This window comes from Mauremys reevesii, linkage group 6 (genome assembly GCF_016161935.1).
Source record: "Mauremys reevesii isolate NIE-2019 linkage group 6, ASM1616193v1, whole genome shotgun sequence".
Taxonomy (NCBI): Eukaryota; Metazoa; Chordata; order Testudines; family Geoemydidae; genus Mauremys; species Mauremys reevesii.
In genome coordinates this window covers 114,622,101-114,725,832 of record NC_052628.1, presented here as the reverse complement: position 1 = coordinate 114,725,832, position 103,732 = coordinate 114,622,101, and the positions used below count along the sequence as shown (strand labels likewise).

The window sequence follows — 103,732 nt, the reverse complement described above, 5'->3', positions numbered from 1 at the left end:
ATTACAGTTTACACTGACACTTGAACTTTATTTAAAATATTTTGTTTTAATCATGCTGCATTATTCTGCACACATTAGGCATGAAAACACCCATATGAGACCTAAATGATCCTCATTTCACAACTGGGTAAACCGAGGCACAGAGATTATTTTATCTGTCACAGTGGATCATTGGCAGAGCAGGCGTTCAGTCACCTCATCCTGTGCTACAACCAGTAGATAGCAGTTCTTTCTTGCTTTGTGGAACCATTTCCCCTGATTAACAGCAACCATTACCAAGCATGATCACCCAGAATGCTTTTGGAGTGGGGTGTATGTTCCAGGCATATTCTAATGTCCTCTTTATCTTTAGGAATATGTTGCAGAAGAATTGAGAAGCCAAGGGGGTTAATCAGATTTATAATTTTCTAATTCACTCCTACTCTCTCTGCAGAGGTGTTTCATTTTTTTCCATCATGAATTCATTTGTCAGTAGCTGACAGGCAGGGGGGATACAGATAACTACAGAAAATTGCATCTCAGAGCGCGGAACAGAAACACTGCAAAAGCAAATGTAAGTGGTGATATTTCCTCCATAGGGAAAGTTATGACAAGAAAACCACTTTCCACTTCACAATAATCATTGAAGCATTTTGATTAGAAGCTGAAGGGGGCCAGCCGTTTTTCAGTTGTTACTTCTGGTTCAACACACATTATTGCTTACCCTGGTAACTAAAGGGAGAGCCAGAAGCCAATTCTTAATTAAGCTGATTTTGAATAGACCAGAAGGGCACCATTTGGTCTCCATGTCAGATGTGCAGCGTGCTGGCCATTGGGTTAGTTATTCTCTTCTCAGCCACTCGGAAAGCAATGATTTGACAGCATCATGAATGGGTGAATGATCCATTCTCAGAGGTGACTTACATTTATTCAAATATTTGCCATGTATTACAAAAAAAATTGCTGCAATAGTCATCGGAATCCATTTAATATTTTAGGTCCTCAAATGTCAAAATAGATAGTATAATCTGTGCAAGGCATTCTTACAGAAAATGTGATTTATATATTATATGACCATTTCCCTCTGGGAAGGAAATGAAGAGTGAACATAAACTGCTTAGGATGTGTTTACTCCTGCCTGCCTTTTTGAGTTTCAATTATCTCCATTTAGAAAGCTGCAAGGAGGCTGAACGGAGAAGTTCCAGGAGTGTCTCAGAATGAATTTAATTACTCTGACCATCTTAACTGTTTTCTGATCACAGGGAAGAGAAATACAAGGCAAGCAGTGCAGATGCCTTCTGAGTAGTGGGATTTAATGCTGTTAGGAACAAAGGGAAATGTATTTACAAATTGGATCCTTTTAAATATGATAGTGAAAAGAGAAAATCCTTATCCTGTTCAGATCAGAAAATCCATGCAGATGTTTTTCTGAACTGTTATTAGGTAGCTATAGAGATGGATTTTAAACTATACAGGACCTGAATCAACCTGAATTTTGAGGTTCCCCCAGCTAGGAGTGGGAGCGAGGTAAGAGTCCTGAGACATAGAACTGTAAGACTGGAAGGGACCTTGAGAAGCCATTTAGTCCAGCCATCTGCACTGAGCCAGAACCAAGTAAACCTAGTCTGTAGGAATTACCTGTGCACTCTGATGCCAAACTGGGCCCCAGTTGTGAAGTTTCTGCTTTCAGTTTGCCCATGGTTGGATCACGGATCTAATCTAAAGTAGGTTCCCCCCACCTAGTTTGATTATCCTCAAACAAATTATGTCCTAAGGACCACTTATTCAATCCCCACTGATCCTTATTCCTGGCTTGGCTGTTTACTAAATTGTTTCACTGAATTTCTTTAGAGACTATTTGCAGAAAGTAAAGAGGAAAATGTGTGATGACAGCAAACAGGCTCATAGTTTTGCTGATTTTCTGGTGAACAATATTTTCCCGTTTGCTAGACTGTTTCTAATTTCACTTTCATAATATATCTATCATCTTTTTTAAGAAGGAAAAGGTGGAGACTTATTGGTACAATAGATAGGCTTGCATCCTGCATAAATACAAAGAGTGGGGGGACAACGTGCAAGTATCACTTTAATCTAATTAGGCAGAACAGTTCTGTTGAAAACATTATTAAACTAAAGACTATAGTATTTTATGGGTTTTCAGTATTTATTATGCTGATATATTGCTCAGCACTGTACAAAATGCAGAAAACATTGTCCCCTCTCATGAAGCTTATGTTAAAAACATAATGAAGGGCCTGATTGTCAGACCCACAATTTGAATAGCACCTTATTCTGCAAATAGTCCTGGTGAGGTAAGGTATTATTCAAGGTGAGTAAGGGCAGCAGAATGTGATCCTATGCAATGGAATAGCAACAGCTTCAATAATTAAGTCAACATGTTACACAATTTTGTATTACTACTATATTTACAGACATTCAGCAGTAAATTAAACCAATAAACAGCCTGTTTGTTTTGGAAAACTGGATTTTCTTTGGACGATCTGGGTTCAATTGAAATGCAGTCTTCACTATTAGAAAAATATCTGGTTGTGAGGGCAGAGCAGAGACTACGGGCTAGGTTATATCATTTGAACTGAAAAGTGATGGTAGATTTGATGACATTGGCTTTATTTTCAAGTGATTTAATACTAAAGTATTTAGAACTTGAGCAATTCCTTTAAGAAAGTTACTAGACAAAAATCAGAATTCCTACAACATTTATATAACTTCCCAACTCAGGCTGCCCTTTCTTCAGCATTGCTGATAGTAGGTAGCATTGGAAAGCCTCTTGTAGAGATGCAAAACAAGTTTTAGGTATGTTTTAGTCAGTATTCAAGGGCACATGACTATAAAACAGCTGCCTTGTAGCCTAAGCAGGGCCAATAGTAAATCCCAAGATGTAAGGATACTACAAAATTCCCATAATTTTATATTAGCACTAGTGGGAAAATTTTTAAAGGAGTTGGAGCAGGTGGAGGCAGTGACTTCTCTCTCTGATAATTCCACAAATAAGTTAGCTGTACCCACAAAATTCACTAAACACCGAATGTCACTGAATATGTATGCGGTTTTCAGTCTCATTTGCAGAAGGGTTGTGAGAAGCCAAAGCCAGACGGTCTAACTGGTGCGATGACCTGCTGTCTACAATTGTACATAAAACAAGCATTATTCTCAACCCCCACTGCCTGTGCCAGTAACAAATAATCCCTTTGAAACTGCACCCGTCTGGCCAAATATAGCCCTTATCAGCCTGGCCACTTGTGCGACACAGGCAATGAAGTGGGAAAGGGGGAGGGGAGGCAGGGAGGAGAGAAGCCCATAGGGGGGCTGCAGAGGAGCCCTAGGGCATGGCATGTGAAGGCTGCGGGGGGGCACAGCAGCCCCAGAGGGGTGGGGAGGTGAGGGCTGGGGGGTGGGGAGGCACAGCAGCCCCAGAGGGGTGGGGAGGTGAGGGCTGCTGGGTGGGGGGGCACAGCAGCCCCAGAGGGGTGGGGAGGTGAGGGCTGCGGGCTGGCACAGCAGCCCCAGAGGGGCGGGAGGTGAGGGCTGCGGGGGGCACAGCAGCCCCAGAGGGGCGGGGAGGTGAGGGCTGCGTGGGGCACAGCAGCCCCAGAGGGGCGGGGAGGTGAGGGCTGCGTGGGCACAGCAGCCCCAGAGGGGTGGGGAGGTGAGGGCTGCGGGGACACAGCAGCCCCAGAGGGGTGGGGATGTGAGGGCTGTGGGGGCACAGCAGCCCCAGAGGGGTGGGGAGGTGAGGGCTGCGGGGTGGCACAGCAGCCTTAGGGCGGTGGGGTGTGAGAGGTGGCACAGCAGCCCTGGCGGTGCAGGGCTGAGGCGGGGGAGCCCTGGGGCGGCGGGGGAGCCGATGTGAGGGCCGGGGTGGGCAGTGGGGTGGGGTGGGGCGGGCAGGCTGGCCTGGGGTGGGGCGGGCCCGGGCGGGGCCGCCTTATATGGGCCGGAGTGGCGGCCGCCCGGGAGAGCGGGGCCGGGCGCAACGGGGTTCCCGCCACCCCGTGGGGCACGCGGGGAGCGGCCGGGAGGGACATGAGCCCGCCGGGCACCGCAGCGGGCGGCGGCGGCGGCCTCGCAGCCCGGCGGCTGCTCCTGCTGCTCTTGCTCCAGGCCGCCCGCCCTGCGCAGGGGCAGCGGGGTAAGTGGGGTGGGGCGGGGACTCCGGGCTCCCCGGTACCCAGCCCTATGGGGCACCCCTGCGCACCCCCACTGCCTTGTCCCACCCCCTATGGGGCTCCCTGGTACCTAGCCCCTGTGGGGCTCCCCTACGCACACCCACTGTCTTGTACCCACTGCCTCTGGGCTCCCTGGTACCTACCCCCTGTGGGACTCCCCTACGCACCCCCACTCTCTTGTACCCACCGCCTCTGGGCTCCCCTGTACCCACCCCCCCTGGGACTCCCCTCCGCACCCCCACTGTCTTGGCCCCACCGCCTCGGGGCTCCCCGGTACCCCCCCCCCCTGGGTCTCCCCTCCGCACCCCCACTCTCTTGTACCCACTGCCTCTGGGCTCCCCTGTACCCACCCCCCATGGGACTCCCCTACGCACCCCCACTCTCTTGTACCCACTGCCTCTGGGCTCCCCTGTACCCACCCCCCAAGGGCCTCCCCGCACCCCCACTCTCTTGTACCCACCGCCTCTGGGCTCCCCTGTACCCACCCCCCATGGGACTCCCCTACGCACCCCCACTCTCTTGTACCCACCGCCTCTGGGCTCCCCTGTACCCACCCCCTATGGGGCTCCCCTGCGCACACCCACTGTCTTGTACCTATCACGTATGGGGCTCCCCTATGCACACCCACTGCCTTGTACCTACCGCCTATGAGCTCCCCAGTACCTACTCCCTGTGGGGCTCCTCTACACACACCCACTCTCTTGTACCCCCCCATGGAGTTCCCCTACGCACACCCACTGTCTTGTACCCACTGCCTCCGGGCTCCGCTGTACCTACCCCCATGGGGCTCTCCTATGCACACCCACTGCCTCTGGGCTCCGCTATGCACACCCATTGTCTTGTGCCTACCCCCTATGGGCTCCTCTGTGCCTACTCCCTATGGGGCTCCCCTCTGCACACCCACTGTCTTGTACCCACTGCCTCTGGGCTCCCCTATGCACACCCATTGTCTTGTGCCTACCTCCTTTGCACACCTACCCCTCCTTATACCCATGTCCTCTTGGCCCCTCTGAACACACCCCCTCTGAACTCTCCAATGCACACCCACCTCTCTTATACCTACCCTTTCAGGATCCTCTGTACACACTCATTCCTCCTATACTTATCCCCTCTGGGGTCTCCTGAACATTCCTACCCCTTCATATGTACCCTATAGATTCTTCCCTCAAAATACATACTCTTCTAGCCCCTCTTATATATACCTCCTACTCAACCATAGACACTTCCCCTTCGTAAAAATCCTTCCTCACACCCTATACATAGCCCCTACTCAACCCTATAGAAACTCAACCCTGATACACCACCTCCCTTGATATACAACCTCATACACACCTCTATTCAGTCATGTGTGTCCCCCCATCCCCCCCCAACCTCCTGACACACTGCATAGGGTGTTGTATACATGCTCCAAAATATATATGCTCCACATAGATGCTTGTTCTTCATGCTCCTCGTAAACCAAACAACTATACACTTGTATACACACCACACGACTTGGTTTAATTTGCATAATACTCTATATGGTCATGATAACTTATACAAATGTTGGCAAAGTATAGAAGAGACTCTCCCTCATGTATTTGTCAGGCATTCATTTCTGGTAGTGCCTCCTTTACACAAAGTTGTGGTCATAAGAAATGAAACTACTTCCAAACTTTTGATCATGACTCTTAACTATAATTACTCCTCTGCCTCCAGAGCATTTCTAATGTGCACATTGCTTGTTCAACTTGCTGTGGTTATCTGTGAGAGTTTTAGTGGTGGAGAGGATGAGGTCCGATAATAGAACCCCCTCCAAGCTAGTGAAGATACAGGCTGGTGGTATTGTAATAATAATACTCAGCTGCTGTCTTCAACCATAGATCTTAATGCACTTCAGTAATAGACAACAGTCATAATCAGGATAAGAGTAATTCTGTTTTTGTACCAAAATATTTTTTCAGCGTCAGGCAAAACTTCATTTCAGTTACTTATTTTTAAAAAAACATAATTCCCTTTTAATTATTTTTTTGGATAGAGGGAGTGGGATGAAGGAATCTTCTGAAATAGCTTAGCAATATTTTTAGAAGACTGTATATTTATATGGATTATGAGAACCTCTGCCTATATATTACATAGGGTTGTCAAAATAAATAACCCCCAAAGTTTGGCAGGGATATAAACCTTCACGCTTCATGGCCGAAAACAGCTTCAAGCCAAGGAAGTTAGGAAGAAATTCCTCTCCTAACCCTCCCTCCCCCGGCCCAAAATAATTCTATAATTGCTCACTTTAGGGTTTCTTACATCTTTTTTTGAAGCATCTGGTACTTGGCACTGCTGGAGACAGGATGCTAGATGAGATGGACCACTGCTTTGATTTAGTATGGCAGTACCTATTAATATTATCTCCCCACTTCCACAAAAAGCTGCAGGCAACAGTTTTCAGGTGGTTTCCCTACAAGTAAAAGGATGCTGTTTTTTAAAACAAAGCTACAGATATTTATTTAGGGAGATTTTTCTCCTTCACTCTTTGTTTCCAAGTAATTTTCTTTCTGTTGGCTCCTTTATAGGACTTTAACTCTCAGCTGTGAAAGCATGTAGGTTACTTTCTGATTTGATGTTTATAATTTTGAATTGGTTGTGCCTCCACTACATACTTCTGATTCCATTGTCTTTTTCTTTGTTTTAGAAGAAAAATAATAGCTGTGTGCTAACGTTTTTCTGTATTGATTTTTTTCCATTTGTTCCTTTTGGAATTTACTCCTGCATGAAGGACAGCTGAGGTTACTAGGATTTCTAAACAAAAATGTTATGTTATTTGTATGAGCAATTTCTCAGCATTGACTGTAATACTAACACCAAGCTTTTAATGGAATGATGGTTCTACTGAAGATAAAACAAAAAAACCTGTGCTACACAGTTCACGTGATACAGTTAAGAAATGTACAGCGGGGAGGCCAGATTTCCCCTTCCAGAAGAAAATGGTCTTAGACAAATTAACCTAGGGATATTTGAATTGGAGGAGTTGTGACATTTGAAATAAATCCTTTACTTTATTGTCAGACAATGAAAATCTACATATTGGCCATCTGCTGTGTGTAATCATGTATTACAATATAGGACCAATATCAGGCCTGGTGTAAATATTCCTAATTCTATCAAGAGCATGTCCTTTCATCTGTCTATACTTGGCTCATTTTTACATTTTTCAGAGTGTAGTGGCTGTTCCAGTTTTTCAGTTTGCCTGATCTATGACTTTTGAACAGACTGGATTTCAGTACAGACTGTTGAAAAGCCTCGGTGGTTTTTAAAGTGTGAAGAGAGCTGTGTTACTAATTTCCATTACTTTAAAACCATCTTCCCAGTCCTTGTGAGGTTCTTCATGCCATATAGTGAAGTACGCCTCTTTTCAGAGGTGAGCAATAAATGAACATCAGTAGATATGTGTTTGTTTCAGAATAGACTGCCTTGATTTTTTTTTTTAAATATATATAGTGAACTGTATATGTTTCACCTAAGGACAGCTAATTATATATGTTCATGGGAGGTGGTCTCCTAATGATGTTCAAATGTATTTTATTGATCTCATTGTGTTCCAGATCTTTATGGTTCTGATCTAGCTCCTGCTTAAGCCAATGGGAATCTTCTTATTGACTTCAGTAGGGACTGGATTGAGTTCTGTATCTAGCTGCTTTCAATGGAGGTCATTGACTAGATTGAAGTGGAAAGGTGTGTTTTTTTTCTGAGAGTGTATATGGACATTGTAAGGGGTGAGCAAGTGATAAAACTTTATCATCTGATACAGAGAATGAGAAAATAAGCAGTTTTATCTAATATGACAGAAAACTGATGAAAAAACTCCGTGTTTCTTATCAGCAGATTGAGATATTGTGGGTTAGTTTTTGCTATAGCTGTTTCTAACTTAATTTAGTTTTCTAATGCACATTGGTTGCAAATGCACATTAATATGTTTTTGCCTCCCATGCTCATTTGGTTTAAAAAAAACCCAACTAAATATTTTATAAAGGCAGCATCTTAGAAGTAGGAATTTTGTGGTATTTCAAAAGAATTTTAAATGTTTTTGAAATGCACTGCGTAAAGAATAAAACACTACAGCTGAACAGGCGCTTTTTGTATAGCATGATATGGCAGTGTAGAAAACAGGTGAAAAACTGGTTAAATTTTTCATCCTCCTTCCTCTTGAGGCTATCTTTATATGTTTAGAAACTATACTCAGAAATACACAGAAAACTTAATAAGAGATGTTTGAAAATTACTTAACTACGCATTCAGTTCATCCTTTCATAAGAACTATACCACCCCTAAAAGCAAAGTTAATCTCATTTATCTTAATAAGCAAATACAATTAAGCTTTCAGTGTATTAACAGTATCTTGAGAAAATGTCAACTTCTGCACTCCTCAGGAGTTATTTTTAAAACGTTAAACATGTTTGTATACATGAACTATATGTGTAAGTGCAACCTGTTTGTTATGATTTTAATCGACTAGAAAACCAATTATATATATATAGAAAAAGTCATGCAAAAAAGAGAAACGTAAAGCAAAATTGTTATAAATAAAAGAAGAGGTACGGGAACGAATTACACAATTCTAGGTTCTAATATATATAAAGTTCATATTGAATTATGATAAATGTCCTGTGCCTCTGAGCCGTCTAGATGATTCAGAAGTTATGACCACATTTTTTAAATGGTTTTATTACAAGCCGTTTTCCTAAGGGCAGTATTTTTAAAGTTATTTTTATGAACAACATTTATAATAAATATTTACATATTCAGTTTACAGAAATATATAGTTTAACAAACATTCCAGCCAATCACATTCAAATGAAGATGTAAGAATATCAGAATGTATATGTTTTGTTGTTAGAACACCCTTTTGAAGGTATGTATGGGCATGCCTGAGAAAGAAAAAATAAATAGGCAGAATGTAGAAAAGAAGATAAGAAAATAATCACAAAAAAGGAAATATTATTAGATAGAGCTAATCTATTAGTCCATTCAGAGTTGGTCAGCACCACAAAGTACTGCAGGTTTATATGCGAGCTGGTGAAGTACTAATGGCTGCTGATGGTTAGCCCTATGGAAAGTTTTCTGCTGTTGGTCCGCATATATGAGCTATTAGATCTACTCATAGTTGTGCAGTTTACTGGCTCTCAGAAAGGTATTGTGACGTTGCACTCCATATGCTTATAAATGTGAATATGATGTAACTGGAATATGCTTTATGCAAAAGGTCTCTTGTAAGGTATCATTACAAAACTTACAATCTATTGAGTGTGTTCATCCTGCTTCTTTGCATGTATTGTTTCTGTATCTGGAGTTAGGAGAATAAGATATAAACTTGTATTACTGATGTAAACATACTAAGTGGAAGCCATTAAGGGTGCTTCAGAATCAGTTAGCTGTAAATGGCTCTGTTTACTTGCACCCCTTCCTGGGTATATGTGGGCCAGCCCAGGAAGAATGGAGGCTGTGGTCTCACAGGACATGTGACTAAGTCACATGATGCTGGAATCCATCTTAAATCTGGTACTTTTCCATTTAGAAGGAGGGGTGGGGAGCCAGAGAGACAAAAGATTCCCGCCTTGTGCCAAAGCTATAAAGGGGGTGGAGCAGGACAAAGGGGCTGCCAGTCATGAGACAGCCCCTGCTTACCATCTGAGATGTCGGCTGGAACTAACAAGGACTGTACCAGGGGAAGGGATTGGGCCCAGAGTAGGAAGGAGTCTAGTCTGTGAAAGAAGCTTATTGGAACATCTCTGAGGGTGAGATTTTATCTGTAATCAGTTTCTTAATGATTAGGCTTAGACTTGCATGTTTTGTTTTATTTTGCTTTGTAACGTACTTTATTCTGTCTGTTATTACTTGAAACCACTTAAATCCTACTTTTTATACTTAATAAAATCACTTCTGTTTATTAATAAACCCAGAGAAAGTGATTTATACCTGTGGGAGCAAACAGCTGTGCATGTCTCTCTATCAGTGTTATAAAGGGTGGACAATTTATGAGTTTACCCTGTATAAGCTTTATACAGAGTAAAACGGATTTATTTGGGGTTTGGATCCCATTGGGAGCTGGGTGTCTGGATGCTGGAGAGGTAACCTGCTGAGCTATTTTTGGTTAAAGTCTGTTGCTTTTGGGGCATGGCCCAGAACCTGAGTCTGTGTTGCAGCAAGCTAGCGTGTCTGGCTCAATAAGGCAGGGTTCTGGATTCCCAGGCTGGCAGGGAAAATGGGCTCAGAGGTAATTTCAGTACATCAGGTGACAGTCCCAAGGGGGTCTCTGTGACCAAACCCATCACAGGTATATTTTGCAAATGTTGTTAACTCTGTAAGGCAGTGGTTCTCAAACTTTTGTACTGGTGACTCCTTTCACATAGCAGGTCTCTGTGTGCTACCCCCCCTTATATAAAAAAGTGGTTTTAATTTATATTTAACACCATTATAAATGCTGAAGGCAAAGCAGGGTTTAGGTTGGAGGCTGACAGCTTGCAACCCCATGTAATAACCTTGCGACCCCCTGAGGGGTCCCGACTCCCAGTTTGAGAACCTCTGCTGTAAGGGAATCAGTACTTGCTATGATCTGGGCCTTTCATGTAGTCCGTATAATCTGTTGCCTGTCAAAATGGCATTAAGTGACCACTGAAGCGCCGTAATGGAAAGCCCAGACAGTTGGGAGGTATTGCCTAGATTAGAACACAACTAGAATTCAAAGGGGTTTGTCACAGTTGTGAGCAGAGATAATTCTTTTGCGTTCCCCAGCTAATCCTGGGCAGTAGGTTTTCATGACAGCATGTACAGGAGACTCAGTCAGATCCCAGTGTATATGGTGGATAATATTAAACTGAAGTGCCCTAGTATGATGGTTCATCAAGTTATCATAGAAAACGTATTTTTAAAATTACCCATCTGCATATGATATAGTCATTCTGAATCATTGTCAGAAAGACCCTTCAGACTTGTGTTGGGTTCTAGGGAGTTGTGTGATGCCCTAGAGGTTTGCCTAATTGATTTAGTATAGAACAGACTGGATGGTTTTCGGGAGCTGTTTTACATTTTTGCTTTACTGTAATAAAGAAGCTTATGTCAGTCTGATGTTCAGGCAAGTCAAACTCATGCTGAAGCTGTATAAAAGTCTTCCTTATGGTATTGTTCAGAACATCACGCAGAATACAAATGCCATGATTTAGTTTACCCTGGCAAAACTGAAATAGAAATTTACTAACCCTGGAAAAAATTACTCCTCTATTCTGTACCATGATGATAGTGGGGAAAAAATAGTTTATTGACCTGTCAAAAGAAAATTACTTGTCCTGGGCAAGTAGCCCAGGAGAATTTTCGAATGCTAGCCACTTATACCAGATTGTATAAACAGTAATATTATGAGGTGCTTCTGTAATACACACAATACATTAATTAATAAATAATTAATAATTAATAAAACACTCTGGATCTTCAGAAGAAGCTTAAGCCACCGTGCAGCTAGAGGGGTCTAAGAGAGACTATTTGGAGTATTTTTCTGAGTTCATATTTTCTCTCTATGGTCAAAGAAGTGTCTGTGTGTTCGGGCAAATTAACTCAGCTAGCTAGGAGGTAGTGGACATGAGAAGCTTGCTTTAGTGGTACTACAGGTTTAGTGAACATCCAGTTGCAGACATTTACAAAACTTTTCTTAAACATTACATTTATCTCCAGACTTCTTCTCCTTGTCCAGATCTATTCTGCCCCCAACAATCTTCTTTTCACTGAACTTTTTGAAACTTTGCACTTTTAGAGAGAGTTAAGGGATTGACTCTGTGTACACAAATTTGCAGAGGGACAATAGGGTTGAGGTCTGTTATTTCTCACCTCTATATATTATTTATTTATTTATTTATTTAAAAACATTTTTGCTGTTAACAAGCATCTCTGGAGACACAAATCCACAGTTTGAAAACTGCAAAACTAAGCATCTCTGATGGTATCTTCTGGGCCGAGTACTGAGTTCCATTGGGTAGATAGAAAGATTAACCTGAATAATCTATACAGAAGCCCCTGGAGCCCCAAAGGATTGGGTCCCTAATCCATGAGCTATTGGAGCTCATTTACAAAACTTTTCTTAAACATTATATGACTATATTGTCTCATATGATAGAATTAGAATTTATAATCCCTATTCCATGATGAGATATCTTTGATCTATAATGTGTCTTAATTAAAACTATCTTTAGATAGGATTTTTTCCTCAAAAAGCATTTTATCAAAAAAACTGATTTAAATAAAAAAATCCGATTTAAATTTATTTTTTTAAAATCATTGATTTTTATTCACCCTGCTTCGGAGAGAAAGGGGCTCCTTTCCCCACAGTCTCTGGTGACACTGCCCATTCTGACAGCTCTCTTGAACTTCTATCTTACCTACCAGTTCTCTGAGTTTGTTAAAGTCAGTTTTTTTGAAGTCCTTGTTCATATTCTGCTATTCTCACTCCTTTCTTTCCTTAATTCATTAAATCTATTGTTTTATGGTCTCTTTAACCCAGATTGCCGTCAATCTTCAGATTGGTAACCAATCCTTCCTTGTTAGTCAGAATTAAGTCTAAAATGTCTGTGCCCCTGGTTACCTCCTCCACCTTCTGAAACAAAAAGTAATACAACTCTATGGATTAATTGTGTAACATGACTGGTTTGCACAATATGATTTAAATGTGAAACTCATAAACATTATTAACTGGATTTGTGCCAACTAGTCTCATTTAGCAATGTCTACATAATGCCATGTTGCTTGTGCTGTGATGTTCAGTTCATTCCCATTTCTCCCAGTTTTCTTAGTCTGGGCTGTTTATAATTGGCCAAAGTTTTGCTTCAAACCAAGGTATGATATGGGACTTGATTTCAATTCAAAGGAATCAATTTAAAGTTTCATCTATTTATTAAACTCTAAATGCTGCCTTCCGCGTGCACTGAGATGATCTACAAACTAAATTTTTGGCATTTTTTTGTATTTATTTTCTTTAAGCTGCAACAAATAGTTCAGTCCCAGATGTCTGTGCCACTTGCCATGCTAATGCCACGTGTCAGCAAAAAGAAGGCAAAAACGTCTGCATCTGTAACTATGGATTTGTGGGTAATGGGAGGACTCATTGTCAAGGTAGGCTATGATTTATGAATGTGTGCAGTTGCTAACAATCTACGGTCTGTTACTGCGCAGCAAGGGTGTAAATTTACAATGCTCTAGCTTGCCCCACACTAAGGCCTGGTCTACACTGCGGCGGGGGGCGATCGATCTAAGGGTATGTCTACACTACAAGAGTAGTTCGATTCAACTTAATTCAAATTTGTGGAATCGACCTTACGAAGTCGAATTTGTGTATCCACACTAAGGACAGTAATTCGACTTTGTGATTCCACACTAACGGGGCCAGCGTCGACTTTGGAAGCGGTGCACTGTGGGAAGCTATCCCACAGTTCCCGCAGTCCCCGCTGCCCATTGGAATGCTGGGTAGAGCCCCCAATGCCTGCTGGGGGAAAAAATGTGTCGAGGGTGGTTTTGGGTAACTGTCATCATTGAACCGTCAATCACGCCCTCCCTCCCTCCCTGAAAGCGCCTGCAGGCAATCTGTTCGTGCACTTTTCTGGTCAGTGACAGCGCAGACGTCACAGCACTGCGAGCATGGAGCCCGCTGCAGTTATGGCCGTTTTCACCTCCTCGCACCTTATCGTCCACCTCTTCCACAGTCAGCTGCTGAGAAATCGGGCTACTTTTCAATGGTGCTGCAAGCACTGGTGGACCATAGGGGACGTTTTACCAACATCAACGTCGGGTGGCCAGGCAAGGTTCATGACGCGTGTTTTCAGGAACTGTGGTCTGTTTAGACACCGCAGGAAGGTAGTTTCTTCCCGGACCACAAAATAACTGTTGGGGATGTGCAGATGCCTATAGTGATCCTCAGGGACCCAGCCTACCCGCTAATGCCCTGGCTCATGAAGCCCTATACAGGCGCCTTGGACAGCGACAAGGAACTCTTCAAGGAGCAGCGAGCAGCGTGACCTGTGACTGTTCAGTTTCTTTACAGAGAAGCTGAACCTGCCCCTGTTTCTTTACCCAGTTACTGTTGACTAGCCTCTGCAGTTACATACCCCGTTCACCCCGTTTCCCCCACTTCCAACACACGTGTAAAAATAAAATACATGTTCCATTGTTACTTAAGAAAGGTTTATTTATTAATGACTTTGTGTTAAAGGGTTGAAACTGGGACGCAGACTGTGCTGGGTAGGGTGTGCGGTAATGTAAAGACCGCCTCTGAACTCGAGGAATGACAGGCTCCTGCTCCTAGAGCGGTCCGCAGTGCCGGACTGGTTGTTTCAACGGAGCCTGCCATCCCTCCTTTTTGGGATTCTGTGTGCGGGGGCTATGTGACCTTGTGGCGGAGGAGGACGGATACAGATTCCTCTGCTGCGTGACTCAGCGGTCCAGGACAAGGACCGCTGCATAAGATCTGTAACCGCCCTCCTCCGCTACAAAGTCACATCCCCCCCACCCACACAGAACCTGGAAACCACCTCCCATACCGACCAGGGTGCCTACTGACTGCACTGTGTGTGTGACCTGCTGCTGATCCTGCCCCCGTGTCTGTATCCTGGTAAAGGTGACTGTCCTGTCCAATTACCAATCCCCTTCCCCCCCTTCAAACACAGTCTCCTCTAAAAGAACATGACGGAAACAGTAATTAACAGAAAAGTATTTTTTATTATCAACTAGCCAGTTAGGGGATGAAACTGGGACGGGGGCTTTGGTGAGGTGGTAAGGAAGGGACTTCTCAAAATTTAGGGTATGAGAGCTTTTGGGTACTTGAGCACTGTGCTGGGGTGCAGTGACAGTTTTCACGGCCCCTGGCGCCCCTCCTTCTGGTTATTTTGGGTGAGGGGGGTATGGGACTTTGTGGCGGGGGAGGGCGGTTGCAGATACACTGCAGGGGGGCTCTGTCCTCCTGCCTGCGGTCCTGCAGAACATGCACAAGGCGCCAGAGCGTGTCCGTTTGCTCCCTCATTAGTCCAAGCAGCGTTTGAGTCGCCTGCTTGTCTTCCTCACGCCACCTCTCCTCCCGTTCGCTGTGTGAGCGCTGGTACAGAGAGAGGGTCTCCCTCCACTGGCTCTGCTGGTCCGCCTCGTCTCGGGAGCAGCCCATAAGTTCAGCGAACATCTCGTCCCGTGTCTTTTTCTTTTGCCGCCTAATCTTTGCCAGCCTCTGTGAGGGGGATGCTGTGGCAGGTCTGGAGACAGTCGAAGCTGTGTGATGGGAAAAAGGGAGTGAATTCCTTGCAAAGATACATTTTTGCGAACAATGAACACAGTCTAGTCTGTGTCTGTGAACAAGAGCATGCACAGCACCTATCTTGTGCGCAGTCCTGCTGCAGGCAATCCGGAAAGCATAAACTCTGCCCCTGTTCCACCCCATGGCAGTGTCCCCCGACCCTTGGAATTCCGGGTTGAGATCCCATTGCCTGATGGTGCAAATTTCATTGTCGCGGGTGGTTCTGGGTACATGTAGTCACTCATTCCTTCCTCCGGGAAAGCAACGGCAGACAATCATTTCGAGCCCGTTTTCCCTGGATTACCCTGGCAGACGCCATAGCGTGGCAACCATGGAGCCTGTTTTGCCTTTTGTCACTGTCACCGTATGTGTACTAGATGCCGCGGACAGAGGCGATTCAGCGGCGCTACACAGCCGCATTCATTTGCTTTTGCATGACAGCAGAGATGGTTATCAGCCATACTGTACCATCTACCATGCCATTGTAAATTGGCAAGGTGATGATGGTTACCAGCCGTATTGCATTATACCTTCTGCTGCTGTCATAGGTGTCCCTGGCCGAGATCAGCCGGGGGCGCAAAAGACAAAACTGGGAATGACTCCCCGAGTCAATCCCTCCTTTATGGTATCTAAAAATAGAATAATTCCTGCATAGAATATGGGGCTAGTGTAGTAGAGATCCAGTGTTTCAGAGAACCAGAGAGCACAGCCGCTCCATGTCAGATTATGCAGGAATGATGAGCTGCATGGCATTCACAGGGGGTGCTCCTGCAACAACCCCACCTGTTGCTTCCCTCCTCCCCCAGCCTTCCCGGGCTACCGTTGCAGTGTCCCCTGATTTGTGTGCTGAAGTAATACATAATGCAGGAATAAGAAACAGTGACTTGTTACTGAAATGAAATGAGGGGAAGGCAGCCTCCAGCTGCTATGATTGTCCAGACAGGACATTAAGCAGTGTGGGGGAGAGGAAAACAGCATCCTGCTGCTATGACAGTCCAGGCAGTACAGAATCTTTTCTTTACACATGAAGGGCGGGGGCTGATGGAGCTCAGCCCCCTGATGCTATGATGAAGACAGTTAGCAGACTGTCTACTTATGGGTTGATGACGAGGACGGGTACCAGTCGTATTGCACTACACCATCTACAGCAAGGCTGATGATGATGACGACGGATATCAGTCTTACTGCACCATCAGCCACCCATAAGGCGTGGGGGGGGGAGAGGATGCTACAGTACAGTGCCGCAGCATCGCGTCTACCAGCAGCATTCAGTACACATAGGGTGACATTTAAAAGAGTCAAGAGATGATTTTTTTTCCATTTCCTTCTGGGGGTGGGGGATGGGGGTACATTGACGAGCTATGCCCTGAACCGCTGCGGACAATGTGTTTGACCGTACAGGTATTGGGAGATCAGCCAAGAATGCAAATGCTTTTCGGAGACTGCAGGAACTGTGGGATACCTTGCGTCCTCAGTCCCCCCTCCCTCCATGAGCGTCCATTTGATTCTTTGGCTTTCCGTTACGCTTGTCACGCAGCAGCGTGCTGAGTCTCTGCTACGCCGTCTGTCCGGAGATTTTTTTAAAATACTTTGGACCAGGCGTAACACTACAGTAATACCCCTAATTAGATGCAGGAGTCTCCAAGCGAGATCACCCTGAGGACAGTCACTGAAGGAGATAGAGAGCGCATGCTGCGTGAAAGCCGGCACAAACCAGGGGCCTATGCAGCCGTGCTCGGGGAGGCAATGCTCCCTGAGTACCTCATGAAAGCCTGGCGCGGAAAGGTGTGCTACCACGGAGCACCCAATAAGGCAGCTCTCCGCAGGAACCTCCTGCGGAGGCTTTTCGATTACCTCCAGGAGAGCTTCGTGGAGATCTCCCAGGAGGATTTCTGTTCTATCCCCATATATAGAGAGACCTCCTTTTCACATAGTTCAGATTCCTGTTCCATTAATTATTAACAGTTTACATGTTTTAAGCACTTACCGACTGATCCTACCCCTGATTCAGGGTCCGGGTTAACGGCCGGGAAGGGTTGGTAGGGGCTCTCCATGAGGGTGATGAAGAGATCCTGGCTGTCGGGAAAACCAGCGTTCTAAGCGCTGTCGCCTGCCTTGTCCTCCACAAACCCTTCCTCATCTTCCCCGTCCGCGAACATCGCCGAGGAACTGGCCGTCGACACTATCCCATCGTCAGAGTCCACAGTCACTGGTGGGGCAGTGGTGGCAGGCTCCGGAGCGTCCGTTTGCCGCTTTGGTCTTCTGGTAGCCTTGTCTCAGGTCCTTGATTTTCAGGCGGCACTGCGTTGCATCCCGGCTGGATCCTCTGTCTGTCATGGCTTTGGAGACCTTCTCGTAGGTCTTTGCATTCCGTTTTTTGGAGCGCAGCTCCGAAAGCACAGACTCCTCGCCCCACACACCGAGCAGATCCAAGACTTCCCGGTCAGTCTATGCTGGGGCCCTCTTTCTATTCAGAGATTGCCTGGACTTCTCTGCTGGAGAGCTCTGCATCGTTGCTGGTGCTGCTGAGCTCGCCCCGATGTTCAACCAGGAAATGAGATTCAAACTGGCCAGACAGGAAAAGGAATTCAAATTTTCCCGGGGCTTTTCCTGTGTGGCTGATCAGAACATCCAAGCTCGGACTGCTGTCCAGAGCGTCAACAGAGTGGTGCAGTGTGGGATAGCTCCCGGAGCTACTAAGGTCGATTTCCGTCCACACCTAGCCTAATTCGACATGGCCATGTCGAATTTAGCGCTACTCCCCTCGTCGGGGAGGAGTACAGAATTCGAACTAAAGAGCCCTCTATGTCGAATTAAATGGCTTCCTGGTGTGGACGGGTGCACAGTTAATTCGAATTAACGCTGCTAAATTCGAATTAAAGTCCTAGTGTGGACCAGGCCTAAGTTACACAACTTCAGCTACATGAATAACGTAGCTGAAGTCGACATACTTAGATCTACTTACCGCAGTGTCTTCAATGTGGTAAGTTGACGGCTGACGCTCTCCCGTCGACTTCGCCTGCACCTCTCGCTCCAGTGGAGTAGCGGAGTCGACAGGAGAGCACTCAGCAGTTGATTTATTGTGTCTAGACTAGACGCGATAAATCAACCCCTGCTGGATCGATCGCTGCTCATTGATCCAATGGGTAATGTAGATATGCCCTAAGTGGCTGAGTGGACTCTGCTACAAGGCACTAATGTTCTGCAGTGTACTTTGGCATACTGCTGTGCAGTCAGAGTGCACTGGGGAACTTTCTGTGTGTGACAGCATGGTCTACAAGGCCAGTTAATGTGCAGCAGGCTAAAGCGCTATAGGTTTAAACTCTGGGTTGCCAAACACGAACAGACAGTGTAGACAAGTCCTTACCAAAATATTTGGTCCTGGATGATGACACCAAGTTCTTAGAATAAGAATTATGTTCATACCAGACAGTCGCTCCAAAACCAAGAATGCCGACAGATTCTTTTTTCAAATCTGTTAACAATGGCAGGGGTGGGGAATGTTGGGTTGGATTTCATCAATTGCATTTAAAAGAAGTGATGATTTGTAGCCAGTAAACTATCAAAACAAATACTGGTGATAGTGCGTTTACCTCGTTTTTTAAATTCTAAGACGTTTGACTTTGAGACTGTCAACTTAAACTTGATCCAAAATCTGTTTTGGGGGCAGAAAATCACAAAACCTAATGACATTATAAATGTTTACATGATTGTTTTAAAAAAATATAATTTCGGTGGAAATTTAAAAACAAATACTCCCATTCATCATTAGCATCCCAATCATTACTTCACTGAGAACCGGAAAATAAAACTGACTATAAACAAAATTGAGATGGAGTTTACTGATTTTCCAGTTCTCTCATCTTGGATGATAATTTTTAAAATTCTTCCAGTTCTAATATTCATAGGTAGTGTTAATAACTTATGTTATTTTTTTCCAATATATAATTATTAAGTTGGCACTGTCTCTTTAATATTTGCAGTGTTGTAGCTGTGTTGGTCTCAGGATGTTAGAGAGACAAGGTTGGTAGGATAATATATTTTATTGGACCAACTTCTGTTGGTGAAGGAGACAAGCTTTTGATCTGTACAGACCTGAAGAAGAGCTCTGTGCAGCTCGAAAGCTTGTCTCTCTTCACAACAGAAGTTGGGCCAATAAAAGATATTACCTTGCCCACCTTGGCTCCCTTTTAATATTGTGTATCACACGTGGATGGAGCAGTAAGTGAACCGGTGATGTCCAGTGACAATGACAATAGCCTGTATTAGAACAACAGATGCAAAGTACTGTAGCTGGTGGGTGATTATTTACAGAGTTAACAAATTAGAAAAAAACATGGTAAGGAGAAGTGTGACTGGTTGACAGTGACAGATTTGATTTGATTTTTAATCTCTGACGTGTTTTGAATATACCAACAGATAAAGATGAATGCCAGATTGGAGCGAGCAAGATCTGTGGCGAGCATACATCATGCCACAATACACATGGAAGTTTTTACTGCATTTGTCTTGAAGGATACCATCCCTCTAACAACAACAAGATATTTATTCCCAATGATGGCACGTATTGTACAGGTACATACAACAAGTAGGATCACATGCTAGGGATCAGGGACTTCGTAATCTATTTTCTGTGACAAACATGGCTGTTTCTTTGCAATCACATTAAGTTTTTATTTTTGAAAGTACATAAAAGCAATTATTGGACACCTGCACCTAATGTACATCCCAAACTTGCAAAAACTTGCAACCATATCTAGCTCTCATTACTGCGAAGTTAGTCCTATTATGTTTTCTGCTGTCTTCCACTCGTTCTGTTAATGTGAATTATTGGTATAAAGCTTGGTTTGTACAACAGCCGTACTGGCAAAATGACACCAGAAATTAAGACAAGAGGGTGATAGTCCTTCTTTCCACTTCCCTATTTTGACTTGCATGTCAGTTTATTATTTTTTTGTTTACTGTGGAATATTCTCCTTCAGCTGAAGGGTGGACTTCCATGGCACAATGACTGTTCAGGTTTAATTGATCAAAAATACGGATACTACTGGGTATTTCCTGGTCAGTAGCATGAAGTAGACTGGAGACGATAATGTCTGTTTGCCATGTAGTAACTAAAAACTGACAGTAAAGTTATAGATTTTTGTGTGTAAGAACCCAATCTTCTATGGTGGTGAGCACCTTCTGGAAGTTAATAAGCCCCTGCATCTCCCCGTGAGGCTAGCGGGAGTTGAGGGCGCCTTACACCTTCTAGGATATGCTTGGTACATTGCAAGATTGGGCCCTAAAAATAAAACCACTTAAAGATTGTAACATCTGGGTTTCTAGATATAGATGAGTGCCAGCTCTCAGGTCTGTGTGGTGTCGGGGGACGATGTGTGAACATTGTTGGAAGCTACAAATGCTACTGTATGGAAGGATATAGACCAGAAAATGGAACCGAATTTTTTCATCCAGCTGGGAACACTGTTTCATGCAAAGGTGAGAGCCTATGGATGTTATTCATGCTAACAGATACAATCAGATCCATCACGATATCACGGTTCCTGCACTGACCTACAGTTCTGAATTTCCTGGGTTGTAGCCCTCTATGTGTTACCTTTTTGTTTTTGCAAATTTAGCATGTCTCATTGATGCTTGGATGATAAGGTTGACGATGGCTATAGATCGCTATAGGCTCTCAGCAGTGGTTTGAGTGTGCAAGGTTGGTGAAGTGAAATATGCCAGGAAGGTGATATAGTTAGTTTCTGAGTAAAGAAGAAATCTGCCCCATCCTATTTGCATAATCAGATTGCCTCAAGGGGAAAGGAAGAGCGGGATAAATAGCTGGTGAATAAGATCAAGTGAATAAAATAAGCCTAGGAAAGAGGAATAAAATAATAAATTAGCCATTTGATAACATATTGTGCTGTATGCAAGAAGAAACTACACTGGGTTTATTTGGGTTTTTTTGGCCATAAAAAGAAATTAATCTGAACTTGAAATAAATGCTTCTTTGTCTTCCCTATTCTTTTTTTCTCCAGTATCAATTAAAATTGCAGCTCCATATCTGAGAGAGAGACAACACTAGCAATCCTCAAGATAGCTGTCATGCACACATGTATCCAAGGTGGAGTGAACAGCTAGTGATTATGGTTCTCTCGTTTACATAGTACTGCAAAAATTTGGCAGTTAAGTGTACACTTGTAATATATTGAGTTAGGCTGAAATTTCCTACTTGAGTGTTTCAAGTTAGGCACCTCAATAAGTCGCCTAATTTTCAGAAGTGCTGATCACCTGCATATCTCATTGACTTCACTGGCACCCTGTCTGAATAACTTAAATAAATTAATTGACTATATACGGTTTTTTTAAAGCAGTACATATATTCCTCATATTCTAATAGTAGACTGTCTCACAGGAAAGCAGGGTCACTCAGAAGACTGTAACAAAGAAATATAGCCACTACAGGAAAGTTGGGCCAATGAGCTTTCATTGAAGGGCATGTCATTTAACCTCAGCCTTTCTACAATAAAGCTTCCACCCTTAACAAATGCTGCTTCCTTTGTCACATGCCTGGGAAACCACAGCCGCTCAGTACTTTTATTTTTGTGGTTGATTATTCCTTGATGGATGTTTAATACTTGCTCTGGCAATATTAAAAACATAAATCAGCCAGGTATATTGTGGACCTGAAATTTCTACACCCACCCCCCACCCCCAAGGATAGTTCTGTTATCTCTACAACAAAACCAACCTCCAGACAAGATCCAATGACTGGAAGTTGAAGCTGGGCAAATTGAGACTAGAAACAAGGTGCAGTTTTTAACTGTGAGGGTAGCTAACTATTGAAACCATTTACCAAGGGTTGTGGTGGATTCTCCATTGCTGGAAACTTATAAATTGGGGTTGGATGTTTTATCTAAAAGCTGTGCTGTAGTTCAAACAGGAATTATTTCAGGCAAGTTCTATGGCTACCGTTATACAGGAGGTCAGACTCTATGATGGCGGTGGTCACTTCTGACCTTAGAGTCTGTGTACCACCCAGTACCTCACCCGTGGCATAGTTGATGGCCCAAAACCTGCATTCGTAAAGACACATCTCGATAACTGAATCAGAGCTTTTCCATTCGGTGGCCCACCCATTCTGTGAGCCCCAGCTTCCTTTTCCTCCTCTACTGATACCTCCGGTTCCACACCATCCTCAAGATTCACTGGTTCTGTGGTGGTAGTGTCCGCTTCAGCTCCTCAGAAAAGGGACAGAGATGTTGATTGAGTTCTTCACTTCTTCTGCGGCACCCGTTAATTTGTACCTTGATTCTGAAGTTTGCAAGGCAATGAAGGGGCCTACTGATAAATCTGATGACCTCTGGCCAAATTTATATCATTCTGAATGCTCTCTTCACTCCAGGTGCCCAAGAGGGCCTTGATCTCCTCTTGAGACTGTGCGCATCAGATTCCTTCCACCAACTTTTCCCTGAAAAGTGATAACTAACTAGGGCTCATTTCAGGAAACGGAAGCATGACCATCAGAGGAAATTCAAGGTTCATTGACCCACCCTGTTTAGTTACTGTGATAGTTGTAATTGTGTAATATAACATGCATTCCTTAGTACTCAGATACCACATTCTGATCTAACAAAATAGTAAGAGACTAAAGATTTCCGGCTTCATAAGTGGAATAACTTGGAAAATAGAGTGAAACCAGCTTAAAATGACAATACATGGCCCCAGGCAGATTCTTTTTTAAATCTATGCTTTTGCAGCAATTGTGTTCTTTCGTTTGCCTGCAGAAATTAGCTGTGGCCCTCTAGAGATCACGCATGGACACATCATAGGGAACTACACCTCTGTGATGGGGAGTGAAGTTCATTATGAGTGTGAAGACGGGTTTTACAGCGAAGGGGGAAACGTATCTGTTTGCACCGAAGATGAAGTCTGGGAACCCTCTGTCTTAAGCTGTAAAGGTGAGATGGACTCCACAGGTTTGCAATCCTTCCTTGACTAAAGGAAAAAAAAAATACTGTATGTGAATGACAACAGAGCAATGCACCACCTAGAATGACAAAATGTTTTCCTCCTCAAGAGTTGTCTGGTCTTGAAAAAGCATGATCAATTATTCCTTTTCCTGATCTGTATGTGACTATTTCTGAACTTGAAACTGTTGACAAGGCTAGCCTAAGAAGTTATGAAGTTAGCTCCCACCTGTAACATGTAATATGCAATGCAGCTGTGAATTATTGTCTAGATGTTCGAGGAGCAGCTCATGCTAGCGTACTCTTGTGGCTCACATTTGTGGGTCTGTATCAGTGGCATGTTTGTTTAACTGCAATTATGGAAATAAAAGGGCCATCACGGCCGTTAACATACAGTGATATTGAGCAATGAAGCTGGCCCTGCATTCACATTTTAACACATTGAGCACTGTGCTTCTGTGGTCTATAGCTCAGAAAGTATTCAGGATTTCTGTGGCATTTTGCATACATGCATCGCAAATAGTATTTTCCACAGACAAGAACATCAATTGAGAAGGTGTCATTGACTTAATGGGAAGCCATCAGTTTTTCTTAAGATATGTGATGGCTTCTTCTAGGCATCCCTGGAGCTCTTAATAGAGTGTCAGGCCATCTGTGATCTCCCCCCATAGCTCCACCGTCTCCAGGACGGAAAAAGACTATGAGCAACCTCCTACAAAAGATTTCTGTTGGGACTAAGCTGTCATCAGATCCTGTTAACAAATGGCATTTCATGTAGCTCACTAACCTTTCCATTTGGCATTGGTGACAGAATAACCAGCTCCATCAGATTTCACACTAAAACATCATTACTTACTAATGCAGAATTCTGTATTTCCTGGGATAACTTGGGCATCCTTTCATTGGGTATGTGAAACTTGAAGTGCTCATTGGCAGCAGGTAGGAGAAAGCAGAAGGCTCAGTTCCTAAAAAGTCAGTTAATGTAGGTGAGATTTTTACCTCACAACAGCAGATTTCAATTTCTGATCTGTGGTTTTTTTTCTGGGACAACTTGTTGGTGTTTTAGGAATAAATATGCTTTGTAATGTGGCTAGAAAAGGTTAGGTATAAGCACCGAAGGTAATTTAAGGGACAGAAAAAGAGCTCCAGGAAACTGAAGATAAAATTGTTCTTGATTGTTATAAGTAACAAAATGTGAGGCAATGGTATCACATGGGAAATCTGTAATCACGGTCAGAATTTTTTTTCAAAGAAAAGAAAAGCATGGCATACACTGGTCCTGTATTACAATCTACTCAAAGAAATCCCCATTTATGGGAGGCAGCTCTAGTGAAAAGCCAGTGCATTTGGCATTTTTAACACAGTTGAACTGTGTTTTTGACCCATCTGGTATCTTGCTTCCAGTCTCAAGTCTTTTTTTTTCCAGTTGCTTGAGTCTAACAGAAGTCCAGCTCAGGGTTGGGGTTAACACCTGATGATCAGTTGAAATGAGATTAGCGCTACAGCAACTGAGAGCTAACCTCTGAGAACCTGAATAAGAGATAAAATTGAATATCTTCAGGATATATTTTAAGGCCCCGATCCTGCAATGAAGCTCTGCGCTGGTGCTCTCCTGCCACCCACAAAGTGCTCATAGCCAGGTTGGAGCCTAAAGGAATAAATAGTAAATGTAAATAAATAAATGTAACTCTCTGCAAAATGTACTTATTACTCCTATTAACATATCCCAGCTGAGCTCCTTCTCGCTTCCTCAGAATATGGTTTTATCCAGTACATTTCTGACATGTCTCCTGCCCTCTCCAAAATAAATTGTTTTCCGTTTCGTCTATCCATGGAATACAAACATGTGGTGTCCATTTCTTGAAAAAAGCTAGTTTCACTAGCAAGAGCTGCCTTCTCCGGACATAATTGTTCAAAATCTGAAAAGATGAACTATTTCCCCTTTTTATTGCAATTATCCCTTCCTGAGCTGCCAGTAAGAATTTTTTTCTTAGACAAATCAGCAAGTCTGTGAATAGCAGCCCTGGCTTCTTCCTTATTAGCAATGGAGCCATTTAAAACATTCTTTAGGCCTTTAAAACTCCACTGGTGACTCTTTTACCATATCAAGTATAAAATGTTTCCCCAACTGTTTGCAATCTGTTCCTGCTCAGGAAGACCAACAATACACACATTTTATTCCAAAACTGGATTTCAAAGTATTTTCATATGATGACTTCACAGTGGGTGTTAGTTCAACTTTGCCAGATCTCACACCAGGCTGTGATCTCATGCTGCTGCTGCTGTTATTATTTTATTATTAATTATTTGTATTACTGTAATGTCTAGGAGCCCTAGTCATGGACCAGTACTCTGTTGTGCAAGGTGCTGTACAAATACAGAACCAAGTTTCACATCAGGATATTTTAAATGGCACAGGTCCTTTGTTCTTTTCTGATTTAAACAGGTGGATGAGAATGTAATTTGTCTTGGAAGCCTATAACTTCCCTTTGGATTTAATGATCAGGATTGATTTGAAATTACAGCATAGTTCTGTGAGGGTAGGGGGCATTTTTGTGCATGATAGTAGTGTCCAGGAATAAGTGAGGACAGTCTCTTACACTCTAACAGATGGAAACCTAAATATGGTAGTGCACCCTCCCCCCCCCCTTTTTTTTTTAAGGCTTACACTAAAAACAAATTAGTGCTGGGCATTGGATCAAAGAGATGGACTCTTTTGTGCCACCTTCTGCTGTATTTTATGCCTTTGTGTAATGCAGATTCAGTACAATGGAGTTGTTTTACACTTCAAACAATGTGTAGCAGAGCATGTTTTTATAAATGTGAACTCATTTAGATTCTTGTTTTAAATGGAAAGTCCTCATGCTGTAGCCATGAACCTCTTATGTTCTCACATTTCTAATGTCCTCATGTGTTTTTTCTCCCACCCCCCCACCCCCTTGTCTATCTTGCTTGTAGCTGTGGATTGTGGAGTCCCACCTTCTGTCCTGAATGCATATTCAGATCCTGTAAGGAGGACCACCTATGGAAATGAAGTTGCTTATAATTGCCGGCATGGTTATGTTATTGAAAGTGGTAACCAGACTGCAGTTTGTAATGCCAAAGGACAATGGGAAGGTGCTGATCTGGTGTGCAAAGGTAAAGGAAATTATAGATACAGATTTCTGATGATGAAAATTATTTCAGAAATAACCAGCAATAGCGGTCACCACTTAGAGGCGATCAATGAGAATTCCCCATTGCCTGGTAGAGAATTTCACCTACAGGCTCTAGCAGCATTTACAGGACACTCACAACATAAAAGCCATAAGTTAAATAGTTTTCTTATGTGTATTGTTAATAAGACCATAAAATATAAAAACTAAATGACTTTAAAAACTGTCACTTTCTCAACTGGTGTAAATCTCTGTAGCTCCATAAAGCTACACTGATTTACACCATTTTAGGATCTGGCACTATGGCCCAGTTTTTTTAAAGGTATTTAGGTGTTGCTGCGCTCAGTATCACAACTGCTAATGGAATTAGGAGCCTACATCTCATTATCAAAAGGATTTAGGTACTTAAGGGTCTAAATCTACTATCAATGTAATTTAGACTCCTAAGTTTCTAGGTCCTTTTTGAAAATGAGATATAGGCTCCCAAATAGGTTAAGTTTTGCAAAGCTGAGCACAGCAGTGCCTAAATACCATTAACATCTGGGCCTAAATCTACTTTTGCTACTGTTCTTTGTTTCCTTTTTTTTTGTATTTTGTTTGCTTGGTAATGAAACTAGGTTAGTCTGTTTCACTTTCTGATTCTTTGTCACCTAAACAGTGTTGTTTTTGTTTGGATTTGCTAAAGTTAAATATTTAAAATAAACTCTATTTTAGTGGAAGATGCAGGAAAATATTTTTGTGGCTTAATACAAACTAAGGATCTGATGTGGCTTAGAGCCAGATCTTGCAACTGCTTATGTATGTGAGTAAAGTTACTCATGTGAGTAGTCCCATTGACTTATATAGGTCTGTTCATGTGAGTGAAGCTATGTTCATGTCTAAGAATTTGCAAGATCTTGTTGTAAACCAGGAATTACTTTGGTATCCTATCACCTCCACCCATCACTCTGTTAATGGGAAGCACCCTGCCTCTCTCTAGCCAATCCTGGCTCCCCTTACGCTATGTCTTCACTGTTAACACCCTCTCCCCATCCCCCCTCTCGATAGCTATCTCGATGTCAAACCCTACTGGAGGTAGACAAGGCACATAGTTTAAACTTGGTGTAGCTAGCTGAGGTCATGAACTTGAGTAGCTGCATCAAGATAAAACTGTGCTTTGTCACCACTAGGATTTTACATTGCGACGAGTCGTTCAGTGTAAGAATACACCTCTTTGCCATTTGAGATGTAGCCTTAGGGTACATCTGCTTTGGAATAAAAGACTAAAAATTGCTATGTAGACGTTCAGCCTCGGGCCAGAGTCTGGGCTCTGGGTCCTTCCTCTCATGTCTATGCAGCAGTTTTACAGCCCTGTTGCCAGGAAGCCCAAGTCAGCTGATCCTGGCTAGCTGTGGATGTTTAATTGCTGTGTAGACACATCCTCAGAGGCTCTAAAATTGACCAATAGCAGCCCTCCTAAGTAGGCTGCCACGTGGAAGGTTTTGCAACTCCAGCCTGGGGTTATTGCTCACTCTTCTGGACCATCCCCACAACCTGACACTGATGCTGATACTGTTTAGAAATTAAAGCGTTACTATCGCTTACGATCCTTTTAAAAGCCACAGGTCTAGACTGTTGTCAGCTGCTAACAGTAACTCGTGAGCATTTTATTATTCATTATTTGACATAAACCATAAAGCCCTTTGTTTTTTGTGAATGGAGGGATGTGGCCTGTCAAGTTCATATTAAGGCGAAAAACAAGTGTAAGTAAAAAAGAATTCCAGTTCAGAGCCACTCAGAAGGGCTTTATTAACTCTTATTATTAACTGATATTCCCTTATGCTTAATTATCATCTTTACTCAATCTTTAATTTGGCACAGTTGCACTCTCCTAATCACTACAATATTGATATCTCATGGAACTGATTCTGCATGGCTAATTCTTCTGTTCTTTGGTATCACGTTTAGTCTATGCATGAATGTACTTAGCCAGTATTTCAGTCTGACTGTCTAAAAGTGCCTCTGTTTTGGGAATCTGCTTCAATATCTTTGTTTTAATTCAGGGTTCAGATCCCTAAAAAGCATTTGATTGATTACATAGACAGAAAACGCCACTCTCATCTCTACATTTCAGTCTTGCTGGAGATGGCGGATAACTTGGGGAAGAGGGGTGGCTTGAGGCAAGGCTTTCTGATAGTTCCTCCTGTCCAAAACCTCACTTAGTCTTTTAAAAAAAGTCAGTGTCACATATCACTCTGCTTCAATAACGTAGTCTCAAACTGAAGGCTCTGAGGTTGAACATTTTGCTTATAATTCAGTAGTTCTGGAAGAGAAGCTTTTTTAAGACAATATATATCTTCAAGTCAGTGGCACTGCTATGGGTACCCGCATGGCCCCTCAGTATGCCAACATCTTTATGGCTGACTTAGAACAACGCTTCCTTAACTCTCGTTCCCTAACACCCCTACTCTACTTGCGCTACATTGATGACATCTTCATCATCTGGACTCATGGAAAAGAAGCCCTCGAGGAATTCCACCGAGATTTTAACAATTTCCATCCCACCATCAACCTCAGCCTAGACCAATCCACACAAGCGGTCCATTTCCTAGACACTACTGTGCTAATAAACGATGGTCACATAAATACCACCCTATACCGGAAACCCACTGACCGCTATACTTACTTACATGCCTCCAGCTTCCATCTCGGACACACCACACGATCCATTGTCTACAGCCAAGCTCTAAGATACAACCGTATTTGCTCCAATCCCTCGGACAGAGATAAACACCTACAAGATCTCTATCAAGCATTCTTAAACCTACAATACCCACCTGCTGAAGTGAAAAAACAGATTGACAGAGCCAGAAGAGTACCCAGAAGCCACCTACTACAGGACAGGCCTAAAAAAGAAAATAACAGAACACCACTAGCCATCACCTACAGCCCCCAACTAAAACCTCTCCAGCGCATCATCAAAGATTTACAACCTATCCTTAAAGATGATCCCTCACTCTCACAGATCTTGGGAGACAGGCCAGTCCTCGCTTATAGACAGCCTCCCAACCTGAAGCAAATACTCACCAGCAACCGCACACCATACAACATAAACACTAACCCAGGAACCTATCCTTGCAATAAAGCCCGATGCCAGCTCTGTCCACATATCCATTCAAGTGACACCATCACAGGACCTAATCACAACAGACACACCATCAGGGGCTCGTACACCTGCATGGCTACACTTACAAATTTGCAGCGCTGCAGCAGGGTGTGAAAACACACCCTCTGCAGCGCTGCAAATTGCGGCGCTACAAAGCGCCAGTGTAGTCAAAGCCCCAGCGCTGGGAGCCGCGCTCCCAGCGCTGTCCATTATTCCCCACAGGGAGGTGGAGTACGGACAGCGCTGGGAGAGTTTTCTCCCAGCGCTGGCGCTTTGACTACACTTAGCGCTTCAAAGCGCTGCCGCGGCAGCGCTTTGAAGTTTAAGTGTAGCCATAGCCCATAGATCCTTACTTGTTAATGGGTTATGCTGTGCTTCTCACCTTCCCCTGTTATTCCATCATGGGATAGGTTTTTTTTCTTTACTATCTATTTATTTAGGAGGTATCAACAGGTTTACAAATCCTTGGCCAGGTAAATATCAGAAACAAAACAGTAATCATTACAACAGTGAGCTTTTCTTTAGAGAGACATTACACAGGAATATAGTCATCACATCAGCTCTCTCTCTCTCGCTCTCTTTAACAAGGTGTTGTTTTACAAAATGAGCATCATTACAACACCTGTGTCCTGTCATTTCTAGTCCATTGTGGAGTATTGAATTGCTACTTATTATGTGTATTGCAATTGCACCTAGGAGCCCTAACTGAGGATTAGGGCCCAGTGTGCTCGGAACAATACAAACTAAATTCCTGCATCCCAAATGCTGATGCTGTTATTTGTCTGTATCTGTACAGCACCAAGCACAGAGAGTTCCTGGTCCTGGGACTCTTAAGCGCTATGGTAATACAAACAAATAATGATAATTAGGGTTGTCAAGTGATTAAAAATATGAATTGTGATTGATTGTGCTGTTAAACAATAATAGAATACTATTTAGTTAATTTTTTTATGTTTTCTACATTTTCAAATGTATTGATTTTCAATTGCAGCTCAGAATACAAAGTGTACAGTGCTCATTTTATATTTATTTTTATTACAAATATTTGCACTGTAAAAAACAAAAGAAATAGTATTTTTCAGTTCACCTAATACAAGTACCGTAGTGCAATCTCTTTATCATGAAAGCTGTATTTATAAATGTAGAATTATGTACAAAAAATAACTGCATTCAAAATAAAACAATGTAAAACTTTAGAGCCTACACGTCCACTCATTCCTACTTCTTGGTCAGCCAGTCACTTAGACAAAGAAGTTTGGTTACAATTTGCAGGAGATAATGCTGCCCGCTTCTTGTTTACAATGTCACCTGAAAGTGAGAACTGGTGTTCGCATTGCACTGTTGTAGCCGCCGTCACAAGATATTTACGTGTCACATGCGCTAAAGATTCATATGTCCCTTCATGCTTCGACGACCATTCCAGAGGACATGTGTTTATGCCAATGACGGGTTCTGCTTGATAACGATCCAAAGCAGCACGGACCGACGCATGTTCATTTTCATCATCTGAGTTAAAAGACATCAGCAGAAGGTTGATTTTCTTTTTTCTTGGTTTGGGTTCTGTAGTTTCTGCATCAGAGTGTTGCTCTTTTAAGACTTCTGAAATCATGCTCCACACCTCGTCCCTCTCAGATTTTGGACGACACTTCAGATTCTTAAACCTTGGGTTGAGTGCTGCAGGTGTTTTTAGAAATCTTGCATTGGTACCTTCTTTGTGTTTTGTCAAATCTGCTGTGAACATAGGTGCTGACTTCCCCTCTTTCCAGTGCGTGCTCGACCCCCCGCCTCTGCCCCTGGCCCCGCCCCCACTCCACCTCTCCCACGAGGCCCCGCCCCATCCCCACCTCTTCCCCGCCTCCTCCCCTGAGCACGCCACGTTCCCGCTCCTCCCCCTTCCTCCCAGAGCATGCTAACGCTGCCAAACAGCTGTTTGGCAGCAGCTGGGAAGGAAACCCTGAGAGGTAGGCGGAGAAGCGGGGATGTGATGTGCTCAGGGGAGGAGGAGGAGGAGGTGGGGCGGGAGGGGGGGTGAGGGGAGCTTGGCTGACGGTACGTGCAGAGCACCCACTAATTTTTCCCTGTGGGTGCTTGAGCCTGGCAGGGTGGTCTGGCAGGGCTTGAGAAGGGGGCAGGGGGGGGGCAGGGGCAGTGGGCAGGGGGCCTGGCTGCAGCCAGCAGGGAGGCAGCAAAGCCAGAGGAGAAGGCAGGAGAGAGGCCTTAGGGGCTGAGCAGAGCTCAGGCAGTAGAGGTGGAGGCCAGAGGAGAGAGCTGGCTGGGCTGGGCTGGCTGCAAGAGAGGGTACTGGAGTGGGCCAGGGGCTGGGCCAGAGCCTGGAAAGAGGAGCGGGGAAGCAAGGGGCCAGCCCAGGGGCAGCCCAGGAGTAGCAGGAGGGCAGAGGGCAGCCAAGGGGAGTGGGGCTGGCACTGGGCCCCTGCAGTGAGTCTGCCCCAGGGTGTGACTGACAGGCTGACCCCAGGGTGGCTGCCTACTGGGCTGGGGCTAGGGGGGGGAGGGGGGTAGGGGGGAGTGGGGCGAGGATGGGGGGCAGCGGGGGGAGGGGGAGAGGGGGAGGGCGGGGGGCAGGGAGCAGAGAGGGCCCAGCGGGGGAGGGAGGCACCAGGGGACCAGAGGCAGAACCAGCAGGGGACCAGGCAGGAGGGTGACCAGGGACCCGGGTACAGACAGGGGGACAGACAGGACGCCTGCGCGGCCGATGACCTGGGGGACCCTGACACCTGGGGGGGAGGGGAAGGGGGGCAGGGGCCCTGGCACAAGGACCTTGGAGACTTTTGAGAGACTGGAGAAGGGAGAGAAGAGAGAGAACTGACGAGAGAGCCTGGACAGAAGACGAGAGGAGAGCAAGCTGAGAAGCGGCACTGGCTGCGGCAGGGCGGGCGGCAGCGGGCAGCAGGGGCGGGGCTTGGGGGCTGGGCCAGAGGGGGGGGGGGAACCTTGCCTTGGAGGCTTGCGACGACCAGGGACTTGGTCAAGGGAGTGTCCTTACTGGGAGAGGGCAGAGAGGTCCAAGGAGACTTGCAGGCAGTGATGCCCCCAGCAGGGGCCCCAAGTGTCCCTGTGTGTGTTGGGGGGGCTCCAGGGGCTTGTGTGAGGGGGGGGGTGTGCTAGGGAGAGGAGGCCCCCCAGGCAGAAAGGCCCGGCCAGCCCCCAACCAAAGAAGGGGGCAAGCCCAGGCAAAGGGCTGGGGCGGCGGGGTGCTTGCCGGGCCAAGCCAAGGGAGGCAGGCCAGGCCACATAAAGCAGCAAGAGTGAGGCACAAGGAAAAGGGAAGGGCAGCCAACCAGGAAGAGCACAGGGGGACCGAGACCCTAGAAGCCAAGAAGAAGCAGAGGAGAGAGAGAGGCTAGAGGGGCAGGGGGGCAGAGAGAGGCCCCCCACAGAGGAGGGAGGAGGTGGGAAGGAGGGGGAAACTGAGGAGGAAGTCCATGACAGGGGGGGGACAAGACCAAGAGGGACCAGGGGTGACCCAGACAGAGAGAGCTGGAAGCAAGCTGAAGAAAGAAGAAGAAGAAGAGAAAGAAGGAAGAGATTCTCTGCGGGAGTGGTGAGGGCTGGGCCGGGGCGGTGGAGGTGGGGGGAGGGGTGGGGGTGGGGGGGTGAGGGGGGGTCCTGGGGTCCTGGAAGGCCCTTGGGGGTGGGCCTGGCAGGGCAGGGGGCCAGGCAGGAGGGGGCAGGGGCTGCTGTGGGGCCACGCCAGGGGGGGACCGCCAGGGACTGAGAGCAGGCAGGGAAGCAGAAAGGCAGAGAGGCCTCCCAGGTCTCTCTAGAGTCTGGAGAGAGAGAGGCTGGGGCTGAGGGCTTGAGACTGTGAGTGCCAGGGTGGGGGGGGGCTGGGAGGCTAGCTGAGAGAGAGGGCCAGCCTGGAAAGCAGCAGGGGGCGGCCTAAAGCAAAGGGCCAAGGCACTGGGAGTTGCAGAGGGGCAGCCAGGGCAGAGATGAAAAGCCAGCCAAACCCCCCCCCCTGTGAGTGATGTTGCTCTGCCTACTGCAGTCTGCCAGTGGGTGGGGTGACTGACTGAGACAGTAGCCACTACTACTGAGGGGAGGCGGGGGATAGGAGGTGGGGTGGGGGGGGAGAGGAGGACCCAGGGGGGGGGGGGCACGGGGGAGGGAGGGGGGGCCAGAGAAGAGACAGGACCAGCAGCCTGCAGGCGGCGCTCAGGGGGGGACGAGGGGACACGGGGACGACCACAGCAGGGCGCGCGGGGTGAGTACCGACCCTGTTACAGTGCTCCAGCCCCGGAGCACCCACGGAGTCGGTGCCTATGGCTGCAGAAATGTTCTTAAAACAAACGTGCTGGGTCATCATCTGAGGCTGCTATAACATGAAATGCAGGTAAAACAGAATAGGAGACATACAATTCTCCCCCAAGGAGTTCAGTCACAAATTTAATTAACGCATTCTTTTTTTTTAACAAGCATCATCAGCATGGAAGCATGTCATCTGGAATGGTGGCCGAAGCATGAAAGGGCATAGAAATGTTTAGCATATCTGGTATGTAAATACCTTGCAACGCCAGCTACAAAAGTGCCATGCGAATGCCTGTTCTCACTTTCAGGTGACATTGTAAATAAGAAGCAGGCAGCAGTATGTCCCGTAAATGTAAACAAACTTGTTTGTCTTAGCGATTGACTGAACAAGTAGGACTGAGTGGACTTGTCAGCTCTAAAGTTTTACATTGCTTTGGTTTTGAGTGCAGTTATGTAACCAAAAAAAAATCTACTTTTGTAAGTTGCACTTCCATAATAAAGAGATTGCACTACAGTACTTATATAAGGTGAACTGAAAAATACTATTTCTTTTGTTTATCATTTTTACAGTGCAAATATTTGTAATAAAAATAATATAAAGTGAGCACTGTACACTTTGTATTCTGTGTTATAAAAGAAATCAATATATTTTAAAATGTAGAAAAATATCTAAAAATGTTTGATAAGCTTCAACTGGTATTCTATTGTTTAACAGTGTGATTAATTGCGATACATTTTATTGACTTAATCATGTGAGTTAAGTGTGATTAATCGATAGCCCTAGTAATAATGATAACCTTTAGTATCTCTTCGTTAAACCCTGTGACGTGTCTTGGTTTGTTTCCATTGTCAATTTTACTTCTCTCTTTCCCCCCCCCCAGAAATAGACTGTGGCAGACCTTTGTGGATTCCACACGCAGAAATGATCTGGGACAACTCCACAACTCTAGGAAGCATGGTGTACTATAAATGTAGTGAAGGGTTTCATTTTAGTGGAGAGAAGAATTTTTCACAATGCACAATAATTCAGAAATGGGAAAATATCACTGGTGTATGTGAAGGTAAATATGTTTCAGATTTAAAGACCCTTCATATGAAATTCAAATAAGAGTGTCTTAAAGTTTGATTTTATTCTGAAAAGTGACTAATAATTAGGCTTGGCAGAATTCAATTAATATTGACAGATAATGTCAATGCTGATTTTTAAGTATTTTGGTTTTTGTTTTAGATTTTAATTGATTTAAATGTTCATGACTGTGGGAAATTATGGGAGGGCCAGACGATTATTTAATGACAGATGTTGAGATTCAAAAAGTTAAAGATTTGTGCACTGTTAAAACATAAATTATTAATATCACATGTCAAAATATACAAAGTAAATATCCTTAAATCAACAAATCATATCTGTTCTTACTATTTGTTCTCTAGTCCAGTCAAGGCTACATGTACCCCAGGGGTACATCAACTCATCTAGATAATTGCCTAGTTTTACAACAGGCTACATAAAAAGCACTAGCAAAGTTAGTACAAACTAAAATTTCATATAGACAATGGCTTGCTTATAATGATCTGTATACTGTATATAAATGTAAGTACAATATTTACATTCCAGTTGATTTATTTTATAATTACATGATAAAAATGAGAAAGTCAGCAATTTTTCAGTATTAGTGTGCTGTGAACACTTTTTTGTATTTCTATATCTGATTTTGTAAGCAAGTAGTTTTTAAGTGAGGTGAAACTTGGGGTACACAAGACAAATCAGACTCCTGAAAGGGGTACAGTAGTCTGGAAAGGCTGAGAGTCACTGCTCTAGTCTATTTGTAACAAATCTAATTCAAAAGTCTGAATCCCAGGATTTTAACTCTTAAGAAGTTCTCAAGTGGCATTTTTCTTACTTTGTCTATCTTTGAATTTCAGTTATTATTGATGGAAATATTTTTCTTTTGGTTGTGTGTGTACCATGAAATTGATGTTTACTGACATTTACCAGTACAAATCTAATCCTTCCAACCCTACTAATAATCAAATTTTATTCCTAAACAGATCTTTCTCCTGAATATCCCCAAGTCTGTAACTGCTGACATTAACAATAAAAATAAATTTTTGTTTTACTACTTTTTGCTCTGGGTATGACTCAAGAACCAAAACAGCTGTGGAACAAGGAACTGGGTTCTTTTTTGGCTCACATATCAACAGACTTGTTCATGAGGTTTCAATTGCAGGGTCCTGTTGCAAAGGAAGAAGGCAACATGCAGAATTTGTACTGTTTGTGGTGATGAACCAGAAGGAAAGAACCCAGGTTGACTTTCAGATCCAAAGCTGAATGTGCAAAGCTGGCAGTTAGTTGCTTGGGTTAGAAGTAAAAAGATGTTTTTTGATTAAAAGGAGTCCTTGAGAAGAATCCCATAATGTCATTTTTACAGTTAGGTTTTGTCTTTCCTAATGGATTTACATTTCACATGCTCCTAATGCTTCACTTTCAGTGACTACATTAACTAATTCCTTAACACTGACTAGTAAACATTTTTTCATGAAAATTGTTTTTGATCTTTTTCAGTAACAGACTGTGGCAGACCTCCTTCAATCCCCAACACAGACATGATTTGGAACAACATTTCCCAGCTGGGGAGTGCAGTGCACTACCAATGTAAAAAGGGATTCCACAGCATAAATGGGAGGAATATGTCACGTTGTACTTATAATGGATCCTGGGAAATTCCAGCTCTAATATGTAAAGGTAGGAGTGTAATGAAATCCTCTGCCTTTTAATTGTAGATGTGTTTTAAATTCAGCTTCAAACTTTACTCTTGGGGGAATTCTGCACCACTGCGCATGTGCAGAATTTATGTTCCCCGCATATTTCTTTGCTTCCCCGCCAAAAAATGACTTTCTGACGGGGAAGCCACAAGAGAGGTCATGCGACTCTCCCCAGCAGTATGTTTCAGGTGCCCAGGGCAGCCGGCAGAGAAGTAAATCACTGTGAGTTGGGAGGCGGGACTGGGGAAGGCCTAGCTTGTGGTTCCTACCTTGTGCTGGGCTCAGCTGGTAGTCCGGGCTGGATTGGGGAGGACGGGACTTCCTCTTCCCCTGCACGACATCTGGGGCTGGGTCAGACCCACCCCCAGATTTCTCCTCCGGCTGCAGGAAGTTCTGCAAACTCTCTCTTTCCACCCCTCCCCACCCTCGATTCCTGCACCCATCGCTCCTCAGCTGCAGTGGGAAGGATCTCTGTAAAGGGAGCTGCTCCCCTGTCCACGCAACCCTCATGCATCCAGACCCCTTCATACCCAGAATCTCCTGCTGAGCCTCACCTCCCCCCCCAACACTCAAACCCACCCCCCTCCGATGAGCCCCACTGCCCGTGCATCTGGGCCACCCCAACGAGCCACCTGGATTCCCACCCCGCTGAGTCCCACTCTCCCACCACCTGAGCCCTATCCCCCTCACACTCAGACTCCCCTCCCCGCTGAACCCCAACCACCTTCACCTGGACCCTCTTGTAGAATCCCATTACCATTGCACCCAGTCCCACCCCCCAACAAGTGCCTGTGCATCCAGATCCCTGCCACATCCGGATCCCACACAGCTGCCCACACCCAGATTCCCCCACACAGAACCCTCTCAACCCACACCTGGATCCCCTCCACACCTGGATCCTTCCTTGCTGAGTCTGCCTGCTACCTGGTGCACCCAGTATGGAGGGGCAGGGCTCTGGGGTGTTTTGGGGCCAGGCCCGGTCCTTGCGCTGTGTCAGGGTTGGGTGCAGCCTCACTGCTGAGTCTGTGCCCGGTGATCTCCCACCTTTGTGAAGCCAGTGGCCTGTGCTCCCCAGTGCCATGCTGGAGCCTCCACATTTATTTGACAAAATATGCAGAATTTTGCAGAATTTTAAAATATTGTGTGCAGAATTTTAATTTTTTTGGTGCAGAATTTTTAATTTTTTGGCGCAGAATGCCCTCAGGAGTAAAACTTGTGTCCTGAAACTAGGATAGGTGGAAAGCCAAAAAAACTCTGTTTTTGTTTACTTTGTAGGGATTAATCCACAACATGTTGGGATGTCAGGCTTACATGATGCACACATGGCAGTTCTAAAAAATCTAAGCACCAGACTAACTTGCAGCAAGATGTTATGGCCACATTCTTTCTTTACCTTCATCTTTGTTTCATTTTTCATTTTAAAAAGAAATTGGCATAACTACCAAGTCTGCATAGTGAATTTATGATCTGCAAAAATTTATTTTAAAAGCCAAGGCATTTTTTTTTTAGCATATAGAAGATCAGAAAGAAACCTTTTGTATGGGCCTGATCCTGCCACCTTTACCCCCAGAGGAATAAGGGCAGTAGAATCACAGCCTGTTTTGTACACTAGTAACTAAAAGCCACAACAGACTTCTGGACCCTTTGTGCCAAGTTTCAGCCTGAAGGGATTTTCTCTATCAAAGAATTAGCCTCAAAAAGAGATGCTTATAATCAACGTTGTCATCTAGATTTAGAGACTGCCTTTGTAGTAATATAGTGCAAGATTAACAGATGTTTTAGACTTCAGTTTTTATATTGAACATTGCACTCGTTTGTGCCATTGGGGTAGAGGTGTCACAAATCCTCTCTCAGATTGTACATCATTATTTGCTGTCTGTTGCAGATGATGTTCATCTACCTTATAATGTCAGCATGTTTTCCCTAAAGACTGGAAATATGCCTGGGACTGCTACAGCTTCGTAGGCCTCCATCCTGCAAAGATGTACATACTTGCTTAATTTTACACATTTTGGGTAGTTGCATTGAAGTCAATACTGTGATGGGTTGGGTCACAAAGACCCCCTTGGGACTGTCACCTGATGGTGCTGAGACTACCTCTGAGCCTGTTTTCCCTGACAGCTTGGGACTTCAGTACCCTGCCTTGTTGAGCCAGACACACTAGCTTGCTGCAAACACAGACCCAGCTCTGAACCATGTCCCCCACAAGCTGCAGACTTAACACAAAATGACTTAGAAAATGCTCCCATCTCTAGCACCCAGACCCCCAGTTCCCAATAGGGTCCAAATCTGTTTTACTCTGTATAAAGCTTATACAGGGTAAACTCATAAATGGTTCAACCTCTATAATACTGATAGAGAGAGATGCACAGCTGTTTGCTCCCCTGGGTATTCATTACTTGCTTTGGGTTAATTAATAAGTAAAAAGTGATTTTATTAAATATAAAAAGTAGGATTTCAGTGGTTCCAAGTAATAACACACAGAACAAAGTAAATTACCATGCAAAATAAAACAAAAACACGCAAGTCTAAGCCTAATACATTAAGAAACTGATTACAGGTAATATATCACTCTCAGAGATGCTTCAATAAACTTCTTTCACAGACTAGACTCCTTCCTAGTCTGGGCCCAATCCTTTCCCCTGGTACGGTCCTTGTTCCAGCTCAGGTGGTAGCTAGGGGATTTCTCATGACTGCAGCCCCCTTTGTTCTGTTCCACCCCCTTTTATAGCTTTGGCACAAGGCGGGAATCTTTTGTCTCTCTGGGTCCCCACCCCTCCTCCTAAATGGAAAAGCACCAGGTTTAAGATGGATTCCAGCATCATGTGACATGTGAGACCACAAGCCTTCATTCTTCCCGGCCTGACTCACAGGAAGGCTTGCAAGTAAACAGAGCCATCTACAGTCAATTGTTCTGGTTAATGGGAGCCAACAAGATTCCAAACCACCATTAATGGCCCACACTTTGCATAATTACAATAGGCCCTCAGAGTTATATTTCATATTTCTAGTTCCAGATACAAGAAGGATACATTTATACAAATAGGATGACCACACTCAGTAAATTATAAGCTTTGTAATGATACCTTACAAAAGACCTTTTGCATGAAGCATATTCCAGTTACATTATATTCACACTCATTAGCATATTTTCATAAAATCATGTGGAGTGCAACGTCACAAATACGACTATTCACAGTGTGTAAAGTTAACGAGGTGTATACATGTTTGCAGGTTCAAGATCTTAACTGTGTTCATCCACAACAAAGGGGCTTGAATCTGTAGTCCACTCTCAGGCAAGATGGCCAGTGAGAGTTTTCAATGGGAGGCACAAGTGCAGAATTTAGCCCTAGTAGTTGTTCCAGAGAGTTTAAAATAAAAAAGCCTTTCTCTGGAATGCATAAGGATAATTTGAATAATGGAGAAATTTTAAAGGAACAGCTCTGATAGCTTTGGCTGAGCTAGGGGGGAAAAAGGCAATGCAAAGCTTAAAAATATTTCACTAACATATTTTAACATTCCTTTGAGGTTACTGATGACTTTCAGAGGAAATGAAATGTCTGCTTCAGTAATGATGCCTTTCAGATTAATATGATCTTAAGGTTCCATGTAATTAATAATTCCCATTAAAATGAGGAAAAATCCATGCACAGCTACAAAATTTCTATTATTTCTTTCCATTTTCAACTGCCTTGAGGGGAAATGGACTTCATGGAATGAATAACCTAATTAAAACTGAAAGAGTGGTTAAGAAATACCCTTTGAGACTATGCTCTTAGATAAATAACCATGTTCCCCCATTTTTCTTGTTGCAATTGCAGTGAAACTCCCTTAATTTGCATTGTCAGTCTGTTGAAATCCCTGGTACCAAAAAATTTAAATTGAATGAGAGATGTAATTAAATACAAAAACTCTGTTAGAATAATTGACATTATTCGGAGTCATTGGTGCTAAGCATCTCTCAGGATTAGGCCAGAGCAAGAAACTTCTGCCGATAGCTGGCTTTATATTGACTATGAAGGTATGATCCTTTGGCCTGTCTACTTTTTCACTGGGTATAGTCATTCCATTCTTGTACTTCTATATACATGCACAATTACACTGGCAGAGGGCAGATGACAAATCAATCATTTGCATGTGTATTATGTCATGCTGCCTATGCAAATGTAGGCACACAATTGCGCTTGGACCTTACGTCTCCTTTTTTAAAAGAGCATCACCCTTAATTAAATGTAAATTTGTCACAAGTTAGTATAGAGTAACTTATTTGAAAATGACTTCTTTCCCAAGGAATATGAACATGTTAACTTCCTGTTGTTTTTCATTGCAGAAGTAGACTGTGGCATTCCTCCACCAGTACAACATGCTGAGCTAGTGTGGAATTCCAGTTCGAGTCTTGGAAGTGTGGTGCAGTATTCATGTCAGAAGGGATTTGAATATGCTGGTGGAAACAATATTTCAGTTTGCACAGAAGAAAGTGTTTGGGTAAAAAGCACTTTAACATGCACAGGTAGAGTGTGAGCTACTCTAAGAACCAAAACTTTATTTTTATTTATTAACAAAAGAAGGAGAAGAAAGTATCAAACCTGAGCTTTATTATTTGAAAATCTCTCTTCCGCCTTTCCTCAGATCTAAATTACTGTTTGTGGGCCCAGAATGTGACATACAGTAGTTTGGAAAGACTTATAAAGGTTTATTTTTAACAAGGTGGAAAAGAGTGAAATAACACCCTCCCAAATCTGTTTCCTTCTGGTTGAGAGGGTTCCACAGATTCTTTTGTTGCACTCTAGCTGCTATAAGTTAGGACAGAAAGTGTATTGAGCCAAACTTGCATACCTCAGATGCATTACTTTGAACCATACAAGACAATGGTACAGTATAATAACGCATATCAAGTAGTGTTATTGACACTATAAAATGTATAAGCCCCTTCGTTTTCAGTTTCAACCTTTTTTGCCAAAAAATTCCCAGGTTTTACAAAAATATTATTCTGTTTTTTCTGATTTTCACTCTACTTTGGTATCATTTAAATATATAAAAAATAACTTGTTTTATTAGGAAAATACAATACATGGCATGAGATACATGTATGACAATAATACATTAGTCTGTGTATATGCAAAGCTGCTTGTTGAAGTCAGGCTATGTATTAGTCTAGAAGATACACACAATAAACAAACAGGCCTGCACGAAAGCGCTGAAGTGTGTGTGCATCTGAACGTACTGATGAATTTCACACTCACCACATACACATTTCAAGCTGTTAGCAGATAATGGTTTAAAGATTTGACACACTAAAATGGGAAGAAAATGAAAATCTTTATCAGAATACGTTTCAGAACAGGAGGAAGTATTTGAAAGTTTTAAAAAAGCATAAACAGGAGAAAAGGATGAAGTTGAGTGTATGCGCTGCAAATGGTGTGGTCCAATTATTAAATGTAAATATTTAAAGGCTAATAGTTCTAAGTCTACAACAGTAAGCTGTTTATTCAAATGAAAAGTTTTATTTGGGGATTAGAGATCTATTGTTTTCTTAAACTCAGAAGTGGCATTGTGTTTTGAGTTCTGTTTTAGTTCTGCAGCAAACCACATTGATGAACAGAATTCAAAGCATTCATCTACTGAATACTTTTTTCTCCTGTCTTTCTGTTCACCAAAATAAACCCTGATATTTAGCCAGAAAAATTATTAATAGTTTTTTGCACTGATTTTCACCTGTTTTTGTTGTTGTGGTAATAAACACTGATAAATTCCCAGGAAAAATTAAATAAAATAAAAACTGAAAACGAAGAGCCCTAAAAATGTATCTTTTGTGAAGGGTGGGGAAAGGGCCCATTGGATATTATAAATGAAAACTTAAAATGCTTTGTTTTTCTCTTTCATTGAATGATGTCAAATATTACAAAGTAAAAGGGCAAGAAGGAACAACAGTAAAAAGCATTTTCATTCACAATATGTATGTGTGTTAGAAATGTACCACCATGTTTAAGTCATACAGTATACTTTATTTCCAGTCTCCCTGGACATCCTCTCCTCTGACACATTTACCCTGCTCTTTGCATGGCTCTGACTTTCAGCTGGGCTTCACAGTTCTACTTTCACCTTTGCTTCCTGTCACTTGCTCACCCGAGACCTGGTATGATACCTTATCCTTTCTGCAACCCTGGTCACAATACCAAGACACCCCCAACACACTCCCCCATAATGCCTTCTGCTCTGGCTGTCTCCCTTCACCCTGGTCCCAGAGAACTCCTGCGTCTCTCTCCTAGACAGTTGTTATCAGTATCCAGAGACCATATTTGGTATCTGCTGGTACCAGTGTTCCCTCTAATTTTTTACATCCATTTTCAGAATGAATTTTGTTTGTGCACCAGTATGGAGGTGATGTGATGAGGGGGGTGGGGGGTGGGAGGGAGCTCAGGACTGAGGCAGAAGGTTAGAGTGTGGGGGGATGAGGGCTCTGGGGTGGGGTTCAGGATGAGGGGTTTGGGGTGCAGGCCGCCCCGGGGCTGCAGTGGGGAGAGAGGATTCCCTCTAGCTTTCTCTCGCCGCAGAAGCTCGGGGGAGGGGCGCCTCTCCACAACCACGGCAGGGCTGGGCTGTGTCGGGCCGAGGGAGGGGTGCCTCTCCCCGGCTGCGGCAGCTCCGGCTGGGCTGGGCCAGGGGAGGGGCGCCTCTCCCTGTCTGCGCGGCCCTTGATAGCCTGCTTAGAGGGGACGTAGGCTGGTACTGATAATTACTATTTGATATTTGGATAAACCCCAAAATTATGGATTCCGCCTATCTAATCAATTTACTTGTCTTTATCCAGAGAAAACAAAATCTAAGTGACGTTTCCATTAAAAATAAGATCTTATCAGAATGTTAATAATAATAATAATAGTTAGCTTTTTACATAGGTGCTTTTCATCAGTAGATCTCAAAACGCCAGACATTTCGTTTGACAACGGTTAACGTTATATTACTTAGAAATTAATAAATTAAACACGTGTCTATAAAATGAGAAGTAATTGCTTAGGAGTAAAGCAAGCAAACTCTGAGACAGAATCTATGAAAATCTATGAATCACTGGCTGCGTTGTTACATTCATCGTTACTGTACAGGGAAAAGGGGGGGGAGGGGCTCCCAGAGCAGTGCATAAAAAGGCTGAGGTCCTGCTACTAGGAAGTAAATCTGACTAGTAACACAGAAGAGAAAATCGCCGTATGCAAAGCACCCGTATGCAAAGCACTGCGGAATGCAGACAGTGAACTGAAAACCTAAAGGAAATACAGTTTGTTCTTTGCTCTTGTGATTTTTAGAGCTCTAGGGTGTTAATAGTAATAATAGTGATGTGAGTTTTGAGCTGACTGTCCTTTTAACTGTCTCTCTTAAGGTGCATCTCAGATTGTTTCACTGCAACTTTGTGACAAAACTTTTCAAAATAGTGACATAGTCACATAGGACCATAAGCGGGTCATGGGCCTTTTGTGTCTGGAATGTTGAAAGAAAAGATGGCCCAGCGGCTAGGGTGCTAGCCTGGAACTTTAGAGACCTGCGATCAGTACCTTGCTTGGCCAGAGATTGGACACATCACTTGGCCTCTCAGTGCCTCAGTTTCCAATCTGTAAAATGGGATCATAGCACTGCCCTACCTTGCAGGGAAGTAGTGATGATGAACACACTAAAGCTTATGAGGAGCTCAGATATTACAGGAGTGGGGGTTAAATAGATACACGAGAGATAAATAGATGTTGGTATTGCACCCATAGACTCCTGCCTCAGGATTGTTGTGCAAGGCACTGTACAAGCACAGAGATGGAATTGGGCCTGGCCACAGAGAACTTGCAATCTAAGCCAATATACAAAGGGAGGAGTGGAAGGGCATATTTCTCAGAATATAGAGATTATTATGAAAAAATATATTTTTTCTTTTTTAAAGCGTTTTTATTACATAAATAAATATGAGCTGCAACCAAATGTCACATAATAATGCCATTTCTTGTAGGCATTGAAACAAAAATGTGTTTTGAAGGATTTGGAGGAAAGAGGGTAGTTGTCTGATGGATCTGTTCAGGGAAGACACTTCATGCTATCTGTATTGTGTATATGATAAAATGCTGTGCCAGAAGGAAACAAATACATTGCCGTGGAAAAAGCCACTCGTATCCACACAGAGGGTGAAAAGCATGATCAGACTTGAGGAAGTTTAGAAAAGTTACAAAGTAAGAAAAGGAAAAAGGATATAAAAGGAAAAGGTTCAGATAAAATCAATCCTAGACATAATTCCTTCTAGTCTATTCAGTGACAAAAAAAGGGGAGAAAGTGGAAAAACAAAATTTTGAAATTTCAGTAACGTTTGTTTTTGAAAACTAAAAAAAAATCTCAAAGTGAACAGAAATTTTTGTTTTGTTATGAAATTTCACAAAGTGAAATTGAAACACTTTGATAAAAATGATATTTCCCTGTGAACATTTTACCCTGTTTTTTAATGGGAAAACTTTATATGGGAAAAACTTTAACCAGCGTTATCAATAGTGAGAATTCAAACGGAGAGACAAAGCATTTCATGCGTATGGGTTGTTTCTTAGATAAAAGCCTTTGTCCCTGCCAGAACAAGGGGCTGCTATGATTTGACAAGAGCACTTTGTCTTGTCCATGTGGCCATGCCTGTGTATCACCTCTGAGTCATCCATTTTGGAATCTGTCAAACTTAATCAGCATTTTATCTTGGATTTTCCCTCCCAACAGAGATAGCTTCACTAACTGTGTCACTTCCTGCAATAGGATTCCATCAGAATCCTCTTTGATCCCTGAACCAGGCTTTCCTTCCGTGATAGTTTCCACTTGTGTACTCACTTTTGGGGGCCTCACATGCTCCCTGGTAGCCAGGCAAAGTCTTTGGTCCTAGCTTTAAGCCTACACCCTCTTAAACTGCAGATAGGTGTTCTTCCCCTCCCCCACCCCGCACCCTACCAGCCCATCTACTCTCCCCATTCTCACCTGCGGGTTTGCCTGACAGCTGGAATCCTTAAACATCTGCGATGTCTATTCCAGGTCACAGGGTGAGTTACGTTTTAAAGACTGAGTAAAATATCACTACTTGTATGTTTGCATCTAACATTATAGCAAAGGGCTGATGTGTAAACGTGGTCTATTTTCATGACAATTTTGCAAGGCTGTTGTCAGTGGTTTCTAACCCACAACGAAGGGGTTAGTTTTCCATATTCAGATTCAGATTCCTCCGTGAGCCTCTTGCTACACACCTAATTTTTATTCCCAGCTGTGTATAAATAATTCATCCTCATCAGTACGGAATCAAATTAGAAAAGGTGTCGCTCAGCTCTGAGGGCACTGATTCCACAGCCCCAGCTTTCTCAGGAGTCAAACAATTAGAATAATAATAGTGAGAGATTAAAAGGATCTGATTGGTCCAAGTTCTCATAAAGGGCTTATGTGAAACGTTAAATCCTGATAACTTTTTTAGTGGCCTGGAAAATCACAGGTGGAATCTGCGTTTATGGGAGCCATTGTTTCTTAGATCAAAGAGATAGGATCCAACTACAACAAAAAACAAAACCGTCTATATTTTTGTTCAGCAGGCTACCTTAGCTTTTTATATTTGAAGCCAAGTTAATAATTACAGAATTTCTGATTGCAGATATCAATTCTTAATGTCAGAAATCTCTTTCAGATGAGGGGCGGCCATGCATGGTAGGCCATGCAGTTCCAGCCCATCTAACCCAGTCCATTCTAACGCCATTATTTTTTGTCTGATTAATATATCCTTCCATTGTGAACATTTGCTCCAACATATGAATTACTTTGCCCCTATTGTATCCTGGTAACATTTTTAGACCAAAGGGAGTAGTAAATCATTAGCTCTCCTTCTGTTCCTTCCTGCATGACTGTCTCTGCGTATAACTTTGCAATTTTTCTGTGAGCTGTCTGCACATTTAGTTTGTGGAGGGGAAAGTTCAGCTGAATTGTGGAAGTCCCCTGGCAGCTTCATAGTTAGGGTTCTGTTGAAACTTTATAATAATAATTAAACATGAAAGGCTCATAAGCACTTCTCATAATACACTATAAAAAGTTATGGAGAATAGATATGATGTATCCTTGTCAAATAAATCCTGTCCATGAACACCCCTAGCCCCCACGAAGTGGAGAGAAATATGGAGAAGAAAGTGTCTTGGTTCTATGGTAATAGGTGCACTAGAAAAGTTTGGATAGACGTTATCATTGAACCACTGTTTTCTGTAATTCTGATTATCTTCCTTGAAAGTGTGTGTACTACAGGGTAGTAGCAGATTGCATCTGTTGCGTGTCATTTGCAGATGTTGCTGCAATGAAAAAAGCAAAACAGAAGAAAAGGGGAAGAAAGTATTTGTTTTTCCTCTCTGTCCTAAATCCTGTGAATGTGTGGAAGTGGCTGAGGGAAAGCTGTTTTTATGCCTGAATTTAGTGTATGGATGTTCTTTTAGCTACTTTTAGAAGGGAATGTAATGGAAGTGGAGTTTGTTTTATGCAGGTGTTTCTGACTGGAATGGGCTACAGAATCTTCTACCGATAAGCCACAGATTCCGGTCTGGCTCAGGTCAGTCATGGCCCCAAGTTGCTACCGTCTGGGGGCTGATTGGTGACACGTAAAGGAGCTGGTGGTCTTAGGCATGTGCCTGGTAGACCGTTCTGTGCATCACAAAACCATCAGTCACTTCGAATGGCACTAGTCGGAAGTGTTGTTGATGGTCTCAGCAGGCAGAGAAATCAAGGATTGCGTTGATCAGGGAAACTGAACTACCCTGAGCTATAAAAGCAGTCCCCTTAGAGCAGCAGTTCTCAAACTTCATTGCAGTGTGACCCCCTTCTGACAACAAAAATTATTACACAACTCCAGGAGGGAGGACCGAAGACTGAGCCCACCCGAGCCCTGCCACCCCAGGCGGGTGGGCCAAAGCCCTGGACGGTGGGGCTTGGGCTTCAGACTTGCTGGGCCCAGTAGTTAACACCAGCCTTGGTGACCCCATTAAAATGGGGTCACAACCCACTTTGGGGTCCCAGCTCACAGTCTGAGAACCTCTGCCTTAGAGCATGGCAGCCGAGGTGCGTACACTGGCACTATATTTGCCCTGTAAGTGGCAGCAGTGTTTGAATGGAAAGCAGGCGAGTGGAGAGAACACGGTGGACTGTTATCTGTCTGAAGATTCAGCCTTTCCACTGGGTTCAGGGGAGCTGGAACAGTTCGTATAGTGGGGGTGCTGAGTGCCATTGAACCAAACTGTAAACCTTGTATATGATGGAAACCACTTCAAGCCAGGGTGTGTGGCCATGGGCGGCGGGTATAATAGACCAGAGGAGGCTCTGCCTCCCCTGGTGCTGCCGCAGCCACCGGACCCCTGGTTGCAGGGTTTGGCAGTGAAGTTTTTGCTTTATTATGCCCCATACAAGTTCCGGGGCGGCTGAGTAGCACATACTGCCTCTTCAGCTGCCCCAGAACTTGCATGGGGCATATAAAAAACTGTCTTCTACAGATGCTTTTCCCCTGGGCAGTGGGTGGGTTGGGTCCAGGGAGGGGAGACAGGCATGGCTGCAGCCAGCCCCAGGTTCCTCCGGGTAGGGGAGGCTCGGGGCTTCGGTGGCAGGGGCAGGAGGCTTGGGGCTCGGAGCGGGGGACGCAGGGGGTCTTGTGGCTCTAGCTATGAGGAGGGCATGGGCAGAAGGGACGGAGCTGGAGGCTCCATCCGTCGCCCATGGATGCAGCAGCACCTCTAGTTCCAGCTACTATGCCTGGGTTGACAGTATTTGGCATGAAAGTTCCTCCCTGTACGCTGGTTTAAAGTGAGCTCTCTGCTTTCTGCCAGAGAATTTAAAAAGTGCTGGAAAATGAATAGATAAGATCCTAGCCTTAGAGTCATTTCCTTCTTTGTTTCTCTTGTTCTCACCCCATTTCTTTTCTTCCAGCTCCCAATTTCATCTTCAGGTCATTTTTCTCTTTCTTTTTGTTTTTCTCCCTCTTATCTCTTCCCACCAGCTCCCTTCCCTGGCTTTTACCAACCTTTGTGACACTTCCCGTCTTTACCCTCTTCCTGTATTCTCTCATGACCTCTGACTCCTCCAGTACTCCCCTCCATGCCCTGGCCCTGGTCCCCATCCCTGTACCTCCTGTTTTCTGAAATCTTCCACTTGAGGTGGATGTTGGGCTGGATGCAATGGATATGAAGAGGTTTACAGTACTAGCTTTGCTTTTGAACTTTAATTTTATGGAACAACAGTGTCATCCAGTGGCTTTCTATATTAAGGACAAGTTCAAGTTCCTTTTCTTAAACTAAGGGAAATAATTCCTTTCAGTTTTTCCTATTTCACTTGGGAGTCTGAATTGACGTGGATATTAAGCATGTTCAGTCCTTACTTACATGCTATAGCCTGCTATGTTTATTAATCACAGTACATACATATACTCTCTTGTCTAATGTATACTATGTCTTAGTATCGCATGGTACTGGATTGCATATTTCTTACACTAATTAAACATCAGTTCCTATACAGTTGCACGGAAACAAGGTGGCCATGAAGAGAACACCTGCAGTATACAAGAGAAAGAGATGAAAAGTACTATCTTTTGAAAGCATATACAATTTGGTTATTTGTTGCTGAATAAAAATAGGGCTTGGATTTTCTATGGATTATTGTGATCTTTTGGATACAATTATACTTGAATACAGCTGCATAAAAAGGTTTTGTGCCTAATGTTTGGTTAGTTTTTCAGAGAATTTCAGTCACCTTATCTAAAAAAGACATCACAAATAGAAAACCACTCAACAAAGAGAAATTACCATGACTAGTGGGTTGGGTATTTTTAGAGCAGACAAAAGCGGTAACTTCTATACAAGGAGAGATTTTAAAAGAAGGGATTATGTAGTCTGAAAAGGAGAAATGGATGACGAACTTTAGTAGCGGAATATAAAAATAACAAATTGGGATAATGAAGGCTATTCAGACACTTGTGTTTATGCTCTTGCACAAGAGAGAAACAAGGGGATGTACAAAATTATAAAATATTGTATTGGGGGTATTGCACAGCTCAGGGAACTGCTTGGTTAAAACAAAAACCAGGTATGGAATTAGGATCTCAGTACCCGTCTATTTGAACCTCTAAATCTGAGGATAGGAGTTGGACAATGAATGTTCAAATAAGTGGGTCCAATTCTGGACCATCTGTAGTAATGGGATGCAGAATCTTTCAGTTCTAAGTCACGGGTTTGAGCCTGGCCGAGGGTGGTAGTGACCAAGATTTGCTGCTTGGATAAGTATCCTTCTTGCAGTGCATGGAATGGCAAGTTTGTCTGCAATTTAGCAGAGAGGCCAAAGCTTGAATAGACCTGGAGACTGTCGCTGTTCCATCTTCGTCACAGTTATTGGGGGGAAGAGTATATTGGTGGGGAAACTTGCATTATTGCTGCTCATGCTTTCCTATGCTCAGGCCAGTCTGTGGCTTAAAGAGAGGACTACTGGTTCCTGGGCTGTCATCCTAACATCTTTAAAATGTAAGTAATTTCAGTTTTCTAAATAGAATAATTAATTTTTGTGAAATGGCAGCAAACAATTAAAAGGAAACACTTTTTGATACACAGTGGATAACTAACCTGTGGAACTCAGTGCTGGATGATCTAAGCGAAGTGTGGTTCAATTACAACATAACTTAAGAATGACCATACTGGGTCAGACCAGTGGTCTGTCTAGCTCAGTATGCTGCCTTCTGACAGTGGCTGATTCCTGATGTTTCAGAGGGAATGAACAGAAAAGGGCAATTTGAGTGATCCATTCCCTGTAATCCAGTCCCTGCATCTGTCAGTCAGAGGCTTAGGGACATTCAGTGCATGGGATTGTTTCCCTGACCATCTTGACTAATAGCCATTGATGGACCTAGCCTCCATGAACTTTTTTTTTTTTTTGACCTGGTTCTCCTTTTGGCCTTCACAGCATCCCCATGCAAAGATCTAATCTTGAGTTTAGGATGGGACCTTTTTCTCCCTCAACCTCTCAGTTTCAGGGCTATGCGTCACTAGGGATGGGGGAAGAACATCTTAGCCCTAAATACATGTCTTGTTTAATGTGAATTTTATTAATGGTTCTTTTTATCCCTCGGTTCTCTACGTAGATTATCATAGACTGATTTCACTTATCTTTCTCTTTTTCTAATCTGCTTTTCCCCCCAGTGCTTGCAGCTCTTGATGAGATTTTCTTTACCCAAATACTTATATTTCTGAGCTAGTTTCCCACGTCCTCAGTACACACCATTGGTAATTAATGTGGTGAGGATTCAAATGTAGGTGTATGTTAACTTTGGTTATTTGTTATTTCTGTATCTTTTCAGTTTATCTAGCGTGACTTTCATTTTCCTTCCTCCCCCTACAGTGAAGGCAGCCATTGGAAATGTGTCTGTATTTAATCAAACCTGTGTGAAGTGGAGAAGGAGCACTAGAAAAACCAACTTGAAGGTGGTATATTTGGTAAGCAAGACAGGATGTTTGTGGTTTCTCCATTGCGGGACTGTCCCTTGGTACATTGGCACTTTGGCTGAAAATGGTATTTTCCACACTGCTTTCTGCTGACTTCCTCCCACTTAGTCCCCAGTCTGCGTCATTTCCTCCTTCCAGAAAATGTTCTTTTTGTGCTCATTTGAGTGCGTTGATGAAAGGAGATCAGATGGGCGGAAACTCCACAGGCAGAGAACGAGTGGCTCCAGTGTTAGAGCCCAGGGGGAGGGCCCCTTGAAAGTGTGGCCTTCAAAGTCCGTAATTATTTGATGGGAGTTATGGCAGTAATTATTTGGTGAAGTTACTGAAATGTTTGCAGCAGGAGGACTCCTGCAAAGCAGCAGCAAATCAATTAATATGGCAACAAACATACCATAATGGACACCAACGTAGGGAGTCATTCTCAGTGCTGTGACACACCAGCCCCTGAGGCGTTTGGTAGTGTTCTGGGTATACCTCAGTGCTGTGACACACCAGTCCCTGAGGCGTTTGGTAGTGTTCTGGGTACACCTCAGTGCTGTGACACACCAGTCCCTGAGGTGTTTGGTAGTGTTCTGGGTACACCTCAGTGCTGTGACACACCAGTCCCTGAGGTGTTTGGTAGTGTTCTGGGTACACCTCAGTGCTGTGACACACCAGTCCCTGAGGTGTTTGGTAGTGTTCTGGGTACACCTCAGTGCTGTGACACACCAGTCCCTGAGGTGTTTGGTAGTGTTCTGGGTACACCTCAGTGCTGTGACACACCAGTCCCTGAGGTGTTTGGTAGTGTTCTGGGTATACCTCAGTGCTGTGACACACCAGTCCCTGAGGTGTTTGGTAGTGTTCTGGGTATACCTCAGTGCTGTGACACACCAGTCCCTGAGGTGTTTGGTAGTGTTCTGGGTATACCTCAGTGCTGTGACACACCAGTCCCTGAGGCGTTTGGTAGTGTTCTGGGTACACCTCAGTGCTGTGACACACCAGTCCCTGAGGCGTTTGGTAGTGTTCTGGGTACACCTCAGTGCTGTGACACACCAGTCCCTGAGGCGTTTGGTAGTGTTCTGGGTATACCTCAGTGCTGTGACACACCAGTCCCTGAGGTGTTTGGTAGTGTTCTGGGTATACCTCAGTGCTGTGACACACCAGTCCCTGAGGTGTTTGGTAGTGTTCTGGGTATACCTCAGTGCTGTGACACACCAGTCCCTGAGGTGTTTGGTAGTGTTCTGGGTACACCTCATTGCTGTGACACACCAGTCCCTGAGGTGTTTGGTAGTGTTCTGGGTACACCTCAGTGCTGTGACACACCAGTCCCTGAGGTGTTTGGTAGTGTTCTGGGTACACCTCAGTGCTGTGACACACCATCCCTGAGGTGTTTGGTAGTGTTCTGGGTATACCACGCAAGAGCTGTAGGTGCGCCAAGCACTTCAGGTATTAGCCTTTGGTGGGTTTCAGTAAACACTTGCAGACTGTGTTGTATCACAAAGGATCACTTTATTTTTTGCCTTATATGTGCTTTCCCCTTCTCCCCCCCATAAATAAACAGTGCAGTTACTCCTGGCTTTAAAAGATGACAAATGTAAGACACAACAGGTCCTAGTCAAGCCCCTAAGGGCAGTGCAGTACAGGACCATCAAGGTGGTGCTCCTCAAGCCTAGCCCAGGAAAATTCACCCCAGGTTGCCTCTCTGCCAGAGATAATCATGCACTGGCCTGCAGAGCCCCCCAGCCAGAGTTCAGTCCTTTTATCCAGCTCCTATAATCTTGCTCAGATCCATCCCCACAGGCCACTCCTGGTTATCCACATCCACTGCTACCACTGGTGGCCCCTTACTTACTTCTGAGGCCGGCTGTCAACCTGTCAGTTCCTAAACTGCTTGGCCTTCTCTCCACAGTTAGCTCCAGGCTGTTGCCTCTCGCTTCTGCTCCCAAATAGACTCTGGCTCCCTTTCTTCAGAGTCCTGACGGCTGAATGTTGCCCTGCATGTCAACACAGTATCCGGTAATAGGCCAGTATGTTCATTTCAGTATGAAAATGATAGAGAATATAGCAACGACTTAATTAAAATAGCAGTGAATCTGTTAACAGGGCAGCACAGTGGTTAATGCAAAAGAAAATAAGGAGCAAATTCATTAATATAGTAAAAAAAAGCAATCAATATGCCATGACGAATGTAGGTGCAAATACAGAATTGAATCCATGAGTAGAAATGGGGACTTGTTGATAGAGTAGAGATTTGCATTGCATAGAGTAAGGTGATAGGATGGCGAAAGATGATAAAATGAGAGAATATGCTGGTGGTTGCATGGAGTTACTGAAAACCCACATGCTGACTGCAATACTCGCATTCATAAAATACACAGCAAGGGCTATAGAACTCAAATTTTGAGTTTCTTTTCCTTCAAAAGTTTCACGTACAAGGGCGAAGATGGCATCAGAAGGCATTTTTTCATGAAGCAACGTTTAACTTCACGGCAGAGAAAGAAACTCCAGAGCTGTGTCTAGACCTAAAAGCAGGCAGTAACTACACTGTGAACATCGCTGTATTGGCTCCTGAGCCCTCGAGACCAGTCACTGTAACAATCAATACAGTTGGTAAGTGTCATGCTGTTTGAGTTACTTAGCTGTTAGTGTTAAGGGAAGGCAGCTCACAGTAAATATGCTCATGTGGCTGATTCATTCTGGCTCTAGTCAACTGGGTGAGGGATTGCCAATGTGAAGAGTAATGCATTTACTGGATTCAAAGCTCTAGATGAGGTGGTTGCTGGAGAGAAGCTGCATGAAGGGCCATAATATATTGTCAGACCAAATAGGCCTTGAAAGGAAAGACCATGAGATATGGTCAGGCCAATTAGTTGCTGAAGGGAAGCTGTGTGGGAGGGACCAGGAGATATATGGTCAGCACTTCAGTTTTTCACTGTTTGGCACTCTCTGAGGGGTACAGAAATGCATTGTCTGTAGTGTGTTTTATTGCTTAAATGAAACTTGCCATGTTTTTGTATTGGCAACCGTACGTTCAATGTAAATACGTATGCAGAGGATGATACTACTGGAAAATATTTTCTGGTATAAACATTTGGGGTTTTTTAAATATTTTTAAAAATATGATAAATGCAATTCATTTAAGTGAAAAAAATAACTTAGAATAGCAGGGTGTAGTTTGTTCTCTCTCTGTGTGCTTGGCTGTCCTGTTGTTAATAGTGAGACATAAGTGCATAAAACCAGAGCAAAATATCAGAGTTGAAATCCAGCATACAGGTCTGAGGGGAACATTTAAAGACTACCGAGGCAGTGTGGCCCACTGGAGAGAGCACAGGTTAGGTTCTGTTCCCAGCCCTGCCATTGACCTGCTGTGTGATCGTGTTACTTTGCTTCTTAGTGCCTCGATTTTGCCTCCAGCTCTTCATCTGTCTTGTCTGTTTGGATTGTCATTTCTTCAGTGCCAGAGCGCTCTTGTATTCTGTGTTAGTACTGTGCAGAGCACAGCGGAGCTTCTAACCATTACTGCAAATAATCAATTGTAAATGACAAGAACATCGGGTTAGCTTTTAAATGCAATAAGGAGGAAATTTATCTCGGTGCAGGACAATGTTTTTTGAGAGGCTATGACTTTTCCTTTTCTTCTGTTCTGTAGAAGAGGAAGGATTCCGTAATGTTTCAGTATTTAATGATACCTGTTTGAAATGGAAGAGACATTCTGGAAGAATTGGGGTGAAGGAAACCTACCTAGTGAGTGAGACATGTAATTTTTATTAATAGCTGAAGAGAAAAGTAAGGTTTGGGATTAAAGATTTTAGTAGAAGTTTTAATAATCCTTAAAAAAAAAAAATGCTGTGAAAAAAGTTAGTAATTTGACCTGATTTTTAAACAGCTGTGTGAAGCTCCTGAGTTTTCCTGAAGATCTTATTAAAAGTTTGTTTGGTTTATTTCTGTGATAGTTTCACATACAGGAACAACATGGATACTTGGTGAAATCCTCCCATGGAATGATGATTAACTTCACCACAGAGGAAGCGAACCCAGAGGTGTGCCTGCCTCTACACCTGGGCATAAACTACACTGTGTCTATCACTGAGGCATCTACCAAGCTTGTTTTACAAATCCCCATAATGCTCCCAACAACTGGTAAGTGCTGTTCTCCTGGACATTGTCTCATTGTTTCCTTGTACTCTTCCATCGGTCGGTGTCCCTCTGGTGTTTCTTATACTTCAGTTGTAAACTCTTTGGGGGGCAGAGACCGTCTTTTGTTTTGTTTGTACAGCACCTAGCACAGTGGTGTCCTGGTCCTGGGGCTCTTAGGTGCCATAATCATACAAATAGATTATAATAATAAGAGGAGTAGGTTAAGTTCCTAGTTCAGTGACTGTGCATAATAACAGGCTTACTATGTTTTGAATTCTGACTATTCCAATGAGAGACATTTGAGGTTCGAAGAAGATAAGTAGAGGGACAAATCTATGAAGCAATCAGTCTTACATTGTCACATTAAGGGGGTAAGTTCCTCTCTTGTTGCTCCTTCTTAAAACCCATCAGAGTTACCGGAAGATGTGCAGGGGCATGAAGAGGATATCTGATTGTCTTGTCTAAATTAGGGATAAATACTGTACAGTCTGTATTCAGGCAAAATGCCCATTGACTGCCATGAGAGATTTGCTTGACAAAGTACTGGAAAATTTGTTCTTTTTGATTTGCATTTTCTTTGGGCTATAGAACATCTTTTTACATGATATGCAAAATATCCTGTGAATTTACAGTGCTGTAGAAGCGTGACTGTTAATAACAACGCATCACTAAGTGTATAGCCTTGTGGGAAGAAGGATGAAAAGGATGCTTTATAAAACAAACAAGAATGAATGAATGAACCCAGACCGCAAGCGCTGTTTTAAGTCTAGATATCTCCCCTTCCTAAAGTGATTTCATAAAGGTTGTTTTCTTTAAGGTTTCATAAGCCTCTTTTTCCTTTTTGCAAATGTTCCTGGGAATGCACCATTTCCTAATCCAGTCTTCCTTTTTTATTGCCATATAATTTGTGTTAACCGATGCAGTCCTCATATTGTAGAGCTGCTTCATACACCAATTTAAAGATCTCTAAACCACTCAGTCTTGTGAGATCCAGAAACAGTCACTCTGCAGCTTGAGATCAGGGAGCATCTCTCTAGTGGGTGTCAGTAGTTATAGATCAGACACGTTCTTGCTTTCCAGCTTCTAGAGGACAGTATTGTTACATGTACACCCACATGTTAGTGAAGGGCATTACCCTGAATACAGAGCACAGTATGCAAATTGCATACATACCGCACTAGTAGGAATGCTCAAGGCAGAGCTAGACTGCTTCCCAACGTCTGTTCAGACTGGATTGGCCTCCAATATAAGAAGGATCAAGTCTGTATGGAGAATCCTAAAACAAGATACGCCATGCTTATCTAAACGGTAAATGCCTAGATAGCAGTAGTGTCTTCTTGTGAAATGAATAGACTGTAATGTCCTCTTTCAGGACTTTCCAGCCAATGGAAGTGAAACTATCATACACTAAAAACCAAAACCTAACTGTTTGTTTTTGTTTTCATTATTCATGGCATTCTGTGCCAGGTTGGTACTCAGCGAAATAATCTCTAGAGCTGTACTTGCTCCTTCACTTTGATCTCATATTCATAACTTCAGGAGTCTACAGAGTGGAATTAAAACATCCCTTCTATTTTTGCATGCCCTATTTTATCCCTTGTAAGAGGCACATCACAGAGCACATTAGAGAGAGTGAGATGAATGGTACTTTTAGTTTATTGTAAAGATAACAGCACAAGTTTCCCTTCAGTGTTTATTTTCCTGTGTGCAGAAGAGGAATTGCTCAGCAATGTGTCCATATTTAATGAAACCTGCGTGAAGTGGCAGAGAAAAGTTGCAAGAGCTGGGACAAAGGAAACATACACAGTAAGTGAGACACAATTTCTGTGTATGTCTGAGGGGGAATTTTGGAACCAATCTGGGCAGCTGAACAGCTTTGAAGATTTATTTAGCTGGGTCTACTACAGTGTTGAATGAAGGGTAAATTGTTTTCTCTTTCTTTCCAGTAAGAACCATATAGCACTTTCAGTGAGGCTGGGTGAATGATTGAGGGGAAAAAATACATCCCCGTCATCAGGTTGGGTAAAGGGTTCACCAAACTTTGACTGAGGCCCTAATGCTTGAGCCCACCTCTGTTCAAATATGAAAGGCTACAGGGACATTAACAGCAAATACAGTACTGTTAGATACTGTAGCACTGGGAGAGAGTCATTCGTTATATATTTTGTGTTGCAGAAGTGCCTAGAGGACCCAGTCATGGACCAGGGTCCCATTCTGCTAGGAGCTGTACAAACATATGGCAATAATTTTAATCATTTTAGTAAGTGGGAAGAAATTAAGGCTCTGATTGAGGAAATTGTCCATATTCAGCAGAGCACTTAGACACATGCTTAAATCCCATTGAAGTCTCTGAGGGGCAAAGTGGCTTGTCCAAGGTCACGCAACAAATCTGTGTCAGAGCCAGGAACAGAACCCATGTCTTCTAACTCCCAGTCCCCGGCGCTAAGCACCAGATCATATTTCCTGCCACACGTGGATGTTGGGAACATTTGTTTTGAGCAATGAAGGAATATACTGAAACCTCACATCCAGTTCAGTAGATTCATCTAAAGAACCTGTTTTAGTGTGATGCATTTTATGTGTGAGACTTTTTGAAAGGGCCTGTCTTTGGCTCTAGGTACTTCTGTAATATTTAAATACGCAAAAATAACAATAGAATGGGAAATATAAAGGCATAGAAATGAATTGCCCAACCGGGATAATTTAAACTAATAATCTGATGATGTAAATCCCCACATTCAGGCAATGGCGGTATCCCAGTGAAAAGCCCAGAGAAAAAGTTGACTTTTACAGCATGTTCAGGTGGTTAAAAATTCCCATCTCTAACAGACCAGGGTGGGAACAGGTTCCAAAGTTGGGGACCATTCCTGGAAAATGACCTGCCACTATCCTCCTCTCTTATACACCACAAGAACCATTAGCTTGAGTACATTTATTGCTCACAACTGAGGTGGGGAAGAGGCAGTGTACAAAGTAGTCTTGCCTGAAATTATTAGGGTTTTACAGTTCAAAACCAATTCCTTAAACCTGTACTGAACAGGTAATAGGCAGTGAGTACAAACTAAAGACCGCTGGGATAATGTGCTGCCTGCACTTAACTGAGCAGTTCCATTTTGCACTAAATTCAGCTTCCAAACAGCTTCATTTAGAGCACTTCTTAGCAGTTTAGTCTGGAGGTGATAAAGGCATAGTTAAGTGTAACAGTGTCTATGTTGAGTCTCCATCAGATCACCCTCATCCATGCCCGAATCTCAAACCAACCCTGGCCATTCATTTCACTGCAACAGCCAGGTCAGATGAGATGGAAGCTTGGAGTTCCCTGTTTTTCATCAACTGTTGATGCTTCTGTGGACCAGGGAGAAAAATATGCAAAAGTACAGGAAAATTAACAGCAGATATAGTAACGTTAACATTGGCAGAGAGTGGCTTATTCTGATTTGTATTGTGGTAGTGCCTAGGACAAGTGCTAATTATTTTAATAATCGTTTTAGTAGGTGGGAACAAATTAAGGCTCTGATTGAGCCGACCATCTCTGCTCAGCAAAGCTCATCAGCCCCTTTAAAGCAAGGATAAGTAGGCTGCTGTGACTTTAATGAACCAGCATTCTGAATTTTGGAGCTCCACTGCTAATATAATCATCTTTTTTTAAATCCCACAACAGTTTCATGTATTGGGACGAAGACGGTACCAGAAGGAATTCTCTCGTGAAATGATATTTAACTTCACAACAGGTGAAGAGACTCCAGAGGTGTGTTTAGAGCTGAACTCTGATGCTAACTACATGGTGAACATCACTACAGCATCCTCTAAGGGGACCTCGGCCCTAATTACTATAGCAATTAAGACAGAGGGTAGGTATGACGCTTTGGAACATTTATAACTCATAGAGATAAGTCAGTATGCGAGTCTCATTTCATTTTTTGGAGCCCAGAAGGTGGATCCGAAAACATTTTCTCTTGCTTTCACATACTTTGTACCTCTCAACCTCTTGAGGTCCAAATGTGAGATGCAAATGTTGGATGAAGACTAAAAATTAAAATGAAATGTGAATGGTCCAGGAGCTTAAAATTAAATGAGATTAAATCCATTAACAAAAATCACACTCTTTACAACCTTGTGCTTCTGATATAAATAATTACTATTGATCATACGTGGCGCTTATAAAACACCCTGTAACCAGGGCATCAAAACACTTAACAAATAATGAACAGATCTCCTAACTCCTTGCTTTGTGTTTTAATCACAGTATCATTCCTTCTCACCAAGAGACTGAGACAGGAAAATTTAGCCTGTTGCATTAACACACCTAACTCTTGGAGAACTATTCATGGGGAGGACAGTGTAAACCCAGAAGGCTTTAGTATTTGTAAGCTTCCAAGACTTTCTGCAGATGTGGAGCTCATCTACGTGATACAATAGTCCACACCAGAGGAGAATAAATTATAGCACGCACTAGTGTTCTGCACACTAACTGCCTGTGGACTCTGTTGGTGAGCACTAAGAGTTCCCTATGAACTAGATCAGCGCACACTCAGGAACTTTTTGGTGTGCGCAAACACACAGGCCAGTTAGTGCAGGACATGCTAGTGCACATGAGAATTTATACCTCTCTGTTGTGGACTAATGCACAACATAGACAAGCCCATAAAGAAACATACCTTGTGCCTCCACTTGATCTTTAGAAAAGAGAAAATAAGGTGGAAAGATTTAAACCTGCCAACTGTGTTACAAAGGCCATGTCTACACAGCAATCAAACCCATGGCTGGCCCGGGTCAGCTGACTCAGGGTGGTGAGGGTGGAGGGTCCCAGAGCTTGAGTTCCATCCCAAGCCTGAATTTCCACAGAGCAATTTTTAGGCCTAGTGCCAGTGCCTGAGCCCATGAGCCTGAGTCAGCTGACATGGGCCATGCCACGGGTCTTTTATCCCTGTGTAGATATACCAAAGCTTTCTGGCCATGACCTTGTAGCTCAGAGCTTGGAACTTGTTTGCCATGTCAGCCTCCATCATATGACTATACTGATCAGAGGGCAGAAAAAGAAGTCAGGGTAAAATGTTGAACATTTTTTGTTGTTTTTAGCTGAATTTCACATCTTTCTCTCCCCATCAGCAGTCCTTTTGAAGCTGCTCTGGAGAGAGCTGAAGCCTTTTAAAAATAGCTGTTTGAACATCATGTTTTGTCTTGCTGCTGGAGACAGATGTCAGTGAGGACAGACTTGAGTGTTAGTGTTTAAATTGGTGAAAAAGGGCCTTAATTTCATTAATGAAATAAGATAATCCCCAAAGGAAAGGAGTACAAGGCATCTGTCTTGAAAGGGAAGCGTAGGGCTGGAAGAGACCTTGAGAGGTGATCAAATCCAGCCCCCTGCACTAAGGCAGGACCAAGTAAACCTAGACCGTCCCTAACAGGTGTCTGTCCAACCTGTTCCTAAAAACCTCCGATGACAGGGATTCTACAGCCTCCCTCGGTAACCTATCCAGTGCTTAACTACCCTTATAGTTCAAAAGTTTTTCCTAATATCTAACCTAAGTCTCCCTTGCTGACGAATAAGCCCATTACTTCTTGCCCTACATTCAGTGGACGTGGAGAACAATTGATCACAGTTCTCTTTAGCAGCGTGGTGGAGGGAGGGGCCTCATGTATTTTCCCTCCTGCACATTTTCTCAGGGCTGGGACAGGTGGTTATGCAATGGCTTCTCTCTATCAACAGTTGGGGACACTGTGGAATTAGATTGTTCTTTGTCCCACTCAGCTAACCTGTGTGGTGAAAGATGTAACAGAAGCTTCTGAGGGTGTAGCAGGAATGGCAGAAATGCCTTGTGTGGTACTTGAACATTAATAAATTTGTGTACACCCACACATTGTTGCCATATTTTTAAGCTGCCTGGCTTAAGTAATCAAAAGGGAGATACAGAAGGACCTCAGAGTTATGAACACCAGAGTTACAAACTGACCAGTCAACCACACACCTCATTTGCAACTGCAAGTTCGCAATCAGGCAGCAGCAGAAGAAAAAAAGGAAATATAGTACAGTACTGTGTTAAGCGCAAACTACTAAAAAAAAATGAAGGGAAAGTTTAAAAGAAAATTGACAAGGTAAGGAAACTGTTTCTGTGCTTGTTTCATTTCTATTAAAATGGTTAAAAGCAGCTATTTTCTTCTGCATAATAAAGTTTCAAAGCTGTATTAAGTCAGTGTTCAGCTGTAAACTTTTGAAAGAACCACCATAGCATTTTGTTCAAAGTTATAAACCACCTCTAGTTCCGAGGTGTTCATAACTCTGAGGTTCTACTGTAACTGACATTGTTCCCTTAACTCACATTTTTATGCTTAAGAATTACAACAACGCATCTTTTTTTTCATAGTGTATGTGCTGCAATGACTAAGCATAACTCTATACACTAAGGATACTATATCAGAATTTCTTAGCCCTTGTTTGTCCAAATGGTACCCTCAGAAATCTAAGGTTTTTTGAGTGTGACTGGGAAATAATGAATATTTTAAAATAACCTTACAGATAAGCTGGTACTCCATGTGCTAAGTGTTATTGAGATATTGTTTTGAGGAATGTAACCTATATGAATAGTACTGTTCTTTCAGTGGAAAAGTAGGTCTTAGTTCCTAAACAAAACTGTTGTGCATGTTGTGTTTGGATCATCAGAGCCTGAAACATTTTATGTTTAATATTTTGTTTATTCACTGAAGGAAGAGGCTTTTTTGGAATATAAGTAGTTCGAGGAATCCCTGCCCCCAACCCCACATTTTAGGAAAAATGGGGGTACAGCCAGATTTTCAAAATTGCTTATCACCCATCAGCTCTCACTTAGGCACTTACACAAGTGGCCAGGTTTTCAAGATGTGGGAATACTTGGATATAGCTGGATACTGAGCACTTTTGAAAATATGACCCCACTTGTGGTTGATGAGCAGTCTTGAAAATCTGGCTCATAATGTTTGTCATCTGCATTAGTAGTGCAAAGAGTTGAGATGGGCTGAAAACAAAATTCCCATTTTACTCCAGTACCTACCGAATTGCTCCTCTGGAAAGGTATCTCCAGCAACCAATGCCCTTGTACCACAGCAACAGCCAATTGGCACTTTCAGCTCTGCAGTAACACACGTAGAATTTATCACTGTCAATAGCGATTCCTTTTGGAAATGCCGCAAAAGCCCTGGTGTAATTTGACAAGAAGCCAGGTGCCCATCCTTCCCTCCTACTGGTTCGATGAGAACTGCTTCTATTGTCTGTGTCGTTTTGGCCCATACGTAGCAGGGAGCAGGTTTTGAAACAGAAATATTTGACTTGTGATATATGCTGTTTCCCCAAAGCTGTCGCTTACCACTATTACTTTGATTGTAAAAGGAGAAAGCCAAGTCACCCTTCTAAAACTACACCCTCCCCTAGACCTTAGGCAACTGATGTTTACCTTAATTTGTGGGGAGGCTTTAAAATTCCTTTAATACTACATTCGGGTTTTTTTTAAGCCATAATTTCATTTTAAAATATTATACCCGATTTACAATATTTGGGCACTCTGAAAGGAATGAGGTTCCACTCCCTCCTAACAACGCTGGATCCTCTAAAGTAAAAACAGACTCAGACCGTGTCATTTTAAGCCAGTCGTGATCAATAATGTTACAGGAAGGTTTTAAAAATGTTTTTAGTTATAAGGCTTCCCCCTTTCTCACTCTCTCTGCAGTAAAGGAAGCCTTCAGTAATATGGTGATACTTAACGACACCTGCTTGAAATGGAGGCAAAGCCTAAGGAGAGCTGGTAGGAAGGAAATCTATTCAGTAAGTGATACATATTTTGAATGTTTTATTTTAAAAAAATCAAAATCAAGCAAATATTGGCAAACCAGAGTCTTCATATGTTGTTGCTTTTCGGATCTCCACTCAGGGGCGGCTCCAGGCACCAGCTCTCCAAGCGTATGCCTGGGGCGGCAAGCCGGAGGGGGCGGCCTGCCAGTCGCCGTGAGGGCAGCAGTCAGGCAGCCTTTGGTGGCATGCCTGCGGGAGGTCCACCGGTCCCGCGGTTTCGGCGGCAATTCGGCGGTGGGTACATCGAAGGCGCAGGACTGGCGGACCTCCCGCAGACAAGCCGCCAAATCTGCGTTACCAGCAGACCTCCCGCAGGCATGCTGCCAAAAGCCACCCTGACTGCTGTGCCTGGGGCAGCAAAATACATAGAGCCTCCCCTGTCTCCACTCTTCTTGCATGGCATTGAGTCACAGTTACAGGGGAACTTGGCATGCAGCATCGTAAGAAAACTAAACAGGCCAGTGGATCATGGTTTGAAAAAAACTACACACAACCATGCTTTTTGTTGTTTCTTGCTCACCTCTGTTTTCTGCTTGTTGTTTATTTCTTCCTTTCTGCTGCTCTGTTCGTCTCCAGCCTTCAGCTATTCCTCATTCTTTACACAAACTCAAACAGGCCAATGTGCCTTGCCATGTAGTCTCAATGATCCTCTCAACCTGCTGTGGACCCTCCACTGAGGCTGTCTGTGGTGGGCCCGAGACTGGCTGCTCTTATCTAAAGTTTCCACAGTTAGAGATTATCCAGAGTTTATTGCATCCCTCTAGCTGAGGGACAGCCTGTAAGATTTAAACAGAGCATGCGGTCTATTTTTTTTCTTTCTCAAAAAACTGAGAATAGATAGAACTGTGAAATTGTTTGTTTTGAGTTACTAACATTGTGACTATTTGGCACCAGAGCAGTGGAAAATATGCATGACTACAAGTGTACATAAAAGCCCAGCTGTCTATAACTTGGTCCTGAGAGGGACTGAGCATTCTCATTTCATGTGGATATAGCACACTTGGAGTTTCAGAAAGCCTTTGACAAGGTCCCTAACCAAAGGCTCTTAAGCAAGCTAGACAGGCATGAGATAAGAGGGAAGGTCCTCTCATGGATCAGTAACTGGTTAAAAGACAGGAAACAAAGGGTAGTAATAAATGACCATTTTTCAGAAGAGAGAGAGGTAAATAGCGGTGTCCTCCAGGGGTCTGTACTGGGACCAGTGCTGTACAACATATTCATAAATGATCTGGAAAAAGAGTGAAGTGGCAAAATTTGCTGATGATACAAAATTACTCAAGATAGTAATCCAAAGCAAACTGCGAAGAATTACAAAGGGATCTCGCAAAACTGGGTGACCGGGCAACAAAATCGCAGATGAAATTCGATGTTGATAAATACAAAGTAATGCCAATTGGAAAACATAATCCCAACTACACATCCAAAAAAAGTGTGTTCAAATTGGCTATTACCACTCAGGAAAGAGATCTTGGAATCATTGTGGATAGTTCTCTGAAAAAATCCATTCAATGTGCACCCGCAGTCAAAAAAGCAAACCATTTTAGGAACCATTAGGAACAGGATAGATAATACAACAAAATATCGTAATGTTTCTATATAAATCCATGGTATGCCCACGCCTTGAATACTGCGTGCAGTTCTGATCCCCCCATCTAGACAAGGGTATATTAGAACTGGAAAAGGTACAGAGAAGGGCAGCAAACATGATTAGGGATATGGAACAGCTTCCGTATGAGGAGACATTAAAAAGACTGGGACTTTTCCACTTAGGATATGATGGAGATCTATACAATCTTGACTGGTGTGGAGAAAGTGAATAAGGAAGTGTTATTTACTCCTTCTCATAACACAAGAACCAGGCGTTGCCCAATGAAATTAACAGGCAACAGGTTTAAAACAAACAAAAGGAAGAACTTCTTCACAGAATGCACAAGTCAAGCTGTGGAACTTGTTGCCAGGGGATGTTGTGAAGGCTCAGAGTTCAAAAGAAAATTAGATTAGTTCCTCAAAGATAGGTCAGTCAATGGCTATTAGCCAAGGTCGTCAATGGTGCAATCACATGATCTGAGTGTCCCTAGCCTCTGATTGTCAAAAGCTGGGAGGGGACAATGGGATTCATCACTTGACAATTGCCTGTTCTGTTCATTCACTCTAAAGCTCCTGGCATTGGCCACTGTCAGAAGACAGGATAGTGGGCTAGATGGACCATTGGTCTGACCCAGTAAGGCTGTTCTTATGTTGGCTTCAACACCTTTCAGGATCAAGTGATAACTGCACAGCATGCAAGTGGGTCCACTTTGTAAATGTCCTGTTTCCGCAATGAAGATACATGAGTAGGCTGCTGGTTCCTGTTAGCTGGCAAACTAGCAGTTTTGGGGCTGGGGTTTGTTTACCAAAAAAAAGAAAAGGTGGGGAGGGATGAAGTGCAAGAACTAGCTTTAGTATAGTGCCATTACAGTTTATCCACAAGCATGCTGTGTCTTCATAAAACCTGGAAATGTTCTGATTATAGTAACGCTCAAGAAATTTAATGTGCTACGTTTGTATGGACATGTAGATTTTCAACAAGGATATGGTAAATTACTTTTTCATAAAGTTTATGATAAATGGTTTAGACTATCCCACAAATTGAACTCACGTGAAGTATCAAAGCCTTCCATTTTCAGCACTGTGACTGTTTCATTACAGTTTCACATACAGGGTCGACGCTGGTATCAGAAGGAGTTCTTTCATGAAATGGCCTTTAACCTCACCACTTACGGACAGACTCCAGAGGTGTGTCTTGATTTGCGCCCAGGCACCAATTACACTGTGAATATTTCCATGGCAGCTTTGGATCTTTCTGTGCTAGTTTCCATGACAACTCCAATTATCGGTACGTCCTACTTTTTTTTTTTTTTTAACAAGATGACCACTTGAGTGTGAGTGCATAGCCTAAATGGCAATATTGACAACTGACTTGAACTTAATGTCTCAGTGTGGATTGTTGAAAAACTCCTACCTTGTGCCCAAAAATTGTAATCTAATTGTTACAGATTTCATGCTGTTTCTTGTTGAGTCAGCAAATCCCAAAGCACTGGGACAATGGCTGTCATGTGTTTTTAAATGTTATTTCAGCATCACAGGGTAACTGGAGAGGAAGGATGGGCCAGTGATTGGGATGCTAGCCTGGAACTCTGGAGATCTAGTTCAATCCCCTGCTGTGCCAAAGACTTCCTGTATGACCTTGGGCAAGTCACTTAGTCTCTGTGTGCCTCACTCCACCATCTGTACCACGAGGATAATGGCACTGCCCTACCTCACAGGGGTTGAAAGATTGTGAGGTACTCAGATACTATGGTAATGAGGGCCCTATGAGTACCACAGACTGATATTGCTACCGATGGTGATATTAAAAGGTATTCCAGCAAAAAGGCACTGTTGGCAGAGGAGGAGAAAGAGCATGTTATGCTTCGTGTTTTAATTGTAATTTGCTTCCAGAATTTTTTTTCCATCAAGAAAACTGCACTAATAAAAATCTGCAGCCTTTGAGCTTATTTTGATTCCAGTTAAACTGGTTTAAATTAGGACATTTTTGTACCATTCCTATGCTGAAAAGCTTCTGGGTTAGATTAAAAAAAACAACACCACAGTGAAACACTAGTTTTGGTGTTGGCAGCAGACAGGTGGGACAGATGAAACCTAGCAAGTGCTTTGAATTCTGTAGCTATGTTCGGCCACTAGGTGCAGCTGTTTATCTGCTGGATACCCAATGAAGAACTAGGGAGCTGTTTATCTGATATTCTCCAAGTCATGAATACTTCAGTACTTTTTTAATAGCTTTTAGCTATTAAGACGTCATAGAAGGGGGAAAAAATCTCTTCCTTGTGTGCGAAAGTTATTGTGTAGGGCACATAGTGTTCTGGATCACTTTAGTGATGAACAGCAATTATTGGATGATTTTTGCTTGAAAATCACCTAGTTGTCATTCAAAAGTTGTGAATTGTTGTATCTGTTCATGTGTTTTGTTAGAACAAAGCATGTCCCGGAATTTGATTGATTGAGATGCTTTTGAATATCCACAGTTATAACCTGTAGGCATTACACTTTACATTGTCATCCTGTAAGAGTTCACAAGCTATGCAAGAGCAGTTCATTACTTGTTCAGACGACCTGTACAGAATACTTTCTAGCAGGTGCTGCATGAAGTGGTGTTGATGATTTGGCACCTGGCATGTTTCTCTTTGAGCTGAGTTAGTACTGAATAAACACACCAGCATAGTCCTGGGTGAGGTATCTGTAGAGCCCTCCGTGAATACTAATTTATATCCTTGGATGCAGATATATATTTATATCCACACAGGGCTGTAGGTATTTGGTGGAGAGGCATAAAAATTTGGTCATGTCTGCTTATCAAGTAAGATCTCATTAAAAGGCCAATTTTACTTTTTTATAAGAGTAATGGGGTTTGAATCACTTTTGATTTAGCTCCCACATTTAAATTTTATAAAATTACACAAAATTATACATTGCATATTAGGATTAATAAAACTTTCCATTATTTTTTTTTTTTAAATTCCAAGAAAAACAGTGTTTGGTATGGATTTCAGCTTTCTCCAGCAGTGTTTGCAACCCAAATGTTGCAACATTGTGCTTGTTAATGACTGCTAGTAAGTGAAACTGACCAGTCTGTTTTGTAATCCCGGGGAGTGAAATGCAAAAAGAAAACCAAGACAATTAATGATGAAAACTAAATTAGATTTTTAACATTCTTTCCATGTTAATAATTTTAGCTGCTGTAGTACCAGTGAAGAAGCATTTAAAGTAACTCGTCTAACAATGTCCGTTTAACTTCTGTGCCATGTCTCTGAAATTATATTCTTCCTACCTAAATCCCTCTTGCGGTTTATTTAGGATATAGTATTCTTTACTTCCTGTCTTGCACAGCTGTGAGCTGCTGAATCAGGCCTGGTCTACACTACGGGGCAGGGATTGATCCAGGTTATGCAACTTCAGCTACGTGAATAACGTAGCTGAAGTCGATGTACTTAGATCTACTTACTGTGGTGTGTTGACAGAAGATGCTCTCCCGTCAATTTCCCTTGCGCTTTTCGCTGAGGCGGAGTAGTGGAGTTGACGCTAGAGTGATCGGCGGTCAATTTAGCGCGTCTATACTAGACACAATAAATCGACCCCTGCTGGATCAATCGCTGCCTGTCGATCCGGACGGTAGTGTAGACAAGCCCTCAGATGGCTGTACTTTTGTGGTAGTGGAGTTATCCTAATTTGTATGCCAGTTTAAGCTTGTTAAAGTGCTTTGTGGCCCTTTGGGATCAAAAGTCCTATGTAAATGTAAGATACCTCAGAAGATCTAATGTTGTAAGGAAGTTGAAAGACTGAAACAAATGTTTTACTGTGGATGTACTGTAACTGGCCTAACCTTTGTTATCGGGTGATGTAGCTGCTGGTGGTTTCATGCTGATTTCTTTGGGGGAAGCATAAGGAGGTATGGCCCTCAGTTTACCCACAGTTAACAAATGTTCCTAGTGAGTCATGGATTTACGTTTTAGAACATAGGATCACATCTTTAGCTGGTGGAAATTCCCATACCTCATTAACTTCAATAGAGCTACTCCAGTTTACTGCAGTTGAGGACCAGGCCCATAGATTCTGTAATGCTAGAGGCCCTCTTATAGAGACACATCATTGCGTGGTGACCATATTCCTCTATGGAGGAAATTAATAAGGTTGGAGAGTGTATTTAGTGTCAACATGTGCCGTACAGTTACATGTTAGTGAAAGGTTGTCTTGTGCTAAGAGAGAAAAAAGAGAGAGAATCTACAGCGTTGATAAATGTCTGTCAGGAAACCTACCTTGGCTTCAGATATCCTGAATGAGATGATTCATTATGCCCATAATGGGATGTGTAGGCAGCCTGGCAAGCAGATTCCTTTTAAAATAAGTCTGTGATGAGCATGTTGTTGTTCTCGTCTCCTGGCCATAAAGATTCTCTATTGAGTGCTTCATAGAGCACTGAAATTCTGTTCCTTTCATATTCCCAGCAGTATCCTTCTTAGGCTGCCTGTTCTGCCCTCCCGGCTTGCATAAGAGTTTTTACCATGTGCTCACGTGAGATGGGAGCTCGGGTCATGAAAACTGGTTGGGCAGTCATTGCCCAATCGCTGTTAAAAGACTGGTGATGTGAGCTTTCTGTGTTTCGGCAGGAAGGACAGTTTGTGTCTGTTTCTCCTGCTCCCTTCCATCACATCCCCTCCAAAAAAAAAAAAAGGCTGTTAAGGTTGTACTGTCTCTGATTCATTATTTCTCTATTGGGGTTACTGATTGTGTGTCGTCTCAAGTGTGCTTTTCCCTTTTATAGATCATTCGTGAAGAAGATATCCTAGGTAAAACATTGTCACTGACTATTTCTGAATTTAAGAAATATCTTTTTATAACACTCACTGCCATTTGAAAAATGGCTAGGAAGAATTAAAGAAATACTGGTCTTAAATGAATAAGCCACAGCAAGGATATGTGTCATAGAATCATACATGGTTATGGTTGGAAGAGACCTCAGGAGGTCATCTAGTTCCACCACCTGCTCAAAGCAGGACCAATCCCCAACTAAATCATCCCAGCCAGGGCTTTATCAAGCCGGGCCTTAAAAACCTCTAAGAATGAAGATTCCGCCACCTCCCTAGGTAACCCATTCCAGTGCTTCATAGAATCATAGAATATCAGGGTTGGAAGGGACCTCAGGAGGTCATCTAGTCCAACCCCCTGCTCAAAGCAGGACCAATTCCCAACTAAATCATCCCAGCCAGGGCTTTGTCAAGCCTGACCTTAAAAACCTCCTAGTGAAATAGTTTTTCCTAATATCCAACCAAGACCTCCCCCATTGCAACTTGAGACCACTGCTCCTTGTTCTGTTATCTGCCATCACTGAGAACAGCCTAGCTCCATCCTCTTTGGAATCCCCCTTCAGGTAGTTGAAGGCTGCTATCAAATCCCACCTCACTCTTCTCTTCTGCAGACTAAATAATCCCAGTCCCCTCAGCCTCTCCTCATAAGTCATGTGCCCTGGCCCCGTGATCATTGTCGTTGCCCTCCACTGGACTCCCTTCAGTTTGTCCACATCCTTTCTGTAGTGGGGGCCCCAAAACTGGACACAATACTCCAGATGTGGCCTCACCAGTGGAAAATAGAAGGGAATAATCACTTCCCTCAATCTGCTGGCAGTGCTCCTACTAATGCAGCCCAATATGTCATTAGCCTTCTTGGCACAAGGGCATACTGCTGACTCATATCCAGCTTCTCATCCACTAATCCCCAGTTCCTTTTCTGCAGAACTGCTGCTTAGCCAGTTGGTCCCCAGCCTGTAGCAGTGCATGGGATTCTTCCATCACTAAGGACTCTGCACTTGTCCTTGTTGAACCTCATTAGATTTATTTTGGCTCAATCCTCCAATTTGTCTAGATCACTCTGGACCCTATCCCTACCCTCCAGTGTATCTACCTTTCCCCCTAGCTTAGTGTCATCCGCGAACTTACTGAGGATGCAGTCCATCGCATCATCCAGATCATTAATGAAGATGTTGAACAAAACTGAGCCCAGGACCGACCCCTGAGGCACTCCACTTGATACCGGCTGCCAACTAGTCATGGAGCCGTTGATCACTACCCTTTGAGCCCGACAATCTAGCATGCTTTCTATTCACCTTATAGTCCATTCATCCTGTCCATACTTTTTTAACTTGCTAGCAAGAATACTGTGGGAGACTGTATCAAAAGCTATGCTAAAGTCAAGGTAAATCACATCCATTGCTTTGCCCGTATCCACAGAGCCAGTTATCTCATCATAGAAGGCAATCAGGCTGGTCAGGCATGACTTGCCCTTGGTGAATCCATGCTGACTGTTCCCGATCACCTTCCTCTCCTCCAAGTGCTTCAAAATGGATTCCTTGAGGACCTGCTCTATGATTTTTTCAGGGACTGAGGTGAGTCTGACCAGTCTGTAGTTCCCCAGATTCTCCTTCTTCCCTTTTTAAAAGATGGTCACTATATTTGCCTTTTTCCAATCATCCGGCAGCTCCCCCAATCACCATGAGTTTTCAGAGATAATGGTTAATGGCTCTGAAATCACATTAGCCAACTCAGCACCCTCAGATGCATTGCATCTGGCCCCGTGGACTTGTGCATGTCCAGCTTTTCTAAATAGTCCTTAACCTGTTCTTTCACCACTGAGGACTGCTCACCTCCTCTCCATACTGTGTTGCCCAGTGCAGCAGTTTGGGAGCTGACCTTCTCTGTGAAGACGGAAGCAAAAAAAGCATTGAGTACTTCAGCTTTTTCTGCATCATCCGTCACTAGGTTGCCTCCCCCGTTCAGTAAGGGTCCCACACTTTCCCTGACCACCTTCTTGTTGCTAACATACCTATAGAAATCCTTCTTGTTACCTTTCACATCCCTTGCTAGTTGCAACTCCAGTTGTGCTTTCGCCTTCCTGATTATACCCCTGCATTCTCGAGCAATATTTTTTTACTCCTCTCTAGTCATCTGTCCAAGTTTCCACTTCTTGTAAGCTTCCTTTTTGTGTTAAACTCACCAAAGATTTCTCTGTTAAGCCAAGCTGGTCACCTGCCATATTTACTATTCTTTCTGCACATCAGGATGGTTTATTCCTGCACCCTCAATAAGGCTTCTTTAAAATACAGCCACCTCTCCTGGACTACTTTCCCTCTCATATTAGCGTCCCAGGGGATCCTGCCCATCAATTCCCTGAGGGAGTCAAAGTCTGCTTTTCCGAAGTCCAGGGTCTGTATTCCGCTGCTCTCCTTCCTTCCTTGTGTCAGGATCCTGAACTTGACCATCTCATGGTCACTGCTGCCCAGGTTGCCACCCACTTCTACTCCTCACAATTCTTCCATATTTGTGAGCAGCAGGTCAAGAGGAGCACAGCCCCTAGTAGGTTCCTCCAGCACTTGCTCCAGGAAATTGTCCCCAACAATCTCAAAAAACGTCCTGGATTGTCTGTGCGCAGTGTTGGTGGGAGTTCGTGTTGAGTGAATAGATGCCTTCTTCTGATAAAGAGGGTGCAAACTGCCCTGTAAAAACATTATTAATCTGAACATACAACAGTTTCCTGCCATTTAGAAAAGTCCATTTTAAAATGCCGAGGCAATAAACATCTATGTCTGTGAGCCTCTTGAAAAAGCATAAGGAAGGGAGAGAAGATACTTGGAAATCAGTATATTTTGTAACATTCTCCATATCAGACTGATTAAAAAATGTTCTGTACCTGCAGAATAGCTACACTTAAAAGTCATGGCCAGAATTTTCAAAAACACTTAGTGATTTTGAGCGTGTCCGTTTTTGGGTGCTCAACTTGATACACGTTAAAGAGACCTGATTTTCAGGTGCACTTCTTGAAAATCAACCACCACTAGTCTCAATAGGGCAACCAGTATCACTAGTTACTTTTTGAAATCTCGGCGCATGATCTCGCTTAATGTTGTTTATTTTTTCTAATGTGCCACAGCTGTACAGGTATGTAAAGAATTAACATGGTCCCTGTCCTGCAGAGGCTACAGAGTAAGTACTGTGCAAATAATAAAAAAAGAAGGCAGATGCACTTTGGAACAGAAGCTTAAGAGCTACAGTATGGTTTTTGCAACAACAATAGCACAAGGATGGTGAAATGAGGGGGAGGTTGCCCTTGAAATATTAGCAGAATGCGATGCAAAACAAGTGTGTTTGAGAAGAGATTTGAGAGGCAGAGATGGGAAACATTTGGAGACAGTAATTAAGAAGGCAGTCCCAACATACAGTAGGAGGAGTGTGAAAGAAGGTGTGAAAATGAATGTGTTCGTTGTTTGTTCCACTCTCATTGTGCTGCAGCCATCACATTATCTCCCAGGCTTTGTGCTGTATAAGCTTCAGTTTTATAATTTGTTTTTTAAAATTGTTTTTCTCAGATAACATTTATTTTCTTGTAACATCCTAAGAACGTCTTTATAAATACATCTTTCTTGTAAAGTTGGGGTAAACAGCAGGCATATCAACAGAGAGCAGCCAGTGTTAATTTTTAAGGAGCACCATCAAGGTTTTTAGACCTGAAAGCCAGACCTTCTGGCTGTATTTTGACTTGCAGGCTCCATGTCTGCTCCACTGTTTTGGCTTCAGAGAGTAGGATTTTTTGCATAATTGAGTACTCTGTCTGTTCATTAAAGAGGAACAAGCAGGCAGAGTGCAGGGATAATATGACATGTATGTGTGCTTCTGTCAACATGAAGAAACCCAGCACCTCTAGCTGGTCACCCAAGAACAGTGGTGAGATGTTAGTCCACCTGCAGCCCTTGTTTGGGGGGAAGGAAATGATAGATTCTTCAGAAAGAGACCACTTTAAAAGAGGAAATTTTAACCCTTAGGCCACTAGCTAACCACCAGTTGTTTAACACTTTGGAGACTGGCCAGTTTCCTAAGGTTTAGAATGAACCGCTCTGTGTTGGAACACAGTGCTTGTTAGGAAGATCCCTGGTCACAGGGAAGTGGAGTTATTGTGTCTGAGTTACTAAAGGGGAACATTTAACTTCCCCTCCAATGAAAACATGCATATTGGGTTCTGTAACCTCTTCCAGTATTTTCTTCCCACACATATCCTCTTTAAAAAAAAGAAAAAGAAAAATAGAAAATTGCCGTGAGTCAGGGTATGTTCCTACTTTACACTCTGCTTATTGTTACTTGCTACTGGTATTTGTATATACCAGTTACAGGGTTTGGATAAAGATATTGCAGGAGCTTTTGAGTTCTCAGACCTCTCAGATGCCCTTCTGGCACACAAATATAGTGACCCCTCACTCTTCTTCTTAAAAATTATTTACATCAGAAATGAATAATCATGAAACTGAAGGTCTAGAAAGAGGTATTTGCCCTAAAGGAATGAATTCCACAGCATTATGTTTCCTCCATGAATAGTTTTGCGGTGCCCCTCTCATTTCTGGGTTTTTCTCACATATTTGCATCCCGAAATGGAACCTTAGAAAAAAAAAAAAAAGCATTGTACCATTGTGTGTGCAAGTAGAAATAGAGTCAGCTAATACCACACCCCCCTCTCATGGTTGGGGGATCTTTAATTTATTTTTCTTTTTTCAAATGTTAAAAATTTCTGCCTTCCACTGAGGGAGGAAACATGTAGATTTACTGTGGATATTCCCTGCTATTTGTGCTATCATGACAGACCCCCAGGGGGTGATGAGTTACAACGTATACCTCTTAGAAAAGAATTACAGAGAAATGATTTTCTGTTTCAGTGAAGCAGGCAGGGGCATTGATGACAACCAGTAATATAAATGTATGTGTTTTTATGTGACAGGGATTTAGTCTCCAATCCTGCAAACCTGTGATATATTTAACTTTAAATATGTGAGTAGTCCTATTGAAGCTCACGGGACTGCTTAAATGAATAAAATGTAAGCAAATGCATAAACTGTTGACAGGATCGGTGCCATAAACTAGCCCAATGCTATTGTCTGTGAGAGGTTGTATGTGAAATCCTTCCTCCATATATAAACTTAATCTCCTTCCAGTGTGTTGTGGAGTCTCTACAGGTCTCTGTTTTGGCCATTTCTCCTTCTGCATCCTGTCTCTGGGCAGTCACATTGACAAATACGACTCCAGCTGTCATCGTTATGCTGATAACTTGTAGATTTACTTCTGCACGCCTGATCTGTCTCCTCCTGGCCAAACCAAAATTTCAGTTTAGTTTTCTGACATCTCCCCATAGACCAACCTTCCTCTTAAACACAACCTGGCCAAAACAGAACTCCTAATCATCCCCCACAGTCCTCCAGGATACCACCACATCCTCCCTTTTGCCCAGGCCCATAGCCTGGGCATTTTCTTTGACTTGGCCCTCTCTAGGTCTCCACTTCCAGGCCACATCTAAATCTTTGCATTTCTTGCTGCATAACATCTCTTAAGATATGGCCTTTCCTCTCTGTCCGCACAACTAAAACTCTCATCCAGGCCCTTATCTTTCATGTCTCAACTGCTCCAATGGTCTCCTCTCTGGCCTTGACAAATTCCATCTTGTTTCAAATTCTGCTGCCAGGAGCATTTTCCTAACTTGTGACATTGATCCCATCTATTCCCTCTTTGCACCTCTCCAGCGTCACCTTCTTGTCCACATCAGACACAAATTACTTGTCTTCACTTTTAAGGCCTCCACAGCCCTACCCCGCCTTACCCAGCCTTTCACACATGGGACCTCTGCATTTGTTCTGCAAATGATTTCCAGTCTTGATTGCCAATTTTAAAATAATTTGCAACAAACCACTGTGTTTTTTCCCCCCCTCACTCGTGGGAGAAGCTCTCCATAAACATTTGCAAAGCCACCCGTTGTTCTCCTTCAAATCCCTATTTAAACTCTTCTCTGTCATGATGCCTACAAATAAATGGTTAGGCAGCTAGTGCTCTGAGGCCACTGCTTTTCATGCTGACCAGTAATGTCTCATTAGTTACTTGTGCTCCCTCATCTGTCTGTCTCTCTCTATCCACCTTTTTCTCTCTTGCCTCACGTGGATAGACTGTAAGCTCTTTGGGCCTGTGTGATAGGTATTGTACAAACATAACAATGGAGTCCTAGCCTCTGGTCTCTACTACAGTACAAATAAGTAATAACAATCAAGTGGAACCAGGCAGTTTAACTTTCACTGAGGGCTTGGCTACACTTACAAATTTGCAGTGCTGCAGCAGGGTGTGAAAACACACCCTCTCCAGCGCTGCAAATTGTGGCGCTGCAAAGCACCAGTGTGGTCAAAGCCACAGCGCTGGGAGCACGGCTCCCAGCGCTGTACGTTATTCCCCACAGGGAGGTGGAGTACGGACAGCGCTGGGAGAGCTCTCTCCCAGCGCTGGCGCTTTGACTACACTTAGCGCTTCAAAGCGCTGCCGCGGCAATGCTTTGAAGCGCTAAGTGTAGCCACAGCCTGATGCAACTGAGTGAAATGCAAAAAGGAAACCAACAGAATATAGTTAATGACACCACTCCCCTCACTCCCGAAAAAAATATTAACATTCCATAAGGTGGTGTTAAAAACACAGATAAGGGTCCTCCCCCATTATATTGTTGTTAAAAATCAATATATTTGTCTTAAGTGACCTGTTAAAGTTCATTTTTTCCTCTCTTCTAGTGGGCTTTTTTAGTCATCTCAGAAGATTCTGTGATAGTGGTTTTCTTCAGGTTAAAAATTCTTTGCCCTTCAGCATAACGTATATGTTGTTATGTATGTTGTTCTTATAGTCTCTCCTCAGAACCAGTGCTATTTAATCAGTACTGCTACATAACCCTCACTTATATCATTAGTACTTATTCCATTTCTTTATTTTAAATGTGAAAATGTAATAAAAGATTTTTATTTGAATCAAAATCCGCAAACAACTGTAAAATCCTTAAAACAATGCGTTTGCAAGAAATGTCAGTTACGCAAATGGCATTATTTCAGCAGAGACTTGTTTTCAGTTATAGCTGGGCCTGAATGAGAACTCTTGATTTGACTTTCCTGAACTTGAGGAAAGATACCATCTGGATGCAAACCCTTGTGGCTCAGTTGCATCACTATGTTTAAAGCATTAGCAGCAACAGAGAATGGCATCTAGAAAAGCAGAGAAACCCAAACAGGACTGCTCTAGTGCAAATGAAAGATTTCTAAAAGGGTGATAAGCCAAATCATAGTATATCAAGGTTGGAAGGGACCTCAGGAGGGCATCTAGTCCAACCCCCTGCTCAAAGCAGGGCCAATCCCCAGACAGATTTTTACCCCAGTTCCCTAAATGGCCCCCTCAGGGATTGAACTCTCACCCCTGGGTTTAGTAGGCCAGTGCTCAAACCACTGAGCTATCCTCCCCCCACATATGTTCATCTTAAATAGAGGCATATTTAAAATGAGGCACAAAGAAAAATATCCTTTTAAATGGAGTCATTATGACTGTAGTATGTATAGTAAAGTAAATTTCAGTGCTGTCCTAGTCACATAGTATTGGTGGAGTGCAGAAGATCAGCTAATCAGAAAGACCTTAAAGATTCCTACTATCAAGATTTGATAGTATAATGAAAGTAACATTGTTCATCACATGTGTAGTGATTAGTCTGTGCAGTCCTAAAGCTTCAGTTGTAAACTGCGTCTGTAAAAAGTCAGAGGCCTCTGAGATTTAAAACAGGGACAAGCAAATTAGGAATCTTAATGTTTTAAAAAAATTGGGCCATTCCTGAGAGAAACATCTGCTTGATAACAAACAGGTGAGTCACATCAATATCATCCAAAAGCTACCAAGTTTGATCTGGGGTTGTGGTGCTCAGAATGGTATGGATGGCAACGCTGGCTTTAGTTTTTTCCATGGCCGAGTTCTACGCACCGGTTTGGGGAAGAAGCTCGCACACAGACCTGATCAACATCCAATTAAATGTGGCTCTGAGACTTGTAAGTGGCACCCTGAAGACTATGCCACTGCCTTAGATTCCAGTCCTCCAAAGTCCTTTCTCCAACCATCTGGTGAGAGATGGCTATGTTGCACGAGTACAAGAAAGTTCTTGCTCATCCAAAGTTCTTTGTTCATCCACCTCACGCTTGCCTTAAGTCCTGCTGGCCATTCTGGGTGGTTGGAGAAGCTCTTCTGTCATTCAGCTTCAACTCAGAAAACCCCTGGTGGATGAAATGGGCAGGCTCTGACATTAACAAGCACCTTGTACGTGGTCGCACCATCAAACAACCTGGTTTCTTGCTCTGCCAAAGACAGTAGATGACCATCAACCATATTAGGACATTACACGGAAGATGTGTGCACCTGATGCACAAATTGAAAATCAAGGATTTACCACAGTGCAAATGCAGAGTCTTCCAAACCATTGAACATGATGTGAACAAGTGCCCCATCTTGTCATTTCCAGGAGGTGTAGCCTCAAGATCGGTGCTGTTTTCCTATTTCACTTGCAATGCTATTACATGTGCTTTCTGCTGTGTTTTGGCTTCCAGCTAACACTGTGACCCAGCTCAAATATTCTTGCCATAAAAATGAAACTCATGGTGAAGTGCCAAATTCCTGGCCTACCCAGCACTGATTCTGAGAGGGGTATTTGGAGCGGGGTTTGGTTGAAGATAGGGATGGATACTGGCACTTTTAGGTTTGTGTCACTGCGAAGTTTGAAGAATGCTGCTTCAAGCTGGTGGCCTGTAATCCTGATAGAATGTTTTTGTTGTAATTTACCTGAAGACCAAGACGGGTAAATGTTAATGGTAAGCCACTGAATTTGGGGCTGCAGCTTTTCACTCTTGATCAGGAATTTTCCCACACAATGGCTGCCCTGCATTAGGTGCTGCCATTGTGTCTGACTTCATGGAGGTGGTCTGAAGGCTTTATTTTTCCCACGGGGATTGTTAAATTTTGATGTTCTGCAGGCCTGATACTTGACTTATTTTTGGCACGCATTAACGTTCTGGCAACATGTATTTTTCTTAATGTCCTGGTAGTCAAATACTGCACATGGAAGAACTTCCTCATAAAGTCCTCCTGTTTTCTGGAGTGAGAATTAAACCAATTTTTAAATTTTGGATTGTTGCTGCTTCACGTCTTATAAGGGCAGTCTGGAGAGACTTAGATGTGCTTAAAGTTTTAACAACTTGTATTTCTGACCAGTTACCCAAAGTGGCAAAGACTCCAAACTTTAAAGGCACTTGTTGCTTGCAGATTTGCAACTCTTCAAGCCACATGCTAGGCCTGGTAGTTACTGGTTAGTGCCCTAAAGCTGTTTTCCCCTTTACACTGCCTGTCTGAAATGTAATACAAAGCTCAAATCGGCTCGACATTTTAGGCCTTGCGCACTTTGGCGAGGATTAAAAAAAAAAAAAAACCCTAATATTTTCTCCAGGCAGAAAATTGAATTAAAGCTTCTCTTGACTGTGCTGGATGTCAAAGGAAGGGAGGGTACAAAATAGGAATCAAAGAAAGCTACTGCAACAGAATTTATTTTCCTACCTTTGAGTTTGCCAGGAGTTGAAGGGGCTCTTGAAAGTTCAGGGAAGTACTTGCTGAAAGTCTCCGATGACAGCTTAAAATATTTGACTGAAGTGTTCAAGGTCTACAAGAAGTAAGGTTCAAATCTCACATATTTGTTTTCTCAGGTTGAGCCTGCTGATATGCAGTTCAATCAAAATTAAAATCATCTCCAATATTTGTTAACCAAAAACGTTGTCTGTACATTTTCAGGTATTTTGTATTCAGATTTGACTCTAAAGCATAGCTCTAGCTTTTAGGGTTAGCATTTTAGTTACTGTGCTGTGTGAGAAAAAGCTTACTACCCTCAGACTTGGATTATTCCTCAAACTTTTATAAAGTACTGATTCTGTTTGCTTTTTAGATCCTCCATTCCCAGAAATAGAGTTTGTTACAGTACAAGGTCCTGCACCAGCACTCAGCCTACGGAAAGCAGAAGATAGAAATGGACCTATCAGGTCTGTGGGTTGGTTTTTTTTACATGCTCTCAACTCTCTCAAAATATATTTTTAAAGTACACACACATCTAAATGATCAGTATTTTAGACTGTCTTCAGTTAGATAATTTTAGTAGCGATGGGACCAAGCCAGAAAGTTTGAATCCAGGTCCCATCTTCTCTGTAATTTGTGATTGTTCAGATCTGGAGTTTTGCTTCAGATTAATCTCTCCTTGGGACCACAATTCTGTCCTCAGTTACTCTGAATTTATGCTGGTGTAACTCCATTGGCTCAGTGGAGCTACCCCAGATATTCATTGGTGTAACTAAGAGCAGTTTATAATTGTCGTGTGCAGCCCACATTATACAGCTTGCAGGAAATTCTCTAGTAGCCAAGAGGAAGTTAAGAAAGAAGGTCAATTCTCCAAATCCTCATAAACAGCAACACCATATTCATTTACTGGTACCAAAATGATAAATACTCTTTGGAGTAGTTAGTTTTAACTCTGCTGACGTATGTTGGTAAGTGCCTGGGAAATGAGAGAGACCAATTACTGTAACTCACGTTATAGTAAGGCAGGAAATATTTGGAAGTGAAAACATAGTGCAGGAGCCAAAGGACAGTGTAACAAGAGTACAGTGCATGTACTCTGTGAGTTGCTCTTTTTTGTGGGAAGACATCACACTCTGAACTTTTAGTGAACTCGAGGGACAAGTTTCTAATTAAAGTCTAATAGATGGGAGCTCTTGTCACCTTCTTGATACTGGAAACAGCACCTTTCTGGGAAATCAGGAACAAATAAGTTTTAATAGGTTGATAATGTCTTTCAGCTCCGCTTTGGCTACAAGGAGAAAGCTGCGTGTTGGATGAATTGAGCAAACAGGCAGTTTGCAGTGATTCATAGTTGGCGATTCTCATACGAAAATACTAAATTAGCATGCCCAATCATGTTAAATCTGTGTGTGCAATTTGGAAAATTAGCCTTATAATAGGCATATATAGTCTGTTTTATACAGAGGGCAATAAATAGCACGTATATAAAGGGAAATATTTCACCCACACAGGGAGAGAATTCACCCGGGTTGTTAGTGATTTGAAAACTATTAAACAAAGGGCCAAAATATTTGGAAGACTACATGCAAATATGATTTCTCACTGGTGTTTAGTGCATGGAAATGAATGCTGATGGTTGCTTTTCTGTTTCATTCTAGTTTTTATCAAGTGATTGTGCTTCCCTTGGCCTTGCAAAGCACATTTACTTGTGATTCCCTGGCTGCTGTGACTTTCTTTAGCAATGCCACTGATGCTGAGGGGTATGTGGCAGCTGAATTCCTCGCCGAGGATGTTGCTGACAACATGCTGATCTCTCTTGGAGACAGACATTACTACGGGGCATTCTATAATGCTCCCTTAAAGCAGGGGAAAGATTACTGTGTGATACTGAGAATTATAAGTCAATGGAATAAGGTAATGGGTATTTTAAATAAACTTTTCTCTGAGTCTTTGTTGAATGAAAGAAGTTTTAATTGGAAAACCAGGGAAAATGTTTAGCTTTTTGTTCTGTTTTGATGATATTGTCAAGGACAAGAAGTTGATGATATAAAACTTAAATTGAAATGTCCTGAAGTAGCCATTTTAATTGCTTGCAGATCTCTTCACCATTGTAATGCAGAAGCGATTCTGGATGCTGAAATATAAACAAAGGAAAGGAAAGGATTAGGGATTTAGTGCCAACTTCTGCCTTCAGGGATGGGTGCACAAACCCCACTGATTCATAGGTAATTACAGGTGCCTATAATTTACAAAGGCCATAAATTAGCCGTAGGGAGTGCTAGTATCTGAAAGTCACTCAACAGTAACATATGATTCTTTCTTTTGAGTCAGGTGCTTTTACTCTAGGTATTCTGTCCTTCCAAGTGACACTACAAGATGACCACTCTCTCTTTAATGGAGTTTTTTGTTTTTCTTGCATTTTAGCCTTATAAATAACAGGGAATGTCAACTCTGGGCACCCCTGGTTTTGCAGGAAGACTTGTTGGGAGGGCGTATATTGACACTAATACCTTTATTGAAGGGGCAGGGTTGTTGAATTTTCAACATTTGAGGAGAAGGAAGCCTTTTTAGTCACTGAAGTTAAATATGGCTGTGTAACGGCGTGAGACTCACCCCAGCAGCACCTCCTGCTGGCGTCCTGGGAATTAGCTCTTTTTCCAGCCTTGGAGCGCCCTCTGCAGGCCGACATCTCACTGCCACTGGGACTCCCATGTCCCTCCCGGACCCCGGTGCCCCGTTATCTGGGGTGCTGCCCCCTGGCAGTAACCCCTCACTCTCAGGGTCTCCCCTCCCCATGGACCCCAACCCCCTAATCCCACCTTGCCTCAGCCAGTGGCTACTGCCAGTCAGCAATGAGCCCCTGCTCCCTGGGGCAGACTGCAGTCTAAGTACCAGTCATCACAGGCAAGGGGGGTAGGACCTTCTGTCTTCCTCTGCCACCCAGTACCTCAGGCTCAGGGGTGGGCCTAGGACCAGGCCCTGCAGCCTGGGGAGTCGCCAGCCTGGAGCTCCCATGCTCCTCTGGCCTTTCTCCAGCCCTGCGTCACTCCACATACCTTTACTACCGACAGCCAGGCCCTGCTCCCTCCAAGACTGGAGAGACAGAGACTCTAGCTCCAAGCTAGCAGCGCTTTTATAAGGACCTGCTGTGCTCTGTTTGGGGTGTGGCCCCAGCAATGTCTGCTTTCCTAAGCAGCCTGGGCTTTTCCTTGCAGCCCCAGCCCTCTCCCAGGGCTGGCCTTAACCCTGTCAGGGCCGGAGCGGGTAACAACCCCGCTACAGGCTGTCGAGTGATTTAAAAAAATTAATCACGAGATTAAAAAAATGAATTGCAATTAATTGCAGTTTTAATCGCATTGTTAAACAATAATAAAATACCAATTGACATTTATTATAAATATCTTGGATGGTTTTTCTACATTTTCAAATATATTTATTTCAATTACAACACAGAATACAAAGAGTACAGCTCTCACTTTATATTAAATAGTTATTAGCAAACATCAGACCAAAGAATTTTAAATAATATGACTAAATTCCTAAATTGCTCAACGTTCACATTTTTGTTCTTGTGAAGTCATCATTTCAGCATCATATACCTGGTCTACACTAGACAAATTACTCGTTCCTGACAATGAATGTCAGCAATGGTTAATTTTTCTAGTGTAGACCTGGCCATAGAGTATTCCGGGTAGTACAGGACCTGAAATTTCAAAAAAACAGAACTTTCATGTCTTTTTTATACATCATAAAGTAACCAAAAAGGGCACAATCCCATTCTTTTCCTTTTGCAGGTCACCTTTAAATATTCTCCTACATTTTTGGAAACCCAAGCCCCATAGCGTTGTACATGAGAACCAGAAAATGAAAAGGGCTTTTAATAAAATTGCAACCTATGCACCAGTCTAAGCTGAGTGAAATGTGAAAGACTGAGAGAAATGTGAGGAATATCCACTTACGCTAGCCAAATGTCATGCCACCTGATCCTCTCTAACAGGGAATGCTTGGAGGGCATCAGGGAAGAAGCTAGGAGAGCTGAGATAATGGAAGAGTACCATTTTTCCTAATGATAAATTTGGCAGGTGAGAAGTGGAAATTCTGGAGCGAGACGGGGCTTGGGAGATAGCTACAGATTGCCTGACACTATCATGAAAACCTCCATTAAGCAGAACAAATTGTCCATCTCTGGATGTGTCCTTCTCAGTGAGAGAGTGGTGTTATTTAATTAGTTCCAATCCATCTGGTGCCTGTTTCAGTCTCCACTGATTGCTTTATGGATTCCATACCTCTCAACCTGCCAAGGCCCAAAATGAAAGACACTAAGAAAATAATAGTGCTTGGAGCTTAAAATGATGTGGGATTCATTTCTTTAGCATAAATAAAACCTTCTACAACCCCCATTTCATCATTCAGCATTTGTGGAGTGAATATGTAATAAAAGCAACAGTAAGTCTGCAAGGGATGGAAGTAAATTTGATATTCCAGTTAGAGGATTTTGTAGTATTTAGTACAGGCATTGAAACGGCTAGGGGTAGAATGTTGAAATTTGGAATATAAGGAACCCTAATTGAGGGGCAAATGCCTTTAACTGTTCTGACAACTGGTCTTGAAAAATTCATGTTGCGCACACATGTGCAGTAGATTGCTTGTGTTTTCTCTCCTAAACTTGGAAAATGCACTGCTGTGGAAGGCTATACTGTCTATGGGTGCATGACTAACTTGTCTACATAGTGAAAATGGCAGTAGGTAGGCTGAAGCAAAGATTCCATTAGGATCTCTTGGCTCAATCCTAGGGACCTTGTTAGGTGTGTGATATTAGGGGAGGTTGCCTCATACAGAGTGAAGTCCTGCAGGCCTTGTTCATTCTGTGCCCTATCTTTTATCCTTTTAAACAGCTAGAAAATCCCATAGCAAAAACTATATTAAGTATCATTGAGGTTGTATAGAAGCTCATAATAAAGCCCCAATCGAAGATTGTCCCTTTGTGCAGATGCATCATGATTTAGGGCATGTCTGCACTTACCTCCAGAGCGATCGATCCAGTGGGGGTCGATTTATTGCGTCCAGTGAAGATGCGATAAATTGACCGCCGAGCACTCTCCCGTCGACTCCGGTACTCCACCAGAATGAGAAGCATAGGCGGAGTCGATGGGGGAGCATCAGCAGTCAACCTACCGCAGTGAAGACACCATGGTAAGTAGCTCTAAGTACATCGACTTCAGCTACGCTATTTTCGTAGCTGAAGTTGCGTAACTTAGACCGACTTAGCTCGCGTTCCCCTCTCCTCCAGTGTAGACCAGGCCTTAATCTTTAATTACATGGTAACATACCATTTATCCACTGCAATAGTGTACTTTTTTGTCTAAAACCTTCAATAAAATATATGTAAATACCAGAGTCCACGTAAGTCATTTATATGTAAAGTACATAACACAGTTCATATTAAGTATACACCATAGAGTAGTACTGTACTTAATATTCATGTGTATGTTTGAGGGTGTGAGATACAAAAAAAGAAAATAGAGAAGAGAACACATCAAGAAAGAGGGGAAAACTGATTAAACAAGGATTTATAGAAAGTCTGTCCCTAACAATATTTTGGATCATTATGAAAATTAAACTAGGTGTAAGTACTGTATTAAAGTTTCTTTTAAAATTATAAGGTGCTAAGGGGGGAGGGATAGCTCAGTGGTTTGAGCATTGGCCTGCCAAACCCAGCGTGGTGAGTTCAATCCTTGAGGGGGCCACTTAGGGCTCTGGGGCAAAAATTGGTCCTGCTAGTGAAGGCAGGGGGCTGGACTCAATGACCTTTCAAGGTCCCTTCCAGTTCTAGGAGATTGGTATATCTCCAATTATTACCCATTCAAGGGTGGAGAAAACATTGTGTAATATATTATACATGGCACAGTGAGTGACCATGTAATTAACCACTGTATAGGAATTTGTATATGCAAATAGGGGACACAGTTAAGACTGCATGTGCAGCCTTAACTTTGGTATTTCCTAACTTTTTGAACGCTTAACCATGCAGCTTTATAGCCCTGTCATGTAGGGTTTTTAGATATCTGTTCTTTTCTATCCGAAAGATGAGAGCTAGACTTTCCTCAGAGTTTTCTCTTTAATCTGATCTTTATAGCCTGTAGCCTTCTTAGGAAAGCTTGGTGATCTAGGAATCCATTCCCACTGTAATACATTTTAATGTTTCTTGTCTGAATGCCTTTGCTGATGGTGTAGGCTTGTTGATGAAATACATATCCTGGGAAAATAGTGACATTGGTTATGTTTTACTTTCCAGGTGAGGACACAATCTTGTGCAGTTTGGGCACAAATTGAAGGTAAGGCAGTTTTTCATCTTATGAGAAAACAAAACTTGTCATTGCATTGCCTGGCTATATCTTGGCACAAAACTAACCATGTCTGTGGCTTTTGTTTAATTCCCTGCTAGCAATGAAGTCCAGTGGAGCGTTACAAAGGTTAGATCAGGGTTTCTCCACTTCTGGGTTGGGACCCAGAATTGGGTCGCCAGAATGTTTCAAAGGGTCGCGTGGCAGCTCCGGTCCCACAGGACTGGCTTGGCTCACCTCCCTTCTCCAGGCACTGCACACTCCCCCGGGGTCCTAGCACCACTCGGGTTTGACGATGGGAGTCCAGGTAGGCCAAATTTGAGTGAGTGGCCCTGCAACCCCATGAACCAGGTCACAACTCTACTCACACAAATTTGGTCCAGTCAGGGAGGCGATGAGTGGCGCTGCAACCCTGGAGGTTGCAACACCTGGAGCAGAGAGCCAACCCCAGCCAGCTTGGGGGGGGGAGGGGGCGAGGGAGGCAGGGCCCAACCAAAACCACCCCAGGGCCTTCACCCTCAGACTATTTATTGGGTCGCGACAGGCCATAAACATTTACAAATGGGCCTGCCCCAGCCGCTGTACTCCTCCAACCTACTGACATTCCACTGAGGCCAGTAGATGGGGAGAACATTGCTGGAATTCTCAGCAGCTATACAGGTGTGCTATGTTGGACAACATTCGTGCATTGAACAAACTGGTGACAATGAAAATACCAAACAAGAAACATAAAAAGTGTATTTTCTGCTCTTCAAAATGTCTGAACCCTTCAATTACTGTTTCTCCAATATAGTTACTGGAGAACTGGCCTGTTTGACAGGAGAAAAGCAAAGAAAATGAAAGAATACTTACTTGTCTCTGGATTCTCCAAATGAGAAATCTCTTTGGGTAAAAGGAATTCAGAAAAGCAAAGCAAACTTGTTTCTTCCTTCTCTCACTCTGAAATTGAGGGAGGAGGATTTGAGTTCCTCACTTGCCTTTTTGGTAGAAGATTAATCAGGGAATTTTTATGCAGACAAATTATTTAACTAAATGAGTCGCTAAAGCTCTGGAACTTTCATTCTTCTCTGGTGTACGTTATCCGTGGCAAAACTATATTTTGTGAAGTATGAAAGCTTTTATGCCTGATGCAGAGTAGAATCTAAGAGTCAGAAATATCCCAAAAATTCTGACTGGTGGTTTTGATCTATCAGTACCTAGTAAGACAGAATTATTGCTGGAGAATGCAGTGTTGTTGTAGCCATGTTGGTCCCCGGATATGAGAGAGACAAAGTGGGTGAATTAATACCTTTTATTGGACCAACTTCTGCTGGTGAGAGAGAGAAGCTTTTGAGCTTACACAGAGCTCTTCTGTCATTGCTGGAGTGACATTGCTAAAACCCAATTTTCAGATAGGATAAAATTTCCATTTTCTTCCTCTGTCAGGCCCCTTCCCAATGATTCTATTTCTAAAAATACTGTATTTTCAGGGGCATCACATGTTTGTTTGTTTTTCCCTTGGACACACTTACTCCTTTTCCCATGAATTGAAGGAATTCTTTCTTGCCACACTTAAGATCCGCTGCAGGCCAGCAATAGCCTCTGCAGTTCTGGCTCTCAGAAACGTGGCCAGCTTCAGGGATTTGGCAACTGTGGAGGCTGCCTGTTTTTCTAAAGAGTATTTTTCCTTTTGGTAAGAGCTGCAAAATAACTAGAACTAGTAAAAACTTTTGCACCAAAAAGGTTTTTTGATGAAAAATGCTGCGTTCATCAAAATGTGTAGAAAGACATGTCTGGTTTTGTTTAGGGGGAAAAAACCTGAAATGAAGTGTTTCAGCAACATTGAAACGTCCTGTTTTTTGACATTTTTTAATGGAATTTTTCTATTTTTTTGGTTTCTAAACCACTTTTTTAAACTAAATTAATTTATTTTTACATTAAAATATTAATTTTTAAAAGGTTGAGATCAGACAAAAATGTTTTGGTTTGATCAAAACAAAATGTTGCTACCAAAACTCTTTTTTTTTTTTAAATTTTGTTTCATTGGAAATTTCAAAATGGCTTATTTTTCTACTATTTCAGAATGGGGACAGTGTTTTGAAATTGTGGAATTTCCCATGACATGGAAATCTGGTTCCTGCTCAATACTAAAAATAACTATTCAGCCACAGAAAACTACCCCTTTCTCATATCTCTGTCTTCTGTCCACCCCTAGAATACCACTACAACCCTCTGGCGTGCAGCTGGATTTTTCTCTTTGGGAGGGGGCAAAGGAGAATTGGAAGATGGGTGCGGGAATGGGGCTTGTCTTTACACTCTGGCCTATTTAGGGGAAAGTGGAGACAGTCTTCCAGTCAACCAGTATCCATGGCCTTATGGAACTTGTACAACTTGAAAGGCTGTGAGAATTTTTGAGAGGCTGAGTTTCTTAAGGAGTGCTTCTTCATTCCACTTTCAAAACAGAGGAAGATCTAGACATTCAATAGAACCATGGCTATTTAGACCAGATTTCTCTGTGGCAGAGGCCTTCTAGTGAGGCTTTGATTATAATCTGTTAAATTGCTGTAATAAAGAGTGCTAGAGTAGTGATGGAAATAGGCTTCCAGCCTTATAGTTAAGAGCGGTCTGAATAAAATCAGAATGTAGTGATTTTAACTAAAATATAGTAATACAAAGGAGTGAAAAGTCTTTTTTTTTTGTCATGTTAGTCTGTTCCATGGATATTTGATTTTTATATATGAAAACTGGTTTTGTGATGAAGTAAAGGTTTATGTATTTTTTTAAGTTCTGACCAAAATTGAACATGTACAGAGGCTGATCAAATACTGCACATAAGATCTTAAAACCCCGATTCTGAAATTATCCCTGGTAGTCATTTCCCGTGACTACAAGTAAGTACTAAGACTGCAGACACTGATCTTGCAGTCACACATGTGAGTAAATGGAACTGTACATGTGCATAAAATTATTCATACACCTAAGTGTTTTCAGCATCAGGGCCATAATTCATGAGGCGCATGTGTTTCTTGTGCATGTGTAGAAAATAAGAAGTGGCTCATGCAGTCAGAGCAAAGAGTGATTTGCATCATTTTGATAGAATTGACTCCTGAAAAGTTTGGTAACAAATGATAGCTCCTTCACACTTATTTCTTCTGAAATACCGTGATGGGGAAATGGCTTGCTCTTATCCTGATTGAAAACTTCGGGGGCCAGTCAATTATGTATTTATATGCAGATTATTCATTCCTCTTCTCCTCAGGCACATGCCATTTTTAGTTTATACCCCCCCCCCAATTCTCATTAACGCAAATATTTGAGGGATTTGTTCATGTGCTATAGCAGTCTGTTCTCCCCAGGTGTGATTCCGTGGTGTTCATATTGCTGAAGGTACCATCCTAAAAAAGGAAATAGTACCCAGATTGCAAGAATTTGGAGGAGAGGAGTTCAGCCGTTTGATGATGGATTGGTTAGTAGCACTGGAGCAGGGGCGGCTCCAGGCACCAGCGCACCAAGCACGTGCATGGGGAGACAAGCCGCGGGGGGCGGCTTGCTGGTCGCCGTGAGGGCGGCAATCAGGCAGCCTTCGGCGGCATGCCTGTGGGAGGTCCACTGGTCCCACGGTTTTGGCGGCAATTCGGCAGCGGGCACACCGAAGGCACGGGACTGGCAGACCTCCCGCAGGCATGCTGCCGAAAGCCGCCTGACTGCCGTGCTTGGGGTGACAAAATACATAGAGCCGCCCCTGCACTGGAGACACCCTTATCTTATGACTTTGACTGAAACAGATGATGGTGTTAGAGGAAAAGGATCTTGATTTACTTTCACAGTCAAAAGTAAAAAGAAGGGGGGAGGTGGAGAGCAGGAAAGTAATAGACAGGAAAATGTAATCCCTTTTGAGCAATACACCATTAATCTCATTTCTTCAGCTGGCTGCTGGCCATTGGATGTTCAGCTCAATTACTGCTTGATGGAGCAATAAATCCAGAATAAGAGTTTAACTTTGATTTAGGCAGTGAGTCACAAGACTGTGCTGCACCATGGTACCATTTTTGGTATTTGTTTTTGAACTGTTGGATGTTTTTCTTTCAGATTTATCACCCACTCTACAACATACGACTCTTGCTGGATTAGGATCAGTCACTGCTGTCTGCCTTATACTGCTCTTGTCCTTCTTGGCAGCACGGTATGTTACGTTAACTATTAACTTCAATTTGTAGCTCTCTTTGTAGGGAAGGGGTTGCATGTTTTGTTTATCAAACAGCCTTTCTCAACCAGCCTCCTTTGTTTAAGGCTTATCAGGTGGTTAGAAGCTACATGAGGAGCTCCCCACTTTCCCTGTGCTGTGAGAGATCCATGCACTGAACTGACTAGCTGATAAACTACAAGCCCTTTTCTCCTCAAAGTTTTCGGTGGATCATCAGCAAAAATGGGGGTTCATCTAACTAGAAGAGAGAATGGGAAAGCAGGTCTCATCAAAGCTTCAGATCAGAGCAATTTCAGTTGAATGGCAGATAGATAAATGAAGTTATACTGGTGCTGTTCTGAGAATAAAGTAGCCGTTCTTAATGGCAACACTGCTGTCATGTCCATACCTATGACCTGTTGGTTCACCTACAGTCGTCACCATTCAAAACATCCTAATTTTGTTGTAAGGAGCCATCCAAAGGAATAGTAAAACTCAGTTGCTTAGTAGAGGTGGGCCTTTAATGAAACGTTGAACAAAAATTATGGTAAAATCTTGGGGAGATTGTTAAAGTGGCTTCTTGGAACATGGGCTGGAGATGATCCTTCATGCAGGGACAGTAGCTTTAAAACTGCCCTTCTTCCAAGGTAAAACACATTATTTTGTTCTGTAATCCTGTGGGGCGGGGGGAGTTTATGGGTAAAATACTCCTTAATAAAAATGTAATTGTACCTCTAAATATGTCTTTGCCCAAATCTTTTTTTTTTTCTCTTTGGAATTTGCCATTCTTCTTACTTACATATCACATGAGAGGCCAGTTGCCGGTGATTTCTGGGTGGTGAGATACAGCACTCTGATCAATTAAGCTGCTTATTTGACATTCATAAAGAGATGGGGAGCAGAAGGGAAAGGGATTATTTGGGGTTGGCTACATTTTAATTAGATTCTTGTGATCTAAATTCCACAGCGAAGGTTGCAAAGCCTGGCTGTGCTCTTGGCAATATTTCAGAAGGAAAGCGATAGCCACGTTCCCTTGGCAGCAAAGCATTACGATGAACTTCACAAAGCACTGCAGGTTTTTTAATGTTTTTGGAAAGGGGTGTTGGGCCTAAACCAACCTTCGAGGTAAACTGGGCTAGAATCATTTCCAGGATCTGTGCTGCCTTCTGACAGAGGGGCCACTTGCAGCAGAAAGTCAACCCAAGGGATGTTGTGGCAGAACAGGGAGTTGGCAGTTGTCTCTTCACCAGGGGCACTGGACCAGAGTAGGTCAAGGGAGATGGAGAATCCCCTGACATTCCCCTGAGCAGCCTGTTTTCATGGGGCCTCTGGTAGAGGTTGAAGCTGGCCCTTTCCCAAAGGAATGTCTGAGAGGGACAGAGACTGGAAATCCCATATCCCCTCCGTCCTGGATACCCTCCCCAGCTCTGGGTATAACAGTCCCCATGTTCATGGGTAGCACGTATCCCTACTTTTTGTAAGTATCAATCTACTATCTCCTTCATCTCCTGGAAGAAAAGGAAGGACTGGGAATGAACAGAAACAAGGTTTCTAGCTGAGTGCTGTCTGCTTTCAATTCCATTCTAGTGCGCGCCATGTGCACACTCCACGAGGAGATTTTTGCCTTAGCGGTACCCATAGGGCCAGCTGTGGCGCCCTCCGGCATGCTGCACTCACACCACGGTATATCAGGCGCCGCTGGCCCACGCCCTCTCAGTTCCTTCTTACCGCCCATGGTGGTCAGTCGGAGCATCTCTCTTGCTTGGCAAGATCTAGCAGTTTCTTCCACTGGACTTCAGGCCTTCGGGCCTTTGTTTGATTCTTGTTAGTATTAAGTAGTTGTTAAACTGCCATTGAATGCTTGGTCCTTCCTCTCTCTGCTAAGACAGAACAGTCAGCTTGAGGCACAGAAAGTCTGCCACAGCTGTAACCCTTGTATTTTGCTGTCAGTGCAGCAATAGAAGCACCGAAAGCATAGCAGTGCTGACTAATTTCGTATAGCAAATGAGTGTTTTGTTTGATTTTATCTATCGCTAGCCTTCATTTGGTGTTGGTGTAAGCCTGGCTTGACATAAGTAACGTGCCTCATTTCTTAGTGGGCATAATTGGGAAGGTGAATGGAAGGTTAAGTTGTAAAAAGGGGCTTGACAAACAGTATGTTGGAGTCAGGCTGTCTGTGCTAGCTAAGATACGCCGCAACACCTGGATGCTAGGGACTGTGGGCAAGATAAACACAGAATGTAACGTGAGCATGCTGTACAGGATTGGTGCCTGCAAGTAACCAAGCCAATCCAAAAATGTGTGGTGTCAAGAATTGCAAATGCAATTTGATGTGTAAATAGATATAAAGGAAGAGTTTGGTGTAACTTTGGATGTGTGATACCCCCTACGCTTGAGTCTGATCAACTCAGCGTAGTTTTGCTGCATGCCAAATAAAGGAACCTGAAGTGTTCTCCCAGACTGGACAAGGGGTTCTGGAAATGGTGTCAGAGGGAATCCCAGCAGTTGCGTTATTATTTCTGTGGCTTCTAACACCAGAGAGAGCTCCTTTTTAATGCAGGCCAGCGTCATCATGTACGTTCCAAGTGGCTTGGGTGTCCGAATGACGTAATGACAGCGGACCAGGTTTTGAATTCATTCTGAAAACTGTTTATTGACTTCATTGGGGCTGTTCCTCTGAAGAACTGCTCACCCATGGCAGTAAGTGCTTTCCGAATCTGGCTCAGGAAGAGAGCTTGCACTCTGAGGTGTTTACAGCCATAGAGAATATACCTTATTTTTTCAAAAATAACTTTAAAATATGCATTAGCCCAAATTTGCTTGTTATTAGAATGTCCTGGCCTTCCCTCACCTCCATCTGTTACTCACTCCTGACACTGGGCTGTCTGCCGATGCCCCTACAGACACAGAAGTTCAGTGGCAAGACTGCAGCACTCTTGTAAGCTGTGTTTGTACCTGAGCTCTGTTGGTGCCAAGGTTAAACTAGGGCGGTGCTCTTCACAGGACATTTCCACTCTTCGAGTACTCTCCTTCTGTTACTAGACAGTGGTAGTAAAGTTCAGCATTTATATAGTGCCTTCCATCTTCAGAGCTCTATAGAAACCCTCTTGCCTGTTTATCTTATAAATAGAAACTAGCTCTCCTGTAAGTTCTGTGCTTGAATTCTTATTTGAATATTTGTTTACCTAGATTTTTTTTTCCTTTCTCCCTCACCAGTTCTTATCTCCACAGCACAGTCCATATACCTCCAGCTGCACTGGCCAAAGGAGTATCCTATGAGACTACCATGGATGCTGCAGGAGGGGGTATTGCATCATCTTTCCTAGAGATTGAAAGTGTCTCTCTTCCGTAATGAATTCATCCCCCATTTGCCTAGAAGACAGAAGGAGAGAGAATCCAGAATCTCTTTGTTACATCAATACTGCACTACCATGTACTGTATCTGCACACCCTACGCCAATGACTACACATTGGTGTTTGAAATGGATAGTGGGATACTCAGGCCTTCCTTGATTTCTTCATTACTTTTAGCGCAGTTTAGGACTTTCACCAAAGTGTGTATGTCAGAGGAAACATGCAAGGACATTTCCAAGCCTCTGTGTACAGGCGAAAGGCTTTTAACCCTCCTAGAATTGTGGGTACCCGGTATAACAGCTGTCTTGGAGTACGTTGTTGCTGTTAGTAATATATAGTTCATATGAAAGAACAAAATTCTTTTAAGGCCAGACAGTATTCTGATACCCTTACAATGAGTAAACTTTACTCCACAAATGGTCCCATTGATTTCAATGGGATTACTCAAAGAGCAAATTGCTATTTGAAAATCAATTAGGTCCATAATCTGTTTTAGAATGTCTGAGAACACTAGCCCCTCCGCCCTCAAGTTTAAAACCAAAAAGCAGCTGTTGCATGACCAAATAGAAAGTTCAATCAATTAAAAGTAAGTGTAGCTTCAATAAAACGTGTAAAAGTGTTATAGAGTTGAGTAATCACACTTAAATATGTGTTACCAAACAGGAGATACTAAGGATTACTGCAAATAATCTACAAAATCCTGCATGCACCTATATAACATTGACTTAAGTGCAGTGTGCTAATCAACTGTGCAGCATTAATGGTTTGTGATTTTTTTTAATAAGGCGCTACATGTCTTCAATTGCAATTTATTTCATCTCTATACTTCTGTCATAATTTACAGTTGTGGAAACTCATGAAGATCACATGTTTAATGTAACATCTGGTTAATATAACCTGATACGGATAAAATTAGCCAATTTGCTGCAATGCATTCAGGATGAGTGAATTTTTCCGGTATAAGAAAGTTTCAAGTACTTTTGATTTTACTTCAGTTCCTGTTCAGAAGTCACTCCAGGATGATAGCAAAATCATGCTAAATAGTGAAATAAAAAGATCTTAGTTTTTAGCCCTGTGTTGTCTTGTTTTTTCAAGTTATGATTGTTTTTGATGGATGTTTGCTTTCGTACTCTGTATCAGGGTGTACAGTGATCTTTTTGTTCGTTTTTCATGTTTCTGGCCACTCGTTGCAGGATGTTTTAGGTTTAGTCACACTATCTCTGTTTTTGGTTGTGCTGTTTTTTAGCATTAAAAGAGGTTATATTAAAGTATTACAGACTTCAGGAGTCTGTTGCTACTGGCTGAGGAAAACTGCAGTTGAAAATGACATGGGAACCTTTTTATTCTTGTGGATACTGGTGCGGGTGCAGATGTGGTGTGGATACTCCTGCGGGCATTCTGTGCAAAAAAATTAAAAATTTTGCACACAATATTTTAAAATTTTGCAAATTGTATTTGTCAAATAAAAGTGGAGGCTCCAGCATGGCATTGGGGAGCACAGGCCAGTGGCTGCACAGAGATGGGAAATCATTGTGCAGCTCCCCCCAGGACACGGACTCAGCACAAGGACCAGGCCTGCCCTGGAAACACCCCAGGGCCCTGAGACATGCACCAGCTGTGGGCAGGCAGGCTCAGCAAGAGAGGATCCAAGCGTGGAGGGGTTTACTGTGGGGGGATCCAGGTGTGGGGTGAGAGGGTTCTGTGTGGGGCAATCTGGGTGCGGGCAGCTCAGTGGGGGATCCGGGTGTGGGGGAGATCTGGATGTGCAGGGGCTTGTTGCGGGGATCTGGGTGCAACAGTAATGGGACTCTGCAGGGGGATCCACATGAAAGTGGTTGGGGCTCACCATGGGGGATAGGGGTCTGGGTATGGGGGGTTCATTGGGGGGTCCAGGTGCAGAGGGAGTGGGGCTCATTAGGAGAGAGTCCTAAGTGCATGGGGGACGAGGTTCAGTATGAGGATCTGTGTATGAGGGGGTCTAGGTGCATGGGCATTGGACGGATGGGGGAGTAGTTCCCTGTACAGGGATCCCTCCCCTTGCAGCTAAGGAACGATGGGTGCAGGAAGCAGGGGGAGGGGAGAGGGAGTTTGCAGAGCTTCCTGCAGCTGGGGGAGAAATCTGGGGGTGGGTTTGACCAGCCCCAGATGCTGTGCAGGAGAAGATGAAGTCCCATCTTCCCCAGTCCAGCCAGAACTAGCAGCTGAGCCCAGGGCAGGGTAGGCACCACCAGCCAGGTCTTCCTCAGTCCTGCCCCACTGTCCCACAGTGATTTACCTCTCTGACGGCTGCCCTGGGCACCCAAAACATATTGCTGCAGAGGGTCACATGACGGCTCTTGTGGCTTCCCTTTGCTTCCCAGTCAGAAAGTCATTTTTCTGTGGGGAAGCAAAGAAATCTACGGGCCACATAAATTCTGCACATGCACAGTGGCACGGAATTCCCCCAGAAGTAGAAATTTTCAGATCAGTTTACACCTATTTAATGCAATAGCCATACTTTGATAGCACCTAATTAACTGAAGATCTCAAAACATTTCAAAATCTGCCCTTATAACAACAAGTCTCCAACCATCAGCAGCTCAGTAAGAACTCCCTTACTGTGCCACTGATTGGGAGCTGGTAATTTGTTCCTTCACTAATTAAGAACAGAAGAGCTTAATTATTCTTGTTGCATTATTGTTACTTCATTTTGCATTTTGTTTAAATTTAACTCAAACCCTAGAAATCTTTTCCATTACTGAAGATAATTAAGAACAAAATGAATGAAAATGTAGGCTACCTAAAGTATGTGCATAAAATCTGCTTTGTTTCACCCGGGTTCCAATCCTCTGGGAGGTGCTGAGCAGCCTTAACTCATACTGAAGTCAGTGGGAGTTCATGACACAGGCTCTCACAGAATAGGATCCCAAAAGACCCACTGTGCATACTTCTGTTGAAGTCAACAGCTAAATTAACATTGGCATCAATGGTGCAGAATCAGGAACATAGAGGCAGTATGGTCCAGTGGATAGGACTGGGACTCAGGAGACCTGCCACTAGCCTCCTGTGTGACTTTGGCCAAGTCACATCACCTCTCTGTGTCTATTTAAAGTTTAAACACTTTAAGGCAGGGACTGCCTCTGTTGTTTTTTAACAGTACATAGCACAATGGGGCCCTGATCTTGTTGGAGAGGCACTACTGTCATGCAAATGATAACTATTTATAATAGAGGAATAAACCGGTTTCTATAGGCTTGTGCTGCACAGCCTGAAATCGTTGTGACTTCTACTGGAGAAGTGGGAACATACTCAGCAACTCATAGGATTGGGGCCTATTACTGCTGCGAATAACCAGAGCACAAAAAGGCTGGACACATGTTCCATCCATAGAATGTCTGTTGAAAGAAGAAAAATCACGTTTTTTGTCCTTTTATACGTATGGCCATCCAACATCTTGACAGATGAAAGGAAACACGACAAGGTCAGTCAATCAATGGTGCATGACCGTGGTGTGAGAGATGAGCCCAATGCGCGAGCGGCAGACCTTCCCACAGTGGCTACAGGTCCACTTGCCAGATGGAGGTTGGAGCGCACCCTGCTTCCTGGCTCTCCTGCGGGCCTCAGCCTGGGCTCTCTGATGGCTCTCCACGATACCTGCACCAGCCTTCACCCAGCTTCTCCAGACTGACCAGTTGTGGGCAGAGTTCTCCCAGTTGTCAGTAGAGATGCTGAATTTCCTGAGACTTTGCTTGACCTTATATCGGAGTTTTGGCCTTCCCCTGCATTGTGGGCAGTTCTTGAGATGGCCATAAGGCACAGCCTTTGTCAGAGGATCTTGAGGCATATGCTCTGGGAGCATCCAGTGTAGCCTGCAGGCCAGTTCTCTCAAGGATCTTGTTGTTAGTGATCCATTGGTCCCAAGTGACTTCAAGGATGTTTCTGAGATAGCAAAGGTGGAAGCTGTTCAGTCTCTGCTCCTGCTTGGAGTTTCACAGCAGTAAAGGAGGGTACTTAGGAGACAAAATGATAAACAGACACTTTTGTGTTCAGGGTTAGCAGCTTATTGTTCCACACACGTGAGGTAAGATGAAGAAGTTGGAAGGGAGCTTTTTAGCCACCTTTTCTATGGCCTTCCCCGAATTGGGGTAAGCAGGCCACCCCTAAATAGGGCTACTTGGACATCTGAGCCACTGCCGAACACCTGGGTCCTTCCCCACCAGGATGCGTGACCATCGAGCACAGACCTTCGACATGTACACCGAGTCAAAACGAAGAAGGAAGGGGTTGCCATAGGCCCTTCATGTTTTCTCTCAGCGGGGGCTAGAGAACTCCAACTGCAAGACAAAGGTCAAGACAATCTGAATAGGCCTGCTGCAGCTTCTAGCCGGAACTCCACTCTGAGTTGAACTGCGCCTTTTCAAGATGGATGTGGTCCCAATAGTGTGGCTCATCCTCTTTTCTGGGGACATTTCCTTCACCTAATGGGTTCCGCTACCGTGCCCTTGGGTGGCATTGGGACTTCCCAACAGGAGACAGGTTTATTGACTGGCACCTGTCCATGCATCCGGTGGCAAATCCCGAAGGGAATAGCCTCACATTACCCTTTTGTAGAAGTATGAGTACGAGGGGTAAAATCAACTAGACACGCTAAAATAATTTTCAGTCACTATAGCAAAGGTTAAAACATTCATCAGATGGAAGCAATATGTTCTTTAATTCAGCCTTGCATAATTGGCATGAAAATTTCCTAGACCAAGTACAAAATCTACTCACCTGTCTTTTACCGTGAGGATAGATATTGAGAAAGCTAATGTTGTTTTACTTGTATGCCAAAAAGAAATTACTGGGAGCTGGCAAGAATTTTATAAAGCTCTTTTAATGGATATAGCAACAGTTCTTCATTCCTGTAAATGCTCTCACCTCTGTTCTACTGACGCTTCACCTTAACTTGGGAGGTGTGCAGATAAATAACATCAAAATGTAGCACTTGTCCTCTTCGGAGAATTTTCCATACATTCATTAATCCCTTCTGATTTTGGAGCCTCTCTTTTTCATGAACATTTTTCAATTGCTCTGAAGTTTTCTTAACCTTTTAAACCTAAAATATTATACATTTTGGCTAAGCAGCATTAAATAAAATAAATGATATATACTAAAAATAAGTTTGAGAAAGGTCCACCTAGAAGGACCATTGTTTGCCAATCACAATCATGTGAACCTGGACTCAACATATTTACTTTTCTATGTGTTATAAAAATAGCCACGTTGAGTGAAGCAAGTCTGGTCTGGGTACAGTGCTAATGATAGCTGAAGGTCAGCTCAATTAGGCTTCCGTTACGTGGGTTTGTGCTCTTACACTGAAATATTTAATCAGAAATTTGATCTTTAACCTTCCAATTAATTAGTTTTAGCCGAATATTTGGTATTTAAAAAAAAGGAAAAGATAGCCCCAAAGGACATACTTGAAGGTGTTGTGGACTTTTGTAGCGCAGCATTGAATGCGTAGCATCATTACAATCTATTTCCCACTCATCATAACACTGAAATAATCCCAGATGCCACAATGCCGTGGTTCCCATGGATTCTACATTCATTTCCATCAGTTCTTCACTATCATTTGCCAATTATTAATACGTAATGGCTTTTTTGCCACATCTTTTAAAATGAATTTCTTGATCTGATACCCAGAATATGAACTCCACTCTTATATACATTAAGGCCATGTGCTATAATCTTGGATCCCAATTATATTAAAGCCCATTGAGATCACCAACACTTCTTTCTAAAACTCCATTACCATGTTTTAAGTGCATATGCTTGCATCACTACAAAAGTATTTTAAATCCATTGTAAGCTGCAAATAACAAATTGTAGTTGGCTGTTATCCTAGGATAAACAGTTCTGTGTAAGCATCAGTTACCGTGTTTCTATCTTCTCTTTTATACAAGAGGTATCTCATGTGGGCTGTTTTAAAACTTTAGCATTTATGCGAGCTATTGTGACTAAATGTCAGATCATACCTCATTGATGCAAGTTTAATACTTTCTGCGATAGCTCACCGGCATGCCTGTGGGTTGGGTTTCTTTATTATACGTGTAATGGAGCCAGCAATTCAGAGATAGAGAAAAGTCTGGAAGGTCTAAGTCAGTTGTATTTAGGGAGCAGCTATTAAACATAGTGTTGCTGGCTAAAGACGCTGCACTCTGAGTAAAAGGAGAAAGTTTTGGAAGTAAGTACGCTCTATGACTTCTTGGGAAGTAGGGGTTTTCAGCTAACCTCTGCTTTACACAAGTTGAGAGCTGGAAGCATTTTCCAAGAGACACTGTTTGTCTATGTACCAGAGCTTAAGATTTCCTGGCTTCCATTGTCACCTTATGCCATAATGTATAGAGTGGACTCTAGCTGAGCTCTGGCACAAGTTCCCGACCCACATGCCAGTAATCCTCCACATAGCAACCAACAACTCTCCCCATTTCCAGCAGTCAGACAGCCCCTCTATCCCAGAACCATTAATTCCCCATCCCCACGTCATCTAAGCAGCCAGCACCCTCTCTCAAACACCCCAGGCTAGGCTTACTCCTCCAACCATCCTCCATTGGCATCCACAAGCCCCACCACCCAAAACACACCCCTTGTTTCTTGCCATGATCAAAATCCCATAATCCTTTGCCCCAGCAAAGGACAGTGTGATATGATGGGTCATCTGATTTTTTAAAAAAAATTTTTAATTACAAACCAAGGACATTTGAGAAGTCCTCATGTGTGACAGCATGCCTGGGAGACTTCACCTGCAGGTATCCCACAAGCAGCTGCAGAGTTTTTGCATTACTTTGTTCCAGAGAGAGCCACCAAAATTCAAATCCAATTTCAGAGTTCAAACTCCCCTCAAATTTGTGCACTGGTGGATTAATTCAGTCCTGTCTCTAAATTCAAGTTAGACACCATCTCAGTGATTAGAATTAGTGGAGATAGTAAAAAGTCTTATGAGTTACGTCAATATCCCCCAAATCTAGACTACTGCAGTAACACCCAACACCCCACCATAACAGATGCCAGGGTAAGGTTTCCAGAAGGTTCAATGTAATTTGCTGCCTGTGACACTGAGTGGATAGGGGTAAGTAACTAGCAGGCTCAATGACCCAAATTCAACTTTTAAAGACATATTAGAAAAGTATATAAATGGTCATTAGGGCCTTTCCTTATAAACAGCTAGCAAAGCAATGTTAGACAGACTTAGAGCTTTGAAATGCAAACCTGTGTTGTTTGAGAATTAGAGGCCACTCCTAATTGCATTCATATGTGTTTACTTATGTCTTGTTAGATGTTAACCATGCAACCACATTAGCTTGTGGATGCTAATTCACTTTCATGTCTTAATTACCTTATAGTATGCTTGTGGATGGGTCAGTTAACCTTAAGGTCAAAGATGTACGATATTACAGAAAATAATATTACTTACATTATCTTAAGCTTAAATTATCTGTGCCATATTGGCATGCCTTGATCATTTAGTTTACCTGTGTATACATAGAAAATAGGGATTTTTTACTCCAAAGCAACAATGTGCATTACCTCTTCGTCATTCAAGAAATGCCTGCTGTGTTGACTTCTGTCAAGAGGCTATAATAGCCTGCCAGGGATCTATAAAAGAACTCCAGGGCTCCAGCCCTACATCTCAGATCTGCTTAAGCATGGTCAGGGGAAGCTTGAGTTGCGCATTGAGTTGAAGGCTCTATATCCAGGAAGTTTAGGATTTGCTTATCCATATGTCTGATGTCTATGATTTTAGAAAGGGGCGTGTGATTTTGGGTGCCTCCATTTTTGGGTGTCCAACCTGACACCTTAAAGGGGACTGATTATCAGAAAGTGCCGAGCACCTGCACTATGCAAATAAGGCTCCTTTTTAAGTTGTCAGGCATCCAAAATAACTAATTGCTTTTGAAAATATTGGCCTGTATCTTTGAAATTTCAAACAGTTGAAATAATCTCTCTCTAAAGTCCTGCAAACTCTTCCTCGTGGAGGTGCTAACGTTAAGCACATGCATAAGGTTTTGCAAGAGCAAAGTCCCTTGAGTCCATTTGTATCAGACTGACTGTTGTGTAAATATTTCCCTCTGTTAGCACTTTCACACTATTTTATATGAAACTCTTTCAGCGGTTTAGCAGTCCATCCTTTGTATTCAGATGCAAGCTATTTGAGGACAATTTTTCTCTTAATTTTCAGTTACGTTTTATTGATTTATGAAAACGATCATAGATAAAGATGTGTAACACACCGATGGCTTTCCAGAATCAGAAAACTGGTGAATCAAAGGAGAGTGATGTTCTGGAAATGAGAAGTGACATTTTATTAATCCACCTCTCAGAGGATAACAAGAAAACAAAATACAAATTGCAGAGCTAAATTCAGGCCCCGAATAATTAAGTGCAGCTTGTTAATACAATTGTTCCCACTTACACCAGGTCTCAAATCTGATCCCATCAACATCTAAACAATTCTCAGAGGATTAAGAAAGGATTTAGTACTGCACAGGGCAAGTCAAGGTGTTGGATGTAATCCATTAATCCTTCTATGGCTGCAATAGCATTTGGTTCTCTCACGTACCCTGGCGATGGCTGAGAGGTGCATTTGTTGAGTCTGTAGATGGACACCCTTGAGGGACAGGTTCCCTGTGGAGGGTCTTTAGGACAGAGAAGCAGGAAGTCAGCTGAACTATTCAGCAATTTGCACCAGCTGAAGATTTGCTTCTGTAGCTCTCCCACTCTGGTGGGATGTAATGGCAGAGTTCAGAGGCCAAGGTTGGTTCTCGCGTTCAGCTGCAAGTCAGAAATCCAGACAGACCCGATGTTTCCCTAGAGGCACAAGTTTATCTATGGCCTTGCTGCCTCAGCCTGGCAGAAGATGCAGCGGAAAAACCATTTCTATAGCATGCGCTGCTGCAAGGTGAACCCCAGTTCAGGAACCATAACGTGATGTTTTGCTCCAGCAGTTCCAATTAAAGCACACACAACCCAGATTTAAAAACTAAATCTCTCAGAACTCACATGGATAAACACGATGGTTATGTCCTTACAGTCGGATACAGATAAATGAGAATAGAGTGAAACTGTACTAAGGCTAGAGATGTTAAATTCAAAAGGAGATAGTGTTCAGACAAACCATCAGGACACCAAAATGTGATCTTGCTGTCAGAATTTGACTTTTATAGTGGACTCTTAAAGGAGACCTGGAAAGGGGAAAAAAATGAATTTGTGCCTTTTTTCTTCTTTGTGGCATATACAGAAGATCTAATGTGTTTTTTGTTTTGTTTTAAAGGGGTGGGGGAGGAGCTCAATTGTTTTTTTAAAATTAGGAATTCAGACTCTGTCCTACCCTGTTTTCTGTTTTTCCTGGAAGACTCTATGGACAATTGGAAAACTGGCAGGTTTATGACATCACACATCATGGAAGTGAAACCTGATTAACTGAAGGAGGACATGGTTTTTATTCAGCCTGTTTAAATGCTTTCTTTTTGCTTGTTTTTTTAATCACAGCTGAACAAACAACTGGAAAAAAACCTCATTTGTAAGAGATTCAAACACCCTGTCCCTTAAAAGGTCAGGGCTTGTTGACACACAAGTTGTGCCACCTTCACTAATTATAGTTACAATGATACAATCCCTGGAGTGTAGACTGGTATGCCTGTAGAGAGGTGCTGACGCAGGTACAGTAAGCTATATGGTATAAAGCTAGCCATAATAATCAGTTTAAAAAATCACATCCCACCTGAAATGTTTATGCTGATGTAAAATCTGGGTGTAGACCAGGCCAGAGAGAGTACTTAGTGTGGGATTTTTGAAGACATTCTCGTTGGCCCAGCTCTGCTCCCATTGACGTTAATGGTAAAACTTTGACAGAAATGGGAGCAGAGTTAGGCCAATGCTGAGAGTTTCTGAAAATTTCACACTGGCTCTGGAGCGTCCAAAAAAGACCTCCAGCAAAACTTGCTCGATGTTCTGAGTATTTCTAAGGTTAAAAAAACCAAGTGTGTGTGCGAATAACCTTTCAGGTCCTCTTTATACGTCATAAAGACAAAGAACCCCTTTTCTTTCCTCTCTTCATGCCACCTTTGGAATGAGGCAATCTGTGCCAACCATTCTATTTCCAATACTGAGTCCTCAGATACCGACTCTGAAACTTCATCAGAGACCTGCAGCTTCTGTTGGATTTGGAAACACCAAGCTCCTGGCTGTCTCTGTTAGTCATTAATTTTGTTGTGTATAATTTAAACTCCAAGTCCTGCAATTATTGTCACCAGCAAACCTTTGATGCCTTTTCATGAGCACTGAGTAACCTGGGAAAAATCCCAGTTTCAGTGTTCACTTTCCTCAAAGGTTGCAGCTGTTACAAATCTGGCTATTGACCAGTAGGGAATCACACCTTATAAAGGGAGTCCTGGGAACTGTAGGATCGATTCCCCCTGCCATGTCAGAGCAGAAATCACTATAATTGGTTCAGACTTTCTGATTCTCACTTCTTATCCAGCTTGTCCATTATATGCTGACTTTTTTTCTTTCCCTTTTTCCCTTAACAATGCAGTAAACATCCCTTTGTAACTCCTTACTGTGTCTCTCCACTCTCCTATCCATTATAGTGACAGCAGGCTGTGTGGGGAATCTAGCCTGTCATAGATTAAACCCATGCAGGGCCGGTGCAAC

At 43.0% G+C, this 103,732-nt stretch overlaps 1 protein-coding gene across 7 annotated transcripts; it reads left to right on the top strand.

Annotated features, from left to right (window-relative positions):
• The first annotated feature begins 3,950 nt into the window (after positions 1-3,950).
• On the top strand, positions 3,951-94,124 carry SUSD1 (sushi domain containing 1). 7 transcript variants are annotated; one of them, XR_005600330.1, is made up of 22 exons: positions 3,951-4,129; positions 13,164-13,295; positions 19,879-20,034; positions 20,788-20,940; positions 23,232-23,405; positions 26,373-26,552; positions 34,865-35,044; positions 36,544-36,723; positions 41,074-41,253; positions 51,138-51,232; positions 53,644-53,830; positions 54,870-54,964; positions 55,174-55,360; positions 57,048-57,163; positions 59,019-59,208; positions 63,058-63,152; positions 65,868-66,054; positions 79,569-79,662; positions 80,854-81,109; positions 81,292-81,420; positions 85,491-85,530; positions 89,608-89,701. XR_005600330.1 is itself a non-coding variant. In XM_039544278.1 (22 exons), the coding sequence occupies exons 1-22, from the start codon at positions 4,024-4,026 to the stop codon at positions 93,051-93,053; spliced, it is 3,192 nt and encodes a 1,063-aa protein (XP_039400212.1). In that variant the 5' UTR covers positions 3,952-4,023; the 3' UTR covers positions 93,054-94,124. The 7 variants fall into 7 exon arrangements, 5 of the variants coding, with proteins under 5 accessions (XP_039400213.1, XP_039400214.1, XP_039400215.1 ...); XM_039544278.1 differs by lacking the exon at positions 81,292-81,420 and adding an exon at positions 92,918-94,124 and having other exon boundaries at positions 3,952-4,129; positions 57,069-57,163; XM_039544277.1 differs by lacking the exon at positions 81,292-81,420 and adding an exon at positions 92,918-94,124 and having other exon boundaries at positions 3,952-4,129.
• Positions 94,125-103,732: the final 9,608 nt, after the last annotated feature.

What these genes read in the sequence shown, in the direction of transcription:
- SUSD1 (XM_039544277.1), top strand. Translation starts at nt 4,024, where the DNA reads ATGAGCCCGCCGGGCACCGCAGCGGGCGGCGGCGGCGGCCTCGCAGCC. An exon ending in AAGCACTTTAACATGCACAG is followed by an intron (nt 41,254 to 51,137) that starts GTAGAGTGTGAG and finishes CTCCCCCTACAG; the next exon opens with TGAAGGCAGCCATTGGAAAT. An exon ending in GTAGGAAGGAAATCTATTCA is followed by an intron (nt 63,153 to 65,867) that starts GTAAGTGATACA and finishes GTTTCATTACAG; the next exon opens with TTTCACATACAGGGTCGACG.